The 121,875-nt window shown below is 60.7% G+C and overlaps 10 protein-coding genes and 1 non-coding gene across 21 annotated transcripts; 6 read left to right on the forward strand and 5 right to left on the reverse strand.

The window, feature by feature from the left end:
- Window positions 1-348: 348 nt before the first annotated feature.
- MAN1B1 (mannosidase alpha class 1B member 1) lies at window positions 349-23,157 on the reverse strand. Of its 2 annotated transcripts, XM_003816990.6 has the most exons (13): window positions 21,012-23,157; window positions 20,034-20,142; window positions 19,214-19,350; window positions 11,790-11,944; window positions 10,240-10,349; window positions 8,287-8,472; window positions 7,016-7,164; window positions 6,497-6,685; window positions 3,237-3,427; window positions 2,743-2,863; window positions 2,102-2,299; window positions 1,887-2,018; window positions 349-1,145 (listed from the first exon to the last, which is right to left on the reverse strand). In XM_003816990.6, the coding sequence occupies exons 1-13, from the start codon at window positions 21,228-21,230 to the stop codon at window positions 942-944; spliced, it is 2,100 nt and encodes a 699-aa protein (XP_003817038.2). In that variant the 5' UTR covers window positions 21,231-23,157; the 3' UTR covers window positions 349-941. The 2 variants fall into 2 exon arrangements, with proteins under 2 accessions (XP_003817038.2, XP_014201817.2); XM_014346331.5 differs by having other exon boundaries at window positions 349-2,018.
- Window positions 13,743-13,828, reverse strand: LOC112440894 (small nucleolar RNA SNORD62). The gene has a single exon (XR_003028885.2). It is a non-coding gene; the product is annotated as a small nucleolar RNA SNORD62 (small nucleolar RNA).
- Window positions 23,158-23,680: 523 nt separating the features above from the next.
- Window positions 23,681-30,748, reverse strand: UAP1L1 (UDP-N-acetylglucosamine pyrophosphorylase 1 like 1). 2 transcript variants are annotated; one of them, XM_003816989.5, is made up of 9 exons: window positions 30,396-30,746; window positions 29,963-30,167; window positions 29,539-29,714; window positions 29,068-29,240; window positions 28,767-28,960; window positions 28,074-28,214; window positions 27,342-27,527; window positions 26,153-26,219; window positions 23,681-25,580 (listed from the first exon to the last, which is right to left on the reverse strand). In XM_003816989.5, exons 1-9 carry the CDS (start codon window positions 30,682-30,684, stop codon window positions 25,488-25,490), a joined length of 1,524 nt encoding a protein of 507 aa, XP_003817037.3. In that variant the 5' UTR covers window positions 30,685-30,746; the 3' UTR covers window positions 23,681-25,487. The 2 variants fall into 2 exon arrangements, with proteins under 2 accessions (XP_003817037.3, XP_008968354.3); XM_008970106.4 differs by having other exon boundaries at window positions 23,681-26,219; window positions 30,396-30,748.
- A 121-nt stretch (window positions 30,749-30,869) lies between these two features.
- Window positions 30,870-43,954, forward strand: SAPCD2 (suppressor APC domain containing 2). Of its 3 annotated transcripts, XM_063594104.1 has the most exons (8): window positions 30,870-31,771; window positions 36,523-36,664; window positions 37,067-38,327; window positions 42,231-42,343; window positions 42,939-43,085; window positions 43,422-43,529; window positions 43,628-43,744; window positions 43,820-43,954. In XM_063594104.1, the coding sequence occupies exons 3-8, from the start codon at window positions 37,757-37,759 to the stop codon at window positions 43,946-43,948; spliced, it is 1,185 nt and encodes a 394-aa protein (XP_063450174.1). In that variant the 5' UTR covers window positions 30,870-31,771; window positions 36,523-36,664; window positions 37,067-37,756; the 3' UTR covers window positions 43,949-43,954. The 3 variants fall into 3 exon arrangements, with proteins under 3 accessions (XP_063450174.1, XP_034785493.2, XP_003817083.3); XM_003817035.6 differs by lacking the exons at window positions 30,870-31,771; window positions 36,523-36,664 and having other exon boundaries at window positions 36,926-38,327; XM_034929602.3 differs by lacking the exons at window positions 30,870-31,771; window positions 36,523-36,664; window positions 43,628-43,744 and having other exon boundaries at window positions 36,921-38,327; window positions 43,820-43,948.
- A 10,780-nt stretch (window positions 43,955-54,734) lies between these two features.
- On the forward strand, window positions 54,735-60,611 carry ENTPD2 (ectonucleoside triphosphate diphosphohydrolase 2). Of its 2 annotated transcripts, none has more exons than XM_003816987.5 (9): window positions 54,735-54,963; window positions 56,491-56,608; window positions 57,183-57,333; window positions 57,473-57,632; window positions 57,714-57,941; window positions 58,305-58,559; window positions 58,710-58,829; window positions 59,624-59,758; window positions 59,858-60,611. In XM_003816987.5, exons 1-9 carry the CDS (start codon window positions 54,847-54,849, stop codon window positions 60,059-60,061), a joined length of 1,488 nt encoding a protein of 495 aa, XP_003817035.4. In that variant the 5' UTR covers window positions 54,735-54,846; the 3' UTR covers window positions 60,062-60,611. The 2 variants fall into 2 exon arrangements, with proteins under 2 accessions (XP_003817035.4, XP_034785487.2); XM_034929596.3 differs by lacking the exon at window positions 54,735-54,963 and adding an exon at window positions 55,033-55,517.
- A 1,396-nt stretch (window positions 60,612-62,007) lies between these two features.
- NPDC1 (neural proliferation, differentiation and control 1) lies at window positions 62,008-69,262 on the forward strand. 4 transcript variants are annotated; one of them, XM_034929597.3, is made up of 9 exons: window positions 62,008-62,842; window positions 65,647-65,793; window positions 67,535-67,660; window positions 67,738-67,908; window positions 67,985-68,051; window positions 68,124-68,208; window positions 68,286-68,365; window positions 68,654-68,750; window positions 68,857-69,262. In XM_034929597.3, exons 1-9 carry the CDS (start codon window positions 62,731-62,733, stop codon window positions 68,947-68,949), a joined length of 978 nt encoding a protein of 325 aa, XP_034785488.2. In that variant the 5' UTR covers window positions 62,008-62,730; the 3' UTR covers window positions 68,950-69,262. The 4 variants fall into 4 exon arrangements, with proteins under 4 accessions (XP_034785488.2, XP_034785491.2, XP_034785492.2 ...); XM_034929598.3 differs by having other exon boundaries at window positions 62,255-62,842; window positions 68,009-68,051; XM_034929600.3 differs by lacking the exon at window positions 67,738-67,908 and having other exon boundaries at window positions 62,089-62,842.
- A 96-nt stretch (window positions 69,263-69,358) lies between these two features.
- Window positions 69,359-75,870, reverse strand: LINC02908 (long intergenic non-protein coding RNA 2908). Its single transcript, XM_003816986.5, has 2 exons — window positions 75,703-75,870; window positions 69,359-74,037 (listed from the first exon to the last, which is right to left on the reverse strand). The coding sequence occupies exons 1-2, from the start codon at window positions 75,868-75,870 to the stop codon at window positions 73,633-73,635; spliced, it is 573 nt and encodes a 190-aa protein (XP_003817034.1). The 3' UTR covers window positions 69,359-73,632.
- Window positions 75,871-76,027: 157 nt separating this feature from the next.
- FUT7 (fucosyltransferase 7) lies at window positions 76,028-78,851 on the forward strand. The gene is made up of 2 exons (XM_003816985.4): window positions 76,028-76,954; window positions 77,152-78,851. Exons 1-2 carry the CDS (start codon window positions 76,942-76,944, stop codon window positions 78,165-78,167), a joined length of 1,029 nt encoding a protein of 342 aa, XP_003817033.1. The 5' UTR covers window positions 76,028-76,941; the 3' UTR covers window positions 78,168-78,851.
- A 1,148-nt stretch (window positions 78,852-79,999) lies between these two features.
- Window positions 80,000-101,839, forward strand: ABCA2 (ATP binding cassette subfamily A member 2). Of its 2 annotated transcripts, none has more exons than XM_063594105.1 (48): window positions 80,000-80,158; window positions 84,636-84,729; window positions 85,835-85,946; window positions 86,022-86,185; window positions 86,409-86,536; window positions 86,798-86,908; window positions 87,189-87,407; window positions 87,733-88,100; window positions 88,299-88,458; window positions 89,490-89,618; window positions 89,726-89,893; window positions 89,981-90,077; window positions 90,448-90,621; window positions 90,724-90,826; window positions 90,898-91,012; window positions 91,107-91,297; window positions 91,453-91,603; window positions 91,675-91,879; window positions 92,061-92,225; window positions 92,328-92,508; window positions 92,625-92,837; window positions 92,928-93,124; window positions 93,203-93,385; window positions 93,702-93,886; window positions 93,989-94,109; window positions 94,395-94,631; window positions 94,761-94,967; window positions 95,236-95,338; window positions 95,481-95,797; window positions 95,874-96,087; window positions 96,209-96,314; window positions 96,423-96,534; window positions 96,637-96,697; window positions 96,781-96,955; window positions 97,050-97,165; window positions 97,245-97,392; window positions 97,490-97,613; window positions 97,694-97,826; window positions 98,403-98,520; window positions 98,753-98,931; window positions 99,000-99,141; window positions 99,221-99,355; window positions 99,480-99,583; window positions 99,662-99,754; window positions 100,022-100,124; window positions 100,206-100,343; window positions 100,452-100,658; window positions 101,110-101,839. In XM_063594105.1, exons 1-48 carry the CDS (start codon window positions 80,015-80,017, stop codon window positions 101,143-101,145), a joined length of 7,386 nt encoding a protein of 2,461 aa, XP_063450175.1. In that variant the 5' UTR covers window positions 80,000-80,014; the 3' UTR covers window positions 101,146-101,839. The 2 variants fall into 2 exon arrangements, with proteins under 2 accessions (XP_063450175.1, XP_034785486.2); XM_034929595.4 differs by lacking the exon at window positions 80,000-80,158 and adding an exon at window positions 80,637-80,800.
- A 10,317-nt stretch (window positions 101,840-112,156) lies between these two features.
- CLIC3 (chloride intracellular channel 3) lies at window positions 112,157-114,415 on the forward strand. The gene is made up of 6 exons (XM_003816984.7): window positions 112,157-112,547; window positions 113,293-113,402; window positions 113,483-113,608; window positions 113,758-113,864; window positions 113,945-114,120; window positions 114,211-114,415. Exons 1-6 carry the CDS (start codon window positions 112,515-112,517, stop codon window positions 114,367-114,369), a joined length of 711 nt encoding a protein of 236 aa, XP_003817032.1. The 5' UTR covers window positions 112,157-112,514; the 3' UTR covers window positions 114,370-114,415.
- A 655-nt stretch (window positions 114,416-115,070) lies between these two features.
- On the reverse strand, window positions 115,071-116,690 carry PAXX (PAXX non-homologous end joining factor). 2 transcript variants are annotated; one of them, XM_003816983.6, is made up of 7 exons: window positions 116,487-116,690; window positions 116,349-116,409; window positions 116,075-116,124; window positions 115,806-115,996; window positions 115,638-115,706; window positions 115,386-115,470; window positions 115,071-115,284 (listed from the first exon to the last, which is right to left on the reverse strand). In XM_003816983.6, the coding sequence occupies exons 1-7, from the start codon at window positions 116,603-116,605 to the stop codon at window positions 115,245-115,247; spliced, it is 615 nt and encodes a 204-aa protein (XP_003817031.1). In that variant the 5' UTR covers window positions 116,606-116,690; the 3' UTR covers window positions 115,071-115,244. The 2 variants fall into 2 exon arrangements, with proteins under 2 accessions (XP_003817031.1, XP_024785896.1); XM_024930128.4 differs by having other exon boundaries at window positions 115,071-115,280; window positions 116,487-116,662.
- Window positions 116,691-121,875: the final 5,185 nt, after the last annotated feature.

Here is a 121,875-nt window from a genome sequence, read left to right on the forward strand (position 1 = left end):
TCTGCCACCACAGCCCAGGGCTCGGGGCCACAGCCATGCCAGGCTGCTGGGAGCTGCCTGACCTGAGGGCCCGTGTATCCCTCAGCTGTGCGCCTCAGTGCCAGCCCTGCAGGGAAACAGGCCCTGTGTGAAACGCAGGCGCAAGGATGCCTCCCGCCAAGCATCTGCCCCGTGGGGCCAGGGACACGGAGCTTCCCCGTGGCCTCCCCCTGCCCACCAGCAGGGGACAGCTAGAGTGCAGTCTCAGCAAACTGAATTCTGAGACGTGACTTGAAAAACACCTTCTCCCCAACGTCCGCCCAGACTTTCCAGTCATGGAGACCCCTACAGACACAGGAGACATCGCGGTTAGAGCAAATCAACTTTTATCTCCACCGAAAAGACCCATTCCACTGGAGGGGCCCGTGAGCTAGACAGACTTGCCGTCCAGCCCTCCAAGCCCCCTGCGGGGGCGGCCAGGAGGATCCCTGAGTCCAGCTTGTAAACACCAGAGCCAGCCCTGGAGCCTCGGGCCTCTGGAGTCACGGCAGCCCCTCCAGACCCTTGGATTGGGGACATCTGAGGCTTCAGGAGCCTGGGCAGAGCTGCATCCTGGGCTGTCCACTCGGTCACCCCAGTACCAGGGACCACCTCGAAGCCCCCCTCTGGTCGGCCCACAGAGACCTGCTCAGGCTTCAGCGATCGTGAGTCATGATTCGTGTCTTCTGGAGGAAGCAGGCGGAGGCTCCAGCGGCCCAGCCCACCCCTCATCACACCAAGACTGACGGCCTCACTTGTCCTCACGGTGTCCTGATTAAAGCAGAGACGAGGAGGAGCCCAGAGCCAGTTCAGAGCCTGGGCCACTTGGCGGTTGCCGGTGCTACGTGGGCCCTTGGAAAATCCCACAGACCCAGCAAGGTGCCTCTGCCCACCCGAAGTCCCCACACCAGCAGCCATCCACCCTAGGCAGGGGTCCAGATAGGCAGAGGGTGGGCTTCGGTGTTGAACACGTAGGCGTCCAGGCTGAGCAGGTTTGGGTCATCGGAGAAGAGCAAGAACAGATACTTAAGCGTCTCCCCCAGGAAGAAGCTCTCCATCTTGTCCCTGGGCTCGGGCTTCTGAGGATCCTGGACATTGTTGATGGAAGAATAGCCACCCGAGGGGACCTGCGCAGCAGCCAGGGCCTCGTCACCACACGGGGGGCACCCTGCACCCCCCTCAGCCTCATCACCGAAGCACTCTCCACCCCATGGTGAATGTGGCCCCCAGCGCAAGCTCAGGGTAGAGGGCGCCTGGATGATGGCCAGCCCCAGGCGAGCTGTGTGGTTCCACCAGAGCCCACCTGGAAATGCCAACAACCCTCAAGTGACCATGACAGAAACCGCCTCCCCCAGAACCTGGGCTCAGGGGGCCTCACAGTTGCCGCACAGGGCACAGGTCACAGGGCAGCCGGTGGGAGCGGAGGCAGCGGGGGCCTCAGGCCAAAGTCATAGCAGAGCCAGGAGGTGACACTCAGGCCTCCTCCGGCTCCAGCGTGGAGGGCGTGACCTAAAACAGGGCCTGGTCCACAGAGGGGTAGCGCCCCAGTCATGGGTGCGTGTGCCTCCTAAACTGGGGGGATGCTGGGCCCACAGCGGAGACCCTCCCTAGACAGGCCCTGAGAGATGAAAATGAGGGGTGCCCAGCCCCTCCAAGTACTCTGGGTCCCACATACCATGAAGCTCAGTGGGGATGGGGATGCCAGGGCCCCCAAGCTGCAGTGTGGCCACCCCGAGGCTGCAGCAAGCCCGCCCCTCCCGGACCCAGGCCACAGCCACCACCAAGAGCGGAGCCAGCCTGAGCCCCACAGCCCAGCCGTGCCTGTGGCCCGGTGGCCATGACCACGCGGGGCGAGGACAGGTGCTCACCCGTGTGAATCGGTTGAAGCTCTGCAGAATCTCCCAGCCCCAGTCCTGGTACTTGCGGTCCCCTGTGACGCGGTACAGGTAGAACAGGCTCTCCACGGTCTCTGGCCGCAGCAGGTTGTGCCTGTCTGCTGGCTGTGGGCGGAGCAGAGCTCAGGGCAAGGCCAGCCTTGCCAGCACCCTCCTCCTGATGGACCCCGACCCAGGCCCAGGCCCACCTTGACCTCCACGTCCCGACGGCCCGGCTGGGGGTAAAGGTTGAAGTGCACGATCTCGGGACTCAGCCCCGTCTCCATCTGCCAGTTCATCTGGTAACAAGTCTCCATGAGCTCCTGGGCCAGCTCCATGTGGCTGGCGGGCAGGCCGTGGTAGACGCCCAGAGCCAGCGTCCCTGGCAGGAAGCACACCAGGTGGTCCTGGAATCAGAGGGTCTCTTCAGCCCCAGATCCCAGGCCCTGCCCTCAGCCTGCAGCTGCACGGGCAGCCAACGTGGGAGCCCAGCGCTGCCTCGGCCCTGGTACCCTGGGAGGGGAGGCCACGCGAGGGCACTTGGCATGGAACAGCGGAGCTGCCTGGTCCAGGCCCTCCAACCCGGCCCCCACACACCGCCCGAGGACCTGCTACACACCAGGCACGGGGAGGGAGCTGCCCTGGGGAAGCCCTGCCCACCCCAGGTGCCACACAAGGCCTCACTGCCCTGTTGCCAAGACAGGCCTGGCCAGGCAGCCACGGTCCACCCAGGGCCTCCACGTGGGCGCCATGGCCAGGATTTCGTTGTTCTTTTTGACATCGAGACTCAGGCACCTTGGAAGCCAAGGTAAAAGGGGCGGCGGCTGGAAGGCCCCGCAGACACACTCACCATCTTGGCACTGAAGCGGCCGTGGGCAAGCTCCCCCACAAAGGTGAGCTTACTGGGCTCGGAGTGCCGCAGCAGGTGCGTTCTGACACCCTCGATGGCTTCCACGTAGTCTTCCAGCAGCCTGTGGACACCAGCAGTCACCTCACTCTACCAGGACGGTGCATCGGCTCCCGTGGGGCACCAGGGACAGGCACATCCTGGGCCCACACAAGTACAGCAGGCCTGGCCCTTGCCGGACAGAAGGTGCCACCCTGCACAGCCCATGGCCCTCAGTGAAGATGCCCCCCTCACCCCCACAGAGGCCACGGTGAGAAGTGAATGAATACGCCCTCCACATAAATGCCTGGGCCAGGCCTGGCACGGCTGCAGTTTCCTGACACACAGTGTGGCGGGGGGCAGCAGGAGCAGGGGCCGTGGGAGCTGGGGGCAGCAGGAGTGGGGGGCTGCGGGAACGGGGGAGCCGCGGGAGCTGGGGGCAGCGGGCCGGGCCTCACTGTGTCTCCTGCTTCCCGCCCTGGATCCACTGCTTCAGCAGGTACTCATAGTAGCTGTCGGCCCTGGCGCCCAGCGTGAACACGCCCAGGTGGGTGAAGAGGCCGCTGTGGGTATTGATGAACATGGGCACCAGCCCATCCTTCTTCCCAGACAGGCCGTGGATGTGCTGTGTCACCTTCTCCACGGCCTCCTGCGGCAGAAAAGGGGATGGTGGGTTTACTGCCCGGGGCCGAGCTGCAGGGTGAGCTGTAGAGGGGCTCTGTGAGCTCTGCCTCCCCTCACCCCAGCACTGACTGACTCCCAGCAGAGAGAGCTCTGTGCCCAGCCCACAGCTGTCGTCGCCACATGGCTCCTGGCGGCCGCACCACGCAGCCACACAGCCACCAGTGCAATGCACCGGAATGTCACTGCTCCCAACGGGTGGTCACCACAGAGCTGACCCATCTTCAGGATGGCTCTCATCCCTTGCTCGAAGGGACAGCATCTGACAACCACAGGCACTGTCCTCACGAGAGCCCGCCAGGCCTGGCCATCAGCCATGGCTCTGGAGGGACGGCAAGTGTGCCTGCCTTCTGAGCCCAGTGTTGCTCCTGATGATATTAAACGCCCCGGCTCCACGCCCTCCTGGTCAGCTCCCACTCATCCTCCAAGTCACAGCCACCCTCAGCTCCTCAGGGCTCACGCCCAGCTGGCAGCACCAGGCGTCCTAGCCCACAGAGTGGCACAGGGTACCGGGATGTTAGGGCACGCCCAGCAAGGGCGCTCCAACGCAGACACCCAAACCCATGCCCAGCGCCTTCGAGGCCTGGCTGCCTATCCCTGTGTACCTGCAGCAACCAGAGGCCCTGGTGACATGGGGGTGCCCGTGGGGGCCTGGGGCCATTTTCTGAGCTGCAGTGAAAACGCCTTCTAAGCGTCTGCATGGGAGCCTCACGTGGATGGCGTGTGGGAGCCTCACGTGGATGGCGTGTGGGAGCCTCACGTGGATGGCGTGTGGGAGCCTCACGTGGATGGCGTGTGGCAGCCTCACGTGGATGGTGTGGGCTGCACTTCTCACCACAAGTGGTCACAGTTGCTCTAAAGAGGGCTGTGTCCAGCTCATGATTAAAAACAGGGACTCAAACATGAGGCCAAATACATGAGCAACAATAAACTGACCAGCTGTGCTTCATGAAAATGACAATCTGTTATCTATCAAAATACACCATTAACAAAGTAAAAAGAGGCCGGGCACAGTGGCTCACACCTGTAATCCCAGCACTTTGGGAGGCCAGTGGGTGGATCACCTGAGGTCAGTTCCAGACCATCCTGGCCAACATGGCAAAACCCCATCTCTACTAAAAATACAAAAAAATAGCCAGGTGTGGTGGTGGGTGTAATCCCAGCTACTCGGGAGGCTGAGGCAGGAGAATCGCTTGAACCCGGGAGGTGGAGGTTGCAGTGAGCCGAGATCGCGCCACTGCACTCCAGCCTGGGCGACAGAGCAAGTCTCCGTCTCAAAAAAGAAAAAAGGCAAACGAATTGAATAGGCATTTCTCCAAGAAGATGTACAAATGGCCAATAAGCACATGAACTAATCCCCAGCCCCGTTTGTCACTTGGGAAAAACGCACATCAAAACCACCATGTGAGGGCCATGGGGATGGCCACTGCCCACAAAACAGAAGGCAGCGAGTGCTGGCAAGGGCGTGGAGGCTGAGCCCTGGGCACGGCTGGTGGGAATGTGACATGGTTTTGCCGCTATGGAAACAGTATGGTGGGGCCTCAATAACGAAATGATGAATTACCACGTGATCCAGCGATTCCATTTCTGCTACTCAAAAGAAGCAAAGCAGACCCTCAGGCAGGTGTGTGCACCCGCACTCACAACAAAGCACAGCCTCAGGCAGGTGTGTGCACCCACGCTCACAACAAAGCAGAGCCTCAGGCAGGTGTGTGCACCCGCGCTCACAACAAAGCAGAGCCTCAGGCAGGTGTGTGCACCCGCGCTTACAGCAACCAAAACAGCACAGCCCTGCTGTCCACCAGGAGGGAGGATTAAACAAAAAGTGGCCTAGCCACGCCGCAGATATTCAGCCTGAAAAAGGAATTTCTGAAGCGTCTTTCGCGTATGAAGCTTAAAGACGCTGAGTGAAAGGAGCCCAAATAAAAGGATAAATCAGCCGGGTGTGGTAGCTCACGCCTGTCATCCCAGCACTGTGGGAGGCCGAGGCGGGTGGATCATGAGGTCAGGAGTTTGAGACCAGCCTGGCCAACTTGGTGAAACCCTGTCTCTAATAAAAACACAAAAATTAGCTGGGCGTGGTGGCAGGCGCCTGTAATCCCAGCTACTTGGGAGGCTGAGGCAGGAGAATCGTTTGAACCTGGGAGTGGAGGTTACAGTGAGCTGAGATCACGCCACTGCACTCCAGCCTGGGTGACAGAATGAGACTCTGTCTCAACAAATGAAAAAAAAAAAAGGACAAATCGTGTGTGACTGCACTCACATGAGGAACTCCACACAATGAGGTCCAGGAAGAAAAAGCTGAACAGTGTTTTCCAGGGACTGGGGAGGGACATGAAGGGTCACTGTGTGATGGGAGAGCTTCAGTTTTAAGATGAAAAGGGCTCTGGAGATCAAAGTGATAGCTGCACAACAGCGTGAATGTAACACCACCGACCTGCACGCCTGCAACAGCATGAATGTGTGTAACACCACCGACCTGTACGCCTGCAACAGCATGAATGTAACACCACCGACCAGCAGGCCTGCAACAGCATGAATGTAACACCACCGACCAGCAGGCCTGCAACAGCATGAATGTAACACCACCGACCAGCAGGCCTGCAACAGCATGAATGTGTGTAACACCACCAACCTGCACGCCTGTAACAGCATGAATGTGTGTAACACCACCAACCTGCACGCCTGCAACAGCATGAATGTGTGTAACACCACCAACCTGCACGCCTGCAACAGCATGAATGTGTGTAACACCAACCTGCACGCCTGTAACAGCATGAATGTGTGTAACAGCACCAACCAGCACACCTGCAACAGCGTGAATGTAACACCACCGATCTGCACGCCTGTAACAGCATGAATGTAACACCACCGACCTGCACGCCTGGAAATGGTTAAGGTGGTGTGTTTTGTGTGTTTTATCACAATAAAAAACCTGAAAACACACACGCACATACACGCACACACAGTACCTGCTGTGATGAGCAAAAGGTAGCTCCAGGGGAGGCGCGTCCAGCCAGAAAGCCTGCCCCCTTACCTGAAACTTCTTATCCCCTGTGAGACGGGAGAGCTCCCGGAACTCCAGCTGAATGCTGGTCACCTCGGCCACAGTGCTGTCGGAGGTCCACCGTGGCGGGTGGGCAACTCCAGTACCGATGTTCACATCCGAGTAAGGAATCTTGGACGGTGTTCTGAAGGCAGGCATTAGCCGATTTCCAAAATCCTCCTGGTATATGAGCAGAGCAGAGAACCAACGTTCAGGTCACCCAGAGGCCTCGTCTACACCCTTTCACGCAGTTCAGTGGAGACACTGAAGGCTCTCTGGGGTCAACACAGCAGCAAGGAAACGGGCATCACTCTGCACTGAGTGAATGTCTCTACAAGGCCAGTGGTGATCAAAGTGGCTTCATCAGCTCACGAATATGAGCTCAGAAACAGACTCCAGTGCATTTGAAGAGGAAACAGGAAGACAGTCACGTCCCCACAAGTCCACTAAAGGGGTAACTGCTTGAATGCGAGTCCACTATCTCCCTGCAGGACACCCCAAGACACTTACAGCTTTCCTCAGGAAGAGGCTGTCCCCAGACAGGTGGTAGGCACTCAGGAGCCCCCCCAGGATGCGGATCGTGCTCTCAAACAGGTTGACGTCCACGTCCTTTTCAAAGTGTAACTTCTTCGACACCCACTTCCTGGCTTCCTCAAATTCTATGACACAAAACAGTAAAGGATGCAGAGACAAATGGATGGCTCCAACGTTTTCCTATTATCTATCCATCTTCAAAATACATTTGGCTGGGCGTGGTGGCTCATGCCTGTAATCCCAGCGCTTTGGGAGGCCGAGGCAAGTGGATTGCTTGAGCCCAGGAGTTAGAGACCAGCCTGGACAACATGGCAAAACCCCATCTCTACTAAAAACACAAAAATTAGCTGAGTGTGGTGGCGCATGCCTGTGGTCCCAACTACTGGGGAGGGTGAGGCATGAGAATCGCTTGAACCCGGGAGGCGAAGGCTGCAGTGAACTGAGATCGTGCCACTGCACTCCAGCCTGGGCCACACCACTAGACTCTGTCTCCAAAAAACCCACGTTTGAAACCAGGAGGCCAAGGTTGCAATGAGCTGAGATTGCGCCATTGCACTCCAGCCCAGGAGACAGTGAAAGACTCCATCTCAAAAACAAAAAAACAAAAACAAAAAACCAAACCCACGTCTGGGGCGTTATCGTTCCCCTGCAGGGCTTCAATATCACCTCCTGTCTCAAGGGGGTAAATCTTGAAGTCGTCAACATTTGCTAATAAAACGGAGTCAGCAGTGCAGTTGCTATGACCACCAACGGGTCACAATCAAAGGCTACGACACAAAAAAATTGCACACGTCATTTACTGGTGGTCTTCAACCTATTCAAAAAATTAGGCAAATGTTTAAAATATCGCTTAAATAACCGAAGACACATATTCCCAATTCAAAGTGATGTGCTGGTCTATGAAGGACGCTGCTGAGATCTGGGACCAGCGGGGCCCCACAGTCACTCATCCCACCACCCCCAGCTTCAAGAGAAGCACAGCCTGGAAATGTCTCTTGGACGTCCCCCAAAGAGTCCACACTCAACTCCTGCAGAGGTCCGGGGACGGCGGCCCTGTGTGTGCCTTGGGTGGCTGGACAAGAACAGGAACTGACCACAGCCAGCACATCCACTCCCGCACCCAGGAGAAGGGAAAACCCATGGTTAGATGCAAACAGCAGCTTTCACCCCGTGTGCAACCCACACTCTGCCTCAGCACACGAGGCCCACACGGAGGGCTCAGCCCCTCCCCAGAAAGCACCAGGTACCTTTCCTCAGACCCAAGATCCACATGGTGTCCAGCGCGTCGATCAGTGTGAGACCGAGGCCAAACCACTCACTGAAGGACCTGGACACAGGCTTCAGCTCATCATGGCCCCATGCAAACTTGCGGTATCCTTTCCATGCATGCAGGAAGACGTCAATCACGCCCTTCTGGCGATAGTTCGGATGCACTAGTAGGGGGGAGAGAGCACAGGCCATGGCGGACGTGGTCCTGGCGTCGGCACAGATGGACACCCTCGGGCAGAGCACCGCTGTGACCCCCATGGGGCAAAGATGACGGTGGGTTTGGGACGATGGGAAGGGCGGTGGTGGGCACAGCAAAGGCCAGGGCCACAGAGGCTGCAGCAGCCCCCAGGGAGAACACAGCCTGCCAAGGGCCTGAGACCTCTGGAGACTGCACAGGACGGCACCTGTCACCCGACCGCCTGCCTGGGGCCCATGCACCTCCACCTGGTGCCTGGGCAGGCACACCCTCCTTGGGCCTCGGTGGCCTCTGGCCAAAGGGACAAGGGTGGCTGCCCCAAGGGCGCTGGGACGGCACAGTGAGCACAGCCTGTGGAGACGTGGGTGAGTGTGGTGCCAACTCAGAATGTGAAACACGGACGGGTGCAGACCTCGCGATGAACATCCTTGACTCACACACGCTCCTTCTGCCACGTGGGCTTCAGGTGCTCCACGGGAATCGCACTGTGCACACGCGCTACAGTCCCTTCGTTCACTCTTTTTTAAAATTTTTTTGGCTGGGCGCGGTGGCTCCCGCCTGTAATCCCAGTACTCTGGGAGGCCGAGGTGGGCGGATCACCTGAGGTCAGAAGTTTGAGACCAGCCTCACCAACATGGCGAAACCCCGTCTCTACTAAAGATACAAAAATTAGCCGGGTGTGGTGGCGGGTGCCTGTAATCCCAGCTACTAGGGAGGCTGAGGCAGGAGACTTGCTTGAACCCAGAAGGCAGACGTTGCAGTGAAGTGACAAAGCAAGACTCTGTCTCAAATATACACATATATATAATTTTTTTTTTTTTTTTGTAGAGATGGGGCCTCACTGTGTTGTCCAGGCTGGTCTTGAACTCCTGGACTCAAGAGATCCTTCTACCTCAGCCTCCCAAAGTGCTGGGATTACAAGTGTGAGCCACCATGCCCGGCCAACATTGACTAATGTGTGGATTGACACGTGTGTAACGGCACCAAACCACACGTCCTCTCAGGAAAGGTTCTGAGGCCTCCTTGTGCTCATGGCATGCCTATGCCTCTGCCTCTGCCTCTGCCTCTGCCCTCATTAATGCCGCAGAGATTGCTACACATCCCTCACAGGCCCGGGGCTGGGAGTCCCGGCTCTGGGCTCCCTCCCCACCTCAGAGACACCTGGGGGGCGTGATGAGAGCAGGGCTCCAGACTCAGCGACCTGCCGTGAGCCCCCACAGACAAGCAAACGACTCTGGGGGTGGCTGTCCTCAGCCCTGCTTTTCTGTCTGGAGAACGGGAGGGTGAGTGGCTTATCGTGTCAGAGGGTGTCATGAGGTTGAAAGAGGCCTCAGGTCATGCACCGAGCTTGGCCGAAGGCCCGCACCTGGGAGGCCCCCAACAAATGGTGCTGAGAATGAAGTGGCCCCCAGAGCTGCCTGGGACTGGCCAGGCCGAGACAGGGGACACAGCACGGGCAGCAGTCTCCAGGGATCCCGTGGGGCAGCCTGGCCCAGACACAAACCTCCCACACACACCTTCTTCTGCAGCCATGTGCTCAGGGACAGCAGGCCAAGAGCCACATGGTGTCACCAAGGTTGCAGAGCCTGTGAGGACTCAGACAGCAGGGGGATGCTGAAGGGCAAGGTGCACACCAGGGCGGGGGGGCCACCCACCACGGCTGAGACGAAGCCTGCACCCATCAGCCACCAGCCCCTGAGCGCCTGGGGAGGAAGGGGTGCAGGTGTGGCCTCACCTGGTGTGCCCTGTGTCCTGGCCGGTGGCAGGGGAGGCTTGGTGGGCACTTCTGCTCTTCTCGAAGGGAGCTCGGTGCCCTGCTCAGGCTCGATCACCGCTCCCCTCCAGCTTCGGGGGAGAAGGAAGGGCGTCAGCTGCCGTCAAACATTTGTGGCTCCATGTTTCCCACCCCCACGCTCCATACCCACGGCCAAGGCACAGCCCTGCACCCAAAGCGGCCCCATCATCCTGAGGTGCAGGCTGCTGAGTGGCAGGAAACACACAGTTCAGTCCTGAGCTCCCGTGCCTGAGAGCCAAGACCACAGCACTGCTCCAGGGTCAAGGCTGGCCTGAGGTCAGAGACCAGAGCTTGGAGAATCGTGAGAAATACCTCTGCAGAGGCCGGAGGCGGGGGGCCTCTATGGTGGAGGACCAGAGAATCTTTCATCCAAACAGGAGCACTAGTGACAGTGAGGTGGCCCCAGGATGCCAGGAGATGGCCACACAGACAGAGGCTGTCCCTACACACGAGACGCATGGCCACTCAAACTCCCCATCCAGAGTTCTGTCCGGTGGCCATCAGGAACAGCCATGAGGCTGTGTAGAGGGCTTGCCGCACAACCTCCTAACTGTGGCTGGGCCCGAGCGTTCTCTTGGGGCCCTGTGGTGAATCTGTCCCAGGATCAGCAAAAGGCCTCTTACAACCACAGATGGCTTACATGCTGGGAGTACAAACGTGGCACTTCTGACAAGCTGAGGTCAAATCCTCTTTTGCTCTGGAAGTAAAGCGTCCTTGCATTCATGCCAACGCTAACTAGAGCACAGTGGCCCTCAAATTCTCCTCCTGGCCGTGAGGACCCCTCACATGCACATGTCCACGCCTCTCACCACGCGCTTGAGTTCAGGGCCTCTGGGCCCGTTTCTTCGGAGCCCATCTCTCACGGCGGACAGCGCTTGTCTCAGGCTGCTCCTGCACAGCAGCCCTCACTGGCCCTGGCTCTGCCCACACTTTGTAGAGGAGAGAGGACATCTGCGGGGAACCCTTCCTTCCGCCCCAACCACAATCAACTCTGTTTCTAAGAGCGTAACATGGAGCCGGAAACGAGGCTGAGACGCCTCCAGCACCGAAGCTTCACTGGGATCCACTACCTGGACTTGACGAACCGGGCAGAGGACAGCACCCTGGGAGCCTGGGCACCGGGCAACTCCCTCTCCCTCCGCTCTCTGCTCGACCAGATGGGGCTCGGGAAAGGAGGTGGCCCAGGCAGCCAGCGTCCACCTCTGAGCCTGGCTCCCCATCCCCACGCACCTGTGCACCCTTCACACGCACACAAAACATTCTGAAACGTTACTGCATACCATGAGGACATTATCGGGGACCTAATTTAGCTCTGACCTCCAGTTTTAAAAATTCGATTCTGTAATCTAAGGTTAATGAGGACAGATTACAGAGCATACACTGTCAGTTTCAAAGGAAAATAGATCTCAGACACAATGCGTTTCCGCGATCTTGTTTTTCGGAACATAAAGCCCTGAGCGGCGGCGTGCAGCCTGCCCTGCGCTCTGTACCTGATGACTGTCCTCTGCGGATCTCCTTCCGGGCGGGGATCCACAGGGGCTTCTTGCCTTTTTGTGGCCTCCTCCTGGGTCCCGTCCTTCAGGTCTTGGCTTGGGGGTCTAATCTGCAGGTGAGGTGGTCCCCGCTGGACGTGTCTTTGTGTCTTCTGTAGAGAAATTGGTCACACAGGAAATCACGGGGTGTCTGCGAGCTGCCCTTCTTTCCCTCTATGGGACGCCCTCAGGTGCAGCCCACACCTCACAGACTGAGCTGACCTCTGACTAAATTACTTTCGTTTTTCAATACGACAGGCAGCTTCAGAAGACAGCTCCTTAGGAGCCTGGGGACACTGCCGACTGGCTAAACGGCCCCAGACAAAGCGCTTAAGCCCCTCCCACGGTGGGAATATTTCCAAACTCTCACAGGTCCTAAAGCGTTAATAACAAAGGGCTGCAGCAAACACCAGCTCCAGCAACACCTCTGGGTCCCCAGGCCTCCCGCACAGTCATCTGCAAAGTGAGGCAGGCACCCACATCCTCACTACAAAGCACAAAGCTTCCGATGACATATGGAGCTGGGTTCCCCTTGCCAGGCGCCCCCCGCTGTATGATGCGGGCCTTCTAGCCACCCTCCACCACCCCGTTCCCCGTTTCCACACCTGCAGGCACAGAGCCCCGTCCTCTGCTCCCTTCCCCACGTGAACAGGAGCATGGGAAAGCTGCAGACCGTGTCACGGACTGAGGCTTAGGTCCTCCTATGTGAGTCTAGAGACAAATCCATTCTCTCCTATGGCCTCAGTTTTCTGTGGTATTACCAAACCTTAATTTTTATTATTATTACTATAGAGACAGGGTCTCCTTATGTTGCCCAGGCGGGTCTTAAACTCCTGGCCTCACGAATTCCTCCTGCCTCGGCTTCCCAAAGTGCTGGGATAACAGGTTGCAGCCAACATGCCCGGCACGAACCATAATTTTGTACTTCTTTACTGATGGATATTTAGATTGTTCCACTTTTTTTTAAAAAAAAGGAAAGAATGCTTACTTATGGCTGGGCACGGTGGCTCACGCCTGTAATCCCAGCACTTTGGGAGGCAGGTGGATCACCTGAGGTCAGGAGTTCAAGACCAACCTGGGCAACATGGTGAAACACCATCTCTACTAAAAGTACGAACAATTAGCCAGGCGTGGTGGCGCACGCCTGTAATCCCAGTCAGAGTCTTGCTTTGTCACCCAGGCCGGAGTGCAATGGTGCAATCTTGGCTCACTGCAACCTCCACCTCCTGGGTTCAAACTATTCTCCTGCCTCAGCCTCCCAAGTAGCTGGGATTACAGGCGCGTGTCACCACACCTGGCTAATTTTTGTATCTTTAGTAGAAAGGGGGTTTTACCATGTTTGCCAGGCTGGTCTCGAACTCCTGACCTCAGGTGATCTACCCACCTCAGCCTCCCAAAGTGCTGGGATTACAGGCATGAGCCACCATGCCCAGCCTGTTTTTTTTGTTTGTTTGTTTTTTGAGACAGAGTTTTACTCTTGTTGCCCAGGCAGGAGTGCAGTGGCGTGATCTTGGCTCACTGCAACCTCTGCCTCCTGGGTTCAAGTGATTCTCCTGCCTCAGACTCCCGAGTAGCTGGGATTACAGGCGCCCGCCACCACGCCAGGTTAATTTTTTGTATTGTTAGTAGAGACAGGATTTCACCATGTTGGCCAGGCTGGTTTTGAACTCCTGGTCTCAAGCAATCCACCCGTCTCGGCCTCCCAAAGCACTGGGATTACAGGCATGAGCCACTATGCCTGGCCCCAGCCTGTTTTTTTCTTTTAATAGAGATGGGGTCTCACTATGTTGCTCAGGCTGGTCTCGAACTCCTGCATTCAAGCAATCTGCCTGCCTCGGCCTCTCAAAGTGCTGGGATGACAGATGTGAGCCACTAGTTCCACTGTGTTTCTCTAGTCTCTTCCCCACCAGGTCGTGCAATCACTGTCCTCTTCATCTCCCTGCTATTGAGTCCACAGTGGAAGGTCGAAAGAAACTATTAAAATTATGTCACTAAGATCACCTAGTCTTAAAAATCACCGTTATGAGGGTCAGGTGCAGTGGCTCACATCTGTAATCCTAGCACTTTGGGAGGCCGAGGCGGGAGGATCACTTGAGCCCAGGAGTTCCAGACCAGCCTGGGTAACAAAGTGAGACCCCACCTCTACAAAAAATCAAAAAGTTAGCCGGGCGTGGTGGCACATCCCTGTAATCCCAGCTACTTGGGAGGCTGAGGCAGGAGAATCACTTGAACCCGAGATGTGGAGGTTGCAGTGAGTGGAGATTGTGCCACTGCACTCCAGCCTGGGCAACAGAGTGAGACTCTGTCTCAAAAAAAAAAAAAAAATCACTATGGGTTCAATGATCACAGTTTTATGATCTTGTAGGGAAGTTCATCTGAGTTTTACTCCCAAATTTTCTTTCCATATGAATTTTAAAATCATCTTTAAAAACAGAGGTTGGAATTTTGATAGGGAGTCAATGGATTTACAGATGAATTTAGGGAGAACTTAAATCTTTTCTCTTTTTTTTGAGACAGAGTCTTGCTCTGTTGCCCAGGCTGGAGTGCAGTGGCGCGATCTCGGCTCACTGCAACCTCCGCCTCCCAGGTTCACGCCATTCTCCTGCCTCAGCCTCCCGAGTAGCTGGGACTATAGGTGCCTGCCACCACACCCGGCTAATTTTGTTTTTGTATTTTTAGTAGAGATGGGGTTTCACTGTGTTAGCCAGGATGGTCTCAATCTCCTGACCTTGTGATCCACCCGCTTCAGCCTCCCAAAGTGTTGGGATTACAGGCGTGAGCCACTGCTTAAATCTTCATAGCAGAAGAATAAAATGTCTACTTATTTAGGTCTTTTCAAATACCTTGAGTGTTGTACTTTTATTTATACTGACTTTATATATTTTAGTATCAGGATTATTCCTATGAACTTGGTGGCATTCTTTTCTTGTGATTGTGATGGAGATCACTTTTCTTTTCTTTTTCGAGACTGAGTCTCACTATCACCCAGGCTGGAATGCAGTGGTGTGAACTCCGCTTGCTGCAGCCTCCACCTCCCAGTTCAGGCCTCAGCCTCCTGAGTAGCTGGGATTACAGGTGCGCACCACCACGCCTGGCTAATTTGTGTATTTTTAGTAGAGATGGGGCTTCACCATGTTGGCCAGGCTGGTCTCAAACTCCTGACCTCAAACCTCAAGTGATCCGCCTGCCTCGGCCTCCTAAAGTGCTGGGACTAGAGGTGTGAGCCACTGCATCCTCCTGAGATCTCTTTTCAATAACATTTTCTAATTGATTACTGCTACTATATAGCAAAGTTCTCTAAGACTAATTTCTAAGCCGGATGAAGTCATAAGCAGCACACTTGGTAAAGGATGAAATATTCTAACTCACAACAGTCACACTAATAATAAAGGGAATACCAATAATAAAGGAAAATATACAAGTCCTAAGACTCATCAAAGGACACGGACAGCTTCCGGGATGGGAGCACATAGGGCCGTTCATCACCTCTCCCCTCCTGTAAGTGTCCCTGCTTCTAGGCAAGACACACAAGCGTCCACGAAAAGCAGGCACCAGTTTCTGACTGTTGCATTGGAAACATTGCCGACATGAGAATGCCCAGTGCTGCCATGGCACCACTGACTGCTACTCTCAGCACCGTAGCAGGGGAAGCAAATTCGGGAATAGTTTGTCATGATACACGTCATAGGACATCAAAATCTTCACAACCTTTAACTCTTAATAGTTTACGTACAACGGATGTAATGGGGACATTTACAAATGAAGAAAGAATCAACAGATAAATGATTTAGAAAATGATGGTTTATCCAAGCAATGGAGAAGAGCTATAAAAATCTGTATGAAAGGGAATATTCTCATGTGCATAAAAAAAGAAACAGGGACCAATCCAGCCCCTAACCCTCAATTACGTACACACGTGTGTATCCAAATACCAATCCAGCCCCTAACCCTCAATGATGTATACATGTGTTTATCCAAATAAAATTATTATTATTATTTTTTGAGACAGGGTCTCCCTGTCATCCAGGCTGGATCATAGCTCACTGTAGCCTCAACCTCCCTGGCTTAAGCGATCCTCCTGCCTCAGCCTCCCAGGTAGCTGGGACTATAGGCATGTCGTGCCTGGCTAATTTTTTTTTTTTTTTGGTAGAGATGGTGGTCTCACTGTGTTACCCAGGCTGCGCGTAAGCAATCTGCCTGCCTTGGCCTCTGAAAGTGCTGGGATTACAGGTGTGAGCCACCATACCCAGCCACATAAATTGAAAGACATATACCAAGTGTTTTAAGAGTTGGACTAGGAACAGGGGTAATGTGTGGCTGTGTATTCCCCTTTATACCTTCTCAATGTTCCCATTTTCTCTCCTAAGCCCCTATAACATTTGAAATCAGACAGGTGTGGTGTCTTAAGCCTGTGATCCCAGCATTTCGGGAGACTGAGGCAGGAGGATCACTTCAGCTCAAGAGTTGGAGACCAGTCTGGGCAACATAGTGAGACCTCATCTCTATTAAATAATTTTAAGGCCGGGAGTGGTGGCTCACGCCTGTAATCCCAGCACTTTGGGAGGCTGAGGCGGGCAGATCACGAGGTCAGGTGATCAAGACCATCCTGGCTAACACGGTGAAACCCCGTCTCTACTAAAAATACAAAAAATTAGCCGGGCGTGGTGGCGGGCGCCTGTAGTCCCAGCTACTCGGGAGGCTGAGGCAGGAGAATGGCGTGAACCCGGGAGGTGGAGCTTGCAGTGACCTGAGATTGCGCTACTGCACTGCAGCCTGGGAGACAGAGGAAGACTCTGTCTCAAAAAAAAAAAAAAAAAAAAAAAAAAAAATATATATATATATATATATATATATATATATATATAATTTTAAAACAAAAAAATTTGAAATCAATCAAAGTGAAATGTTAACAGAAAGGGATCTGGCCTAAACACAGCCTCATCCCTAACCAGGTCTAGACAAGTGCCAGGGTCTGAACAGGAGAGGCAGTGCAAGTGATCCCTGGAGGGCAGGATGTCTCCAAGTCGATGCTTGAGAAAGACAGAAATATTCACCATCCACCACCCCAGCTGCTCCTGGACACTAGGTACTGGCTTATGGGTCACTTGTGAGTGGTGGAAACACATCTTTCAATGGAAAAAATACCACAGTCTGCTCTCAGGCAGTTATGATACTCCATATGCAAAGGAGACGAAGGACCAAAGAAGGAAAGGAAGCACCTGTCGGCTTTCAAGTCAGGAAAATTCAATTTGTAGACAAAGACCTTGGTCAAAGGCAGAAATCCTCACACCGAAGAGTGTGGAGCAGTGGCCCCATGGCCAATCAAGAGCAGGACTCTCCCATCAGGCACGGCACCTTCTAGGGGCCAATTCCCACCCTACACCCTCTGCCCGGCTAGACCACCCTTGGAGAAGCTGCTCAGCGACAGGAATGCTGCCTTTGAAAGGAGAATGTGGGCTTGCTTCCTTCTGCTTTTTGGTACTGTCCATCCCCTCTCTATTGAGCTTATAGCAATTTTAAAAGGACACATTTTCTTGTTAAAGAAATCAAAGGGCCGGGCATGGTGGCTCATGTCTGTAATCCCAGCACTTTGGGGGGCTGAGGTGGGCAGATCAAGAGGTCAGGAGTTCGAGACCAGCCTGACCAACATAGTGAAACACGTCTCTATTAAAAATACAAACATTAGCCGGGCGTGGTGGCGGGCGCCTGTAATCCCAGCTACTCGGGAAGCCGAGGCAGGAGAATCACTTGAACCCGGGAGGCGGAGGTTGCAGTGAGCTGAGATCACACCACTGCACTCCAGCCTGGGCGACAGAGTGAGATTCCGCCTCGAAAAAAAAAAAAAATCAAAACACCCCCACGGCAGTCTGAGGGTGGCCCAAGCTCATGGGGGCCAATGCCCCAATGCCCCTCTTGCTGAGATCCTTAGCCAGTGGGCAGCAGCCTGCCTCCATCTCCCCAGCCCAGGAGCTGTTCCTCGGCAGGTTACCACTCCCAAGGCCACTGTTAGAAAGCGCTGTCTGTCCCTGTCACAGCCCTGCAGGGAAGTCCACCTGGCGCTGAGGACTCTGGCCACAGGTGAAGCTCCCAAGGCACTCCCACACCTGCTAGACACAATCACAGATGTACCAACAACAGTAACTAACGCCCTAAGGGCCTTCTAAGGCTTCCGAGCAGCCATACCAGTCAGCACCACCCTGGTGTTCTCAACGGCGTCGGGGATTTGGCTGTTCTTCCTGAACCAAACCTTCACTGACAGGACATTTTCCTGGTTCTCCAGCTGCCTCCTGACCCATCCCCAGTCTCCACTCCCCCTGCCCTCCTCCCTGACCCCAATCTTCTCAGCCTGGTGGTGCCCAGGACTAGGCCTGGCCCCTTCTTCCAACGTTTCCAGAGGACACAAACCACCTATACCTAGGGACTCCTAAAACCTGTCTCCCCTGGCAGACTCTGATCCTGGCACCACCTGCCCACCAAGGTCTCCATGGCGCCTCCCAGGCATCTCACAGTGGGCAGATCCAAAACGGAGCTCCTCAGTGTCCCCAAGCCAGAGCCTGCACAGCCTTTGCTGGCCCCTCCACCCGGGGACTTGCCCTCCTTCTCCCAAGGCCCACTCCTGCGGAGCACTCCTCCCCCCACTCAGCTTTTCCCACGGCCAGGTAGCTCTCCTGGCCTCCTGCCCTCCACTGTGTCTCCACCCAGCCAGAGCAGTTTCACAGTAAACATCTCAGACCTCCAGTCCACGCCAAAATCTTCCCGCACACATCAACTGAACCCTCCATGCTGCCTCCAGGACCTGCAGGACCACAGCTGGACTGAGCCAACCCCTGCTCCCTCTCCCAGCCCTGGGAATTTCACCTTCCCGCATATGCCAAGGTCCTCCTTGCCTCAGGCAGTTTCACTCAGGCTCAAGTCTGCCTCTCCCCACCTTGCCCGGTGCCAGCAGCTTCTCAGCCCTCAGATCTTGCCCTCAGTGCCTCGGCCTCCCCTGAACCCTCAGGACCAGCCACTGTTCTTCACCAGCGCCCTGCTCTTTTCCACATAGGATGTACACCATGTGCCACCTGCCTCTGCCCATCTGTGCCTGGCTTCTCACCAGCCTCTCCTACCAGCTGTGGCCTCTTGAGAGGAAACAGGTCTGTCTTATTCAACACTGCACAGTCAGAAGTAAAACAGGAACTGGCCATGGCTGGTCTTCAAGAAGAATGAAGCAAAGACTACGCCTCTCTTTCCCCAAGTATTATCCGACCAGTCCAAAACGAGAGAGAGGTAAACACATGGTAATAAATGGTAAAGGAAAATAATTCTTCTCAATCTTCAATGGTTTGAAATGCCTCTGGATTGAACCCCAGTTATAACACCACACCATTTGCTCAAAGTACCTGTGACGAAATCTCAGGTAAGTTCTCAGGGTCGGTGTCTGCCTTCTGAGGAGCTGGTAAGACGGGTGGATTTGCTGGTTTTAACCCAGCAATTTCTGGCCTCATCTTCTGCTGTTCCTCTAGCCTGAAAGCCAGAGCTGAATAACAGAAGCTATTTTATTTCAAATATGCCACAAGGCCTACAAGAGATTTAAACTGCTTTATAAAAACACTTGGCAGGCACTATCCATTACAAATCAACATTATGATACCTGATAGTCACTGAAATGAATTCAACAATGTCCCAAGGGAATGAAATCTTTTTCAAAACACTTGGCAGTTTGTGTCCTTGTCCATAACACAGAACCCCACATCTTTTGCCTTCCTATTTTCCATTCAGGGACGTTCAGCATGTGGCAGGTGGGCAGGAGCCCTTTAGCTTTGCTCCAAAGAGAAGCATCTTAGACCAAGTGAGAAGAGATTCTCCACGTCCTCACCAGAACTCTGCCTGGTCTTTTCCAAACACACGCTAATGAGTGCTACGAAATTTGTGTGGTTATTTAGGCTGAGTGTTCAAGCCCACCAGCTGACTTACTCTATAAGGGAGGCTGGACATATCAGTACTTACACCAGAGACCTAGAAAGTAGTCAGACAGCATCAAATTAACATCTGTGTTCTAGCCAGGTGGTTAAATACAGCTCTACCTTTCTCTTTATCTTGATTTCTTGCCAATTCGTTGCCATATATGCCTCCTGGAGCTGTTTAAGGTAGAATGCAAGATTGCTTCTGCCCAATCAACCCTCAACAGATACCATTTTCAAGTACACGTGTTTCTGATACCTTTCCAATGGTCAGCCAAGTTGATGTAGAAGAGGAGTCCACAGAAAAGCAGAAAGGCAAGGAGGAAGAGAATCATATTCCGCTGCAATCTCGACAGTTGCTTCCATTTCTAAGGGAGGTACAGAGAATGACATTTCTTACTGAATATATCACACGGAACGTCTCAACTGTCACAAACTGTGAGGACAATAAGGAATTCTTCTGGAAGATCCAGTGTTCAGCTCTATTTCTTTTTTTTTTTTTTTTTTGGAAACAGGGTCTCATTCTGTTACACCTAGGCTGGAGTGTAGTGGGTGGAACGCGGGATGAGCCACCGTGCCCAGCCAGCTCTATTTATTTTGAATGGGGAGAAGTTCCCTCTCAGCAGGGAGTAGGAACATTGCTGGGACAATACTACAGATGTCATTAATACAGTGGAGCAGATGAGACGAGGATAAGAAAAAAGTAGAAACATTTCTGTCACATTTCATCAACAGTGGAGAAGGACTCCTGCGACTCCCACAGATGTAGCCCAGGCACCGCCCAGGCGATGCATAGGTCCGCATGTGGTTAAGTTATCAATGCCCTTCGGCCTCAGACCACCACGAACACACCAGGAGCCAATCAAGAGGGGCTCATTTCTCACTGTACCGAGGGGAGCATACACCACGGGGAACCTCCGGTTTCCGCTCCAAGAGGGGCAGGCGCCTGGGCCAGGACCTTGCAGAAAAGCAAACGAAGCCCAGAAAACCTGCTGGGGCTCTGAGCCCTCCTCCCACCACCGCCCCGCAGAATTCGGGCCGCTGAGACCGCTGCAGGCGAGCCGCCCACGGCTGCCCCGACCAGGAACGCACATTTGCCCCTTTTTGCGGGGAAGGGGTGGAGAGGGCGGCGCCTGGGGAGTCGAGTCCGCCCGCCCAGGTCCCGCTCGGAGCCGCAGTCTGGGAGGGCGGCGGGCACAGCAGCCCCGGGCCCCAGTCAGCCCGGCGCGACCCTCACCCTCCAGCACGAGCGCCGCCGCCAACTCTTGCTGTTGTCATAGCTCTCGCCAAAGCTCAGCGTCACCGAGATGAAGTCCCGATGAGGCGGCGGCGGCGGCGGTGGGTACATGACTACAGTGGTGGCGACGGCCCAAGGGGCCCCGCCCACTGGCGGCGTCAGGAAGTCCGACTGAGAGGAACCGAGAGCTCCGCTTCTCCTGCCCTCGCAGGCAGCCATCGCAGCGCCGTCAACAGCCCGCCCATCACACGGATACGCGACTGCGCGTGCGCTGCGTCTCTATGCGCCCACTGCGCGCGCGCCTGTCTCCGCTACGCTCCAGCGTACGGGGCTGCGTCCTACGGCGACTGCGTCAGACAACTGCTGCGACTCCGCCCTGCCCTCAGGTTCATTGCGCATGCGTCCGGCAGCGCCTGGCCAGGTGTGCTCGGAGCGTAGCTGTAACAACGGGGCGGGCCTTGGTTCGCCTGGGGCGTGGTCGCTGTCTGGGTCTCCCACGTGGTTCGCCTCATGGGTCTGGAGCTGGGCTTCTCTCGCCTCCTGTCGTCTGGCTGCACCGACTTTGCCCACGCCCTCACGGGAGACCCAGACACTAGGGACCCGGGGAGGCGCCCGGGCGGGGCCGCCATGTTGGCAGAGAGTCCCAGCGTCCCGCGCCTCGGTTCCGGAACCCGCGGCGCGGGGATGGGGCTGGGCTGCCCTTGGGCGCCGTCCTGGGCTGGGGGCCACCCTGGCCGCGTGGTCACCGGCAAGAAGCCCAGGGCCTCACCCAGGCGTGGGGGCCGGGGGAAGGACCGGACCCTCCCGAAGTCGCGGACCAGGCCGGGCGGCACCCGGGCTGGGGTGGCTGCTACCCCGAGCTAAGCTGGCTGCGCCGCATCTCACGGTCCCCGGAGCCCGAGCGCTGCGCCTGGACCGGCGCCGAGCGAGGGGGCCAAGCGGCCGGCTGGACCCACAGTCCCTGCGCCATAGGCGGGTCGGGGCTTTCAGACCCGGCTCCCAGCCCTCGAACTCGGTAACCTTGGAGGTCAGCTTGAGATGACTGCGCTTCCTGCACGCCTTGTCCTCCCCAGAAACGCCCAAAATGGCAAAGCGGCGTCCGTGGCCGCCGGAGGCCCTCCCTGCCTGGGTTCTCCCCAGCCGAACCTCACGCCCGGCCCCTCCCTCATTCTCTCCTGGCCAGGCTGCTCCTGCCCCTTGGGCGAATCCGCTGCGTCCCACGGTCCTGACTGTGGCATTTCTGCGTGTCTGGAGGGCTCCCCCGGCAGCGACGTCCTGCTTAGCACGTGGCTCCTCTAACTCTGTTCCCCTGGCCTCCTGCTCTTCTAGGGGTCATCTTTAGGTTTCTGCTGGTCTCTGCCCCCTGTGACACTTGCTGGTACCCAAATGAAGTCGTTTATGTCACACTCTAACAAGAGGCCCTGAAGAAGCCCTCACAAAAACATTAGCAACGGAGCGCCTGCGGCAAACCCTTCTAACCTTTGGTCTTTATGGTTTCAAAGCAGTTTATGGGAACTTCTCTTTTTTAAAAGATTCCCCTTGAGGCCAGGCGCAGTGGCTTCTGTAATCCCAGGACTTTGGGAGGCCGAGGCAGGTGGATCACTTGAGGTCAGGAGTTCAAGACTAGCCTGGCCAACATGGTGAGACACCCGTCTCTACAAAAAACACAAAAAAATTAGCAGGGCGTGGTTGGTGGCAGGCACCTGTAGTCCCAGCTACACGGGAGGCTTAGGCAGGAGAATTCCTTGAACCCAGGAGGTGGAGGTTGCAGTGAGCCGAGATGGCACCACTGCACTCCAGCCTGGGCAACAGAGCAAGACTCTGTCTCAAAAAAAAAAAAAAAAAAAAAAAAAAAAAAAAAATTCCCGTGGGCGGGGCACAGTGACTCATGCCTGTAGTAATCCCAGCACTTTTGGAGGCCAAGGTGGGCAGATCCCCTGAGCTCAGGAGTCCAACCTGGGCAACATGGTGAAACCCCTGTCTCTACAAAAAAAAAAATGAGTCCAGTGTGGTGGTGTGCACCTGTGGTCCCAGCTACTCTGGAGGCTGAGGTGGGAAGACCACCTAAGCCCAGGAGGTCGAGGCTGCAGTGAGCCATGATTGCACCACTGCACTCCAGCCTGGGCAACAGAGTGAGATCCAGTCTCAAAAAAAAAAAATTCCCCCTTTCCTCAATCCCCACCATATGCCTGTGACCCACTGAGGCTTGCATACTCTGCATTGCAATTATGTGTTATTCTTGATTAAATTCATTTATTCTGGAGAGCCTGAGTTTCTCTTTAGGTTGACACCACTCACTCTTGTCAGTCCCTGGAGTACCCCAAGCATCCTCACGTGGTTAGCAGGGAAACCTTGGCATCTCAAGGATGCAGGTGCAGGAGAGTGAGTCTCCAGGCTGTCAGAGCTGAGCATGCAGAAGCCTGCCCTGGAGAGCGCCCCGAGGTTCCTGACTGCAGGTTGTCTCAGGCCCTCCTGAGACCCTGGTGAAGAGTGGGATGGGAGCGTGGGGGGATTCCTTGGCACCCCAAGTAGTCTTGGCCTTCATGTGTGAACTCCTGTCCCTAAGGGGGCCCCCAGTGAGCTCCAGCCCTGGGACACAGCTGTGAACACCTGATCCTTGTTCCCAACACCCGTGCACTGGCCAAAAACTGCACTTGCCAGAGTAGCAGTCAATTACAGCACCTTGTGTTTATTGGAAATATTCCACCTACAGAACATGAAGATGCCAGCAACCGGCCCGGCGCGGTGGCTCACACCTATAATCCCAGCACTTTGGGAGGCCGAGGTGGGTGGATCACGAGGTCAGGAGATCGAGACCATCCTGGCTAACACGGTCAAACCCCATCTCTACTAAAAATACAAAGAATTAGCCAGGCGTGGTAGTGGATGCCTGTAGTCCCAGCTACTAGGGAGGCTGAGGCTGGCGTGGAGGTTGCAGTGAGCCAAGGTCACGCCACTTCACTCCAGCCTGGGCAACAAGAGTGAAACTCCGTCTAAAACAAACAAAAAAAGACTTCACCCAACTAACTGTGCTTGCGTAGAAAGAGGTTGCATCCCTGTTCCAGTCGTGGCCATGAGGAACAGCTATGAGAAGGGCCCTAAGGCACAGCATGGTTTGCAGTAAGAAGGGCAGAGCCAGGGAGAGAGAAGTAAACATCATCCTCTGGGCTTTGGTTTCAAAAATCACAAGGTGTGGGCCTGAGCCTGCTGCCTGCCCAGGTCTGGGCGCCTCCACTCAGCCACTGTCCTCCCAGTGCCTCTAAATCTGGAAGGCTGCATCTGAACCTGCCCTTCCAGACAACACCCCTCCCCTGGGAAACCAATGGGGATGAGTAGTGGCCCTCCACTGGGGGCCGTGGGTTTCGAGGTGGGGGCAGAGGATGAGTTGGCAGCAGTGGCATATCATAGCTCTCTTCATGTCAGCAGGGAGAGGGAGGTGCCACTGCCTCCCCTGAGATGAGAAAGCAGGCGAGAATCACCAGGGGAAGAACCCTGGGGCAGCTGGCTTGTCCCAGCCATGCCTGAGTGCACCAAATATGGAGGCTGCGTCCTCACTCGGAGAGCCAGGCAGCCTGAGCACCAAGATCCGTCAGAAGCAGCAGGCAGCTGGGGTGAGGGGTGGTGCCTCTGACTCATGAAATCCCGGATTAGTCAGCAACCATCACAGAGGCCGCCGGCATTGATCCCACTGGTTCTTGGGGAAGCACAGAAAACTCAGCAGCCTAAACCGACCATGGAAGAGGCTGAGAGGCAGAGGCCTTGGGGATAGATGGGGAGAAGGCAGGAGCACCGGCCGCAGGCTCAGGTGTCCAGGCCAAGCTTCTCAGAGCCACCTGGATCATGGACATCAGGCTCTTTCTGTGGCCTTGCTGGGCATCCAGGGTGTGTGGGCTGGGATGCCCCAGCCTTGCCCCCATTACTGGTTCGTCTGCTAAGGAAGAGGGGGCAGCCCTCGAGTGGGTGGAATTGTCCCCCTCATTCTGGTTCTGCATCTGTAGGCTGCAGAAGCACATCCTGTGTAGCTTATGCAGCTTCTAGTGCTCGGTGGGGTGCGGTGGATCCACAAGGCGGGCTCCCAAAGGGACGTGCCCTCCTGTTCTCCCCAGATGACACCACACCTCCCTTGGGCTCCAACCCGAAGCCTCCTCTCAGCCCCATTCTCCCAGGTCCCAAGTCCCTCTGCCTCTTGACTAGACCCCACAGCCAGGAATGGAGCCACAGAGCCCCCAGCAGGCTGTCGCCACTTGTGTCCAGAGGCGACAGGAGAGGCCCTGCCCTCGTGGAGTCTACCAGCATGTTTCATTCTGTGTTCTGCAGGCTGGAAGCATGTGGCAGGCTGCTTTCCCACCCAGAGCTCAGGCTGGGCTGTAGCCCCCAGCTCCAGGACGCCGGGGCTGGCAGGTCTGGGGGGAGTCGGGACTTCCAGGATGCCGGGGCTGGCAGGTCTCGGGGGAGTCTGGGGGCAGTCTGGGGGGGTCAGGACTCCTGCAGCTGCAGCTCCCTGGCCTGGTCTTCATCCAGGATGAGCGGGGACTGGAACTCCCGGCCTTGCAGGTACACTTCTAAACCCTGGAGACGAGCAGGGGACAATGGCCAAGTACCCACCTTTTGGTGGGCCACAGCCCCTCTGGCCACACCAAGAGCCACAGTCCCCAGGTGCGATCCCAGGTCTGCCTGGAGTCAGGGAGGGGTGGGGACAGAAAGGCTTCCAGGGCCAGGAGCAGACACACACTGCAAGGCCACCCAAGACCACACTCAAGACCCTAGGCCAGCAGGGGACCCTCCTGTCACGCACAGGTCTGACCTGACCAGAGAAAGGGGCAAGGGCAGCCGAGGTCAGGGAGGTAGCAGAGGCCGGTGTCCTCCCTCCGCAAGGCCCCCACCAAGGCCTGACTGGCCCCACACTGGGCTCAGACCTGGGCTGTCTCATCCCCATGCCCTCCCAGGACCTGCAAAGGCCTCTGGATGCCTCACCCCACCCCAATCCATATCTTGGAAAGTCTTCTGCAAATTTAAACCACCGACCCCATTGGTTAACCGAGGTAGAGCTGTGCCGTCTCCACCCGAGCAGCCACCTCTCCCCAGATGTTATTCCAAACCTGACTCCAGAAAAGCCCCAGATAGGGATGGGCAGCTCTCACCTCTCCAGAGTAAGACACCAAGGGCGATATCTCACAGATGGCCGGAGGGTCTCCATTTGGGGGCAAGCTAGGGAAAGTCCACTTGTCAATATCTCCTTGCAGCACCTGCCCAGAGCCCTCCCCCAGCACCCCCAGTCCCAATAGGAGACTGAGCTCTACACACCTGGCTCCCCACAGCTCCTGTCTCAGCAAGCTCATCTTCCTCTGGACACCCCAAACCCTGAGCACACATCCCACTGCCAAGTGACAGGACCTGATTTGGGGTAGAAAGCACCCCCACAGGCCTCCCACCCAGAGCCTAGGCAGCTAGATTTAGGGGTGGCCCTAGAAAATCAGGGAGATGGAAGCCAAACGTCCTTTTCTTTCCCAGCCCTGAAATCAAACTGTCCTGCTACTTTCTAAATTCATGCCCGGGGCTCAGTTTCAAAGCCTGTGAATAAATGGGAACAACGTTGGTTGGGTGATGGATCCCCTAAAAGCCCTGACCTGACTGACCAGAGTTGCACACGCATCCCACAAATGTATACAAATAAGAAAAATAAAAATAAAAAAATAGCCGGGTGCGGTGGCTCACGCCTGTAATCCCAGCACTTTGCGAGGCCGAGGCGGGCAGATCACAGGTCAGGAGTTTGAGACCATCCTGGCTAACACGGTGAAACCCTGTCTCTACTAAAAAAAAAAAAAATACAAAAAAATGAGCTGGGCATGTTGGCGGGCGCCTGTAGTCCCAGCTACTCAGGAGGCTGAGGCAGGAGAATGGCAGAAACCGGGGGAGGGTGGAGCTTGCAGCGAGCCGAGATCCCACCACTGCACTACAGCCTGGGCGACAGAGTGAGACTCCATCTCAAAAAAGTAAATAAAAATAAAAATAAATAAATAAAAGCCAAATCTAAGTATGCCTTTGTAAACAAACCAAAACCTTGTGGATAAGTTGGGGAGGGAGTTGGGGAGCCCCTGCCTCCCTCAGTGCACTGAGCACAACTTGAAGGGTCGGGCCAGGAGGCTGTGCCGACGGTCACCGTGTGACCTGGAGCTGGCTGGGCACAAGGCTACCTGCACCTGCGGTGGTGCCGGGAAGGAAGACCCCTCCCCAGCATGGCTGTCGCAGAGCCAACAGGGCTCTGGAGCTGAAGATTGGGTCCTGACAGCCCTCCCCTTCTGGCTGTAGCTACCCCAGGGCCACACTCACCTGGGCAGCTCTGGGAGCCAGGCCCCATGGGCATCCAGGAAGCGGGCCCCGGCCCGCAGAGCCCACCGGTAGTGCTGGGTGAGCAGGGCCTGGCGAGCGGTGCGGGGACTGTCCCTGTCAGCCGGCTCTGCGTTCTTCAGTGGGGAAAATTCCTCCTCCCGCAGCACTTCCAAGGCAGCAAAGTTCCTGGTGGGGAAAGGGCTAGTCACCCACGTCCTGGCACAGAGGCCCTGATCCGGGCAGGTGAGAGCTGGGCCAGGTTTCCAGTGACAGAGTGAAGGTCTGGTCCCATGGGCAGCAAGTCTAGGGAGGAGCCCCCGCAGGTACTGAGTGTCTTTGCTCCTGAGACGCCAGGGATGGCCCAATCCCAGCAGCCATTTCCAGCAGCCGAAAGCCCAACCCTGGGACCCCTGTAGTGAGGGCCAAAGGCCCTGCGAGCCGCCCTGGCAACCTAGCCAGGAGACCTCTCCTAACCATGGGTGGGGGCAGTGGAAGGTCCGGGAGGTGGCACTACTGTCCTCCCAAGTCCACAGCCCCAAGGACTCCCTATGCCCCCACCTCAGGGGCTGCTTACCCTCAGGGCCAAGAGCACCCTCTGGTCTTCTCCCTGAGACTTGCCCGCGGGGCCCTTGGCTCCCTCAAGCCTCTACTTCCCTACCAGCTGCGCCTCAGTTCCCACCACCAAAACTGAGAGAAGGAAGAAGGGGAAAATAAATGAGTTCTACTACTAACTTAGCAAACCGGAACACATCAAACACAAACTTCTCCATCTTTATCCCGTTCGGTTTTAGCGGCTTTACCAGATTCCCCTCCTCATCCACATACGGGACCTTCTTCACAGCCACGTGTGGCTTCAGCAAAGGCTCAAACTCCCTGGGGCACGGGAGAGCAGAGGGGAGGAAAGAAACAGATCAGATATGGCACCGCTGGAGGCTCTGTCCCCACTTCTGAGCACACCCAGCTGGGTGGGACAGGATGGCAGAAGGACACTACAGGGCACAGAAGCGGCAGAGTAGGGCCAGATCTCCAGGGAGAAGCAGGCACAGGCCTCCTCCCTGCATCCCTGTGCCAAGTGCCAGGCACCATCAGCCACATCCCTGCCCAGGCAAACAAACTGGCAAGCCCCGGAGCAGAGGTAGCACCCTGGGCACCAGGGCAGGTCCCCAGAAGGAGGAGATGGCAGACTTGATCACAGAGCCTTACAGCAGCTGCCTGCTGAGCACGGCTTGTGCCTGATCGCCAGCACCTCTGCCTTTGCAAGCTCAGGATCCATTCTCCACCCCGACCCATCAGCCGTGCCTAACCACAGCCACTCCTGACCACAGCCGCTGTGGCCCAGGGCACTCAGCTCACTGGGACCCCGCGGGTCCCTGGTCAACGCAGGCGGCTCTGGCCGGCAATCCGCAGCCACCTGCTGCCGCACACCTGGTGACCGCCTTAAGGAAGCCTCGGGTGAAGAAGTGGTTGCAGATGTTGCCTGCATTGTACAGCAGGCTCCCGTCGGAGGCACGTAGCTGTGCGGTCTCAGGACTGATCTCGCTGTACTCCACCACCTGGGGGACACCGTCCACCTGGCACACCACGCCCACGGGCTCCTCGGGGTATGCCTTTTCCACCACCTGCAGCCAAGACCAGGGATGGGTTCCGAGGGCTGGGCGGAGGGGCGGGGCTCCGCGAGGGGCGGGGCCAGCCTCGGGTGCGGGGCGCCGCGCAGTTGGGCGCTAACCTTGGCGCCACAGTCTGCGCCCTGCAACACACAGAAGCCGATGAAGACAGGGTCCGCCAGCCGCACCAGGATGTTGTCCACACAGTACACGTGCACAAACTCCACTCCCCGGCGCTCCATGTCCTCCAGGATCTTCTGGTCCTCCAGCGCGCAGTAGAGGCCCCCGTTGCCGTCTGCAGACGGAGAAGGGAATGGGCATCGCGAGGGCTCCCGCCAGGGATCGCTCTGGGAGTCTAGGACGTGCTGGAGGCGGGGGAAGCCCCGGCCTTGTGCCTAAGGCAGCCCTGGTCACTAACCAGACAGCCCAGTTGGTGTACCATGTGACAAATGACGATCAAGGCCCAGAAAAAGAGGCGCCTAACCCGGGACCACACAGCCTCGGGGCAGCCGCGAACCCGGGCGCGTGGACCCCCAGCTACGCTCCCAGTTCTAGTCTGGGCGGTCTCTCCCCGTCTCAGGAGCGGGCCACACCTGGGGCCATGGCAACTTTGTCTTTCCGCTCCAGGATAACTTTGCCATCAAAGGTCACAGCAGGCAGCAGGCGCTGCTCAAACATGACCACGTTGGCGGGGTCCAGGTGGAAGAAGTTGTGCTCCCTGAAGAACTCGGCCGTGGGCCCCAGAGTGAACTCGCTGGTCATGACATACCTGCAAGGGAGGCGCGGTGAGCCGGTCGCGAGTACGCCTGGCCCTGCAGGCAGACGGGGCTCGGACCAGAGCTGGCATCGGGGTTCGGGGTCCAGTGTCCAGTTGGGGCTGGGGCCAGGCCCCATTTTGGGCCGGTTCTGGGCAATGTCCCGGTCTGTGCCGGGGTTGGGGCTCGCGTCTGGAGCGGGGATGTGGGGGGGCCGTGGGGAAGGGTACCTCCGGGCCGAGGTAGGGCAGGCAGGACACACCAGGGGACGGTGCAGCGGGTCCCGTGGCGCTCACCGGCCAGCTGCTCCACCCGCCGAATCCGCTCCGCCTGCAGCTGGTACAGGGTCTTCCGGCTGGGCAGCCCCACACGGTACATACCCTTGGGGTAGGTCACGCCCAGGCGAGTGCCCTGCCCCCCAGCCAGCAGCAGGACGGCCACCTTGTTCAGAGAAATCTGACGGAAACCTGGGGGTACGGGCGCCGTGAAGGGACGCCCGGGACCCGCCCACCCTTCCGCTTTAGGGGAAACCAACCCTGGGGCTGGGGCGCCAGGACTCGGGGGCCGGAACGCGTGAGGCGAGACACGTCTCAAAGTAGCGAGGAGAACTACAGTTCCCCGAGCGCGGCCTCGGTTCCCACCCGCTCCGTGGGCACGACCCCCTGCCGGCCCCCAGGGCCTCCCACCCCGCTTACCTTCCTCCTCCCAGCGCCGCCGTGTCTCGGGGTCGCTGCGGCTGGCCCTGCCCACGCGCTCTGGGGGCAGGGGCCGCAGGCGCGCGGCCAAGTCGGGCGGCGGGCCGTGGGGGCGCGCGCAGGCCTCCGCCGCCCGCCGGCAGTGCTCGCGCAGCGCCTCGGGCTCCAGCAGCGCCAGCTCCGCCAGCAGCGCGGCTCGTGGCTCCGGCGCCAGCTCGGCCCAGAAGCGCAGGAGGTGCTCCTGGCCAGCGCGCTGCAGCCGGGCGCGCACGTCCTGCTCCGAAGCCATGTCGCCGCTGCCGTCTGTCAAGTCGGCACTCGTGACCCGCGCCACTGACCAGCGTCACGAGACCGGGCGGGCGGTGTAGACCCCCCAGCGGGGCGGGCCCCGGGCGCCCCGCCCCGCCCCGCCCCATCCCGCCACATCCCGCCCGGTCCCGCGCCCTGCCCTGGAGCCCGCCCACCCCCGCTGCGCACCCCAGACTCTGTCCAGGTTCTCTCTGACCCCGCCCTGTCCACGTCCCCCCAGCCCCCCTGCGTCCGGTCCGAGACTCGAGACAGGGCCCGGCCCCATCTCTCCAGCCTGTCCCCCGTCCCTCTCCGTCCCCTGGACCCGCCCCGGTGTCTGGCCCTGGCCTGCTCCCTCGAGCTCCCGTCCCCGTTCCTGCTCTGCTCCAGGCCCCGGGCCCATGCCCGCCCTGTCCACTCCGCGCCCCGCCCCGAGAGATCCCAGGACCCTCTGGGTCGCGCCAGCTGGCGTGGGCAGAGGAACCGACCATTGAGCTAAGGGAGGAAGAGGCCCCAGGGACGCCCCGCAGGGGAAAGCTACGTTCTGTCCCAGCACGGGCTTTGAACCTGAGAGTGGCATGGCCACCTTTGCGCTAACCAAGACTCGGACGGAGACCTCCTGGTGCAGAGACAACCGGCCAGAGTGCATTGAAGAGGCCTGGGCTACGGCTGAGCTGTTGGGAGGCTGGAACCAGACCAGGTTCCGGGATGCCACCCCGCGGCTTGGGGCTCCCTCCCGCACACCCTTCCCGCTTCCCATTGCCTGGTGACCAGAGCGCTCTGCAGCCCCTCGCCCACATTGTTATTTTACTATCAGGTTTTAAAATATCTTGCTTGTGATCGGCGCGGTGGCTCAAGCCTGTAATCCCAGCACTTTGGGAGTCCTAAGTGGGGTCAGGAATTCGAGACCAGCCTGGCCAACATGGTGAAACCCCGTCTCTAATAAAAATAGAAAAATTAGCCGGGTGTGGTGGCAGGCGCCTGTAGTCCCAGCTACTCGGGAGGCTGAGGCAGGAGGCCTTGAACTCAGGAGGCGGAGGTTTCAGTGAGCCGAGATCCTGCTGCTGCACTCCAGCCTGGGAGACAGAGTGAGACTTCATCTCAATAAAAATAAAAATAAAATAGTTTGCTTGTGAAAAATATGAAAGGGTAGCTTCTGCCAGTTGGGCACAAAACTTTCTCCTAGAAACTATATAGTAAGTCTAAAAGTAATATATGTGACTGCTTAAAAGAATTCAAATGGTGGCCAGGTGCAGTGGCTCATGCCTGTAATCCTAACACCTTGGGAGACCGAGACAGAATGATCGCTTGAGCCCAGGAGTTCAAGACCAGCTTGGGCAACATAGTGAAACCCCGTCTCCACTAAAAATACAAAAATCAGCCAGGTGTGGTGGCGTGTACCTGTAGTCCCAGCTACTTGGGAGGATGAGGCACGAGAATCGCTTGAACCCGGGAGGCGGAGGTTACAGTGAGCCAAGATCGCACCACTGCACTCCAGCCTGGGTGACAGAGCAAAATTCTGTCTCAAAAAAAAAAAAAAAAAAAAAAAACCGGGCGCGGTGGCTCGCTTCTGTAATCCCAGCACTTTGGGAGGCCAAGGCGGGCGGATCACCTGAGGTCTGGGGTTTGAGACCAGCCTGACTAACATGGAGAAACCCTGTCTCTACTAAAAATAGATACAAATATTAAATATAAATATAAATATATAAGCATGGTGTTGCATGCTTATAATCCCAGCTACTCCAGAGGCTGAGGCAGGAGAATCGCTTGAACCTGGGAGGCGGAGGTTGCCATGAGCCAAGATCGCGCCATTGCACTCCAGCCTGGGCAACAAGGGCAAAACTCTGTCTCAAAAAACAAACAAACAAACCGAAAAAAAAAACAAATCATGCTGTTACAGGAAAGAGGTTCCAGACCTCAAGAGAGGGTTCTTGGATCTTGCGCAAGAAAGAATTCAGGGCAAGCCCATAGAGTAAAGCAAAAGCAAGTTATCAGGAAAGTAAAGGAATAAAGAATGGCTTCTCTACAGAGCAGCCCTGAGGGCTGCTGGTTGCCCGTTTTTATGTTTTTTTGGATGACATGCTAAACAAGGAGTGGATAATTCATCCCTCCCCTTTGTAGACCATATGGGGGAACTTCCTGACGTTGCCGTGGCGTCTGTAAACTGTCATGGTGCTGGTGGGAGTGTAGCGGCAAGGACAACCAGAGGTCACTATCGTTGCCATCTTGGTTTTGGTGGGTTTTGGCTGGCTTCTTTATCGGAACCTCTTTTATCAGCAAGGTCTTTGTGACCTGTATCTTGTGCTGACCTCCTGTGTCATCCTGACTTGGAATCCTTTAACCATCCAGAAATGCAGCTCAGTAGGCCCCAGCCTTATTTTACCCAGCTCCCATTCAAGATGGAGTTGCTCTGGTTCACACACCTCTGACAGTGATCTAGGACCCAGAATGAAAACTAACATCTCCCTTATGCTGCCCCGCGGACCCCTCAGGCAGCTGTGTTTCCTTGCAGCTGGGTTCTGCCCCCACCTCCACACACATGCCCTCACTGAGTTTGGGAGGGGGCTTCACCCCTGGGGCAAGGCCCAGATGCACTCTTCTGGACCTGCATGGAGTTGCTTTTCGGGCCTGCCTCAGGGTCTCTGCACTTCCTGTTCCTCCCTCCTGGACCACTTGTCCCCAGAGAAACGTGTGGCTGGGGACGCATTTGGTCAGGCCTCAGCTCCCCAGGCCACGCCCACTCGGTGAGCACCTTCCCATCCTCCATGCCAGGCTGCCTTTCTGCATTCTTGGCTGCCTGACTCCCCTGTGAGAAGCGAACCCCACAAAGGCGGGGAGTTGCTGTTTTTGTTTTGTTTTGTTTTTTGTTTTGAGACCGTGTCTCATTCTGTCGCCCAGGCTGGAGTGCAGTGGTGCAATCTCGGCTCACTGTAACCTCCGCCTCCCGGGTTCAAGTGATTCTCCTGCCTCAGCCTCCTGAGTAGCTGGGATTACAGGCGCCCGCCACCACACACAGCTAATTTTTTGTATTTTTAGTAGCGATGGTTGGCCAGGCTGGTCTCGAACTCCTGACCCCATGATTTGCCCGCCTCGGCCTCCCAAAGTGTTGGGATTACAGGCATGAGCCACCGTGCCCGGCCCAGGCAGGGCATTGTTTAGGCCAGTGCTCTGCCCCCATCACCTCAGGTAAATGCAGCACACAGTAGGCACTCAATCAATGTTTGTTGACTGAACAAACGAGTGTTGAACCCCAGCCCACACCGTGACTGGGCAACAGCAAATGTTCAGGGAGTACCTGCTGCATGAATGAATTAATGAATGGCCTGTTCTGCTCCAGTGGTTTGTGGTGGTTGAACATCGTTCAGGTGAATGTTGGAGTTGGAGGGGAGGCTCGCGGAATCCGGTGAGCAGAGCAGGCTTCCCGCCCCAGGCCAGAGTCCATGGGAACCCTTATCACCCCTGCAGGGCTGGGCAGCAGAGGAGGCACATGTCTCTTGGAGGCAGGTGTCAGGACATGAACTCTTGGCCCTGTAGGTCAGGGTGATTCCAAATCCCACCTCAAGGTGTGGGTTGGGCTGTAATAGAAGATTTGGAAAATCAAGGTTTGTACAGCCAGAGGCACTTGAGGCACCAGAAGGGGAGGAGCGACCCTACCCAGGCCGACAGAGCCTACGGATGGGTGGGAGTGCTGGCAAGGCTGAGGTGGGCAGCAACCTCCTGGACCACCTTGTGGCCAGGCAGTTGTCTTCACAAGAGGCCCAGGGGAGCAAGGCCCTAAGGCTCAGAGGCCAGGAGTGCAGACGTGGAGCCCTGGGAGGCTCAGGGGCTGGGTGGCTGTTGCCAGTTCTTCACTTGGTGCCCACTGCTGGGGATACATCAGGGGACAGAGGGGCCGGTCTTCCTGCCACCTCTGCCCAGAGTGGTCCAGGCTTACACAGTGAGAACACAATTACAGCTAAGATGGGGCCTCCAAAAGTACAGGGACAGCATGGGACCCCCAGGGGTGACACAGCACTAAAACCTGAAGGATTGGGAAACTATCAGGCCAGCCGGAAAGTGGAGTGAAGGAGGAAGTGGTCAGAGCTCAGGACAGGAAGGACACAGGACCACATCTTAGCTCCACGCCCAAAGCCAGGCACAGCCTCCAGTCTTTTTTTTTTTTTTGAGATGGAGTCTCGCTCTGTCACCCAGGCTGGAGTGCAGTGGCGCAATCTCGGCTCACTGCAAGCTCCGCCTCCTGGGTTCACGCCATTCTCCTGCCTCAGCCTCCCGAATAGATGGGACTACAGGCGCCCACCACCAGGCCCGGCTAATTTTTTTTTTTTTTTTTTTTGTATTTTTAGTAGAGATGGGGTTTCACCGTGTTAGCCAGGATGGTCTCGATCTCCAGACCTCGTGATCCTCCCGCCTTGGCCTCCCAAAGTGCTGGGATTACAGGCATGAGCCACCGTGCCCGGCCTTTTTTTTTTTTTTTTTTTGAGATGGAGTTTTGCTCTTCTTGACCAGGCTGCAGTGCAATGGCGCGATCTTGGCTCACCGCAACCTCCACCTCCGGGGTTCAAGCTATTCTCCTGCCTCAGCCTCCCGAGTAGCTGGGATTACAGGCATGGGCCACCATGCCCAGCTAATTTCGTATTTTTAGTAGAGACGGGGTTTCTCCATGTTGGTCAGGCTGGTCTCGAACTCCTGACCTCAGGTGATCCGCCCGCCTTGGCCTCCCAAAGTGCTGGGATTACAGGCGTGAGCCACCGCGCCCGGCCTCCAGTCTTTTTCATACCTTCCTCCAATACCCAGCCAGGGGCCACAGAGAAGCCCACAGACCAAGGGCCAGCTGGGGCCGCCTCCCCCAAGGCTCTGGATGGTATGAAAAGCCCTTGTTTCATCTGCACGGTGGGTTCAGTTCCATGCGGGGCCGTGGCTAGCCTGGCCTGGACACTGCTGGCCACGCTGTCCTGAGCTGCAGCAGCCTTGCTCACTGCTGGCCACCGACTCCACATCCACACTGGCCTCCCCTGCCATCCCACTGAGCTGTTCCCAGCCCTTCCCCATCCCTTAGGCCTCAGCCTGGCTTGGTGCCCACTCAAGGATGGTGTTTCCCATGTGATTTCACTGAATACGGCTCCCCAGTGCCATTCACAGAGCACCCACTGTGGGCCAGGCCAATGCCAGGCCTAGAAGGAGCCCTGTCCTGCTTGCAAATAGCCAGGGCCCCCTGGGCCAGGAGAAAGCTGTCCCCTGTGTTTTATCTAACCAGGCTTCAGGGGGAAGGGGATTGGGGCCAGAGCAGAGTTCTGAAGGATGTAGTGCGGTCAGCCTGGAGCAGAGGGGAAGGGCCTTCCTGTTAGAAGAGCCACCAGGCACAGGGGCCTGGAAGTGAGGGAGTGCAGGGACCCCAGGCCTGGCACTGGCGGTGAGGGGTGTGCTGGAAGCAGGGTAGGTGCGGGGATAGGGGGGCGGGGGCTTGCGTGTTGTGCTGGTTTGTTTTGTTTTGTTTTTGAGACAAGATCTCGCTCTGTCACCCAGGATGGAGAGCAGTGGCTCAATCACAGCTCACTGCAGCCTCAACCTCTTGGGTTCAAGGGATCCTCCCACCTCAGCCTCCCAAATACCTGGGACCACAGGCATGCACCACCACGCCTGGCTAATTTTTTAAACTTTTTGTAGAAATAGGGTTGCCTTATGTTGCCCAGGCTGGTCTTGAACTCCCCAGCTCAAGTGATCCTCCCGCCTCGGCCTCGTGCTGGGTTTTTGAGCAGACCTGCCATTAAAGGGGAAGCTGGCTTACAGGACCAAGCTCTGATGGGCCATTCCAGGCTCAGAGCTTCTTATGTCCTTCCAGCATTCCCTACGATGAAGGAGTCCCACTTAAGAGTGAGTGACCCAGAAGAGAAGTGGACCCAGGATACTCCCTGGCCTGGGAAGATGCCTCTACAGCTTGAGACACAGGCACCAGTGGCTCAGGCCTGAGGACAGAGACCCAGGTAGGTATGCCAGCTGAGGCCTGCCCAGGAGGGAGGGTGGGAGACCCGCAGAGGGCCAAGGCAAGTCTCGGATTGGGGGCCTGTCTGGGGAGGGTGTTTGCACCCTGAACACCTCCCTGGCACCTAGAGGGTGCTACTGGCCAGCCCTGAGATGGGCTCCCAGGGCTAGAACCCAGGCTAAGGCCTGGTCTCACCTCCCATGTGGACAGACCAAATGAAGACAGAGTGACCAGATCCCAGCTGGAAACACAGCAGAGGCAGGGGGACAGGGCTGTGGGAGCCAGGAGAGCAGCTGGAGGAGGTGTCCAGCCAGGGGAAGGAGGAGAGGAGAGCAAGAGGCAGAGGGAGCTGGTCACCAGATGGGGATCTGGGGACACAGGAGAAAGTGGCTTTGTCCTGCAGCAGGCAGGCCAGGCCAGACTGTCCCGAGGGACCAGAGGAGGAGCCAGCAGCGGTGGGGACAGAAAGGCCTCTGTGAGTGGGAAGCGCCCAGCTGGCTGGAGCCTACGATCCTCTTGGGGCCCTCCTGGTGGAAGAGAAGGGGGCCGCAGGGTCACCTGTGCTTGCGGCCAGGGAACTAGAGGGGAAAAGTGGGATCTTTGGAGGGGGTGCCCCCCCCCCCAATTTTACCCCACGAGGCTACCTGAAGACAGGTTTTTTTGTAGGGTGCCAGGCCCCGCCCCTTGGAGAGGTGGCCGGGGCAGCCAGCCACAGCTGGATCCGAGAAAGCGCCTGGCCGCGGCAGGAGGTTTGGTGGGGCTGGGGCGGGGCAGAAAGGAAGTTCTGCGAGGCCAGAGTGGAGCAGGAGCTGGGGGATCCGGTTCCGCCTGCCCAGGGCCTCCGCGCGCCTCCCAGGGCCACTCGGCAAGAAAAAAAAAAAAAAATCAAACCGCCTCTCAGCCTATCAGAGAGCAGATGGGACGGGCTCGGCCAATGGCCGCGGCGCATGTTAATGAGGGCTGACGCCGCGAGGAGGGCCCCATTCAAAAGTAGTCGCTATTGTCGCCGTGGGCTGAGCTCGCCGGGCCGGCCCCTCCGTGGGGCCGCGCTAGGACGCACGCGGGTGGACGAGGGGACCGAGCCCGGGCGCCCATGGCCGGGGCCGCCATGGCCGAGCGGGGCCGCGTGCCTCCCCCCGCACCCGCGCCCAGCACGGAGGGGCTGCCGCGCGCCTTCCTGCAGAGCCTGCGCACCCTGTTCGACATCCTGGACGACCGGCGGCGCGGCTGCGTGCACCTGCGCGAGATCGAGTCCCGCTGGCAGGGCACCGACGCGCGGGAGCTGCCCCGCGGGGTGCTGGAGGGCTTGCGCCAGGTGGCCCCGGCCAGCGGCTACCTGACCTTCGAGCGCTTCGTGGCCGGCCTGCGCACCTCCCTGCTGAGCGCCGACGGCGGCCCCCGGGACCCCACGCGCGCCCCGGCCCGGCCCGGGGATCAGCCGCCGCCGCCGCCGCAGCGCCTGGTGTTCGCGCCGGCCGACGAGCCGCGGACGGTCCTGGAGAGGAAGCCCCTGCCCCTGGGCGTGCGCGCCCCTCTGGCCGGTCCCAGCGCCGCCGCCCGCAGCCCGGAGCAGCTGTGCGCCCCGGCGGAGGCGGCGCCCTGCCCCGCGGAGCTCGAGCGGTCCCAGAGCGCGGCGCTGGAACCGAGCTCCAGCGCGGACGCAGGTGAGTTCCGAACGGCCCCCGGGCACCCTCGTAGCTCTCCCGGGCCCGGGCCAGAAACCGCAGTCCCACAGCTGCTGCCCGTGCATTTCCCACGAGGGACGGGACCGGGGAGCGGCTCTTCGTGGACTCCGGATCCTGGAGGGCGCCTCGGCGGGTCTGGAGGGAAAGGGCTTCATGCCTGTTGCGGTGAGCCCAGGGGCTTAGGGAGGCAAGCCAGACCCTCTCCTGCCACAGCATAAGGCCACCAGGGGCGGGGGGTGGCAGGTGACTCAGAAAACCCACCAGGAGCCCAACCTGTACCAAGCCTGAGCTTGGGCTCTCCATCTCCAATACCCTTTCCGCACCTGGGGACACCTGGGCCCTCAGCCTCCTGTCTGTGGCTGCTCAGGCAGAGGTGCTTCCCTCTCAAAGAAAGGGTCCCCCTTCTCAGTGTGACAGCTTAGCCAGGGGGGCTGGGCCCACTGACCCCACTGAGGCCTAGGCAGGTGGGGGCTGCTGCCGGTGGCCCAAGAGGACCTGGCCCTGTTGCCAGGAGGGGCAGGGGCGTGGGTGGATCTCCTGCACCCCAGTGGGGCTGTACTATGGCAGATGCCATGGAGGGACATAGGCCGTAGTCCCTGGGGATGGCTGGCAGACTCCTCTCCTGCCTTCCGGTCCAGTTGGCAGTGATGGGAGATTGCTGAATGGTCCCCTGTCTCCCCCAACCCAGTGCCTGCCTTGGGAACAGGACCTGTATTATGGCTGGGGGTGGGGGGCCAAGCTCCCAGAGGGGCCCCAGGCCCCACAGCCCATTCAGCCTGTGCACCCGTTCTGCCAGGGGAGGCCTGCCCACCAGCGGCTCCAGCCGGTCCCTGTGCTGCCTGCTGCTCTGCCACCCTCCCTGTACTGCTCCCCCACCTCAGCCATATTCTCCAGCCCTACAACTGGTGTTTGGAGCCACGGTGGCCCTGGCCTCCCTGGTGATCTGATCCAGCAGCCACACCAGGCTGGGGGACCCTAGTTCTACGGTGAGGGAGGCTTCAGAGGGTAGCTGGCTCCAAATGCAGGGTCAGCGTCATCCATGTGGCCATGCAGTTTGAAATCAGCCATGGGATTGCACGCCGTGGCCGGGCCTGGGGTTTGGAGGCCTAAGCCTGTGGTCCACCCCTGCTCTGCTGATGCCCCATGCGGCACTGGCTCACGTACCACATCTCCCTGAAGGCCACATGGCTAGGGCTCTAGCTGTCACCCTCTCACAGGCAAACGGAGGGCCAGACAAATGGCGTGACATATTTGATTGACACAGCTGGCTTTTGGGGTGTCAAATCTGGAGCTCTGAGGTCACCCCAACTCCCAGAAAGCCTCCCAACACACACAGCCTTCCAAGCCCCCAGCCCAGATGTTCAGGGCCTCTTTCCTTGTTCCCACCTGGGACTGCGTGTTTGCTCCAGGCTGGCTGTGGCCCCGGAGGTGTGGCCTGCTGGCTCAGGGCCCTGGAGGGGCAGAGCCACCACCCCCACCTAGAGGCCATCTAGCTCAACACCCAGCATGCTGCTATCTGGGGACCCAGGAGCTGCTCTATGGACTCAACTGTACAGACCGGGCCCAGGTGTCCTGGGACTTCCTCTATGGCCTCCCTCTGTCTGTACCCTCTCTGCTCCCACCTCCTGAAGGGCTGTGTGCTCTTCCACTGTCTTGCCCCAGAGCTGCCAGCCGCCCAGCACCGCAGGCTGGAGTGCGAACTCGGGCCTGCCTGGAGCCAGGCTCTCTGCCGTGCCTACCTGGGCCCAATTCTTGCATCACTCCCCGACTCCTGTGGCCGGGTGCCAGGGGCATGGCCTCTAAGGATGTGCCTGGTGCTGGGGCTACAGCTGGAGGCTGAAGGAGGATGCCCTTCTCCACACCTGTACCCACTTCTGTAGCCTGGGGAGGTGCACGTACTCCCTCACCAGGAAGCTGGGCCGGAGTGGCACCAACGCGATACTCTTGGCTGCCCCCAGGGGGAGCCCTCAAACAAACTTCAGAGCAGGGGTCTGTGAGCACCAGGACGTGCCTGACTTGTCAGTTGGGTGCACTGCCTGGCATCACACGCGGGACTTTTTTTTTTTTTTTTTGAGATGGAGTCTTGCTCTGTCGCCCAGGCTGGAGTGCAGTGGCGCGAATCTCAGCTCACTGCAACCTCCGCCTCCTGGGTTCAAGCGATCCTCCTGCTTCAGCCTCCCGAGTAGCTGGGATTACAGGTGCACGCCACCACGCCCTGCTAATTTTTGTATTTTTAGTAGAGACAGGGTTTCACCATATTGGCCAGGCTGTTCTCAAACTCCTGACCTCATGATCTGCCCACCTTGGCCTCCCAAAGTGCTGGGATTACAGGTGTGAGCCACCGTGCCCAGCCACTTTTTTTTTTTTTTTTTTTGAGACCGAGGTTTGCTCTTATTGCCCAGGCTGGAGTGCAGTGGCACGATTTCGGCTCACTACAACCTCCACCTCCCAGGTCCAAGCAATTCTTCTCAGCCCCCTGAGTAGCTGGGATTACAGGCGCCCGCCACCACACCAGGCTAATTTTTGTATTTTTAGTAGAGACAGGGTTTCACCATGTTGGCTAGGCTGGTCTTGAACTCCTGACCTCAACTGATCCCCCCCCACCCCCAGCTTCCCAAAGTGCTGGGATTACAGGTGTGAGCCACCGTGCCCGGCAAGGGATCTTTTTTTTTTTTTTTTTGAGATAAGGTTTTGCTGTGTTGCCCAGCCTGGAGTGCAGTGGCGCAATCTGGGCTCAGTGGAACCTCTGCCTCCCAGGCTCAAGCAATCCTCCTGCCTCAGGCTCCTGAGTAGCCGGGACCACAGGCGCGTGCCACTGCACCAGGCTAATTTTTGTGTTTCTAATAGAAATGGGGTATTGCCGGCCGGGCACAGTGGCTCACGCCTGTAATTCCAGCACTTTGGGAGGCTGAGGTGGGTGGATTACCTGAGGTCAGGAGTTCAGGACCAGCCTGGTCAACATGGTGAAACCTCATCTCTACTAAAAAATACAAAAAGTACCGGGAGGCGGAGCTTGCAGTGAGCCGAGATCGCGCCACTGCACTCCAGCCTGGGCGACTGAGCGAGACTCCGTCTCAAAAAAAAAAAAAAAAAAATACAAAAAGTAGCTGGGCATGGTAGTGGGTGTCTGTAATCCCAGCTACTCGGGAGGCTGAGACCAGAGAATCACTTGAACCTGGGAGGTGGAGGTTGCAGTGAGCCAAGATCATACCATTGCACTCCAGCCTGGGCAACAGGAACAAAACAACGTCTCAAAAAAAAAGGAAGAAATGGGGTTTTGCCATGTTGCCCAGGCTGGTCTCAAACTCCTGAGCTCAAGCGATCCACCTGCCTTGGTCCCCAAAAGTGCTGGGATTACAGGCGTGAGCCACTGTGCCCGGCCATGCGGGACTAACTTTCTATCAGAGTCACCATCCTGGGAAAAGTTAGGTTTCCATCATTCACACCCACATCTCCTGCTGCCTTGCAGGACCCCGTGCAGATGGGAGAGGCGTAGTCAGGACCAGAACCCCCCCGCCCACTCCTTCCTTACCCAGCTGCCTTGGAGACCCAGGGTGTGCCTGCGATGTTCTGGGCACTGGGTGTGCAGAAAAGAGCTGGACAAGGCCTTTGGCCCCAGAGAGCTCACGGACCGATGAGGGGGCAGGGTGTGTGTATAAGCAAACATGCGGGCTTGGCGGCACAGCCCTCCCCAAGCCAGTGTGAGGAGCTGGGCAGGGGAGAGGGACCAAACTCCAGCCTGGCACAGAGGCTACACGTGGGCCATGCCAGGCTGGTGCCCGAGACCTCGAGGGTGGGCTGAGATGTGGAGGCCACTGCACCTCAGCAGAGCCTGGCCAGGCAGGTCTGGAGGTGAGCCAGGCCCATGCCTCTCCATAACAGGTGCAGCGGCGTGCAGGGCCCTGGAGGCGGACTCAGGGGATGCCCGGCGGGCTCCCCGTGCCCGAGGGGAACGTCGGAGGCACACCATCACCAGCGGCGTGGACTGCGGCCTGGTGAGCAGGGACTGGGGCTCTGTGGGGCTCTCCATCTTGCCTGGAGGCTGGAGGCCGGGATGGGAGCAGGGAGGCCTTGAGCCTGGGGGAGTCCATGGCGGAAGTACTGTCAGCTCTGAACATCTCTCTCCCTACCTGGGCTTGACTCCCCTGGAGGGATGGCCCAGGATCAGGCAGAGGGAGGTCAAGAGGTCGTTTAGGGCAGCTATGGTGGCTGCCCAGCCCGCCTCACGAGGTCGCTGCTGCAAGCCAGTCTGGCTTCCCAGCTGTGTGCTCACCACAGGCAGACCTCGGGAGGGTGGGCTCAGCTGAAGGGTCAGTCACCCCTCCCCCAGGGAAGCCTGAGTGGAGGGGCTAAGAAAGGCCAAGACCCCTCAGCAGGAGGAACGGGGCTCCTACTCCAAATGGGCCTATGGGGCTCACACATGCAGGTGTCAGCAGAAGCGCGCGTCCGTGCCTGTGTTTGCAAATGTGTACACGTGCTGCTGCACCTGTGCCTGTGGCCCTGGTGCCCACCCACAGGTGAGCTCATGCATGCGTGGACGTGTGCGTGCTCACTGGGGCCAGGCATTCCATGTAAATGCATGTATTGCAGCTGAAGCAGATGAAGGAGCTGGAGCAGGAGAAGGAGGTGCTGCTGCAGGGTTTGGAGATGATGGCGCGGGGCCGCGACTGGTACCAGCAGCAGCTGCAACGAGTGCAGGAGCGCCAGCGCCGCCTGGGCCAGAGCAGAGCCAGCGCCGTGAGTGCCACTGCCCTGTCCCCAGATCCCCACACATGGGGACCCCAGCTCACCCCAGGCACCCTTGGGCATTATGGCTGCCCCTATTCCCGGACACAGTGGCTGTCGATTCCACCCAGGATGCTGAGACATCCCTTTCTCCGCCTGTGGCTGCCCCACTCCTAGGGCCTAAGGTGTCTTGGGCAGACCTCCCACCTCAGCAATGCCCCTGGGACCCTCTAGGCTCTCTGCAGCATCAGGAGGCAGGAGAGCCACCTGTGGGAACCCCTATCAAGGCACCTTGCTGGCCCCGGCTGGACCTCCTCTCTGACCGCTTGTCCTCTGCTTTCTTCCCAGGACTTTGGGGCTGCAGGGAGCCCCCGCCCACTGGGGCGGCTACTGCCCAAGGTACAAGAGGTGGCCCGGTGCCTGGGGGAGCTGCTGGCTGCAGCCTGTGCCAGCCGGGTGAGTGTACCCCAAACCCCCACACCCACGCTGGGGCCCAGGCCAGTTTAGTGCTTCCCCGCCCTCGTCCAGGCCTGCCTAATCCTGCCCTCCCGCAGGCCCTGCCCCCGTCCTCCTCTGGGCCCCCCTGCCCTGCCCTGAGGTCCACCTCGCCCCCGGTCTGGCAGCAGCAGACCATCCTCATGCTGAAGGAGCAGAACCGACTCCTCACCCAGGTAGGGCAGGCGCGGGAGGGGTGCAGGGGTGGGGGTGAGGCCCCGCAGGCCTTGACCAACTGTGCACCTGCCCAGGAGGTGACCGAGAAGAGTGAGCGCATCACGCAGCTGGAGCAGGAGAAGTCGGCGCTCATTAAGCAGCTGTTTGAGGCCCGCGCCCTGAGCCAGCAGGACGGGGGACCTCTGGATTCCACCTTCATCTAGTCCCTGTGGGCCGCGCGGGCCCCCAGGGCCAGCCTGGCACTCAGCCCTTCGAGGGTGGGCGCCCCATCGCACCCACCCTCTCTGACTGGAGACCCCCAGCAGGCCCAGGCACAGTCCCGGAGTGGGCGCCTTCCTGCCGCCCTTGCCAGATGGGCTCCCCAGGCCTGCCCCCGGCTGGCCCCTGCACCGAGCGCTTGACTCCGTTTTGGCTCCTGGTGCTGACATGGGCTGGGGCTCTCTTGAGTCCGCATAGTCCACAGCTACTACTGCCGCTGTCAGTGGACAGTGGGGTACCCCTCCATGAGTTTGCGTCCCCCCGTTTCCTGCGGTGCCACCCTGGATCCCATCTTCAGGGAAAGGCACTGCCCACGCCAGGCTGCACTTCCAAAAACGGCCAGCAGAGGGCGCGGGGCGGCTCCGACACGGGTCCAAGGGCAGCTTCCCGCTCAACCAGGGCACCAGGACGAGGGACGGAAGTAGATGGAGGGGGTGGGGATGGCCTGTAAGCGGGGGGTGCCTGCCTGGCTGGGGAGCCCCAGGGATAGCGGTCGGACTTCAGGTTCTGGCCAAGGCTGAGGGACCCTGGCTGCAGCGGATCGGCACGCCGGGTGGGCGAGAGCTTGGCCTGCATATGCCTCCCACAGACCCTGGGGTGATGGCCTTCGCCCTCCTGGCCGGGACGCTGCCCCACGTTGAGTCCCACACAACAACCTGTGAGCCTGGCTCCCCAGGAGGGCCCCCAGACAGCTCCCAGGCACGTCATAGGCAAAGCCTGTTCCCCCCGCTCAGGATTTCCAAGGCCTGGGGTCCTGCTCACCCCACTTTGCTCTCACGCCCAGCCTGTCCCCAGGTTTCAGCTGGGAGAGGCCACTTCCCTCAGCCAAGGAAAACGAGAACCCCCAGGGTACAGGAGGAGGCTGGGACAGGTCCTCTTGGGTGTCACTCCCTCAGCCCCTGCCCAGGCCCACTCCCGCTGGTGCTGGAGTACGCACTGGTTGGGGGGGCCCTGCTCAGCCCAACCTGGAGGGTCCCAGTGTCACCAGAACCAGGGGCACAGCAACAGCATCGATGGGTTCTGCAGCCCAGGGCCCCCGATGTGGGGTCAGCGTGTGTGGGGCGCAGGGCCTCCGACGCCGATGCGGGGTCAGCGTGTGTGGGGCCCAGGGCCCCCGACGCCGATGCGGGGTCAGCGTGTGTGGGGCGCAGGGCCCCCGATGCCGATCCGGGGTCAGCATGTGTGGGGCGCAGGGCCCCCGATGCGGGGTCAGTGCGTGTGGGGCGCAAGGCCCCCGATGCCGATGCGGGGTCAGTGCGTGGGGGGCGCAGGGCCCCCTCGTGTCCAGGGCACTTTGGTACACTGTCCCACAAGGCACCTGTCTCAGAGGAGGGGCCCTGGCAGGCAGCGTGGCAACTCTCTTCCGGAGCCCAGCTCCATGCTAACCTGCCCACAGCAACCCCACAGAGCCACATTCCCTGCTGCACCTGGTCTGCAGGGGTATCCCAGGACAGGCCCAAGTCAGCCCAGCATGCAGCTGCCCTCCTACCCTGAAGATGGGAGTGGGCTTTCCAGGGGACATAAGGATGCCAGGCCTGGACCTCCTGGGCAGGAAAGGGTGCAGGTCCTGAGGGCCTGTGCCCCACAGCCCCACCACCAGGTGGACTGCAGCGCAGTGGGTGGGCCAGTGGCAGCCGGGGAGAAGCCCCCCGTCAGCAGGGGGTCAGCAGACCCCAGTCTGCCCACCAGGGCCTCCCCACGTCTGCCTTTGAGGGTGCCTGCCATGCCCTGGGGGATCCTGGCATCTTTACTGGACTGGAAGCAGGAGACAGAACAGTGTCTGTCCCGGGGTGACTTCATCAGGAGACCGCCCACATAGAGCTGGACCCCGCAGCTGAAGCGGAAATGTGAGACAGGCTGGCACCTCTGGAAAAACTGCCTTTCAGCCTTGGTGTTCCGTGCAAGGTGAAAAGAAATAGGTCCTCCCAGTTTACAGCTTGAAATCAGGCTAGTGAGTGGCCCTGGAGACCACGAGGGGAGAATTTAAAGTGGCCCCGGCTGGCAGGGTCTAGGTGGCTGGCAGAGGCACATGCAGACCCTGCCTGGAGCCCGCCCTAGGGACGCTGGGCGGGTCAGTCTCGGTGCAGGATGTGAGCAGCGTCCCTGGGCTCTATCCGCGAGGTGCCAGTAGCGTGTGCAGGTATATACACGTGCGTGCACACTGTGATGACACCCGGAAATGTCTCAGGATGTTGTAATGTGTCCTTGGGGGCAGAAGTGTCCCCGGTTGAGAATCTGCCCCCAGAGGAACACACCCACACCAGGCCTCAGGATTTTGTGTTGATCAAGTTCCAAGGAAAAGGAACATCTCAGCCGGGCGTGGTGGTTCACGCCTGGAATCCCAGCACTTGAGGCCAGGAGTTCCAGACCAGCCTGGGCAACGCAGTGAGAGACCCCATCTCTACAAAAAAAAAGAAAGAAAGAAAGAAAGAAAATGAGAGCTCCAGGTTTAAAAATTCATAAACACCACAAGGAAACAATACACTATGAGACCCAACAGAAGCAACAGATTGACTCTAGACCCAGATACTAGAATTATCAGAGAGAATATAAAGTAACAGTGTTTTATGTATCTAAAGAAATAAAAGAGATTTCTGGAAACATGAACAAGGAGTGGTATTTATAGTTCCTTACTCCATAAAAAGCATGATCTCTTAATGCTATAAAGAAGACTAGGCCGGGCGCAGTGGCTCATGCTTGTGGTCCCAGCACTTTGGGAGGCCGAGGTGGGTGGGTCACCCGAGGCCAGGAGTTTGAGACCAGCCTGGCCAACATGGTAAAACCCCGTCTCTACTAAAAATACAAAAATTAGCCAGGCGTGGTGTCGGGCGCCTGTAGTCCCAGCTACTCGGGAGGCTGAGGCAGGAGAATTGCTTGAACCCAGGAGGCAGAGATTGCAGTGAGCTGAGATGGCACCACTGCACTCCAGCCTGGGCTACAGAATGAGACTCCGTCTCAAAAAAATAATATTAATAAAATAAACATGTATTGGTCGGGTGCAGTGGCTCACACCAGTAATCCCAGCCTTTTGTGAGGCAGAGGCGGGAGGGTTGCTTCAGCCCAGGAGTTTGAGGTCAGCCTGGGCAATACGGCAAAACCCTGACTCTACCAAAAATACAAAAATTAGCCAGATGTGGTGGCTCATGCCTGTGTTCCCAGTTACTGGGGCTGCTGAGGTGGGAGGATCACTTGAGCCCAGGAGTTTGAGGTTACCATGAGCTATGACTGTGCCACTGCACTCCAGCCTGAGTGACAGAGCAAGACCCTGTCTCAAAATAAATAAAAGAAAGAAAAGAGAGAATTCAAGAAAGCCCAGACTTTTGGATTTTTTTTTTTTTTTTTTTTTTTTTTTTTGAGATAGAGTCTCGCTCTGTCGCCCAGGCTGCAGTGCAGTGGCGCAATCTTGGCTCAATGCAAGCTCCACCTTCCGGGTTCACACCATTCTCCTGCCTCAGCCTCCTGAGTAGCTGGGACTACAGGCGCCCGCCACCACACCCGGCTAATTTTTTGTATTTTTAGTAGAGACGGGGGTTTCACCGTGTTAGCCAGGATGGTCTCGATCTCCTGACCTCATGATGTGCCTGTCTCAGCCTCCCAAAGTGCTGGGATTACAGGCATGAGCTACCACGCCCAGCACAGACTTTTGGATATTAAAGCAGACACGTCTAAACAACTTATGTGTCAAATTTAAAAATTAGCCGGTGAGGTGGCGCGTGCCTGTAGTCCCAGCTACTCAGGAGGTGGAGGTGGGAGGACTGCTTGAGTCTGGGAGGTCGAGGCTGCTGTGGGCCAAGATTACATCACTGCACTCCTGCCTGGGTGGTAGGGTGAGACCTTGTCTCAAACACACACACACACACACACACACACACACACACACACACACACACCAATAAAGGTATAAATAGGTTTTCCTCTTTCATGAAAAGAATAGTAAAACAGGAAACAAACATGACAGAAACTTGGTTGAGAAAAAGTACACAAAATATCTGGCTAGATTAATCAAGAAAAAAGAAATAAGGCACAAATAAATGATATTAGGAATAAAAAAGAGCAAAATAGTCACACATGCTACAGAAGTTAAGCTGATTCTAAGAGGATATTTTAAATGAGATTATGCCAATTCAGCTGGAGTGGGTAACTTCCTAGAAAAATACAAAATCAGCCACATGGGCAGGCTTACGCCTGTAATCCCAGCACTTTGGGAAGCTGACGCGGGAGGACTGCCCAAGCCCAGGAGTTTGGAACCAGCCTGGGCAACACAGGGAGACCCTCCACCTCTACAAAAAATAAAAAAATTGTCTGTGTGTGGTGATGTGCCCCTGTGGTCCCACCTACTCAGGAGGCTGAAGTGGGAGGATCACGTGAGCTCAGGAGACGGAGGTTGCAGTGACATGTGATTGCACCACGGCACTCCAGCCTGGGCAACAGAGTGAGTCCCTGTCTCTAAAAATAATAATAACAAATCTCAAAAAACAAAAACGAAAGAAAGAAAAGAAAAAAATACAAAATTGGCTCAGGAAGAATAGTTAATAGGGGTCTGGCCCTGTAACTATCAAAGAAATGGAAACAGTACTGTAGAAGCCAGCACAGTGGCATATGCCTGTAGTCCCAGCTATTCCAGAGGCTGAGGTGGGAGGATTTTTGAAGCTCAGGAGGTTGAGTCTAGCTTGGGCAACATAGTAAGTCTGGTCTCTAACCCATCTCTTAAAGACAAAAGAAACAAAAAACTTCCCACAGAAAAATTGGGCCTAAGTGTTTTTTTTTTCAGGTAATTTTTTTTTTTTTTTTTTTTGAGACAGAGTCTCGCTCTTTCGCCCAGGCTGGAGTGCAGTGGCTCGATCTCGGCTCACTGCAAGCTCCTCCTCCTGGGTTCACGCCATTCTCCTGCCTCAGCCTCCCAAGTAGCTGGGACTACAGGCGCCCACGACCACGCCCGGCTAATTTTTTGTATTTTTACTAGAGACGGGGTTTCACCGTGTGAGCCAGAATGGTCTCAATCTCCTGACCTCGTGATCCACCCGCCTCGGCCTTCCAAAGTGCTGGGATGACAGGCGTGAGACACCGCGCCCGGCCTTTTCAGGCAAGTTCTACCATAAATTGCAGGAACAGATAATCCAAATATTACGCTAATTAAAAAAAAATTAAAGCAATTTTTTTGTTTGTTTGTTTTTGGTAGAGACGAGGTCTCACTATGTTGCCTAGGCCAGTCTCCCAAAGTACTGGGATTACAGGTCAGACCATCATGATATCAAAACCATAGAGGAGGCCAGCCACGGTGGCTCACACCTGTAATCCCAGCACTCTGGGAGGCCGAGGCAGGTGGATCACCTGAGGCCAGGAGTTTAAGACCAGCCTGGCCAACATGGGGAAACCCCGTCTCCACTAAAAATACAAAAATGAGCTGGGTGTGGTGGCACATGCCTGCAGTCCCAGCTACTCAGGAGGTTGACGCACAAGAATCCCTTGAGCACGGGAGGTAGAGGTTGCAGTGAGCTGAGATTGAGCCACGGTACTCTAGCCTGAGTGACACAGCAACACCTTGTCTCAAAAAAAAAAAAAAGGCAAAGGGAAGCCAGCCATGGTGTGGACCTGTGGTCCCAGCTACTGCAGAGGCTGAGGCAGGAGGACCATTCGAGGCCAAGAGTTTGAGGCCACAATGAGCTATGATTGCACCACTGCAGTCCAGCCTGGGCAATAGAGCAAGACCCTGTTACTAAAACAAACAAACCAAAGACCTGTTACCTACTTACAGGGACGAGGCAGCAGGTGGCAGGGGAGGGGAGAGACTGTTACCAAAACACTGAACCTGGGGTTCAGTCCAGGTCCTGCTGTTCGCTGCACAGAAAGCCAATCACGGAGACCAGGAGCACCGCCAGGGGGAAGGCTTTAAGCCGGCTGCAGCCAAGGAGATGGGTGCTCAGTCTCAAATCCGTCTCCCTGACCCACTGAAATTAGGGGTTTATAGAGCAGGGAAGCCACGTAACTAGGTGTGAGAAAACAGGAATTAGGGGCAGCTGAAGAAGAGGAGTTGGTCAACAGGAAGCTGGTGGTTGGCCAGGCAATCTTGACAGCTGGGGGGTCTGGCGTCTCATTGTCAAGATACCGTGATCTGGTGAGTTTTAGCTCTTTCATTCTATCTGGGGGCCTCATGGTTGGTTTTCTGAGAAAGGAACTCAAATAGGACAAATGTCACTTTCTCAAATATTAAGACTAGGAGGATCAATTTCTGTGTTTATTCAAAGAAACCATAAACATCAGTTCCATGGGACAATTGAGCCGGTTTCAAAATCAAAGAAGGCCAAAGCCAGGCAGGGTGTGGCACACACCTCTAGTCCCCAGCTACTCAGGAGGACTGCTTGAGGCCAGGAATTTACCAGCCTGGGCAACATAGTGAGGCCCCGGCCTCTAATAAAAGGAGATGGGAGGCTGGGTTTGGTGGCTCACGCCTATAATCTCAGCACTTTGAGAGGCCAAGGCAGGTGGATCACTTGAGGTCAGGAGTTCGAGATCAGCCTGGCCAACATGGCAAAACCCCATCTCTACTAAAAATACAAAAATTAGGCTGGGCACGGTGGCTCATGCCTGTAATCCTAGCACTTTGGGAGGCCGAGATGGGCGGATGCTCAGGAGTTTGAGACCAGCCTGGGAGCAACACAGTGAGACCCCGTCTCTATTAGAATGCAAAAAAATTAGCCTGGTGGCACACGGCTGTAGTCCCAGCTATTTGGGAGGCTGAGTCAGAAGAATTGCTTGAACCAGGAGGCGGAGATTGCAGTGAGCCGAGATCACATCACTGCACTCCAGCCTGGGCAACAGAGGAAGAGTCTGTCTCAAAGTAAATAAATAAAATAAGATAAAATAAAATAAAATGCTCACAGTGCCAGCTAGAGCCATCGTTCAGAAAAGAATTTGGCACTTGCTAGAGAAGCAGAACACACACTTGCCTGACAACCAGCAGTTCGGTTCCGGGATGCTCCCCAGAGAAGTGCTCGCAAGAGCACACATGCGGCCGGCGCGGCGGCTCACACCTGTCACCCCAGCACTGTGGGAGGCCGAGGCAGGCGGAGAGGCCGGGCGCGGCGGCTCACACCTGTCACCCCAGCACTGTGGGAGGCCGAGGCAGGCGGAGAGGCCGGGCACGGTGGCTCACACCTGTCACCCCAGCACTTTGGGAGGCTGAGGTGGGTGGGTCGCCTGAGGTCAGGAGTTTGAGACCAGCCTGGCCAATATGGTGAAACCCTGTCTCTACTAAAAATACAAAATTAGTGGGGAATGGTTATAGGCGCCTGTAATCCGAGTTGCTCAGGAGGCTGAGGCGGGAAATCGCTTGAACCCAGGAGGTGGAGGTTGCAGTGAGCTGAGATCGCGCCACTGCACTCCAGCCTGAGCGATAGGGCCAGACTCCACCTCAAATAAAAAATAAAATAAAATAAAAGAGTGTATATGTGCAGAGCAGCAATCTCAGCAAAGCCTAAAGCCAGACACTGTGTGTTCACCAGCTGCAGCGACACGCCGTCTGCATGTTCTCACTCACAGGATGGAACACAGCAAGGAACAAACGAGCCACACCTCTCAGTGTCAACAGGGTGAATCCCAAACGCGTAACGTGAGTGAAAGAAGCAAGTCCCACAACAGCACGTCCAGCACATCAGAGACCACCGATGGGGTCCTGCTGCCACCCTGGCGTTGCTCTTACCAACTGTGCATATGTGCACCTCCCATTCTGTTGTGTCTCCGACCTCGAACAGGACAGCACAGGCTTCCCCGCCTCCTGTGGGCCTTTGCAAAGTCTGCTCTCCCCAGGCCGGTGGGTGCCCTCCCCACGGGGCTCCCTGTGCATGCATGGAGCCTGGCGTGCTTTGGGCCCCCAGGAGTACTACTCAGCAAGCGTTTGTTGAATGACTTAATGAGCACCTGCAGAAAGGGAGCAGTGAGTGAAAGGCCTTTCACAATGAAACCATCAAGGTGTTTCGGCCACAGCACAAGCTTCTTTTTTTTTTTTCTTTTGAGATGGAATCTCGCTCTGTCGTCCAGGCTGGAGTGCAGTGGTGCAGTCTCAGCTCGCTGCAACCTCCGCCTCCCAGGTTCAAGCGATTCTCTTGCCTCAGCCTCCCAAGTAGCTGGAATTACAGGTGTCTGCCACTACAGCCGGCTATTTTTTTTTTTTTTTTGACTCGCTCTGTCACCCAGGCTGGAGTGCAGTGGCGCGATCTCGGCTCACTGCAAGCTCCGCCTCCCGGGTTCACACCATTCTCCTGCTTCAGCCTCCCGAGTAGCTGGGACTGCAGGTGCCCGCCACCACGCCCGACTAATTTTTTGTATTTTTAGTAGAGACGGTGTTTCACTGCGTTAGCCAGGATGGTCTCGATCTCCTGACCTGATGATCCGCCCGCCTCAGCCTTCCAAAGTGCTGGGATTACAGGAGTGAGCCACCGCGCCCGGCCCACAACTGGCTAATTTTTGTATTTCTACTACAGACGGCGTTTCACCATGTTGGCCAGGCTGGTCTTGAACTCCTGACCTTAAGTGATCCACCTGCCTCAGCTTCCCAAAGTGCTGGAATTACAGACGTGAGCCACACAGCACAAGCTTCTGATGTGGAGACTGAGGCAGGGCAGCCAAGATGTCAGCAGGCCTCAGGAAAGCCCCCCTCCCTGGGAGGTCTGAGCCCTGCGTGGGCGGGAGGCTCTGAGTTCCCTCCCCCAGGGGTTCTCCCCTAACCTCTCTGCATCTGCATGTTCCCAGCTCAGCCGGGGTCATGTGCAGCACATCTGGAGGCCCCGTCCCCGAGAGGGTCCTGGAAGCCGAGAGCTGCCCCACCCAGAGGCCCCTCCACCCCTTCAGCTCCTGCCAGCTTCCCTCTGACGCTCTCCCAAGTCTGCCTTCCAGGGTCCCTGAGTCCATGCCAGGAAGGGGCGTTCCCCCGCCCTCACTCCGTCTCAAAGAGAGCTCAGCCTCAGCCTTTGTCCTGGCCGCTCTGGGCTCCCTGCCTCTCCCTCCGCAGGCGAAGCTGGGCACTCGGCCATGAGCCTGTCTCCCCGGGGCAGAGTCCAGCTCCCCTCTCCCTCCCCATCCTCTCAGGCCTGGCAGACCTCCCACTCCCTGGCTTGAGCTTTTTGTCCATGAAAAGAGTCCAGAACACCAGGAAGCCCCGCTGGGCCTGGAGGGAAGCGGGGTACCGCAGGCCAGTGGGGGTCGCAGCACCCTGCCTCTGGGCGGCCTTTGTTTCTTCCTTTTCAGGCATGATGTGCACTGTGCGTGCCTCTCCCTTCTCTGGGCGGTCAGGGGTGGAAGAAAGGCCTGGGGTGGGTGGGGGGAAACTGGGGCCTGGGGCCTGGAGCTTAGCACCGGCAACACCCAGAGATTGCCTGCTGGAGCCCCGCCAGGCTGGGCTGTGAGGCTGAGGCAGCAGAGAGGCTTCCCAGGGTTCCCACCCCTCCCTTTGGGGTCCTGAGCTGGAAGAAAGATGCCTTTGCTGGGCCTGTGGCGCCAGACCCTCAGCCCAGGCAGCAATCCCAGCACAATTGTCACTGCCCGTTCCAGAAGGCCGGGCATGGTCTGGACCCTGCCCCATGGGGCTGCCCTTTGGGCCCCAGCAGCCTGCACTCCCTGGTGGCCTTGCCTCGTGGCTCCCTGATGCTGTGTGGCTGGAATTATTGGGACAAGAATTCCCACTTTGCAGCAGGCGCGAAGGAGGTGGCCCCTGGCCGGGCTGGGATGCTGGGCCTGTGAGGCTGCAGAGCCGAAAGGCCAGCCATGCCATGGGAAGGAGGGGCAGGGCTTGCTTCTGGGGCCAGCTGCGCTTCGCCTGCCCCAGCCGTCCCCAGAAGCCTGTTGCTGACCCGCACCCCAAGCCTGGCCTGGGGACCCTCTTCCTTGCCTTTCAGGCCACGTAGAGGCCCCACCTGTTTCCGTCCTGGGGAAGCCTCCTCTGGCCTCCGCAGCCCAAGCCTCTGTGCCCCTCAGGCCGAGGGGGCAGCAGGCGCGGCCGAGGCCCTGGGCTGGGAGGTATGGACCTTTGGCCCGGTCTGTGCTGCTTCTCTTCTGTTTCTCGGCTCGGTGTGACCTGGGCCGTCCCTCCCCTTCCCCGCTCCTGCGTCCTCACCTTCACCTCAGTACAGGGCCCAGGTGAGGTGGATCTGACTGGGCCTCAAGGGTAGGTCCGGCCTGGGTCAGCTGCGTGTCTCTGGAGCTGACCTGCGCGGGCTCAGCGCCGCAGGCTGGCGGATCCTTGCTGGCCGGGAGGGCATCCCGCAGGCCAGCCTGGTCCTCACCAGCCCTGGGAGTTGGCGCTCAGGGCCCTGCTCCACAAACAGGTGCTGACCCTCGGCTTCCTCCTGAGTCCCCAGCCCGGGCCCCGCGTGGCTCCGCAGCCGACAGTGCCTCATTCCTGCAAGCGAGTCTGGCCTCCTTTCCCGGGGCCCGGGAAAAGCGCGGCTCTCCAGCACAGGACCCTCCGAGCCAGCCTCGCCCACCCACCCCCACGCCAGGTCTCCTGCCTCCACGGCCGGGGGATCCCCTTGCTGAGTGGGCGGGAAGGGGAAGGTGGGCCATAGCCGCGGGGCGCCCGGGCTCAGACCCGGGAGCGGGGGAGCGGTGCTGGTGACTCAGCCGCGCCCGCGTCTCTCACCTGCGCGGGCCGGACGGCGGAAGCTTGGGAGCAGAGGCGAAACCTGTCCGCCCGTGGGCGTGGCCGGCGATGGGCGGGCCCGCCCGGCCTCCCGCCCCTCGTCCCGCCCCGGGGCCCCTACCCCGCGGTCCCGCGGCCCCGCCCGCCTCCGCCTCCGGCTCCCCGCACTCTCCGGGTCCACGCGTCGTCCTCCGGCGCGCCCGCCCGCCCATGGCCGGGAAGGTGCGGTCACTGCTGCCGCCGCTGCTGCTGGCCGCCGCGGGCCTCGCCGGCCTCCTACTGCTGTGCGTCCCCACCCGCGACGTCCGGGAGCCGCCCGCCCTCAAGGTGCGCGCCCGGGCACCCAGCGCACGTCTGGGGAGCAGCGGGCCGGGCTTGGAGCCGGGGAGGGGGTGCGGGCTGGGAACCTGAGCAGGATCAGCCCGGGACCCCCACCGTGCTCTGCTCCTGGCGGGCTGGGTGGGGTCCCGGGTTCCGCGCCCTGCGCTCCCCGACCGGGTACGCGGAGGAGGGGGGGGGCGCGGTGGCGCTTCCAGGGCGACGCGGTGCTGAAGGAACAAGTCCCGGGAATTCCGCGCCCGCCGCCGAGTCCGTCAACGCAGCCCAGGGGCTGTGTCCCCGCTCCCGGGATGCAGCCCAGCGATGCCCCCTGGGTGCTGCCGGACGCCCGCCCCCAGGCCTGTGCGGGCCCCCAGGGGCACTCCAGGCCACTTCTGCCCTGTGCCGCCGCCCCGGAGGGTGCGGTTAGAGCCACATCGACTGGGTATTCAGCCCAGATGGGGATCCACAAGCCCCAGGACCCAGGGCCCCCGCCAGGACACGAGAGTGGCCCAGAAAGACAGGAGGGCTTGACCGGAGCAGCCCTGGCCGGTTCTCAAAAGGTTGGAGCAGGCTAGCCTGGATCTCCACTCCAGCAGGCCCAGGGACCTCCTGGCCAGCCCCTTTAACCCTTTATTGGGCTTGTAGGGGGGTGGGGTGGAGAGCCAAGTCCCCCAGCCCGATGGGGAGTCAGAAGCAGGGAGCTCTGCGGCCCTGCAGGACGGCCATGTGGCGGTGCACGCGCTGACCTGTTGATGCTCTGGGCTCTGGGGAAGCCTTGGTCGGGATGGACTGGTGCGGCCCTCTTGGAGGCTGGAATTGCTGCCCGGGCCTGGGAGGCTGGTCCCCAGCTTTCCAGGTGGATCCAGGATGCTGGGGCAGGAGCTGGAAAAGGGCATTTACAAGCTCATGCCACTCAGGTCTGCAGGAAGGCCCACCCAGCACCCCCAACAAGGCAGGACCAGCTTCTCTCTCTGGCCCTGGCTTGGAGGCCTAGGGAGAGTGTCTTCAGAGCCGACCTGGCTCTGAGGCCCACGGCCAGCCTCGGCGGGCCTTCTTGACCTGGGGCCCTGCCTCCTGCATCCTCAGGTTGGGCTGCCGTCAGAGGAGCTGGAAGGAGACAGAGGAGGAAGGAAGGAAGAGGGACTCTAGGGAGCTCCTCCTGCAGAGGAGCTTCCTCTCCCTGAGCCTGGGAAACTTGTGCCCCAGGGAAAAGTCCCTGGGGACCCTCTGTCCCTCTGTCCCTGACTCAGTCCCTCAGTCTGCCCTTGCCAGGAAGGCTGCTGCCCAGACCCTGGCATGCTGGCTTCAGGTAGTCAGGAGGGAAGAGTCACCTCCCCCGCACCTCCCTGTTCTCCTTCCAACCACGGCCTCAGAGGAGGCCCTGGCCTCCTCTGAGCTTCAGCATGAGGCTTGGCACATGACTGGGTGGGGGGGGGGGGCGGTGGCAAACTGGAGGAACCCAACTTCACGTTTGGTGTCAGGGTGTCAGGGCCCCCGGACACCCCAGGCTGACTCCCTCCCCCTCCCCCCCAGTATGGCATCGTCCTGGACGCTGGTTCTTCACACACGTCCATGTTTATCTACAAGTGGCCGGCAGACAAGGAGAACGACACAGGCATTGTGGGCCAGCACAGCTCCTGTGATGTTCCAGGTGAGGCCCAGCCCAGCCCAGCCCAGCCAGGACGCCCACTCACTGCAGGGTCTCTGGGGCCCTCTCCAGCCTTAGCCGGTGCAGGTCCTTCTGCTTAGGGTTGGGTGGGGCTCACTCCAGGCAGAAGCCCTAGAAAGAGAGAGGCTGGTGCCCCTGCACCTGAGTGGGGCCACGAGTCGTTTGCATTCTAGAAAGGAAGCCTAGGCAGCAGGTGGGGAGGTTTGGGCCTCGCCGGGCCCAGTATTGGCTTCTGTGCCCCAGATGGAGCAGGAGGAGGTCTGGGGGCCTGGCGGACAACCCAGGCAGGCCTCAGGAGGCCAACCTGGGTTGACCATGCCCAGGGCTTTGTCCTAGCACCTGCACCCACACACTCTCAGCAGGCAGCAGCCTTGGTCTCCGGGTGGCACCTGGGCCCCTTTGTCTCCAACCTGGGCGTTTCTGGGGGCTTAAGCTGGGAAGGTGTGCCACCTGGTCTGGGAGCCCATGGCCCCCACCCCCACCCTCACTCTCCTGGCCTACGGCCCACCTAGGGGCTGCCTGTGAGGCATAGGCTCATCTCTCTGCCTCCCTCTAGGTGGGGGCATCTCCAGCTATGCAGACAACCCTTCTGGGGCCAGCCAGAGTCTTGTTGGATGCCTTGAACAGGCGCTTCGGGATGTGCCCAAAGAGAGACACGCAGGCACACCCCTCTACCTGGGAGCCACAGCGGGTATGCGCCTGCTCAAGTGAGTGTGCCTGTGCCCTGGCCCTGTCCCCATGATAGCCTTTGGCTGTGACCCCTTGCAGGGCGGACCCCGAGCACCCCTACAGCAGGCTCACAGCCACCTGGGGAGAAGGCCTCTTGGAGTTCTCTGTGTTTTGCAGCCTGACCAATCCAGAGGCCTCGACCAGTGTGCTCACGGCAGTGACTCACACACTGACCCAGTACCCCTTTGACTTCCGGGGTGCACGCATCCTCTCGGGCCAGGAAGAGGGGGTGTTTGGCTGGGTGACTGCCAACTACCTGCTGGAGAACTTCATCAAGGTGGGCCCAGCAGCCAGCCAAAGAGCCAGGGGGCATGGGCGCCCTCGGCCCCTGGTTGACCCCACACTCCCCTCTCCACAGTACGGCTGGGTGGGCCGGTGGTTCCGGCCACGGAAGGGGACACTGGGGGCCATGGACCTGGGGGGTGCCTCTACCCAGATCACCTTTGAGACAACCAGTCCAGCTGAGGACAGAGCCAGCGAGGTCCAGCTGCATCTCTACGGCCAGCACTACCGAGTCTACACCCACAGCTTCCTCTGCTATGGCCGTGACCAGGTCCTCCAGAGGCTGCTGGCCAGCGCCCTCCAGGTGCCCCTCCACCCTGGCTCACCTGCACTGCACTGTTCCCTCCTGGAGCAGAGCCTGGACAGCCACTGTGCTGTGGAAGGCTTCTCCACGCTGGGCTTTAATTGGCTTGAAAGACAGGTGGGAGGGTCAGAGCATGAGCAAAGGCCCAGTGGCTGGGCTGGGCCTGGAGAAGGGAGGGCCAGGGACGGCTCTCAGAGGGAGCCTGGTCAGGGGCGTTGGGATCTGTCAAGCAGGCAGTGGGGAGCCATGGATTGCCCCTGAGCACAAAAGTGAAGTTGCCAGAGTGAGACCTGTGGGAGGTTCGTCAGGCTGGTCCTCTGGAGTGGCGGTGGTGCCACCCTGTCACGCTGGTGATTCCCCTAGACCCACGGCTTCCACCCCTGCTGGCCGAGGGGCTTTTCCACCCAAGTGCTGCTCGGGGATGTGTACCAGTCACCATGCACCATGGCCCAGCGGCCCCAGACCTTCAACAGCAGTGCTAGGGTCAGCCTGTCAGGGAGCAGTGACCCCCACCTCTGCCGAGATCTGGTTTCTGGGCTCTTCAGCTTCTCCTCCTGCCCCTTCTCCCGATGCTCTTTCAATGGGGTCTTCCAGCCCCCAGTGGCTGGGAACTTTGTGGTGAGTAGGGGCAGGCGGGTGGCTGGGAACTTTGTCGTGGGTAAGGGCAGGCGGGTGGCTGGGAACTTTGTCGTGGGTAGGGACAGGCGGGTGGCGGCAGGTGCTCTGAGCCACTGGGGTCCGGTCACAGTGTGACTGCGCCCCCTACAGGCCTTCTCTGCCTTCTTCTACACTGTGGACTTTTTGCGGACTTCGATGGGGCTGCCCGTGGCCACCCTGCAGCAGCTGGAGGCAGCCGCAGTGAATGTCTGCAATCAGACCTGGGCTCAGGTGAGCCCCGCTCCCACTCCTTCAGGGCTGTGCGGAAGGGCTCAGCCTCCGCCTCCACATGCCTCCCCAGCCCTGCATGGACAGGCCTCTCGGAGCGCCCGCTGCAGTGGGGGCGATGGCAGGCATTAGGCTGACTCCAGAGGTGGCGTGGCTGTGGCCGGGAGGCTGTGAACAAGTCGGGCGGGTTGGAGAAGCTTCGCCAGGCCCGACCCTCATCCCAGATCTGGAGGGCAGGGGGAGGCCGGTGCCCAGGTTTCTGGCTTCTGCCACTGGTTCCCTCCATGGTACCACACAAGGGAAGATGGAAGTGGGTCTGGGCACCGGGAGTGTGCCCACCGGAGACTCCAAGAGAAACGTACGAGTCGTCCCAGGACCGGGGTGGTGAGCGAGGCCCCATTTTGTCCTCCCAGGGCCTAGTCTCAGACAGACTGGGGTGAGGGAGGTGGGGACAGGCGGCGAGCCAGCGGGCAGACTCAGGCCTGGAGCTCGTCCTGTTCCCCTGGCCACACACCAAGGTGTTGCTGCCTCCTGCTCCCTGGTGGCCATGCCTGCTGTCCCTCCTCACTGGCCTTCCAGGCATGGGCGCTGGCTGGGGAGGGATGGAAGCGTGCCCTGCCGGGGGTGCCCCTCGGACTCGGTCTTGCCATTCATGTCCGGGCCTGTGTGGTGGTCTCTGGCCTCGCACGGCCCGTGTGTGTCTGGGGAGGGGTGAAGCACGCCGCCCGCCCCCTCGCCCCGTGGGGCCGAGACCTCCTGGTGGTCGCCTGCCTGACGGTGTCCCGCCCGCGTCCCAGCTGCAAGCTCGGGTGCCAGGGCAACGGGCCCGCCTGGCCGACTACTGCGCCGGGGCCATGTTCGTGCAGCAGCTGCTGAGTCGCGGCTACGGCTTCGACGAGCGCGCCTTCGGCGGCGTGATCTTCCAGAAGAAGGTGGGCAGGGGCGGGGCGGGGCGGGGCCGACCCTGCGGGGCGGGGCCGACCCTGCGGGGCGGGGCCTCTCGGGAGCTGAGGCCACGCCCTTCGCCGCAGGCCGCGGACACTGCAGTGGGCTGGGCGCTCGGCTACATGCTGAACCTGACCAACCTGATCCCCGCCGACCCGCCGGGGCTGCGCAAGGGCACAGACTTCAGCTCCTGGGTCGTCCTCCTGCTGCTCTTCGCCTCCGCGCTCCTGGCTGCGCTTGTCCTGCTGCTGCGTCAGGTGCACTCCGCCAAGCTGCCAAGCACCATTTAGGGGCCGACGGGGGCAGCTGCTCCATCCCTCCCCCAACCCCTGTATCCCCACCCCGTACTCCCACCCCTCCCACAACCCCTGTACCCCCCACCCCTGTATCCCCACCCCTCCACCCACCCCTTTCCCAACCTCTCTCCCCACCCCTGTATCCTGCATTCCTCCACCCACCCTCTATCCCCCACCGCTCCACCCCACCACTGTCTTCTCCATCCTTCCACCCCACCCTCAGCGTCTCTGCCCCTAAGGCAGCCCAGGAAATAGGAACTGAGACTCTGGTACCCACAGGAGCCTGGGTGGGCAAAGAGCGCTCAATCCAGCTCCTTGAACCCCTCCAGCCCGCTTCAGCCTGGGCATCACTGCAGGCCCCGTGCTCCTCCTCATCCTCCTCAGGGCTGGGTCTCCAGAGAGTGGGGCCTTGGTCCTGAGAATCAGCCCTTAGAGGCTCCTTCTGTGGAGTCTGGGTCTGTACTGGGGAGGGTCACAGCCCACGGGCTGGCAGCCAGCCCAGCACCTACTTGTAAAAATTTTGTAATAAAAAGTTTTTCCTAGAGACGTGAAAGGAGAGTGTCTGTGGGGTGGGGCATCCTTGCTGTGGCCTGTGCCCCCACCTTCCCGCTGTTCTAGCCGCACGGGCCTGCCCTTGGTCCTGAGGGTGGACACCATCCCTCCCTACTGCCTTCTGCTCTGGAGCCAGGCCTGGGGCACTGGCTGCTGCCCTGCTGTGCCGTGGCAGCCTAGAGTAGCTGCAGGATGGCTGGCCCGAGGGAATGTTCCTGGGCCCTTGAGTCTTCTCTGGCCAGCAGAGTTCCCCAAAACCATCACATCCGGATCTGCGTTGGTGACCAAGGCCAGATTGAAGGTTGGGTCCTGGTACAGTGAGCCTGGGGGTGAGGGTAGAGGTCAGGGAGGTGGCGGAGAGTGGGTGGCAGCCAGCCAGGCGGCTTCCTAGGGGGCAGTCAGTGCTGGTAGAGACTGGAGGGAGGGCAGGCCCACATCAGGAGGTGGCACAGGGGTGGGAGATGAGATCAGGACCGGGACCCATAGGCAGGAATCTTGCACAGAACCTGGCTGTGGAGCCGAGCCATGCAATGGCACAGGGCACCTTGCCCTTCTCACCTGGGACTGAGTGTCCTGCACCTCCAAAAGGCATCCTGCAGCCCCAGCCAGGCCCTGCAGCCCCTCCCCAAGCCAGTTTTCTCCAGGATGGGAAGGCCTGGTCTTGCCCACTCGCCTCCTCACCTTCCTGGGAAGTGAGCTTAGACACTGTCTCTATGCTCAGTGCCCTGGCGAGGAGGGTGGTGGTTCTTATTCTGCTCTTCCCTCCCCTCTTCACCATTTTTTTTAAGTCATTTGATAAACCTGAGGGCAGCCAGCCCCAGCTTTGAAGTTCTGGGACTGGAAGGACCAAGGGGACACCCCGGGTTGGAGGTCTCACTCTTGTTCTCTGAATGACTAGTCAAAGGAGGTTTCTAGTGGGATGGGGTGGGCGTGCTCTTGGGAGGCAACAGGTGAGGTGCAAGGGGGGCATCAGAGATGCCCGTTGTCAGCTGGGCACAGTGGCTCACGCCTGTAATCCCAGCACTTTGGGAGGCTGAGGCTGGCGTATCACCTGAGGTCAGGAGTTCAAGACCAGCTGAGGCAACATGGTGAAACCCCGTCTGTACTAAAAATACAAAAATTAGCCCAGCATGGTGGCACGCGCCTGTAATCCCAGCTACTCAGGAGGCAGAGGCACGAGAATCACTTGAACCCGAGAGGTGGAGGTTGCAGTGGGCCGAAATGGCACCACTGCACTCCAGGCTAGGCGACAGAGACGCTGTCTCAAAGAAAAAAAAAAAAAAAAAAAGATGCCCATTGTCCTGAGGGAGCTAAAGGGCTGTCACCTGGGGACCCTGAACACCTTGGACAGCTCCCAGCTCCAGTCCTCAGTGGCTCCGGATCACTCTTGCCCTCTGGTGGCCTCACTGCGCGCGGCCGCCGCGGCTCCAGCCAAAGCTGCAGTCGGGGCCGGGGCCGTTCTGTGTTCCTGTATTTGCTTTTCCCGCGAGTGGGGGTGCCCCTGCCTCTGTGGGCACACCTGTGCCTTCCTGTGCACCTGCCCAGCTCGTGAGCACCTGTCTGCGTGCGCCCGGCGCTCCTGTGTCTCTGTGCGCTCGCGAGGCTAGGCCCACACAGGTCCTCTGCCCCATCGCGGGTGCGGGTGAGGGGCTCGGAGTCCTACCGGGAAGAGGCCAGAAGGGAGCGCATCCTGGAGAAGCCCACCCGCGGCCCAAACCCAGCCGGACTTCTGGGAACCGCACCGGCCCCAGAGACCGCAGGTGCCGAGACACCCTGAGGCCGAGAGAGGTCCAGCGAGGCCCGGAGAGGGGACCAGAACTGGAGCAGGGGGAGGGGGCGCAGTCTGGAGCCGCCCTCCCGCCCCCTCAGGTGGAGCGCGCAGGCGCAGTCTCCGCGTGCGCGCCTCGCCGGCGCCTCCATCCCGGATCCTTGCTGCAGCGTCAGCGCCGCCGCCCGTGCCTTTCCTCTTCCTCCTCCTCCTCCTTGGCATCCGCCTCCTCTTCCTCCTGCGTCCTCCCCCGCTGCCTCCGCTGCTCCCGACGCGGAGCCCGGAGCCCGCGCCGAGCCCCTGGCCTCGCGGTGCCATGCTGCCCCGGCGGCGGCGCTGAAGGATGGCGACGCCGCTGCCTCCGCCCTCCCCGCGGCACCTGCGGCTGCTGCGGCTGCTGCTCTCCGGCCTCGTCCTCGGCGCCGCCCTGCGTGGAGCCGCCGCCGGCCACCCGGGTGAGCGAGCGCGCTGGGCGCAGGCCGCGGGGCGCCCCGGGGCCGGGATCGCCGGGCGGGGACCGGGTTGCCGGGCGCCGCCGCCCTCGTCCTGCCCAGGCCCGCAGGCCCTGCAGGCCTGGTCCGCTGGTGGCGGCGGCCCCGCCTCGCCCACGATGGAATAAACAGGCCTGGCCGGAGGGCGCAGCGCGGAGCCTCCAAAAGGCCGCGCCGGATGGGGCTTCTGCCGGTTCCCAGAGGCGTACCTTACATTCATGGCTTCTTCCGCCGGGAGCCCGTCTGGCTCAGGCCTCCGCGCCGCGGCCATCTGGCTCTGGGCGGGCCCGCCGGGAGTCTGCCTGTGTGCGTCTCTGTGTCTCCGTGTTCGGGGCTCCTGCGGGTGTGGGGCTGGCCCTGAGTGCCCGCCGGCTTCGCTGCCGGTGCGCGTCCCGGGGTCGGGGCCTCAGTGCTGCTCTGCCTGTCCTCACGCCTTGGGTGGCGCTGGGCACCGGCCTTGTGCGCCATGGTGGGCGCTGAAGTTCTGGGGGCACTTATGGCGCAGGCTCGGGGTGCTGTTCTAGCTTCAATAGGAGGGAGACTGTTGCAGCCTCAGAGCCTCCGCCTGCATCCCCTGCCCTCGAGGGCACTGGCATTCTGTCTTTGGGACTGAGGGCTGCAGGTGGACTCCGGAGGAGGGTGATAAGCCCAGGGTCCTGGGACATCCTCTCACCTGCACAGATGGGTCCTGAGGGTCCAGAGAGCAGAGCTCCCTGCAGGAACCCAGGATGCAAAGCTGACGTTTTTCTGGGGGGACTGAACTGGGAGACTTTGCGACTGCATTCGTACAGTACTCCTGGCAGCCCTGCAGAAGAGGTGCTGTGAGCCCATTTTACAGGCAAGGAATCCGAGGCATGGAGAAGTTAAGTGGGTTGTGGCACAGCTGAGGCGCTGTCCTGGGCAGCCTGGTTCTGTGTGTGTGGCCTCAAGGGGCCAGAGTGAGGCCGGCTTCCTCCTGGGCTCGGTGCCCCTGGATGGGAGGTGGGCATGAACAGGAGAGGCTTCCGAGAATCAGAGTGTGCTCAGCCAGGAAAGGCGGAGGCCACCCATTCAGGAAACGGGGCTGCAGCTGCTGTGCTGAGCCCGGGTGGGTGGCGGGTGCCAGTCCTCAGTTCACCGGCCTCTGCAGCTTCGTGTCTGCCTCATCGGGAGACCTGGCAGGGCCCTCCCTAGGCAACTCCTCCCATTCCCAGTGCCCAGTGCTTGGAAGGGAGGGCCCTCAGGCAGCCCAGACGTTGGCGGGTGGAGGGGGGTGTGCCAGCCACTGTCCAGCTGCTCTTGTTCCTGGGACCTCTTTTCAGGAGGAGGAAGTGGGGGATGGAGGCTCCTGGGCTGGGGAAAAGGGCTGGGAGGGGCCTGGAACCCAGACCCTAGAGCCAGCTTTGTACCTCAGGCCCCTGCCTTTGGCGTGGTGGACGGTGGGGTATCAGCATAGGAGCGGGGACTGCCTCACTCCCCAGGTGCCAAGTTGGCGGGTGGGCCCAGGTGGACCTGCTGGCACAGGTTTAATGTTTAACGTGCCCAAGTCCCGGCCCACTGATACTGGAGGCTGCTGCCCCAGGTCGTGGAGGGTGTGCGGTGCCTGGCGTTGGCTCCTGTGCCCACCTGCCACTGCGGCTGCTGGAACTGCCTTGAAGGAAGGCGGACAGCCTGAGGGCCCTGAGGGTCAGGTTACCAAGGAAACCAAGCCAGCCAACCAAGGTCTGGAGAAGGACGATGCCCCGTGTGGCCCCGGTGGCCCTGCCTGCAGTGTGCAGTGTGGGGCTGGGCAGAGAGGAAGAGTCCTGGTTAGCCAGAGGTGCCACCGCAGACTCCCCAGGCAGGGTTGATGGCCCTGCTGGGGTTCCCCTGGCTCCACTGGCTTGCTGTGACTGGGGACATTCCTTAGCTTTGAGGCAACTCAGCTATATCCCAGAGGGAAAACTGAGGCAGAGGGCCATTGCCCCCTCGCCCCGTTCTCCAGCACCAGGATAAGACTGATTAGCCACATGTGTCAGCTGGCACCATGGCCTGCGCCCCTCATCAGTGAGATGAAAGTGTGGTTAGGAACTAGGGAACTAGGGCCTGGCCTGCCATCCCCAGCACTGCCAACCTCGGCCTCCTGAGGCCCTCGGGTGCCACCTGGCCCCTGACTGCAGCCCCTGGTGTGGTGGCTTTGGGAGTGACCTGCCTGGGTTCTGTGTCTGAGGCCAGTGAGGTCAGCAGACTCCATCTTAGGTGTCCTTGGTGCCTGGGGGACAAGCCAGAGGCTGGAGGAGCAGCATCCCTTCCAGGCTGCACACTTGTCAGTGCCGGGTTCTGGGGAGAGCCGCACGGGAAGGAGAGGTCGCTGGCGGCATCGTTTGCTGCTCCCCAGAGACAGACCTGGGCCCTTCCCTCTGGGACTCCCAATCTGGACGGGGTTCCTGGCTTGCTGTGGGGCATGTTGAGGCCGGAGGCTGGGCTTGTGGGGCTGCACGGCCCTGCCCAGGAGAACTCAGCACTGCCTGGACAGTGAGGCTCAGCTTCTGAGCTGAGGGCTCTATCAGGCCTGGAAGTGGACCCTGGGGAGGGGTGGGGCAGGGTAGTTCTGATAAGTCCTAGGACTGTTCGCTTCCGGGTTCTGAGCCCTGGCGTCAGGGAGGAAGGGCCTGTCCAGAGCAATGGCCAGAACCAGGCCCGGCCAGCTCTGGGGGTGACGGGGGCGGGTGGCTGGGGCAGCGCTGCCGTGTGCAGGGGCCGAGCCCTGCGGGGCCGTGAGCCGGCCCTGCCTTCTGCTTCCTTCCTAGATGTAGCTGCCTGTCCCGGGAGCCTGGACTGTGCCCTGAAGAGGCGGGCAAGGTGTCCTCCTGGTGCACATGCCTGTGGGCCCTGCCTTCAGCCCTTCCAGGAGGACCAGCAAGGGCTCTGTGTGCCCAGGATGCGCCGGCCTCCAGGTACGAGAGCAAAGGGGGAAGTTGATGGGGGCGATGTCCCTGCGTGAACCTCTCCCTGTAAGAAGCGGCCGGCTGGGCGCAGTGGCTCACGCCTGTAATCCCAGCACTGTGGGAGGCCCAGGCTGTAGGATCTCTTGAGGTCAGGAGTTCAAGACCAGCCTGGCCAACATGGTGAAACCCCGTCTCTACTAAAAATACAAAGTAGCCGGGTGTGGTGCATGCGCCTGTAGTCCCAGCTACTCAGGAGGCTGAGGCAGGAGAATTGCTTTAACCCGGGAGGCGGAGCTTGCAGTGAGCCGAGATTCACCACTGCACTCCAGCCTGGGCGACAGTGCGAGACTCTGTCTCAAAAAAAAAAAAAAAAAAAAAGAAGGCCGGGTGCAGTGGCTCACGCCTGTAATCCCAGCACTTTGGGAGGCTGAGGCGGGCGGATCATGAGGTCAGGAGATCGAGACCATCCTGGCTAACACGGTGAAACCCCATCTGTACTAAAAATACAAAAACAAAATTAGCCGGGCGTGGTGGCAGGCACCTGTAGTCCCAGCTACTCGGGAGGCTGAGGCAGGAGAATGGCGTGAACCCAGGAGGCAGAGCTTGCAGTGAGCCGAGATCGCGCCACTGCACTCCAGCCTGGGCGACAGAGTGAGACTCCGCCTCAAAAAAAAAAAGCAGCAGCCTGCAGCCTCAATGCCCAGGCCTGTGCCAGGTGGTCTCAGGGCCTCTGGACCTTGTGGGGTGTTGGGTCCAAGGCCTGGGAGATCCTCATTCACTCTCCACGAAGCCTCCCATCCTTTCCAAATGGAGGTGGACCCAGGCCTGGGGCAGTCAGGCCCTCCCAGGGGAAGGGCTGCACCATGCGAAATGCTGGGATGGCCACGGGAGAGGAGGGGCCCATTCTCCCCGGGCCTGGGCTCTGCAGGATCTGCCCAGAAGCCCTCCAGGCCCCCACTTCCCCGTCCCCAGGCAGCTTGCTCTTTTCCACCACTCACTGTCCTGTCCGCCTGTTGGCAAATGTTGAAGGGTGCCAGCAACTGGCTGGGTGCTGGGATTGCCCCGCTCGCCAGCCTGAGCCGCATCTGTCGGGATGGCCAGTCACTGAGTGACTTCAGGTGTGGTGAGGGCTTTGCTCAGAGGTGCTGGGGGTGGGAGCAGCAGCGGCTTCCTGGAGGAGGTGTTGAGAGGAGCACCGAGAAGTGGCTGTAAGGGTCTGTGTGGATGCACCTCCTGCCACCCTGGGAGCGTCCACCCAGACTGTGCAGCCCACAGTGGGTACCGGTGGGGCCCTGCCACCAGCCCCACCCCTGACAGCTGCCCCCGTTCTCCCAATGACCTGGGGAGGGGTCCCGGGTGCTTGGCTTCTTTCGGCTTCCCCCTACTCCTTGGGGAGTCCCTGCCCCTCTGCCCGAGAAGGTGCTTGGAGGTGGGGAAGCAGAAGGGGCTGTGCTGGCCGGCCCTTTATGGACATGGGTTGGGGTGAGAGACCCCACTCCTTCCTCCCCGTGCCCGGTCTTTGGACATTTCCCTAGCGCCTCCTCCCTTGCCCTGCCTCCACTTTCCGGGAAGCACTGCCCCTTACAGGAAGCGCCCGCGCTGTCACCATGGCAATCTGGGAGGGAGAGGGCCTCCAGGCGTGTACCCAGTCCTCAGGCTCCTGGGAGGAACCTGCCAGAAGCGGGGAGGCCGGGTCTGGGGCTACCTCCTGGACGGACCCCTCCACCTGATGGCCCCTCACCCTCCCCAGGCGGGGGCTGGCCCCAGCCCAGACTGGAAGATGAGATTGACTTCCTGGCCCAGGAGCTTGCCCGGAAGGAGTCTGGACACTCAACTCCACCCCTACCCAAGGCCCGACAGCGGCTCCCGGAGCCTGGTGAGACCCCCGCTTCCCCTGCCCCACGGCCCTGTCCCCAGCCCAGTGCTCTCATTCTAACCTGTCCTCTCTCGCAGCCACCCTGGGCTTCTCGGCACGGGGGCAGGGGCTGGAGCTGGGCCTCCCCTCCACTCCAGGAACCCCCACGCCCACGCCCCACACCTCCCTGGGCTCCCCTGTGTCATCCGACCCGGTGCACATGTCGCCCCTGGAGCCCCGGGGAGGGCAAGGCGACGGCCTCGCCCTTGGTAGGTCTTGGTCAGGGGTGGGCAGGGGCAGCAGGGCCCCCTGCAGAAGGCCGCCCTCACATGCCCCCTCCTGCAGTGCTGATCCTGGCGTTCTGTGTAGCTGGTGCAGCCGCCCTCTCCGTAGCCTCCCTCTGCTGGTGCAGGTGAGCCAGTGGCCGCGGGCAGGGCAGGGAGGGTGCCACACGCTCAGAGGTCTCAGGCCCCACTCCCCACAGGCTGCAGCGTGAGATCCGCCTGACTCAGAAGGCTGACTACGCCACTGTGAAGGCCCCTGGCTCACCTGCAGCTCCCCGGATCTCGGTGTGTGGCCCCCTTCAGCCCTGAGGCTCCCGCCCAACTCTGGCCGCCAACTGACCCTCGCCTCCTCCTTCCCACAGCCTGGGGACCAGCGGCTGGCACACAGCGCGGAGATGTACCACTACCAGCACCAACGGCAGCAGATGCTGTGCCTGGAGCGGTGAGTGGCTGCCCCGGCACTGCCACCCCCACCCACCCACCCCCCATCCCCACCTCCACTCCATCTCCACCTACCCTGGCCAACTTTACCCCAGGCCCTGCCACCCTCACCTGCACGCTAACCTTCACCTCCCCCGCCGCCCTGCACCCTCACCTCCCCTGGCCAACTTCACCCTGGGCTGTGCTCCCCTGCCACCCCAGGGCTGAGGTGGGCTGAGTGCCCACTTCCAGACTGGGCCACTGGCACCTCGAGGGCGTGGGGAGGACCCAGCGATCCCCCCCCACCCAGGCATAAAGAGCCACCCAAGGAGCTGGACACGGCCTCCTCGGATGAGGAGAATGAGGACGGAGACTTCACGGTGTACGAGTGCCCGGGCCTGGCCCCGGTGAGTGCCTCAGGGTGCAGGGAGGGGCGAACCATCTCCTGGGGTTCCCTCCCAGCAAGTATCCCCCCAGCCCACCCACTGCCCAGCCTGACACCCACATTCGCAGACCGGGGAAATGGAGGTGCGCAACCCTCTGTTCGACCACGCCGCACTGTCTGCGCCCCTGCCGGCCCCCAGCTCACCGCCTGCACTGCCATGACCTGGAGGCAGACAGACGCCCACCTGCTCCCCGACCTCGAGGCCCCCGGGGAGGGGCAGGGCCTGGAGCTTCCCACTAAAAACATGTTTTGATGCTGTGTGCTTTTGGCTGGGCCTCGGGCTCCAGGCCCTGGGACCCCTTGCCAGGGAGACCCCCGAACCTTTGTGCCAGGACACCTCCTGGTCCCCTGCACCTCTCCTGTTCGGTTTAGACCCCCAAACTGGAGGGGGCATGGAGAACCGTAGAGCGCAGGAACGGGTGGGGAATTCTAGAGACAAAAGCCAATTAAAGTCCATTTCAGACCTGCGGCTTCTGCCTGTGTTGCCAGCGTGGGTTAATCTTCCGCCGCCTCATCTCCCATTTGGGGCCCTGGTAGACGGACCCCTGAGTGGGGGGCCTGGGGTCTGCTCTTGCACCGCCAGAGGGAGGAGGCCTTTCTGTTCGCTCATTAGGAGGACCTTCCCATCCCGTGGAGCTGGAGGAGAGGCCACGGGATCATCCCCACCCTCCTCAGCCAGGCCTCACCCCTGCAGACCCTTCTATGCAGGTGGGAGAGGGGAAGGGTGTAGTTTAGGGCTGGGCCAGCCCAGGGTTGGCTCTGCGGCCCGGAAGATCCCATCCTGTGTGATAAAGAGGGCTGGAGCAGGTGATAGTCCACACACACCTGGATGCGGGTGCCCACCACCTCCAGGCAGAAGGAAAACAATGCAGACATTGAGTCTGGGTTTCTCTTGGGGACCACGGACGCCAGGCCCTGCAGCACACGGAGGAGGGATGGCAGGCAGAGGTACCTGTGTGATACCAGCTATGCAGAGCCAGGTGGACCCAGGGGGCCAGGTGAGGGGTGTGATGGGAGGGGCCTGGACACCTGGAGCTGGGACTTGGCCACTCCTAAATTTGGAGCAAGAAGGCCCCGAGGGAGGAAGGGGAATCGTGTGGTCAAAAGTGCCCAGATCAGGCCGGTACCAGGTCAGGGTGCAGGGGCTGAAACTCTCTGTTTCACTGATGCTGGGGACATAGGAGGACTGGGTTCAGAAGCCCCTCAGTGGTTGTTAGGAGTCTGGAGGTCCAGGCACCTAGACAGCCCTGGCGTGTTCGTGTTATTAATTAGGGTTCTCTTTTTATTTATGTATTTATTTATTTATTTTTGAGATGTAGTTTCACTCTTGTTGCTCAGGCTGGAGTGCAATGGCGTGATCTCGGCTCACTGCAACCTCCGCCTCTCAGGTTCAAGCGATTCTCCTGCCTCAGCCTCCCGAGTAGCTGGGATTGCAGGTGTGCGCCACCACACCTGACTAATTTTGTATTTTTAGTAGAGACGAGGTTTCTCCATGTTGGCCAGGCTGGTCTGGAATTCCCGACCTCAGATGATCTGCCCGCCTCGGTCTCCCAAAGTGCTGGGATTACAGGCGTGAGTCACCGCACACGGCCAGTCAGGGTTCTCTTAGAGAAACAGAACTAATAGGAGATATATATATAGAGAGAGGGGGGCCAGGTGCGGTGGCTCATGCCTGTAATCCCAGCACTTTGGGAAGCTGAGGTGGGCGGATTGCCCGAGCTCAGGAGTTCGAGACCAGCCTGGGCAACACAGTAAAACCCCCGTCTCTACTAAAATACAAGAAATTAGCCAGGCATGGCAGCGTGTGCCTGTAGTCCCAGCTATCTGGAGGCTGAGGCAGGAGAATCGCTTGAACCCAGGAGGCAGAGGTTGCAGTGAGCCAAGATTGCACCACCGCACTCCAGCCTAGAGACAGCAAGACTGTGTTAAAAAAAAAAAGAAAGAAAGAATTTAGTATTAACTCACATGATCACAAGGTCCCACAATAGGCCGTCTGCAAGCTGAGGAGCAAGGAGAGCCAGCCCGAGTCTCAAAGCTGAACTTGGAGTCCGATGTTCGAGGGCAGGAAGCGTCCAGCACAGGAGAAAGATGTAGGCTGGGAGGTGAGGCCCGTTGTCTCCTTTTCACATTTGTCTGGTTGACATTCGCTGGCAGCTGATTAGATGGTGCCCACCAGATGAAGGGTGGGTCTGCCTTCCGCAGCCCACTGACTCAAATGTTAATCTCTTTTGGCAACATGCTCACAGACACACCCAGCATCAATACTTTGTATCCTTCAATCCAATCAAGTTGACAGTATTAACCATCACACCTGGCATGGGGAAGATAAGGCCCACTGGGCACCGTCCCTGGAGAAAGGGTGGGCCAGGCAGGCTGGGAGAAAATTGTTCACCCCTGCTGGGGGAGACTGGCTTGACCTAAGCAACATGTTTTGGGGGCCACAGCCCACCCAGACCAGGAAGCCCCCTTGCCTCTCACCTCTCACTCCTCACCTGTGACCTCGGGCTGGCCCTCAGCTGGGAGCCCCACGTCCCTCTGGGCACTGCTGTGATGGGGCAGGGTGTGATGGGAGCCTGTGTGTGGGCCCTGGTGTGATGGGTGCCTGCGTGCATGGGGCAGGGTGGATGCTGAGCCCACATGGCACGCCCACGCTCACGCCCACCATCCTTCACTCTAAGCCATTAGCCACAGGGAAAGCGGGTGGGTGCAGGGAGGCCCGGGTGTCACTCAAGGGCGCGGGGCAGCGTCTGGCCCAAGGCCAGCGTGTCACTGGCTGGGAGGTTCCCCTGGAGCTCCACGTTCAGTCCCTCAGGTCACAATACACACCTATCCTGCTGGCCTGACGCAGGGGCCCAAGAGCCTCCTAGTGTGTCCCATCTTCTTCTTGTTCTGGGTGTCCCCAACCTGTCCTCAGGGTCCCTGCTGCCCATTCTCTTAGGTATTGGCAAGGAAGGACTCCCTCCCAGAGCAGCTGTGTGAGAAGGGAGCCGGTGGGCCTGAGCTGGGGAAGGGTTGGCAGGGGGCTGGGTCCTCCGGTTGGGGCATAGGCCCCCATGCAGCCTAGCACCCTGCTCCCCACTCGCCTTTTTGGATTTTTTTTTTTTTTTTTTTTTTTTGAGACAGATTCTCGCTCTGTCAGCCAGGCTGGAGTGCAGTGATATGATCTTGGCTCTCTGCAACCTCCATCTCCCAGGTTCAAGTGATTCTCCTGCCTCAGCCTCCCCCCGAGTAGCTGGGATTACAGGTGCCTGCCACCACGCCCAGCTATTTTTAGTGGAGATGGGGTTTCACCATGTTGACCAGGCTGGTCTCGAACTCCTGACCTCAGGTGATCCACCCGCCTTGGCCTCCCAAAGTGGGATTACAGGCATAAGCCACCACACCAGCTTTTTGGCTTTCATTGGCCCCTGGCCAATTCAGACAGAAGGCCTTCAACTTTGTCCAAGCTCCTGCCCCCACCCATCAGGAGCCCCCTTGCTCCCATATGCCCCAGGCTGTGGGTGAGCTGCCCTGGGGCCCCCAGGGACTCTGGAGACCCCAATCCTGGGCTTGGGGCCTGGCTCAGCCTTGCCTGGGGGCCCATTACTCAATTCCTTTCCACTTTACCTTCTGCTGTTCCTGTCCCTGTCCCAAGGGCCCTGGCGGCAGCAAGAGGCAGATATCACCTTGGTTTCTGGCTCAACTCTGAGCCCTGAGCCGGCCTGAGCCTGCTGACCCTGACCCGGCAGCCCAGCACCCCCTCCACCAGTTCCCACTTGAGGAAGCCCAGCGGGGCACTGATGTGCGTCTTCCAGCCTCGGCTACCTCCCTGCTTGGTGCCCTGCCCACACCTGGTGACCTCCTGAGCACAGATGCCCAAGAGTGACATGCCCAGACCCTGGCGGAGACGCTGGGGTGGCACTCATCTGTGCAGAGATGCCCCCAACCCAGCAAGATGCTGGGGCAGGACCATGCTTGGCCCAGAATGTGGGGCGTGTGATCCCCTAGCCAACATCCTAGGAAGCGAGGACCTCCCCAGCTTCTGGCCCTGGGAGGCGATCTTGTTCCCCACCCTGGGTGGCTGGGTGGGCCGGCCCCGGGTTCAGAGTCCCTGGCTGCAGCCCTCCCCTACAGCCACGCAACACAGAGGAGCGGGTCCCGGCAAAACTTGGGGTGCAGAGTGGGTCCCTGGAGGACCAGAGCCCCACCCAGCAGCTCCACCTGGAGGAGAACAAGGACAGACGTGATCCCCCCACGCCTTGGGGCTCAATGGGATGACAGTGGGAGGGGAGGGGCTGAGCTCACCCACTGCACCACGCTGTGCTGCCCCTCGACCAATCCCTCCACTTGGGGGTCCCCTTGGCCACCTGCCAGGCTCCGTGCACCCACCCGGCTTTCCCAAGGCGAGGTCAGAGGGGCTCTCCAGCCCCCAGCTCCACCTGTTATTGAGAATAAAGGGCAGTCTTCCTTCTTGCCGGAGCCATGTAGCTTTGCAGCACGCCGCCAGGGGGCGCTCGAGACACGCATCTGGACTGCCTTGCTCAAGCCAACCCATGAAGCAAGTGGGGCTCAGGAAGACAGCCAGGCTCAGCCCGCTCCGTGAGACGCCCCTCGGGCTGGGGCTGGGTGCCCCTCACCTTGCTGCTGCCCCGGGTGCCGCTGTCTGCAGGGGGCAGCTGGCCAATGGTCTGCTCTTGGTCTGGAGTGGGGCCCACTGGGTTGAGGCCTCTTCAGTGGGCATCCACGGGGAAGCTGGCCCACAGTGAAGGCTCAGCGGGGAAGAGCTTGTGTCCTGATGATCACGATGCTCACACACCACGGAGCTGGGGTTGGCTGCCTGCCTGGGTCCACACAAACCCAGGGAGTCAGGAGGCCTGGGTGGGGTGAGATGAGCGGGAGCCCCTGCCCCCCGACTTTCTCTTTGACTCATGCCCTTCTCTTTCCTCTGAGAGGCTTTCGTTCTGACCCATTTCTGGGCAAAACCCCCGAGCCCCGTTTGCCAGCTCGCAGGTTCCCACGCACGACTGGGCCCCATGGCAGCCACCCTGCCCAGGGTCCTCAAGGAGCAAGCTAGGGGCGGAGGGTGGGGGAGTCTCCTTCAAATCCACCCAGGGAGGGAGCAGGCTGTGGCTGCGGCTGAGGTCGGTGGCAAGGGACCCTGCCAGCCTGGCAGCACAAACAGGAAGGATGGCGGGCTCTGGCACCAGAGGCCGGGTCACCCGCAGGCGTGGCAGGACAGCCTCCTTCCTGCAGGAACTGCCGCCGGGTGTCTGTTTCAAGGAGAAGAGATGGGGTGGTGTGAGGCTGAAGCCAAGGTGTGGCTCCCCAGGGGCCCCCTGCCAGAGGAGGAACGCTGGGGTGGGATTAAAGGCCCAGGTGCCACTGTGGTCATCACCGAAAACATGGGAGGCTGGAAAGGCGGGGCTGGAGGCAGCTGCCCACTCTGGTGCCAGCCCCTAAGCCAAGCAGCTCAGGCACTGACAGTTTCCCGTGGCGCCCACAGGCACCCCTCCCTCCAAACCCCCCTCCCTCCAAGCTCCCCTCCAAGCTCCCCTCCCTCCAGCCCCCCTCCCTCCAAACCCCCCTCCCTCCAAGCCCCCCTCCCTCCAAGCCCCCTCCCTCCAAACCCCTCTCTCCAAGCCCCCTCCCTCCAAGCCCCCTCCCTCCAAACCCCTCTCTCCAAGCCCCCTCCCTCCAAGCCCCCTCCCTCCAAATCCCCCTCCTCCAGCCCCCTCCCTCCAAGCCCCCTCCCTCCAAGCCCCCTCCCTCCAAACCCCTCTCTCCAAGCCCCCTCCCTCCAAGACCCCCTCCGAACCCCCTCCCTCCAAGCTCCCCTCCAAGCCCCCCTCCAAGCCCCCTCCCTCCAAGTCCCCCTCCCTCCAGCCCCCCTCCCTCCAGCCGTTGCACAAGTTCCGCAGCAAAGCTCAGCTCAGAGGCTACACTGCGCCACATGGGTGGGGGCCTCTGACTACCACCCCGTCCCAGTCTTGCCTCTGTCCCCACAGTGGGATCCTCCTACTTCAGTCTCCAGCTGCCAGCTACCTGGTTCCTCTCCCAAGGCAGCCTTGTCCTCACTGTGGGTCCGGGGAGAGGCCAGCAGCCCCTGGGGCCCAAAAGTAGAACAGGACAGGGACAGGGGTGGTGGGAGGCAGGCCCCCTCTGAGGGTGCTGGGGCAAAGGTCTGGACAACAGTTCATGGTTGCCATTCCTCCCAGGACACACGGTCTGAGCCCCCAAAGGACCTGACAGGACAGACGCGTCCTCATTCCCGGTATCCCAGCATTTTGGGAGGCCGAGGTGGGAGGATTGCTTGAGCCCAGGAGTTTGAAACTAGCCTGGACAACATAACAAGACTCTGCCTCTACAAAAAAATTTAAAAAATTAACCAGGCATGGTAGTGCACACCCATAGACCCAGCTCCTTGGGAGGCTGAGGTGGGAGCATTGCTTGAGCCCAGGAGGTTGAGGCTGCAGCAAACCGTGACTGTGCCACTGCACTCCAGCCTGGGCAACAGAGCAAGACCCTGTCTCAAAAAACAAAAAACAAAAACCCACACACAAAAAAGCAAACTTGGCTGGGTGCGGTGGCTCATGCCTGTAATTCCAGCACTTTGGGAGGCTGAGGCTTGTGGATTACCTGAAGTCAGGAGTTTGAGACCAGCCTGGCCAACATGGGAAAACCCCATCTCTACTAGAAATACAAAAATTAGCTGGGCGTGGTGGCAGGCACCCATAATCCCAGCTACTTGGGAGGCTAAGACAGGAGAATCACTTGAACCCGGAAGGTGGAGGTTGCAGTGAGCCAAGATCGCACCACTTGATCCTGACTTCAGGTGATCCACAAGCCTCGGCCTCCCAAAGTGCTGGGATTACAGCCTGGGCGATAGTGCAAGACTCCCTCTCAAAAAACAAACAAACCAACCAACCAAGCCTGACCTGCCTTGAGATCTCCAGGACGTCTGGGTCTGGCCACGCCCGGGACCACACAAGGTCCCGTGCAGCAGAGTGGCAACGTGGTTGGGTGAAGAGGCTGATGGGGCCTCCCACTGTGGCTGAGAGTGGGGTGTTGGTTGGCTGGGGCTCAGGGTGACCCCGCAGGGCCATCCCAGCCTGGCTGGCACCCAACGTGGGCTGGTGTAGAAGAAGGAACCTGGCCTCCAGGCTCCAGGTCCTGGCTAGAGGGAGCGGGGAGTCTGGACTTCAGGCTGGGTCCCTTCCTCTTCCTGGAGCGGGTGCTGGCCCCCAACCTGCTTGCGTCAGGGACAAAAGGACTCCTTCCCTTTCCAGCCTGGAAAGCCCCTCTGCTGCAGGCTGGAGGAAGGGACCCTGGGCCCAGCCTATAGTCAGTGGTGTCTATGGGCATGGATCTGGACGGGGAAAAGGACAAAGCAGCCTCCATCCACAGTTCATTCTGGGACCAGGCCCTTGCAGGCACGTGCTGGGCTCCTGTGGGAAGACACTAAGGGCCCCAGGACAGACCTCTTCTCCGGGCATCTGGGTTCCTAGATGGCAGAGGTGGCAGAGTGGGGTGGGATGGCCCAGTTGGGAGCTTTAGCCTCCGGCAAAGAGCTGAGCACAGTACATCTTCAATGTGTAAGATTCTCCTGGGAGACCAGGGCCCAGCTGGTGGTGAGCTGGGGGAAGTGGGTGATGCTGCCGTGGGAGGAGCCACCTGGCCCTCTGGGGAAGTGCACTCGCTGTCTGCAGCGCCCAGGCCTGGGTAGCTGGGTGGGGGCTGGGGGGCCATCTCTGCTCAGGGTGCCTGCACCTGGGCCTTCTCTGCCCTGGGCCAAGCCTGCCCGAGCCTCTCCATCCTCTGCCTGCCCAGCTGGACATCTCTGGGCCTCTCTGGAGACCAGTGGGGTGGGCTGTGGGGGCGTCATATTGCCCTGGCTTGGCATCCCTCTTGTGGCTGTACCCCTCCCAGCAGCCCCAGGACTAGCAAGTCCCCGAGATGGGGGTGGGGACAGTGGTTCATGCCAAAGGTTGTGGGGGCAGGGGCGGGGCAGGAGCAGGAAGGTCCCCTGAGTTCCCTCACCTTGGGCAGAGATAAAAGGAGCACAGTTCCAGGCGGGGCTAAGCTAGGGCGCAGCTGTGATTTCAGGGGCACCTCTGGTGGCTGCCGTGATTTGAGAATCTCGGGTCTCTTGGCTGACTGATCCTGGGAGACTGTGGATGAATAATGCTGGTGAGTGTCTGGACCTGGGGGAGGCCCAGGCTGGGGACAGCTAGGCAACCTGGGAGGGGAGGACGGGGGTGGCGCTGAGTGGGGCATGTGGGTGTCCCTGAGCCCATGGGAGGGGAGGACGGGGGTGGCGCTGAGTGGGGCGTGTGGATGTCCCTGAGCCCAAGTGACAGAGCCTCCCCTCCCTCGTGCTGCTGCAGGGCACGGCCCCACCCGGAGGCTGCGAGGCTTGGGGGTCCTGGCCGGGGTGGCTCTGCTCGCTGCCCTCTGGCTCCTGTGGCTGCTGGGGTCAGCCCCTCGGGGTACCCCGGCACCCCAGCCCACGATCACCATCCTTGTCTGGCACTGGCCCTTCACTGACCAGCCCCCAGAGCTGCCCAGCGACACCTGCACCCGCTACGGCATCGCCCGCTGCCACCTGAGTGCCAACCGAAGCCTGCTGGCCAGCGCTGACGCCGTGGTCTTCCACCACCGCGAGCTGCAGACGCGGCGGTCCCACCTGCCCCTGGCCCAGCGGCCGCGAGGGCAGCCCTGGGTGTGGGCCTCCATGGAGTCTCCTAGCCACACCCACGGCCTCAGCCACCTCCGCGGCATCTTCAACTGGGTGCTGAGCTACCGGCGCGACTCGGACATTTTTGTGCCCTATGGCCGCCTGGAGCCCCACTGGGGGCCCTCGCCACCGCTGCCAGCCAAGAGCAGGGTGGCCGCCTGGGTGGTCAGCAACTTCCAGGAGCGGCAGCTGCGTGCCAGGCTGTACCGGCAGCTGGCGCCTCATCTGCGGGTGGATGTCTTTGGCCGTGCCAATGGACGGCCGCTGTGCGCCAGCTGCCTGGTGCCCACCGTGGCCCAGTACCGCTTCTACCTGTCCTTTGAGAACTCTCAGCACCGCGACTACATTACGGAGAAATTCTGGCGCAACGCACTGGTGGCTGGCACTGTGCCAGTGGTGCTGGGGCCCCCACGGGCCACCTATGAGGCCTTCGCGCCGGCTGACGCCTTCGTGCATGTGGATGACTTTGGCTCAGCCCAAGAGCTGGCGGCTTTCCTCACTGGCATGAATGAGAGCCGATACCAACGCTTCTTTGCCTGGCGTGACAGGCTCCGCGTGCGACTGTTCACCGACTGGCGGGAACGTTTCTGTGCCATCTGTGACCGCTACCCACACCTGCCCCGCAGCCAAGTCTATGAGGACCTTGAGGGTTGGTTTCAGGCCTGAGCTCCGCTGGCCGGGGGAGGTGGGTGTGGGTGGAAGGGCTGGGTGTCGAAATCAAACCACCAGGCATCCGGCCCTTACCGGCAAGCAGCGGGCTAACGGGAGGCTGGGCACAGAGGTCAGGAAGCAGGGGTGGGGGGTGCAGGTGGGCACTGGAGCATGCAGAGGAGGTGAGAGCGGGAGGGAGGTAACGGGTGCCTGCTGCGGCAGACGGGAGGGGAAAGGCTGCCGAGGACCCTCCCCACCCTGAACAAATCTTGGGTGGGTGAAGGCCTGGCTGGAAGAGGGTGAAAGGCAGGGCCCTTGGGGCTGGGGGCACCCCAGCCTGGTTTGTGGGGGCCAAACCTGGGACCCCGAGCTTCCTCGGTAGCAGAGGCCCTGTGGTCCCCGAGACACAGGCACGGGTCCCTGCCACGTCCATACTTCTGAGGTCCCTGTGTGTAGGCTGGGGCGGGGCCCAGGAGACCACGGGGAGCAAACCAGCTTGTTCTGGGCTCAGGGAGGGAGGGTGGTGGACAATAAACGTCTGAGCAGTGCCTCGTGGGTCTGGCCCGTGTCTCATGGGTCACCTCCGTGCAGGGCCACAGAGCCTGCGTCTGCCCTCCCCTGACATGTCGCCCCCACGGCCATGGGGCTGCTTGTTCCCCACGGGGGGTCCTGTCGCCTGACTTCGGGGCCTTTGCTCACCCTCCGCCTGACAGCCCTCCCTGTGCCGGGCTGCCCACTGGCTACCCCAGTTCCTACAGCCTCCACCAGACGGCCCCTTATCAGAGAGCCTTCTGTGTCCCCCAAAAGGCCAAGGCGATGAGCCCAGGAGTTCGAGACCAGCCTGGGCAGTGTAGTGAAATCTCATCTCTACCAAAAACACAAGAATTAGCAGTGCGTGGTGGCTCACGCTTGTGGTCTCAGCTACTTGGGATACTGAGGTGAGAGGATGGCTTGAGCCCAGGAGGTTGAAGCTTCAGTGAGCCGTGATCACACCACGGCACTCCAGCCTGGGCAACAGAATGAGACCCTGTCTCAAAACAAAAACCAAAACAGGCCAAGGTTGGGGAAGAGTAGGGAACGGACGTCAGAGGCCTGGCCAGGCTGAAAGCGCCCATCTCCCAGGCCCGCAGGCTGGAGGGTGTCTGGGGTGACATGGTCTGACCTGTGCCTTGTAGCTCCCTCTGGTGGCCAGTGCTGGGGAGGCACTGGGGATGCAGCTGCAGCCAGGGAGCCCCTGTAGTGGACGGTGGAGAGTGGGGCAAGGAGGAGAGAGGCCAACCCACGGGTGGTGCTGACCAGGGCCCCAACAGGCTAAGCCGCCGGGGCTGGGGCACAGGGCTTGTCCCTACCCCAGGTAGGGGTGGGCAGGTTAAGGGCAGGAAGCCCCCCTCACCCATGGCTGTGGCTTGTGGGAAAGACCTGCTGGTAGCTTCCTGCCCTGACCCAGCCCTGTGGACTGAGCAGAGAAAAGCAAGTGCCTTGAGGCTGCGGGCTGGGGTGGGAAGCTGATCCCTCACTCACTAGCCCAGGGTCACCTTCCTGCTGCAAAGGAGCTGGGAGGAGTGGGGAGCTGTGGCCTCGGAGGTCTTCATTCACTTGAGGATGCGCCTTCTATGTGCGCCCTGACACTGGACACCACACAGCCCTACTCCACCCCATTCACAGCTGGGGAAACTGAGTCTGGGAAGCGCCGTCAGAGCCACCCATGGGGTCAGCCTGTCCTCTGTCGCTCTCTACAGGCCACGCGGAGGAACTGCCCCACCTCCCGGGGCGCCCCAGCAGGTGCCAAGCCGCAGCCGCAGAACCGCCTGATCCCGAACTCCCTGTGCAGAGACCAGACTCGCCCGAATACGGGGAGAAAAATGAGCCGCGTGCAGCAGGGGCCGCCTCGGTCCCCTGCCTGCTCCGCCCACGGCGAGCGTTCCTGGGGCCTCGGGTTTCCCCCCTTCCGCTGGCTGCTCGGAATCGCGGGACGGACCCACCTGGCCGCCCTGCCTCCCTTCCAGGTGGGCACCACCTGGACTCCAAGTGCTGGTTTACAAAGCACACAGGAGACCCTTACGGGGGTGAGCTGGCCCCTCGCCAGCGTCCGCTCGGCGCGCCCCGGGGACAGTGAAGGCTTGGGGCGCCTCTGCAGAGTCGCCAGCGCGGTGGGCGCAGCCGGATGCCTCTGGGAGAAGAGCGCAGCGCCCGAGGGTCCCCCGGCCTACGAAGGCTAAGCCGGGGTCTCGGATTCGATGTGGGCGCGTCGCGTGACGCCCGGCGAGGGGCGGCCCGGAGGCTTCCCGGCGGCGGCGCGCGCAGGGTCTCGGGCCCGGGTCGGTCCCGGGCGCGGCGCGGGCGGCGGGCGCCTCCTGGCGGGCGCGGACGGAGCGCGGCGCCTTTAAGCGGGGGCGGGCGGGGCGCGGGCAGAGTCGCTGTCGCCGCGGCCGCCGGGGCGGAGCCAGCGCGGATCGGGTCCCGGACGCCCGAGCGCCCCGCCCCCGCGCGGGCGATGCCCAGCGGCGCGGCGGGCTGCGGGGCCCGGCGGGGCGCGCAGAGGAGCGGGCCGCGGCGCTGAGGCGGCGGAGCGTGGCCCCGCCATGGGCTTCCTGCACCAGCTGCAGCTGCTGCTCTGGAAGAACGTGACGCTCAAACGCCGGAGCCCGGTGAGCCCACCCCACGCACCCGCCCTCAGCCCGAGGCCGCGCGCACCGCGGCCAGAGGCGCGCTCCCCGCGCGCACGTGCGGACGGCCGGGCGCGCGCAGACCCCGGCGGGCGCTGGGGGCGGCGCGGGCCCGAGCCCCCTCCCCGCCGGGCCCTGCCCTCGCCTGCCGGCGCTGCGGCCTCCGGGGAGGTGGCTCGGTCGTGTCCAGTCCGGTCCCGCGTCCGCTGACATCGCGGTGCTCGGCTGAGTCACGGCACCCGCGCCCTCTGCAGCGCGCTCTCTGGGGCCGCTGTGGGCGGGGGGCAAGCGGCGCTCAGGACTCTGGCTCGAGGGAGGCCCTGGTTCCCAGGACAGAAGGCAGGCCTGGGGGGCTCCATTCAGCTGCGAGGCTCCATGGTCCTTGGGCCCAGCCTCCCTGGGGTCCCGGAGGAGACCCTGTCCCTTCCCTCCGTCCACCCCTCCCCTGCCCTTGGGCCGCGGCCTGCCGTAGAGGTTGGTCCCGGGCATCTCTCCGCCTCCCCTCCCCCGCACCCCTCCTGGCACATCCGTGACCCTTGCTCATGCTCTCGCCACTGGGAATGTCCTTGTGCCAGCCTCGGCCAGCCTGAATCTCTGCACCCCTTTGTCCTTTGGGGTCAGTTCTCCCTGAGCCTGATCCACTCTGTTGCCTCCTGGTCCCCCCACCTGCTCTGGGGGCTGGGTCTACTGTTTGGAGCTGTGACCACCGGCTTTCCCAGCACTGCCTGGGCAGCCAGTGGACCTGAGGGTGCAGGACACACGGCTGTCAGGGACAGAAGTCCTGCGTGGAGCGAGGGGCTTGGGGATATGGGTGTCCTGCCATACCCCCAGCTGGCCAGCTTGGCTCCAGCCTGGGAAGGGAAGGGACACCTCCCAGGCCACAGGCCTGGACCAGCTTAGGTTTCTGAAGGCCCTTGGGATTGTCCAGGCCAGGGCTCAGAACATGTGGGGGCCTAAGGCAGACATCCTCTTGCCCAGCCAGGGCCCGGGCGGGACCCCTTGGGCTGCACCAGTCCGTGCCTGTTTATCTTTCAACATGCACTGCAGGAAACCCAGGCTGCAGTCAGCTGGGGTGGCCATCATCACCATGGCTGGTAGAATTCCCCTGGGCACCTGGCCTTGGCGGGGAGCCTGGGTTAGGTACACGCCCTGGCCAGGCACCTGGAGCTGGCTGAGTGGGGTCCCATGGATCAGGCCTGCAGCCCCTGGCATTGAGTCACTGGGGACAGCAGAGCAGGGCCAAGGGAACAGGGATGTGGCATGTGGCATGCATTAGTATTAGCCCCCGGGGGTGGTTGTCAGGAAGGTCCCCACTGGGCTTGGGAGCAGAGGCTGGAATGGTGGCCCCTGTTCCAGTGGGGACAATGCTCAGGGAAGGGAGTGTGGCCTATGAGGGCAGCTGGCAAGCAGGTGGGAGGTGTGCACTGTCCTGACCTCAAGAGTGACTCCCAGCTGCTGGTTTGGGCTGCCCCCCAGGACCTTTTTGGGTCCCCACCCTACAGGGCTCCCAGAGGCCCACTGGGCCACAGTGGAGGTCCTTAGCCCGTGGCTGGAGCAGGTGGGGAACTGTTTCCCCCAGGGAGGCTGAGTCCTTGCCAGGCTTGTGATGTGGGGCTGGGGCTGGCTGGACACTCGGCACACTCCTGCTGGGTCCCCACTTTCCTGGGAAGGATCTTGGACATCAGAGCTGGACTCTTGGGGCCAAGCTTGGATGACAGAGGTTTGCCCTGTGTGCCATGCGCCCTGCTGGGGCAGGGGTGCACCCTGGGCAGAACTCAGGGTCTGGAGGGTGGGTGCCAAGGACCTCTGTGCTGCTAGCAGGCTCCTCCCAGCTCTTTGCCTCAGTTTCCCTGTCTGTGAGTGTGGCCTGTCTCCTCTTAGTTAGCTGGACTTGGGTCTACCCTTGGGCTACAGGCTGCTCTTGGTGCAGGGACAGGGTTACTGTCATGAAGTCACTGGGATGGCAGATGGCAGCGCCACCCTCGGGTCTCACCTGTTCTCCCCCCGACACAGTAGGCGGGAACTACAGGGAGAGGTCATGCCCAGAGAAGGCATCTAGGCCTCCAGGCGATGTGAAGGCACTGGGCTGGTCTCGAGGGACGGAGGTTGGGCCACCTGGAGGCACCTGTGTGGGGCACCCAGGGCATGCTAGACCTGTGCTGCCGCCTGTAACCAGATGCTGCTGTGGCGCCCGCCGCCTGCCAGCCAGGACTCTCCTCCTCCTCCCAGCAGCTCGTGCGAGGCCGTTGCTATAGCAATGGGGGAGGCAGCCGGGCCTGTTGCTGCAGTTACAGTGTCCATAGCAGGCCGGGTGTGGGCGGGGCTGGTGCCCCGCGCTGTGACCCCTGCCTCTGACATTGCCTCACTCCTGCAGCCACCCTCGCCCTGGTGCCTGTTGGTGTCCACAGTGCCTTGGCGAACCCTGGGGTCCGTCCTGGCTCAGGGAGCGGGTGGAGGCTGGCACGGGCTGGGGCGGGCATGGGACACCCACAGCATGATGTTCCCGGCCACAAAGCCCTATTGTCCAAGCACAGTAAACACAGCAGCCGCCCCCACCCCAGGGACCGGGGACTCGGCCCGGGCCACACAGCACACTGGGGGCTCTGAAGGGTTTTGGGATGGGGATGAGGACAAAGGATGCCTCCGAGCTGGGTGCTCGCCCTCGGGCTAGGGAGGGCAGGGCCCCTCTGTCCTGTGGGTCTCAGAGAGGGCTGGTCTGCCGAGGGCTCTCTGGAGGGTAGCTGGCTCAAGCTCCTCCTCCTCCCTGAGCTGGGGGCTGGGACACAAGAACCGGTGAAGTCCTTGGTTTTCAGGTGAAGTGAGCAAAGCACCTCTTTCTCACTCCACGCAGGTCCCACTAGGGCTCACCTTGGTGCCCAGCCTGGGTTAGCAGGAGCCGACCAGGGGAAACTGAGCTCCAAGGCCCAAGACTGGCTGCCCCGGGTCAGGAGAGGGGACAGGGCAGAAAGAGGTGCCTTTGGGTCAGGTGTGGTGGCTCACGCCCAGGTGGGCGGATCACGAGGTCAGGAGATCGACACCATCCTGGCTAACACGGTGAAACCCCGTCTCTACTAAAAATACAAAAAATTAGTTGGGCGTGGTGGTGGGCGCCTGTAGTCCCAGCTACTTGAGAGGCTGAGGCAGGAGAATGGTGTGAACTTGGGGGACGGAGCTTGCAGTGAGCTGAGATTGCATCACTGTGCTCCAGCCTGGGTGACAGAGTGAGACTCCGTCTCAAAAAAAAAAAAAAAAAAAAAGGTGCCTTTGCTTCAGGGACGGGGCTGTTAGACCCCTTACCAGGTCTTCTCCGAGGCTCAGGGCCCTGGGCGCAGGCCAAGCCTCTCAACCAGGCCTCCTCATCTCCCCAGGCCCCGGTATTGGTGGGGAGGAAGTGGGAGGAAGGTGAACCCGGGGCAGTGTGGGAAGTGTAGGCGGGGCCAGTGGCTCAGATGGTCCCCAAGATTTTGCCCAGGTAGCCCTGGAGGTGGGGAGGGAGAAGATGAGCTGGGATATACATGGGTCAGAGTAGACCACAAGCTGGCCAATTCATCCCTGTAGGCCCTGAGGCTCCTCAGAGGGCACGTAGGCCCAGTGTGGGCTGGGGACGGGAAACCTGATTTGCTGAGCCAGGCAATCCTTACCCTCAGTGCCCTGGAAGGGGCTCAGACCTTCAGTGGTTCCGAAGGGCCTGTGCCCACCTTCCCTGGCCCCAGGGAGCACGTGGTCCTGTCTGGGCTGGGCCGGCCCTATGGGAGGCTGGGGAGGGCCTAGGCGAGCACAGGTCTGTCCTATCCCTCACTGGGCCCACCCTTTCCAGTGGGTCCTGGCCTTCGAGATCTTCATCCCCCTGGTGCTGTTCTTTATCCTGCTGGGGCTGCGGCAGAAGAAGCCCACCATCTCCGTGAAGGAAGGTGAGTGCGGCAGGAGGCCCCAGGCACAGCCGGGGGAGCGCGGCACCTCGCACGCCTGCACCTCGCACGCCTGCGCTGTGTGTGCACATCTGCACACGGGTGTCCTGCTCCCGGAGTCCCTGAGGTGCGGTGCCTGCTCCCCTGTGTGGTCCTGGGCCGTGCCTCCTGGCTGGGCTGTGGAGGTCGGGGCTGGCCTGTGGCCGCGAATGATGATGCCAACGCCTCTTCCTGGTGATGTGGGCACTCACTGGTCTCCTCTGTTCTGTTTTGATCCCCCTCCCTCCCCGCATGGTCTCTTGTCCTCGGCTGGCATGCAGTCTGTAAGTGAGCGGCCACCTCCTCCTGGCTGGCCTGGGCAGCAGCTGCGGGGGGCCCATGGGCCGTCCTGGCTTGAGCGCCCTCCCCGCTTGCATTAACAGCCCTCCCGGGCCCCCTGCCGGCCTCAGGAACAGCTGGCTCCAGATGGGGGGTGGCAGGCAGTGAAGTGGGCGGTGGTAGGGAGTGAAAGGCCCGGCCACCTAAAGGCACAGCTGGTGCCTGGGTCAAGCTGAGGCGGCATCTCTCTGCCTGGTCTTGCCTTCTAGGGCTGGGGTGCCTCGGCTTCTGGGCTGAGTCTGGGCTGAGGCTGGGCTGGCCTGGGCTGGGGCTGGAGCGGCCTGGCTACTCTCCCTTCATACTCCTTCAGGCTCTTGCACTCACTCTGCTAACCAGCTGGCCAGAGGTCAGAGGTCACTGCCCAGAGGGGGTCCTTTGTCCTCCCCTGGGCTCTGTAGGCAGTGCCACACCTGAAACGTTTTCGGGGGGAGAGTGCCAGGGCACGTGGGCCTGCACTGGCTGAAAGGAAAGGAATGCTCTGGGAGTTATGGCAGAAGGGGTGGTGAGTGGCTCTTTGACCTCTGACCTGCTGGAGTCATTCGCCCCAGAACGCTTGGCCTGTAGCCCAGCTGGGGCCAGGGCTCTGTGCCGCCTTCTCCCTAACGCTGCTTCTCCTTCCTGACTTTCTCTAAATTTCTCCTCTCGGCCTCTGTCTCCCTCCCCTTCTGGATTCCTCTCTCTCTCTCTCCCCTTTCACCCCCGACCCTGCCCTCTCCCGTGGGTCTGCCAGCCTTCTACACAGCGGCGCCCCTGACGTCTGCCGGCATCCTGCCTGTCATGCAATCGCTGTGCCCGGACGGCCAGCGGGACGAGTTCGGCTTCCTGCAGTACGCCAACTCCACGTGAGTGCCCACCCGCCCCTCGGAGCACCCACCCCTCCCCAGCCCATCCAGTGAGTGACATCCGCCATGGTGCAGGGTCACGCAGCTGCTTGAGCGCCTGGACCGTGTGGTGGAGGAAGGCAACCTGTTCGACCCAGCGCGGCCCAGCCTGGGCTCAGAGCTCGAGGCCCTGCGCCAGCATCTGGAGGCCCTCAGTGCGGGCCCGGGCACCTCGGGGAGCCACCTGGACAGATCCACAGGTGTGCCCTGTGCAGGGAAGTTGGGGGGCAGGGCTGCGGGCCTAGCTCTGCTGTCACTGGGCTGAAGCCCACATCCACTCTGGGCCCCTCCACCTGCACTGAGTTCCCAGCCACGCACAGGCTGCAGTGGCAGAGCTGTGGTGTTGGGCTCGGCTCCGAGCCCATGTGGGGGCACCTTGCCAAGGTGCAGCGGCCTCTCAGCCTCGCCTTCCTGCCTGTCCAGTGTCTTCCTTCTCTCTGGACTCGGTGGCCAGAAACCCGCAGGAGCTCTGGCGTTTCCTGACGCAAAACTTGTCGCTGCCCAATAGCACGGCCCAAGCCCTCTTGGCCGCCCGTGTGGACCTGCCCGAGGTAAGGCAAGGACAGCTCCCAGCCCTGGCCACTCCCTTCTGCCCCAGCCACGCCCCCTGGTTGCTGAGCCATCCTCAGGATGCTCAGCCTGAGTCACGCCCAGACCGTCTGAACCTTGCCCCCACCATCTGAGCCACGCCCCCACTCTCTTAGCCACGCCCCGCATCTGAGCCACGCCCCCACCATCTGAGCCACGCCCCCACACCCCATCTGAGCCACGCCCCCACACCTCCATCTGAGCCATTCCCCCACACCTCCTAGGTCTACCACCTGCTCTTTGGTCCCTCATCTGCCCTGGATTCACAGTCTGGCCTCCACAAGGGTCAGGAGCCCTGGAGCCGCCTAGGGGGCAATCCCCTGTTCCGAATGGAGGTGAGGGTATCCATGTGTGGGATGGGCCTGGAGTGCTGCCTGCCTCTGGGGGTGCTTCTGCTCCGTGGGTGAGGAAAGGGCCCCTTTGGTGACTTGGAGCTCCTCCTGGGAGAGGGGGAGGGTCCCAGGAGTCTATGGCAGGCATGAGGGGTAGAGGCCTGTCGTAGGACCCAGGCAGCCCCAGAGCCAGCCAGTGGGTGGGGCAGGGTGAGGCCTGAGGCCCTAGTGGTTGGGGACAAAGTCCTTGCCATGGCTCCACGGACCCCTGTGCCCACCCCAGGAGCTGCTGCTGGCTCCTGCCCTCCTGGAGCAGCTCACCTGCACGCCGGGCTCGGGGGAGCTGGGCCGGATCCTCACTGTGCCTGAGAGTCAGAAGGGAGCCCTGCAGGGCTACCAGGATGCTGTCTGCAGTGGGCAGGCTGCTGCGCGTGCCAGGCGCTTCTCTGGGCTGTCTGCTGAGCTCCGGAACCAGCTGGACATGGCCAAGGTCTCCCAGCAGGTGAGGCCCTGCCTGCCCACTGCCCTCTGCTTGCTGCCTGAGTTGAAGGAGGGGCTGGGACTGCTTGGAGAGCTCAGGGCTCCTGGGCCCAGGCTGTGCGTGGGATGCTGCCTGTGGGTGGGTATCCAATGGCACCATGGCTGGTGCCCCACTCCTGCTCACCATCCCAGCTCCTGTCCTGGGCTCCCGTTACCCAGGCTGCAGACTCCCTCCCAGCACCCCCAGCTTGTGTCTCCCTGCTGCTGTCTCCCTGCTCCACTCCTGACCTATCACCCACCTGCAGTCCATCTCACCCCGCACTGCCCACGTGCCTGTTTCCCCTCAGCTGGGCCTGGATGCCCCCAACGGCTCGGACTCCTCGCCACAGGCGCCACCCCCACGGAGGCTGCAGGCGCTTCTGGGGGACCTGCTGGATGCCCAGAAGGTTCTGCAGGATGTGGATGTCCTGTCGGCCCTGGCCCTGCTACTGCCCCAGGGTGCCTGCACTGGCCGGACCCCCGGACCCCCAGCCAGCGGTGCGGGTGGGGCGGCCAATGGCACTGGGGCAGGGGCAGTCATGGGCCCCAACGCCACCGCTGAGGAGGGCGCACCCTCTGCTGCAGCACTGGCCTCCCCGGACACGCTGCAGGGCCAGTGCTCAGCCTTCGTACAGCTCTGGGCCGGCCTGCAGCCCATCTTGTGTGGCAACAACCGGTAGGTGGGCGGCAGGGGAATGGGGGTGAGGAGGACAGCCAGGGGCAGGGCGTGAGCCCTGACTCTAGGCTCTGGCTCTGGAGGTCTCATTTGGCACCCTGCCCTGTGCCCCGAAGTCCTGCCCCATCCCGATGCCCCTCCCACTCTCGCGGCCCCGCCCCCTAACGGCCTGGCCCGGCCCCCTGTCCCCTACCCCAGCACCATTGAACCCGAGGCGCTGCGGCGGGGCAACATGAGCTCCCTGGGCTTCACGAGCAAGGAGCAGCGGAACCTGGGCCTCCTCGTGCACCTCATGACCAGCAACCCCAAAATCCTGTACGCGCCTGCGGGCTCTGAGGTCGACCGCGTCATCCTCAAGGTGCACGGGTCTGGGACGCTCCATGTTTGACAGGCAGAGTGGGAGGGGGTCTCTGTAGGCCTGGGACCCCTGGGCAGAGGGTGTCGGCAGAATTGACACGGAAGGGGTACGGGGTGCAGCTTCGGATGGGACACAGGCTCTGCAGGTGGGGGACCAGGGGGTCGCTTTTCCTTTCGGGAGCTCCAGGGGCTGCTGTGGGAAGGCACTGGAGAGTCTGCTCTGGCAGGGTCCTCTGGCTGGGGGTGGCCGGTCCAGGGCAGTGCTGGTGGAGGAGGGGTGTGTCTGGAGACCTTCCAGAGTGTCTTGTGGGCGGGCAGCTGGGCAGTTTGGGTTCTGGGTGAGGGGTCCTGTTTGGAACAAGCAGAGGCCAGGGCTGGACATTGGCCTGGGAGGGGAGGGCCTGTGGACGAGGCCAATCCTGGGTGTAGAGGGGGGTCCCTAGGATGAGGGTGGGACAGATGAGGGTGGAGCATTGGGTGCTTAAGGGACACATGGAGACAGGCCCAGCAAAGGAGCTGGTGGGCACAGCTGGGCAGTTGGGGGTCCGGAGGCCGTGCTGCCCTGGGAGTGGAGGGCAAAGCAGGTTTCACCTGAGCGCCGCAGAAAGGAGTGGAGAGCCCGGGTGTGGGACTCACGCTTGAAATCCCAGCACTTTGGGAAGCCATGGTGGGAGGATCGCTTGAGCTCAGGAGTTTGAGACAAGCCCGAGCAACATAGCGGAAGCCCGTCTCTACCAAAAATACAAAATTAGCCAGGCGTGGTGGTGGGCACCTGTAATCCCAGCTACTTGGAGGGCTGAGGCGGGAGGATCCCTTGAGCCTGGGAGGTGGAGGCTGCAGTGAGCCGGGACTGCACCACTGCACTCCAGCGTGGGTGACTGAGACCCTGTCTCAGGAAAAAAAAAAAAAAAAAAGGTGGGGAGGGTTAGTTGTTGGCAATGGACCAGCCACTGGGGAGGTGAATGGGGTGAGAGCCCCCAAGTCGGTGGGGGTCCGTCCAGAAACTCCATGCCCCTGCCTCACCCTCTGCAGGCCAACGAGACTTTTGCCTTTGTGGGCAACGTGACTCACTATGCCCAGGTCTGGCTCAACATCTCGGCGGAGATCCGCAGCTTCCTGGAGCAGGGCAGGCTGCAGCAACACCTGCGCTGGCTGCAGCAGGTGCCAAGGGTGCCCGCGAGGGAGGCGGCTGCGGGTGGCGTGGGGAGCCCCTCTCTGCCCGGCTCGGCAGGCGCAGGTCCCCCTCTGAGCCAACCCTCCACCCCTAGTATGTAGCAGAGCTGCGGCTGCACCCCGAGGCACTGAACCTGTCGCTGGATGAGCTGCCGCCGGCCCTGAGACAGGACAACTTCTCGCTGCCCAGTGGAATGGCCCTCCTGCAGCAGCTGGATACCATTGACAACGCGGCCTGCGGCTGGATCCAGTTCATGTCCAAGGTGAGCGGTGGGGCCTCCGAGCCAACCCACGACACCCCCTGCCTCGCGCATGCCCACGGCGGGCTCCAGCGATGCCCCTCCCGCTAGGTGAGCGTGGACATCTTCAAGGGCTTCCCCGACGAGGAGAGCATTGTCAACTACACCCTCAACCAGGCCTACCAGGACAACGTCACTGTTTTTGCCAGTGAGCTGCCCTCCCCGCCCCGCCCCAGCCCCCCACAGACCTCTTCCTCCCCAGCCCAGCCCCACCCGTCCCCCTGTGCCCTCCCACTCCTTGGCCGCGCCCTGGCCTTCCCCCCTCACCCGCCACTTCCCCTCCCCATCCCTGCCCCTTCCAAACGGCCCCAACCCACAACCCGCCCCCTCCCTGCACCTCCCCACTTCTGCCCACCTTTCCCCTGGGGCCCCCACCCCAGCCCTGTCCCACCTTTCCCTGGACCCTCCTGTCCCCGCCCCCACACCTTGGCCCCGCCCCGTGCCATGCTTCCCGCCCCCCACCCCACGCCTTGGTCCCGCCCCTGCATCTTGGCCCCGCCCCAACCTCCCGGCCCCAGGTGTGATCTTCCAGACCCGGAAGGACGGCTCGCTCCCGCCTCACGTGCACTACAAGATCCGCCAGAACTCCAGCTTCACGGAGAAAACCAACGAGATCCGCCGCGCCTACTGGCGGCCTGGGCCCAATACTGGCGGCCGCTTCTACTTCCTCTACGGCTTCGTCTGGATCCAGGGTGAGGAGCAGGCCCGGAAGACCGGCTGGAGGATTCGTAGGGGAGGACAGGTGTGAGGACGAGAGGGCCTGCCCGGCACCTGATGGCTGCCCCCACCCACAGACATGATGGAGCGCGCCATCATCGACACTTTTGTGGGGCACGACGTGGTGGAGCCAGGCAGCTACGTGCAGATGTTCCCCTACCCCTGCTACACACGCGATGAGTGAGTGCTGGGCGCCCGGGGCTGGGGCTGGGGCTGGGGCTGAGTGGCGCCTGAGCGCGGCCTCCCCGCAGCTTCCTGTTTGTCATTGAGCACATGATGCCGCTGTGCATGGTGATCTCCTGGGTCTACTCCGTGGCCATGACCATCCAGCACATCGTGGCGGAGAAGGAGCACCGGCTCAAGGAGGTGCGCGGGCCGGGACTCTCCCTGGAGGCGCGGGCTGGCAGGGAGGGGCGGCGTCCTCCCCGGGGCCTGCCCCAAGCCCCTGGCCCACCCGCAGGTGATGAAGACCATGGGCCTGAACAACGCGGTGCACTGGGTGGCCTGGTTCATCACCGGCTTTGTGCAGCTGTCCATCTCCGTGACAGCACTCACCGCCATCCTGAAGTACGGCCAGGTGCTTATGCACAGCCACGTGGTCATCATCTGGCTCTTCCTGGCCGTCTACGCGGTGGCCACCATCATGTTCTGGTGAGCGCGGGCCATGGTAGGAGGGACCTGGGGCAGGCACTTGCCCAGCAAGCTCACCCCACATCCTCTCAGAGCCCCCTGGGCCCTGGCACGGGCCTGCCCAGGAGGCCGGGCGTGCGGGTGGATGACGGTGCGCGTGGCCCCTGCCCACCCAGCTTCCTGGTGTCTGTGCTGTACTCCAAGGCCAAGCTGGCCTCGGCCTGCGGTGGCATCATCTACTTCCTGAGCTACGTGCCCTACATGTACGTGGCGATCCGAGAGGAGGTGGCGCATGATAAGATCACGGCCTTCGAGAAGTGCATCGCGGTGAGGGTCGCGGGCAGGCGGGCGGCTGGGGTGCCGGGCCACCCCACGTGCTGACACCACTGCCTTCTCAGTCCCTCATGTCCACGACGGCCTTTGGTCTGGGCTCTAAGTACTTCGCGCTGTATGAGGTGGCCGGCGTGGGCATCCAGTGGCACACCTTCAGCCAGTCCCCGGTAGAGGGGGACGACTTCAACTTGCTCCTGGCTGTCACCATGCTGATGGTGGACGCCGTGGTCTATGGCATCCTCACGTGGTACATTGAGGCTGTGCACCCAGGTACTGGCCAGCCCTTGGAGGGCAGGGGAGAGGCAGGGGTCCCCAGCCAGGGTTGGGGACCAGCACTCTGGGTCCACTCCTGGATGCAGCACGGGTGGCTCCCTGGGTGGGCACGTGGCCCACGTGGTGGATGGTCACCCCAGGCCCTAGGTCAGCCTCCCCTCCCCTCCCCGACCCCCAGGCATGTACGGGCTGCCCCGGCCCTGGTACTTCCCACTGCAGAAGTCCTACTGGCTGGGCAGTGGGCGGACAGAAGCCTGGGAGTGGAGCTGGCCGTGGGCACGCACCCCCCGCCTCAGTGTCATGGAGGAGGACCAGGCCTGTGCCATGGAGAGCCGGCGCTTTGGTGAGGCTGGCATCAGAATGGTGGCTGGGGTGGGCGCTGGGTTCAGAGTCCTGGGTGGCCTTGGCGCCGCCCCCACCCTGCTGATCCACAGCCCTGGTGCAGAGGAGACCCGTGGCATGGAGGAGGAGCCCACCCACCTGCCTCTGGTTGTCTGCGTGGACAAACTCACCAAGGTCTACAAGGACGACAAGAAGCTGGCCCTGAACAAGCTGAGCCTCAACCTCTACGAGAACCAGGTGGTCTCCTTCTTGGGCCACAACGGGGCGGGCAAGACCACCACCATGTGAGTGTCAGAGGGGCAGGGCGGTGGGCATCTGCTGACCAGAGCAGGAGTCCTAGTCAGGGCAGGGTGGGGCCCCTGCAGAGGGCGTGGGGTCGTGACCCCGCCCACCTACCCAGGTCCATCCTGACCGGCCTGTTCCCTCCAACGTCGGGTTCCGCCACCATCTACGGGCACGACATCCGCACGGAGATGGATGAGATCCGCAAGAACCTGGGCATGTGCCCGCAGCACAATGTGCTCTTTGACCGGCTCACGGTGGAGGAACACCTCTGGTTCTACTCACGGCTCAAGAGCATGGCTCAGGAGGAGATCCGCAGAGAGATGGACAAGTGGGTGGGCTGGGCGGGGGGCGGGGCAGGTGGGCGGAGGCCCTGGGGCTCTGCATAGCACCAGCCCCATGCCCCACCTCCCTGTCCCAGGATGATCGAGGACCTGGAGCTCTCCAACAAACGGCACTCACTGGTGCAGACATTGTCGGGTGGCATGAAGCGCAAGCTGTCCGTGGCCATCGCCTTCGTGGGCGGCTCTCGCGCCATCATCCTGGACGAGCCCACGGCGGGCGTGGACCCCTACGCGCGCCGCGCCATCTGGGACCTCATCCTGAAGTACAAGCCAGGTGAGTGGGGTGCCGTGTGGGCAGGGGTGCGGGCGGCGCCTCCCCTGCCCCCTGACCCTGGGTCTGGCCTTGTCCTAGGCCGCACCATCCTTCTGTCCACCCACCACATGGATGAGGCTGACCTGCTTGGGGACCGCATTGCCATCATCTCCCATGGGAAGCTCAAGTGCTGCGGCTCCCCGCTCTTCCTCAAGGGCACCTATGGCGACGGGTACCGCCTCACGCTGGTCAAGCGGCCCGCCGAGCCGGGGGGCCCCCAAGGTCTGTGTTGAAGCTGCCTGAGCTGGCCTCGGGCCACCCCCTCCCCGGGACCCCCACCTGAGAATCCACAATGGAGAGGCTGGGCCCTCCCCGTCACCCGCTGGGCCCAGGATGCCTGCGGGGGCCTGGCCCGCCCTCTGCAACGCCCGTATCTTGGAGAGGCTGGGTCCTCAGCGTCACCTCCTGGGCCCAGGATACCTGCTGGGGCCTGGCTCTTCCTCTCCAACGCCCATATCTTGACCCAGTTGGGTTCCCATCGGGGGTCCCTCCTCCCAGCCCCTGAGTGAATTCCTTCCTGCTCCCACGTCCCCCACAGAGCCAGGGCTGGCATCCAGCCCCCCAGGTCGGGCCCCGCTGAGCAGCTGCTCCGAGCTCCAGGTGTCCCAGTTCATCCGCAAGCATGTGGCCTCCTGCCTGCTGGTCTCAGACACAAGCACGGAGCTCTCCTACATCCTGCCCAGCGAGGCCGCCAAGAAGGGGGCTTTCGAGCGCCTCTTCCAGGTGTGAGGGCGCACGGGTCGGGGGGCAGTTGCAGGTGGTGGAGGTGGGCGCACTCCCGCCTGGGCGTGCCTGCCGCAGCCTCCCCCTCCACCGCCCCTGCAGCACCTGGAGCGCAGCCTGGATGCACTGCACCTCAGCAGCTTCGGGCTGATGGACACGACCCTGGAGGAAGTGTTTCTCAAGGTGTCGGAGGAGGACCAGTCGCTGGAGAACAGTGAGGCCGGTGAGGGGCCCGGGCCACTTGCTCAGCCCACCCCACCCACGAGGCCCCAGCTCGGGCCTGCGCTGTCACTCCTGCCTGGTGTCTGGGGGCGCCACCCTGGTCCTGGGTGGGAACCAGGGGATGCCCCAGGGTTAGCCTGCGGTCCTGGGTGGGTGGTCCTGGTGGCCAGAGGTCCCGGACAGGTGTATGAGCCTGGGAACTGGGGTCAAGACCGGGGATGGGGGTCCCGGGCAGGCCTAGGGGCCAGTAGCCCTGAGTGTCCCCTCGGCCCTTCCACTGCGGCAGATGTGAAGGAGTCCAGGAAGGATGTGCTCCCTGGGGCGGAGGGCCCGGCGTCTGGGGAGGGTCACGCTGGCAATCTGGCCCGGTGCTCGGAGCTGACCCAGTCGCAGGCATCGCTGCAGTCGGCGTCATCTGTGGGCTCTGCCCGTGGCGACGAGGGAGCTGGCTACACCGACGTCTACGGCGACTACTGCCCCCTCTTTGATAACCCACAGGACCCAGACAATGTCAGCCTGCAAGGTGGGGGTGGCCGGGTGAGGCTGGGACAGCAAGGGAGGGGGAGCGGGGTTGCGGGGGTGCGGCATGAGAGCAGCCAGTGGGGAGAGGGTAGCGTGCAACCACCTGCTCAGCCTCTACCTCTCTGCACAGAGGTGGAGGCAGAGGCCCTGTCGAGGGTCGGCCAGGGCAGCCGCAAGCTGGACGGCGGGTGGCTGAAGGTGCGCCAGTTCCACGGGCTGCTGGTCAAACGCTTCCACTGCGCCCGCCGCAACTCCAAGGCACTCTTCTCCCAGATCTTGCTGCCAGCCTTCTTCGTCTGCGTGGCCATGACCGTGGCCCTGTCCGTCCCCGAGATTGGTAGGCCACCGGCTGGACGGGGGTGCTGGGCTTGCCTCCCCCCACCGCCCGCTGGGAGCCCTGATGATGCCCACTCCTGAGCTTCCTGACTCTGGGCCTCACCCCGTACCTGAGGCTGTGCACGCACCGGGGTTCATCCGGGAGTCCTGTCTCCTTGGGTCCCAGACCCCAGGCGTGGATCCCTTGGGGTTAGGGGAAGGGGACCGAGGCTTGGGGGCCGCTGGCCAGAGGGCAGAACCTGCTCAGGCCTCCCTGCTCACCCTGCCAGGTGATCTGCCCCCGCTGGTCCTGTCACCTTCCCAGTACCACAACTACACCCAGCCCCGTGGCAATTTCATCCCCTACGCCAACGAGGAGCGCCGCGAGTACCGGTGAGGCCTCCAGCGGGGGCAGCCTTGGTGGGTGGGGCGAGTGAAGGGGCGGGGACAGCCTTGGTGGGCCGGGCGGGTGAGGGGGCGGGGCGGGCGAGGGGCGGAGACTGGCAGCCCCACCTCACACTGTCGGTGCCTGCAGGCTGCGGCTATCGCCCGATGCCAGCCCCCAGCAGCTCGTGAGCACGTTCCGGCTGCCGTCGGGGGTGGGTGCCACCTGCGTGCTCAAGTCTCCCGCCAATGGCTCGCTGGGGCCCACGTTGAACCTGAGCAGCGGGGAGTCGCGCCTGCTGGCGGCTCGGTTCTTCGACAGCATGTGTCTGGAGTCCTTCACACAGGGGCTGCCGCTGTCCAATTTCGTGCCGCCCCCACCCTCGCCTGCCCCATCTGACTCGCCAGCGTCCCCGGATGAGGACCTGCAGGCCTGGAACGTCTCCCTGCCGCCCACCGCTGGGCCAGGTAGTGGTTCAGGGGGCCTGCTGGAGGGGCAGGGGCAGTGAGGGGTCCTTCTCACCGCACCACGCTGTGCCCACAGAAATGTGGACGTCGGCACCCTCCCTGCCGCGCCTGGTACGGGAGCCCGTCCGCTGCACCTGCTCTGCGCAGGGCACCGGCTTCTCCTGCCCCAGCAGTGTGGGCGGGCACCCGCCCCAGATGCGGGTGGTCACAGGCGACATCCTGACCGACATCACCGGCCACAATGTCTCTGAGTACCTGCTCTTCACCTCCGACCGCTTCCGACTGCACCGGTGAGCTGGGTGGGGAGGCTGTGGGTGAGGGTGGCCGGCCACCAGCCACCTAGTCTCAACTCCTGCCCCTCTAGCCTCACTGCCTGCCTAGCCTCACCGCCCCTCCCACCTGCCTGCCCAGGTATGGGGCCATCACCTTTGGAAACGTCCTGAAGTCCATCCCAGCCTCATTTGGCACCAGGGCCCCACCCATGGTGCGGAAGATCGCGGTGCGCAGGGCTGCCCAGGTGAGCGAGGCTGCGGGCCTGGGCCCCGCTGTGTGTAGCGCCGCCTGAGGTCTGCAGGGACCCAGGTCTGAGGTCCTGGGGCCTTTCTGTGTCCTCTTCCTTCTGCAGGTTTTCTACAACAACAAGGGCTATCACAGCATGCCCACCTACCTCAACAGCCTCAACAACGCCATCCTGCGTGCCAACTTGCCCAAGAGCAAGGGCAACCCGGCGGCTTACGGTGAGCTGACATAAGCAGGGCGGGGCGGGGCGGGGAGGAGCTGGGGCCGGGGCGGGGAGGAGCTGGGGCCTGAAGCTGCCGCCCCCGCCCCGCCGTGTGCAGGCATCACCGTCACCAACCACCCCATGAATAAGACCAGCGCCAGCCTCTCCCTGGATTACCTGTAAGTGTGGCCAGTGGGGGATGAGGTGGGGCAGGTGGGCGCTGCAGCCCCGGCCGTGAGGACTGAGGGCTTCCTTGCCCCAGGCTGCAGGGCACGGATGTCGTCATCGCCATCTTCATCATCGTGGCCATGTCCTTCGTGCCGGCCAGCTTCGTCGTCTTCCTCGTGGCCGAGAAGTCCACCAAGGCCAAGCACCTGCAGTTTGTCAGCGGCTGCAACCCCATCATCTACTGGCTGGCAAACTACGTGTGGGACATGGTGCGCCCGGCGTGGCCATGGGGTGCCCTGGCCCTTCTCATCCCCCATCCCCGCCCTGCTCTGGGTCTCTCACCAGCCGCCCCCACCCCTGCAGCTCAACTACCTGGTCCCCGCTACCTGCTGTGTCATCATCCTGTTTGTGTTCGACCTGCCGGCCTACACGTCGCCCACCAACTTCCCTGCCGTCCTCTCCCTCTTCCTGCTCTATGGGTAAGCGGGAGCGGAGTGGGGAGCGGCCTCAGGTGGGACCGGGGCTGCCTGGTGACCACTGCCCGCCACCTGCCCGCAGGTGGTCCATCACGCCCATCATGTACCCAGCCTCCTTCTGGTTCGAGGTCCCCAGCTCCGCCTACGTGTTCCTCATTGTCATCAATCTCTTCATCGGCATCACCGCCACCGTGGCCACCTTCTTGCTACAGCTCTTCGAGCACGACAAGGTGGGGCGTTGATGACATGGTGGGGGTGGCGGACCCTGCGGAGGCTGTGCCCCTGACCCCGGCCACCCCTGTGCCCCTGACCCCGGCCACCCCGCAGGACCTGAAGGTTGTCAACAGTTACCTGAAAAGCTGCTTCCTCATTTTCCCCAACTACAACCTGGGCCACGGGCTCATGGAGATGGCCTACAACGAGTACATCAACGAGTACTACGCCAAGATTGGTGAGGGGGCCCGTGGGGCGGGGGAGGCGGTGGGGGCCCCGCAAGGCCCAGAGCACAGGCCCTGAGCTGTCTCCCCGCAGGCCAGTTTGACAAGATGAAGTCCCCGTTCGAGTGGGACATTGTCACCCGTGGACTGGTGGCCATGGCGGTTGAGGGCGTCGTGGGCTTCCTCCTGACCATCATGTGCCAGTACAACTTCCTGCGGCGGCCACAGTGAGCAGGGGGTGGGGCGGGGCGGGGGCAGGGCGGGAGCAGGGATGGGGTCGGGGGTGGGGCAGGGTAGGGGCGGGGGTGGGGCAGGGTAGGGGCGGGGGTGGGGCAGGGTAGGGGTGGGGGTGGGGCAGGGTAGGGGCGGGGGTGGGGCAGGGATGGGGCAGGAGGGGGTGAGGCAGGGTAGGGGTGGGGGTGGGGCAGGGTAGGGGCGGGGGTGGGGGCAGGGTAGGGGCGGGGGTGGGGCAGGGCAGGGGCGGGGGTGGGGGCAGGGTAGGGGTGGGGGTGGGGCAGGGATGGGGCAGGAGGGGGTGAGGCAGGGTAGGGGCGGGGGTGGGGCAGGGTAGGGGCGGGGGTGGGGGCAGGGTAGGGGTGGGGGTGGGGCAGGGTAGGGGCGGGGGTGGGGCAGGGTAGGGGCGGGGGTGGGGGCAGGGATGGGGCAGGAGGGGGTGAGGCAGGGGACAGCAGAGGGGCCTACCCACCCTTCTTGCATGCCACAGCCAGAGGGTGCGAGGCTGGTGGCAGGGTGGGGCAGTGGGGGTGGCGAGCTGCTGGACACTGTCCACCCTGTCCCCCAAGGCGCATGCCTGTGTCTACCAAGCCTGTGGAGGATGATGTGGACGTGGCGAGTGAGCGGCAGCGAGTGCTCCGGGGAGACGCCGACAACGACATGGTCAAGATTGAGAACCTGACCAAGGTGGGCTCTGGGCATGCAGGGTGGGGTCTGGGTGGGGTAGGCCAGGGCCAGGGGGGTGGGGCCCCAGCAGTGGAGGTGGAGCCTGGGTGGGCAGGGCCCTGAGCTCTGGGGGTGGGGCCTGCATGGGGTGGGGCTGTGGGGCTCTGGAGGTGGGGCAGGGCCTGGGTGGGGTGGGGCCAGAGGGGCAGGGTGGGGGCAGGATGCCCCGCTGAGTGGGCAGGCTCCTGGCCAGGTCTACAAGTCCCGGAAGATTGGCCGTATCCTGGCCGTTGACCGCCTGTGCCTGGGTGTGCGTCCTGGCGAGTGCTTCGGGCTCCTGGGCGTCAACGGTGCGGGCAAGACCAGCACCTTCAAGATGCTGACCGGCGACGAGAGCACGACGGGGGGCGAGGCCTTCGTCAATGGACACAGGTGGGGCGGGAGCCCTGGGTGGGCGGGGCCGCCGCGTCCTCACACGCTGACAGCTGCCGTGTCCCCAGCGTGCTGAAGGAGCTGCTCCAGGTGCAGCAGAGCCTCGGCTACTGCCCGCAGTGCGACGCGCTGTTCGACGAGCTCACGGCCCGGGAGCACCTGCAGCTGTACACGCGGCTGCGTGGGATCTCCTGGAAGGACGAGGCCCGGGTGAGGATCTGTGGGGCGGGGCAGGGAGTCAGCACGCTGGGCGGCCCTGCCTCCACTGACACCTGCGTTCCCTGGCCAGGTGGTGAAGTGGGCTCTGGAGAAGCTGGAGCTGACCAAGTACGCAGACAAGCCGGCCGGCACCTACAGCGGCGGCAACAAGCGGAAGCTCTCCACGGCCATCGCCCTCATTGGGTACCCAGCCTTCATCTTCCTGGTAAGTCCTGGGTGGGTGGGGGGTGGCTGCCTGGCCTTCGACTTCCTGGTGAGCACGGGCAGGGGCGGCGTTCAGGCCGTGGTGTGTGGGCCTGGCAGCAGCTGAGCCTGCCACCCATCCCCAGGACGAGCCCACCACAGGCATGGACCCCAAGGCCCGGCGCTTCCTCTGGAACCTCATCCTCGACCTCATCAAGACAGGGCGTTCGGTGGTGCTGACATCACACAGGTGAGGGCGCCCCCACCCCCTCTTTGTGCCCCCACCCCGCAGCACCCCTTCCGGTGCCAGCCTGTGCATGTCCCACAGCATGGAGGAGTGCGAGGCGCTGTGCACGCGGCTGGCCATCATGGTGAACGGTCGCCTGCGGTGCCTGGGCAGCATCCAGCACCTGAAGAACCGGTGAGCCGGGGCGGGGCCAGGGGTGGGCTGGGGCGGGCCCGGGGGGGTGGCCAGGCAGCGGGGCCAGGAGTGGGGGTGGCTGCAGGGCTGTGAGGGCTGTGGGGCCAGGGGAGGAGCCTGGAGGGCTGTGGGGGCTGTAGGGTTGGGGGGCTGTGGGAGGCTATGGGGCTTCCTGGGTGCCTGTGGGGGCTGTAGGGCTGGGAGGCTGGGGGGCTGGGGCTCTGGCTGGGCGGCGCAGGGCTCCGGGCCACCGGCCTGTCCCACCAGGTTTGGAGATGGCTACATGATCACGGTGCGGACCAAGAGCAGCCAGAGTGTGAAGGACGTGGTGCGGTTCTTCAACCGCAACTTCCCGGAAGCCATGCTCAAGGTGCGCCGTCCCGGGCAGGGTTGTGGAGGGGGCGCTGCGGGGTGGGGGGTGCTGCCAGGCCTCTGACCTCCCCCCCTGCAGGAGCGGCACCACACAAAGGTGCAGTACCAGCTCAAGTCGGAGCACATCTCGCTGGCCCAGGTGTTCAGCAAGATGGAGCAGGTGTCTGGCGTGCTGGGCATCGAGGACTACTCGGTCAGCCAGACCACACTGGACAATGTGAGCGCCCCAAGGGCACTGCGCACCACACCTGCCCCTCCCCTCACCCGCCCTGCCCCTCCTCACCCCAGACCAGCCCCCTCCCCACACGCCTGCCCCACCCACCAGGTGTTCGTGAACTTCGCCAAGAAGCAGAGTGACAACCTGGAGCAGCAGGAGACGGAGCCGCCATCCGCACTGCAGTCCCCTCTCGGCTGCTTGCTCAGCCTGCTCCGGCCCCGGTCTGCCCCCACAGAGCTCCGGGCACTTGTGGCAGACGAGCCCGAGGACCTGGACACGGAGGACGAGGGCCTCATCAGCTTCGAGGAGGAGCGGGTGAGCAGGCTGCTCTCATGGCTGCCCAGGGCTCTGCCCACTGGACCCAGGCTGCCTGGTGGCTCCAGCCCCGGGTGGGGTGGGGGGAGAACTGGCCCCAGGATGCTTGCTGTCCAGAGGTCAAGGGGGCAGAGTGGGCAAGGGACACTTGCAGACAGGCCTGGAGAGACGTAACTGCATGGTCCAGACTTGCTAGAGTCTTTGAGGGGCACAGAGCAAGGGTGGGGCAGAGGGGACCAGAGCCGGGGAACAGGGGACCGATGTAGACTCAGTGGCCCCCAGACTCGGCAGACGGAGGCCCAGGAGAGCCCAGACACAGAGGGAGCTCGTGGGGAGACCCTGCGTCCAGGCCCAGCCTGCAGGAGGGCCGGGGCGGGCCAGCACAAGTGTCCTCAGCCCCAGCAGGGGGTGGCACAGGATGCCCCATAAGCCTGACCTCCCCTGTGCACAGGCCCAGCTGTCCTTCAACACGGACACGCTCTGCTGACCACCCAGAGCTGGGCCAGGGAGGACACGCTCCACTGACCACTCAGAGCTGGGCCAAGGACTCAACAATGGGGACAGAAGTCCCCCAGTGCCTGCCAGGGCCTGGAGTGGAGGTTCAGGACCAAGGGGCTTCTGGTCCTCCAGCCCCTGTACTCGGCCATGCCCTGCGGTCACTGCGGTTGCCGCCCCTAATTGTGCCAAAGGCTGACCCGGCCCGGGCTGCGCACACCCTTGCCCTGCTTTGCCTTAAAGCCTCGGGGTCTGCCCGGCCCCTCGCCCCTGCCTGGCTCTGCTCACCGCCCAAGGCGACGCCGGCTGGACCAGGCACTGCTGGCCTTTCTCCTGCCCGGCCTCGGAACCAGCTTTTCTCTCTTACAATGAAGGCTGATGCCGAGAGCGGGCTGTGGGCGGAGCTGGGTCAGTCCCGTATTTATTTTGCTTTGAGAAGAGGCTCTCTGGCCCTGCTCTCCTGCAGGGAGGTGGCTGTCCCGCGGGAAGCCATCAGCTTGGGCCAGCTGGCAGGTGGCAGGAATGGAGAAGCTGACCCTGCTGGCCAGGCAAGGGGCCAGACCCCCCCCAACCCCCAGCTGCCATCGCTCTCCCACCCAGCTTGGCCCCCTGCCCGCCCACCTCCCTGGGAGCCGGGCCTGTACATAGCGCACAGATGTTTGTTTTAAATAAATAAACAAAATGTCTGCGGGTCTGCGTGTGTGGGTTGGGAAGGGTGGGGAGGATGGGCGCATCAGGTGGGTTAGCGCTCCAGAAGGCCCTGCCCCTCAGGCACAGGTGCTGGCGGGGGGTGGCTGGGTCGGTCTGGAGGAGGGAAACTGAGGCAGGGTGGTTCACCGTGGTTCACTGTCCCCCTCATCCCACCCTCAGGGGTTGCTCCCGGCCCCCTTCCCCTTAGCCGTCATCTTCCCATCCACCTGCCCTCTCTAAGCCTCCTTCACCCCTTGCTGCCCACGTGGGGCCCGCAGCAGCCTGGGCTGGGCTGTCTCCGTGTCATGGAAGGGACAGCGAGGGCTTCCAGGAAAAGGCCACCTCCAGGAGGAGACTGAAGTCTGTGAAGATTCCTTAAGGGAAGGGCATCCCAGCCAGAGGGCAGGGCACAGGCCAAGGCCCCAGGGAGGCAGGACCTGGAAGTTTTGAGGCTCATCAGCGGTGGAGCCTGGCACACTGTGGGCAGGAGATGGGGGAGGGGCATGAATGGCCCCCAGAGCTCACGCCCCGTGATCTGGGCCAAGTTCAGACTCTTGCCTTAGGCCGTTTCAAGGCTCCTCAGGAGGGTAGAGGGTGGACTCACTGAGGGCTGGTGCCACATGGGGGACAACAGGGGAGGGGCCCATGGGCTTGAGGGCACTGGGTGGGCTGGGCCAACACATCCACTTGGGTTCCTATGAGACGCTCACCGTGGCCACCTGAGAGGCAGTGGGATGACCATGCTGGAGTCCCTGAGAGGCTGGGTCACTGGGGTGAAGCTGTCCTGGGCCCTGGGGGCGGTTCACTCTGCAAGAACCGAGAGGAACACTGGCTTACTGGAGGGGCTGGTGTGGGTTTGGTGGTCGGCCAAGGGAAATGCGTGGGGGAGCCGCCAGAAGGCAGGAGGCCACAGCAGCCTCCGTCCTGCAACTATAGGGGCTGAATCATGGCAGAAAGAGGTCGAGAAAGGAACACGGCCCAGCCGAGGCCCAGGGAGACCCTGCACGCAGCACCAGGCCAGGCCGGACCTGGACAGCCGCCCACAGACTGACACAGTTCACGGGGGCATCGTCCCTAGAGGTTTCATTTTCATGATGTGTAATGCAGCATTGAAAGCAAACACACCCCCCGGCATCTTCCTCAGAACATTTTCCGCCGAGCACGGTGGCTCACGCCTGTAATCCCAGCACTTCGGGAGGCCGAGGCAGGTGGATCATCTGAGGTCAGGAGTTCGAGACCAGCCTGGCCAACATGGTGAAACCCCATCTCTACTAAAACTACAAAAATTAGCTGGGTGTGGTGGTGGGCGCCTGTAATCCCAGCTGCTCGGGAGGCTGAGGCAGAAGAATCACTTGAACCTGGCAGGTAGAGGCTGCAGTGAGCCGAGATCGTGCCATTGCACTCCAGCCTGGATGACAGAGTGAGACTCTGTCTCAAAACAACAGCAAAAAGAACATTTTAAACTTTCAGGAAAGTTGCGAGAATAGCAGAGCGCACGCCGCATCTTCAGCCGATGCGCCTGTGAAATCTTGCCACACGCGCCGTCGCTCTACCCACTTTTGTGCTGCCCCATGTGAAAGCAAGCAGCTGTGACCTGCCAGCCCCGGCCCTGCAGCCTCCTTCCCCCAAGAGCCGGGGTAGCCCAGAGTTAACAAGGGGTACAGCAAGGCTTTTCAGGGCCCCGGTGGCCCAGGCATGCCCTTTATTTTTATTTTTTATTATTATTTGTTTGAGACGGAGTCTCGCTCTCTTGCCCAGGCTGGAGTGGGGCACAATCTCGGCTCACTGCAAGCTCCGCCTCCCGGGTTCACGCCATTCTCCTGCCTCAGCCTCCTGCGTAGCTAGGACTACAGGCGCGCATCACCATGCCCGGCTGATTTGTGTGTGTGTGTGTGTGTGTGTGTGTGTTTTTAGTAGAGATGAGGTTTCACCATGTTGGCCAGGCTGGTCTCTAACTCCTGACCTCAGGTGATTGCCCCAGCCTCAGCCTCCCAAAGTGCTGGGATGACAGGTGTGAACCACCGCGCCTGGCCAATTTTTGTATTTTTAGTAGAGATGGGGTTTCACCATGTTGGCCAGGTTGGTCTCGTGTAGGGACCAGCCCCACAGGGTCGGTGGGTCTCTCCCCATGTGCGGTGACGAGACAGTGTAGAAATAAAGACACAAGACAAAGAGATAAAAGACAGCTGGGCCCAGGGGACCACTAACACCAATGCGTGGAGACCGGTAGTGGCCCCGAATGTCTGGCTGCACTGTTATTTATTGGATACAAGGCAGAAGGGGCAGGGTAAAGAATGTGAGTCACCTCCAATGATAGGTAAGGTCACGTGGGTCACGTGTCCACTGGACGGGGACCCTCCCCTGCCTGGCAGCCGAGACAGAGAGGGAGAGAGGAGACAAAGAGAAAGACAGCTTATGCCATTATTTCTGCATATCAGGGACTATTAGTATTTTCACTAATTTACTACTGCTATCTAGAAGGCAGAGCCAGGTGTACAGGATGGAACACGAAGGCGGACAAGGAGCGTGACCACTGAAGCACAGCATCACAGGGAGACGGTTAGGCCTCCGGATAACTGCGGGCGAACCTGACTGATGTCAGGCCCTCCACAAGAGGTGGAGCAGAGTCTTCTCTAAACTCCCCCGGGGACAGGGAGCCTCCCTTTCCCAGTCTGCTACGTAGCGGGTGTTGTTCCTTGACACCTTTTGCTACCGCTGGACCACGGTCCGCCTGGCAATGGGCGTCTTCCCAGACGCTGGCGTCACCGCTAGACCAAGGAGCCCTCTGGTGGCCCTGTCCTGGCATAACAGGAGGCTCACACTCTTGTCTTCCGGTCACACCTCACTATGTCCCCTCAGCTCCTATCTCTGTATGGCCTGGTTTTTCCTAGGCTATGATTATACAGTGAGGATTATTATAATATTGGAATAAAAAGTAATTGCTACAAACGAATGATTAATGATATTCATATATAATCATATCTAAGTTCTATATCTGGTATAACTATTCTTGTTTTATATTTTATTATACTGGAACAGCTCATGTCCTCGGTCTCTTGCCTTGGCACCTGGGTAGCTTGCCGCCCACAGTCTCGAACTCCTGACCTCAGGTCATCACCCAGCCTCGGCCTCTCAAAGTGTTGGGATTACAGATGTGAGCCACCGTGCCCAGCCAATTTTTGTATTTTTAGTAGAGATGGAGTTTCACCATGTTGGCCAGGCTGGTCTCGAACTCCTGACCTCAGGTGATCGCCCAGCCTCGGCCTCTCAAAGTGTTGAGATTACAGGCGTGAGCCACCACGCCTGACCAATTTTTGTATTTTTAGTAGAGATGGGGTTTCACCATGTTGGCCAGGCTGGTCTCGAACTCCCGACCTCAGGTGATCTCCCAGCCTCGGCCTCCCAAAGTGCTGGGATGACAGATGTGAGCCCCTGCGCCCGGCCCTAGGCATGCTCTTTAGAGTTTTTCCAAAAAACCAGGATCAGCCAGGTGCTGTGGCTCAGGCCTGTCATCCCAGCACTTTGAGAGGCTGAGGTAGGCAGATCACCTGAAATCAGGAGTTCAGCTTGGCCAACATGGCGAAACCCCATCTCTACTAAATATACAAAATTAGCTGGGCATTGTAGCGCCTGTAATCCCAGCTACATGGGAGACTGAGGCAGGAGAATCACTAGAATCTGGGAGGCGGAGGTTGCAGTGAGCTGAGATTGTGCCACTGTGCTCCAGCCTGGGTGACAGAGTGAGACTCCGTCTCAAAAAAAAAAAAAGAAAAGAAAAAGAAAAGGCTGGGCACGGTGGCTCACACCTGTAATCCCAGCACTTTGAGAGGCCGAGGCGGGTGGATCACTTGAGGTCGGGAGTTCAAGACCAGGCTGACCAATATGGAGAAACCCTGTCTCTACTGAAAATACAAAATTAGCCGGGTCTGGTGGCACATGCCTGTAATCCCAGCTACTCGGGAGGCTGAGGCAGGAGAATCGCTTGAACCTGGGAGGTGGAGGTTGCGGTGAGCTGAGGTTGTGCCACTGCATTCCAGCCTCAGCGACAGAGCTAGACTCGGTCTCAAAAAAAAAAAAAAAAAAGGAAATAAAAACCCAGGATCCAACCACGAGGCACTCCTTGTGTCTTGCTGCCTTCCTCGGGGCCCCTCTGAGCCGTCCCCAGCCTTGGCGTTCTTGCCCTTCCACAGGGACAGGCTCCGCAGGTCCAGGCTGAGCTCTGGATGTGTCTTCATTTCCTCCTGGCCGGACTCAGGTTGGACATTTTTGGCCGGAGCAGCACTGGGACACGCTGTGTCGGTCACCTCCAGGTGTCCATCTGTCCCTCAGCAGGTGATGCTGAATGTGGCCGCCTGGTTGAGGCCCAGTTCTCCCTCCCTTAGATGTGGGAACGCAATCTGGGTGCTGTGTGGCCGCGCCCCCCGACCCCCGTCACCCAGGGCCAGCAGCTGCAAAATGGCCATTTCCTGCCTCTATTCCATTTCTGCATCTACTGGCTGGCATTTTTCTCTCACCAAGGGCCCCTCCACTTTAAAAAATCTATCAGTACAGACTTGCAGGTTTAAAAAAATTAATGTGTTAACATGCATTACTGTCATCTTTTAATTACTTGAGACAGGGTCTTGCTCTGTCACCCAGGCTGGAGTATGGTGGTGCAATCATAGCTCACTGCAGCCTCCAACTCCTGGGCTCAAGTGATCCTCCTGCCTCAGCCTCCTTACAGGCATGTGCCACCACACACGACTAATTTTTATTTTTATTTTTGTATAGATAGGGTCTTGCTATATTGCCCAGGCTGGTCTTCAACTCCTGAGCTCAAGGGATTCTCCCACTTCAGCCTCCCAGAGTGTTGGGATTACAGGGGTGAGCCACTGCATCTGGCTCTTTTAAAATTTTTTGATGGTGGTAAAATCTATGTAACATTTATAACGTTAACCATTCATAACGCACAATCCACTGTTGTCTTATGCTCAGATTGCCTGAGGTCCAGCCAGCGGTGCCCCTCCAGCAGGTGCCCCTCCAGCAGGCGCCCCTCCAGCAGGCGCCCCTCCAGCACGGCTTCTATGTCTTCGTAACCAGCTCCTGATGTGTTTTGAGTGTGTCCCTGCCTTCCCTGCCCCACACCTGGAATCAGCCTCTCTCCAAGGAGCCTGTCTCAGTCCGACCAGGACTGCTGTGCAAAGGACCCTGGACGGGTGGCATTCATGCCTCACAGCTCTGGAGGCTCAGGATGCCAGCATGGCTGGGTTCTGGCGGGGGCTCTTCTGGGTTGTGGACTTCCCTTGACTCCTCACCTGGCAGGAGGAGTGAGAGAGCTCTCCGGGGTCCCTTTTATGAGGGCGCTGATTCTGGTCATCTCGAGGGTGTCACCTTCATGACTTACCCACCTCCAAAAGACCCTGCTTCTTTTTTTTTTTTTTTTTTTTGAGTCTCGATCTGTCACCAGGCTGGAGTGCAGTGGCGCAATCTTGGCTCACTGCAAGCTCCGCCTCCTGGGTTCATGCCATTCTCCTGCCTCAGCCTCCTGAGTAGCTGGGACTACAGGCGCCCGACACCACGCCCGGCTAATTTTTTGTATTTTTAGTAGAGATGGGGTTTCACCGTGTTAGCCAGGATGGTCTCGATCTCCTGACCTTGTGATCCGCCCGCCTCGGCCTCCCAAGGTGCTGGGATTACAGGCGTGAGCCACCGCGCCCGGCCAACCCCACTTCTTAATACCATCACCTTGCAGGAGACAGGGTTTTGTTTTGTTTTTTTTTTGAGACAGAGTCTCGCTTTGTCACCCAGGCTGGAGTGCAATGGAGTGATCTCGGCTCACCGGAAACTTTGCCTCCCAGGTTCAAGCGATTCTCCTGCCTTAGCCTCCCGAGTAGCTGGGATTACAGGCATGTGCCACCACGCCCGGCTAATTTTGCATTTTTAGTGGAGACAAGGTTTCCCCATTTTGGTCTGGCTGGTCTGGAACTCCCAACCTCAGGTGATCCACTCACCTCGGCCTCCCAAAGTGCTGGGATTACAGGCGTGAGCCACGTGCCTGGCCTAGGGGCCAGGGTTTCAACACACAAATTTTGGGGAGGACACATTCAGTCCCTAGCAGAACCCTGGTTCCTTCTAGGGAAGATGGGCTTTGGGACCAGAATCTGAGCTCTGGTCTGCACACTGCTCCCGAGGTCCCGCCGCCCCCGAGGTCCCGCCGCCCCCGAGGTCCCGCCGCCCCCGAGGTCTCGCCGCCCCCGAGGTCACGCCGCCCCCGAGGTCTCACTGCTTCTAGGCTCTCTCTATGCACAGAGCAGATAAATCTCTGCACAAGTTTGCACCAATACCCCAATGCCCCCAGTCCTCCGGCCCCCCAAACAGGTGTGTGTCTCCCTTCAGAACAGAGCTGCTCAAATGTCACTGGGGTGTGGCCCTGTGCAGGCGGAGGCAGGAGGATCACTGGAGCCCAGGAGGTGGAGGCTGCAGTGAGCTATGACTGCGCCATTGCACTCCAGCCTGGGTGACAGAGTGAAACCCTGTCTCAAAAAAAACAAAAAAAACAAAAAAAAAGAGCCCCTTGGAAGGGGCCTACAGGGAGGGGTGTTGGGGAGGGAGAGAGTTCTAACCCACCAGTCAGTCCCAGAGCAGCAGCCCCGGGACCTCAGCTTGGGCCCCTCTAACGCTGGCTCTATGAATCAGGAGCAGGGGCTGCAGGGGACGGGAGGTTTAGGGATAACCCCGTGGCCTGGGGGACCAGGGTCTAGTTAAGGTTAGTGGCTGTGATACTGTTCTTACTTCAAAACATTATGAAATTGTGGTAGAAAATGTGGTATTACAAAAATGTGGTAGAAAATGCAAACAGTGTGGACAGACAGGAAGCAAAACTGAAAGCCTGTTTCTGCCTGTCTGGGGTCATCCCACAGACAGCTCCTTGCGTCTTTTTTCAGCTCTGTTCAAGCAGAGACTCAGAATGACAGATCCTAATGCTGATTTTCTTCAATTTCCTGGCTTCTCCCTGCTTTACTTATTAGCTTGCTGGCGCTGCCATGCAAAGGACCACAAAGTGAGGGGTTTAAAACAACAGAAACTGACTTTGGGAGGCCGAGGTGGGCGGATCACTTGAGGTCAGGAGTTTGAGACCAGCCTGGCCAACATGGTGAAACCCCGTCTCTATTAAAAATACAAAAATTAGCCAGGCATGGTGGTGGGCGCCTGTAATCCTAGCTACTCAGGAGGCTGGGGCAGGAGAGTCGCTTCAGCCCGTGAGGCGCGGGTTGCAATGAGCCGAGATTGAGCCATTGCACTCCAGCCTGGGTGACAGTGAGACTCCATCTTAAAACAACAACACCGCGGGGCGCGGGGGCTCACGCCTGTAATCCCAGCACTTTGGGAGGCCAAGGCGAGCGGATCATGAGGTCAGGAGATCGAGACCATCCTGGCTAACACAGTGAAACCCCGTCTCTACTAAAAATACAAAAATTAGCCAGGTGTGGTGGCGGGCGCCTGTAGTCCCAGCTACTCGGGAGGCTGAGACAGGAGAATGGCGTGAACCTGGGGAGACGGAACTTGCAGTGAGCCGAGATTGTGCCACTGCACTCCAGCCTGGGCGACAGAGCGAGACTCCGTCTCATTAAAAACAAAAAACAAAAAAAACAGAAGCTCACTGCCTAGCAGTCTGGAGGTCAGACACGGGACCTAGGCTTGGGCAGGGCTGCTTCCTCCCAAGGGCCTTGGAGAGCATCCGCTTGGCTCCCAGGCTTACAGATGTGCCACCCTGATTTCTGCCTGCGGCCCTCCCTGTGCGTCTGTGTCCAAACTCGCCTTTCTATACTGACATCAGTCATATTGGATCAGGGCACATCCTACTCACCACATTTTAACTTGATAACATCTATAAAGACCCTATTTCAGCCGGGTGCGGTGGCTCACACCTGTATTCCCAGCATTTTGGGAGGCCGAGGTGGGTAGATCTCCTGAGGTCAGGAGTTCAAGACCAGCCTGATCAACATGGTGAAACCCTGTCTCTACTACAAATACAAGGAAAAAAAAAAAAAAGCTCAGCGTGGTGACGTGCACCTGTAATCCCAGCTACTCCAGAGGCTGAGGAAGTAGAATTGCTTGAACCCAGGAGGCAGAAGTTGCAGTGAGCCGAGATTGCACCACTGCATTCCAGCCTGGGCAACAGAGCAAGACTCTGTCTCAAAAAAAATGTTAAAAAGCCCCTGTTTCCACATAAGGTCACATTCTTTATTTTTTTTCCAAGACGGAGTCTTGCTCTGTTGCCCAGGCTGGAATGCAGTGGCACTATCTCTGCTCACTGCAACTCTGTCTCCCGGGTTCAAGCACTTCTCCTGCCTCAGCCTCCCGAGTAGCTGGGATTACAGGTGCCTGCCACTATGCCTGGCTAATTTTTGTATTTTTAGTAGAGACGGGGTTTCACCATGTTGGTCAGGCTGGTCTCAAACTCCTGACCTCAGGTGATCCACCCCCCTCGGCCTCCCAAAGTGCTGGGATTACAGGCATGAGTCACCGTGCCCGGCCCATATAAGGTCACATTCTGAGGCACTAGGGGTTAGGACTCCAGCCTAAGAATTTAAATTTAAGGGGACACAAGCCAGGCCATTTACCTAATCTCAGGCCCTCCCTGCAGTGGGCATGCATGGAGTCACCTTTTCCGTCCTTCTCCCTGGACACAACTGGAGTCTCCCATAGACAGGGTGGTGGCCGTGCCACGGAGCCACGCCACGCCACGCCACGCAGTGGGGCAGCCAGCACTCACTTGCCCTTCACAGGGAAACCGGCCGGGCGTGGCAGCTCGCGCCTGTAGCTCCAGCACTGTGGGAGACCAAGGCAGGTGGGTCACTTGAGCCCATGAGGTGGAGACCAGCCTGGGCAACATGGCAGGACCCTGTTTCTAGTAAATAAATGAATTGATTAAACCATAAAAAAAAAAAAGGAAGCCACCGGGCTGATTCCCAGGTGGCGAGGGCACAGGGGGGTGTTGGATGGCCACTGCCGCTCCACAGTCCACAGCCCACGCCCACAGAACGCAGTGGGGCCGCTGCGGCGGTGAACCGAGTCTTGTTGGTTTGTTTCTTGAGACGGGCGTGAAGTGAATGGTCTTCCTGTGTCTTGTTTTCTTTTTCCTTCTGAGCCACCGGTTCACGGCCTCTGTCCGTGCCGTCATTTTTCCTGTGGGTTTGTGAGGGTGCGTCTGTCGGTGTTAAAGACACAGGATGCCGGGGCAGCAGAGGGGGCTGGGGGCCTGGGGCTTCTCTGTGGTTGGCCATTTGCCTGCCAGGGATGTGGGAAACCAGCAAGCGGAGCTATAACCACAGTGTCCAGAAAGAGCCGAAATACTAGGGCTTGGAATCGAGGTGGAGGCCGGATGGAGGGAAATTGAGGTTCAGGACACCAAAGGATGGGGCAGCCACATGGTATTTCCAAGGCTCTGTGTCCAGGAGCCCCGACTGGCGTGGTATCCAGAGAAGCATCAGGCTGGGCTGACTGGGGCAGCACTGGAGTGTGTTCCGCCGGGGACGGGTGAGGGGCCCGTACCAAGGCCCTGGGGAGAAGGTGAGCAGGAAAGCAGTGCCACCTCAGCTGCCCTGTCCAGGCTCGTGAGGCACCACACCGCCTGGGGGAGGTGTGGCCAGGCCAATCCTGTGGGCACCCCGGGTCTCTGGGTGGAATCTCCCCTCGGTGTACCTCCCTGGGGCTGCACCCTAAAGCGTCAGGGCCAGGTGGGAGGAAGGCACAGTTGGCGACCCCAAAGGGCCAGACTGAACTGTGGGTTCCAATCACGCCAGGAGGCTCAGCGCAGGCTCACACCTGTGGACCACCACCCTCCCCTGGCCTCTTTCTTCCAGCCACGCAGGCTGTGGCTTCTAACCCCTCTCCTGCTGCTTCTTTTTAAAGGTTAAGGGGTGGGGGGTAAGAAACCTGCGCTGAGCGCCAGTGGGAGGGATGGGAGGTGGGGTGGAGACCTGCACTGCCGGCCAAACACCAAAGCCAGGCTGGCCTCCCCGCCCTGTTGCGGGCAGGTCTGGAATTTGAGCCCTGCCCTGAGCGGGGAGGGCCCTGCCTGACTGCTCCGTAGCTGGGAAGGGGCGGTTCCCCCAGGTGGGCTTATCACCCTCCCGATGCCCTGGTGCTGCAGATGGGGAACTGAAGCCAGGCTGGGCAGGCCATTTCTCCTGCTCACCCACACCCACTGGCTTTCTGGGCTGGGAGCCCTGACAAGGGGTATTTGCAGAAGGGAGAGCCATAGGGCAGGGTCTGAGCTGGGTTCATGGTGGAGGTGGTCCTGACCCAGAGCCGCCCCCTTCCCAGGTGACACCCCCTGCACCCTTCTGGCCTGTAGGCTCTCCCTATGCCCCGCCCCCTGGTCTCCACCCACCACGCTGGCTCCCAGCACACTCAGTACCGGGTGGGCGGATCTCCGTGCACACCAGACTCAAGTCCAGGGCAGCCCCCCACACCATTCCGCCACCCTGAGGTCACACCCTCAGGCTCAGACACCCCGGGGCCGGGCTGGCGTTGCTCAGGCAGCTGGCTCTGCGCGCTGGGCAGCTTCATCTGCCCGCCTAGGTGGCTCCACGGGGCGGGCCCCTCGGCCAGGGAGGGCGGGGCACACAGGGAGACTTAAAGAGCTCCCCAGGTCCCCACCCGCGCCTGACCGCGGCAGCTCCCACCATGGCGGAGACCAAGCTCCAGCTGTTTGTCAAGGTGCAGGGCGGACTCAGCTGCGGGGAGGGTGTCTGGGAGGAAACGCTTTTCTGGGCTTTGCTTTCTGGGGCAGGCTGTGGGGTGGGCCTCCCAGTAATGTCTGAGCCCCTTCCTGTGGGTGGCTAAGGGGACTCAGGCAGCCCTACAGAGGCTGAGTAAAGTGGGACCCAGCGAGTCACCCAGAGAGGGGTCAGTGGCCCTGGTCCTGCTCCCAGCCTTGGCTCCTGGGCCCAGCCCAGTCTTCTGGAGGAGAGCTCCTTGGTGGGGAGGTACCAAGCAGGCTGCCAGCAGTGGAGCTTACGGTCGGTGTTCCAGGATGGGGGGTGCTGGGCCAGGCAGCCCCATCAGCTCTCAGGTCGGGGACTAGGGGGGTGCTGTTGGCCACAGTGCCCAGTCTCATGTGTGAATCACTCAGAAAACAGCTTGTGGGGCCCACCCCACCCCTGCAACCAGCTTTTGGGGACTGAGCCCAGGGGCCTGGCCTCTGTCCAGGCTCTGATAAGATTCCAGGGGCCAAGCCTGCCCCAGGCCTCAAGGCTCCCAGCAGCTCTGCCCCCCTCCCCACGTCCTGGGGACCAAGTCAAGGGCCCTCACTGGGCACTTGGAAGTCGCGCCGACCAAGCTGGAGCCCTGGCGTCCCTCCAATCCCACTGGCAGTGGGAGGCGGGTCCCGCCCAGCCTGGTGGCAGGATGCCTGGGTCTGCTCCCAGCCCTGACCCCCCCCCCACCCGCTCCACCCACCCAGGCGAGTGAGGACGGGGAGAGCGTGGGTCACTGCCCCTCCTGCCAGCGGCTCTTCATGGTCCTGCTCCTCAAGGGCGTACCCTTCACCCTCACCACGGTGGACACGCGCAGGTGAGGCCCCATCCTGTGGACCCCCGCCTGGCCTCGCACACTGGTGGGCCGGCCTCCTCCCACCCCGCTGCTGCTCGCAGGTCCCCGGACGTGCTGAAGGACTTCGCCCCCGGCTCGCAGCTGCCCATCCTGCTCCATGACAGCGACGCCAAGACAGACACGCTGCAGATCGAGGACTTTCTGGAGGAGACGCTGGGGCCGCCCGAGTGAGAGCCCCGGCAGGGTGGGAGGGGAAAAGAGGGGGGCCCAGGGAGGACGCGCACAGGACAGAGCCCAGGAAGGCGCTGTGGGGGTACTGTGGGGCCGGGACGGGGCTGCCCCCAGTCTAATGGAGTCCCACCCCCTCATCCCGCAGCTTCCCCAGCCTGGCGCCTCGTTACAGGGAGTCCAACACCGCCGGCAACGACGTTTTCCACAAGTTCTCCGCGTTCATCAAGAACCCGGTGCCCGCGCAGGACGAAGGTGAAGCGGGGTCAGGGGGTTGGGTGCCCAGGCGGGAGGGCGCCCTGGGCCTGGTCCTCACCGCGCCACCTGCCCCCTAGCCCTGTACCAGCAGCTGCTGCGCGCCCTCGCCAGGCTGGACAGCTACCTGCGCGCGCCCCTGGAGCACGAGCTGGCGGGGGAGCCGCAGCTGCGCGAGTCCCGCCGCCGCTTCCTGGACGGCGACCGGCTCACGCTGGCCGACTGCAGCCTCCTGCCCAAGCTGCACATCGTCGACGTGAGCACGGAAGGTGGGCGGGCGGGAGGGTGACCGCGGCGCGCCTCGGGGACGGCAGGTCCTGACCGCGCCCCGCGATCCTGCCCGCAGACGGTGTGCGCGCACTTCCGCCAGGCGCCCATCCCCGCGGAGCTGCGCGGCGTACGCCGCTACCTGGACAGCGCGCTGCAGGAGAAAGAATTCAAATACACGTGTCCGCACAGCGCCGAGATCCTGGCGGCCTACCGGCCCGCCGTGCACCCCCGCTAGCGCCCCACCCCGCGTCTGTCGCCCAATAAAGGCATCTTTGTCGGGAGTGAGGGTGTCCTGACATCTGAGGGGCCAGAGGTCTCGTGATCACTTCCCATCCCCAAACCCCAGGGTGGGACGCTCAGCCCGATAGCCCAGAACCACAGAGGCAGGAGCGCCGGGGGTCGGGCCGGTCCCATCCTCCATGCTAAGAAGGCGCAGACTCCAGGCCTCCTGCAACCGGTGGCCTCAGGGATCTCCAGGACCGGATTGGGCTCCCAAACCAGTCAGGCCGGGGTGGGGCGGGGTGCCCCAGGTGGATGGGGGCTGGCACATTCCTCAATCCTGTCCCAGGGCAGGCGCTCCCCTCCCCGCAGGGCACTTCCAGTGTCTCAGGGTCTGCACGGGACTTCTGTCTGCATCCTCCCACGGGGCTCCGTGCCCTACCTGGGTGCGGCCTGGGAGGGTGGGAACAAAGTTCTAAGCCTTGGGGAGCCCTGGCCCTGCCTGGCTGGGCCCCTCTCAGCTCCTGGGCTGGCAGGGCTGGAATAGCTGGACGGTCTGAGAGTGCTCACCTCCCTCCGGCCCAGCAAGGAAGTCTCCAGGGAGCTGAGAGGCTGCAGCATCTGTTCACATCCTGTGGCCCTACACCCAGAACACAGGCCCAGGGGTGTTCCCTGATCCCTTCCCAGGCCAGTGCCAGGAGTCAGAGCCCCACCAGAGCCTCCAACCAAGGGAGCTGTTTATTTGACAGGGAAGGAATTTGAGGAGCCGTCTTAGTCCTGGCCCAGGACAGGCAGGTGGAGGTGGTGGCGGGGGGTCTCTGATGGGGGCCTCAAAGACTGCCTCTCCCCTCACAGGCGGACTCCCCGCGGGGCCACGCTTGTGCTGCACCTTCAGGTCTCATCGAAGTCCACGCCACCAGCTGGTTTCTTACTGGGAGGGGAGAGGGGTGTCACTATGGCACTATGGTGTGGAGAAAGGGGTGGGGTCCAGGATTGGACCCTGGGCGCAGGAAGGGGCCTGTGGGAGGGTACCTCTTGAACCCGGGGTTGATGAGCGACTCTCCTGGACACCGCCTCCTGACTCCAGGTCCAGGGCCCCCTCTCTGGGGATCTGGGTCTGGGGGAAAACAGGACAGGGGCAGCTCCTGAACCTGGCAGCATCTCAACCACAACCTTCTCCGAATAGATAGGCATTCTCTCTGGAGCGTGAGTCTTGTTTGGGGGAAACTGAGTTCCAGGTTAAAGAGCACAGCCCTACTTGAGTCACAGGCGGACATGCCTTACCTGGTAAGAAGAGCTGAGGCCCTGCAGGCCGGGGGCTCTTCCTCGGGCTGACAGCTGTCTCTTCTGCAGCTGGGGAGGAAAGCCCATGGGAACCCCACTCAGTGCCAGGAGTGGGGGCAAGAGCAGGGGACCCCAGTGAAGGTATGAGGTGCCCACCCCCAATCCTACCTGCCAGTCGCCGCTCCAGGCTCCACACGCGTTTTGCCAGGCCCAGTGTCAGCGCCTGCAGCCTGGGGGCTGCCTCTGGGCCTGGTACCTTGGAGAGGTCAAAGGCCAGTGCCGAGGGCCCCCCTGAAAGCGTCAGGGATGCTCTGTCCTCCTGCAGAGTCAGAGCCACAGCTTGCTGCTCACAGGCTGCCCTGGGAGAGGAGAGGTACGGAGAGCTGTGGCAGACCCTCCTCCTCCCCACCCGTCCTTCCTCCCTGCTTGGGTCTCACCTGAACCGGGGGGTGATGTCCTCAGCTGCACTCAGGCCAAAACGGGCTTTCTAGAGAGCACAGGGGCTTGTCACCAGCTGCCTGGAACCCGAGGCCCACTGGGAGCACCCGAAACCTGCCCGACCCCAGAGCCCTAGCCAATGTGAGGACTACAGCTACAGGGCGGGCAGAGGGTGTCAGAGCCTTCTGGGGAATCCCAGATGTCTGTCACCCCATAGACGATCTGCACTGCAAGGAGGGGTGTGGCGGCTCCCAGACCCGCCCAGTTACCCACGAGGGCCGCCAGGCTGTCCGGCGTGAAGCAGGTGCTCCAAAGCTCCGCGGCGTCGGTCACGCTGGGGGAGAAGGCCTGTCAGGCGGGGCCGCCCGCGGAGCTCCCTGCACCCCTACCTCCCCGCGGACCCCCACTCACTAGAGGTTGAAGCCGCCGCGGTCCCCCTCCCCGCTTTCCTCCCCTTCGCAGTAGCACACGAAGCGGGGCGGCTCGGGGCCCGGCGGCAGCGTGCAGAGCGGCGGCGACAGCGGATCCATGGCGCTGGGCGAGCGGGAACCCGGCGGGGCGGGGCTTGGGCGCCGGGAGGGGCGGGGCTGTGCGGGCTCAGGGCTCCTGCGCGGAAGAACGACTTCCGGAGCCGGGTGCAGGCCAGTCGCGGGCTTAGGGAGCTTGCGCGGGGCGGAGTCTGGTTGGGGGCGGGGTCTGTATATGGAGGCGGGGTTAGGGGCGGGGTTATGAGGGTGGGGGGATTCGGGGCGGGGCTAAAGGCACAGGCCCGGCCGCGCGGACCCGGTACCCGCGCGGGCTTCAGGCGACTAGAGGCCGAGTTTAGTGCGCGGGGCGGGCCGGAGCAGGGCGTCCTGGGTCAGGGATCCAGAGGCCCTGCCCCCAGCGCTGGCCTCGCCGGTCGTGGGCTCCACGGCGCGATCCCGGGCTCTGGCCCTCGCGCCCGCGAGCAGCCCCACTCGAACCTCGCCCCCTCCCGCCCCCGCCCCGGCTCCAAGTCCAGCCGAGTCCAGGTTCCCTCCGTGGCTCTGCGGATACATCCTGGAGCCCCGCCCTTCCATCGTCTTCACACACAAACCGGAAGCTTCCTAACTCTAATTGTAAGAAGTTATGGTTGGTCCGGCAAGGTGACTCACGCCTGTAATCCCAGCACTTTGGGAGGCCGAGGCAGGCAGATTGCCTGAGGTCAGGAGTTCGAGACCAGTCTGGCCAACATGGTGATACCCCGTCTCTACTAAAAATACAAAAAAATTAGCCAGGTGTGGTGGCGCACGCCTGTGAGGCAGGGGAATTGCTTGAACCAGGGAAGTGGAGGTTGCAGTGAGCCGAGATCACGCCACTGCATTCCAGCCTGGGCAACAGAGCGAGACTCCGTCTCAAACAAACAAAAAAAGAAGTCACAGTACAGAGCGATCTCCAGGGAAGAAGGCTTCTGCGCTCTCTGTCCCGCGCATGGTATTCCTCCAGCTCCTCCTACGTGCCTGTTGTCCTAGGCCTGGATATCGATCAACAGACAAGGTCTCTGACTCCCTGGAGCTTCTAGGATCCAATAGGAGAGACACCACATTCTCAGGCAGGGCCAAGTGCCAGGAGAAACTGCAGCGGGTGCTATGAGGGCAGGAGGAAGAGGATGGCTCCCACCAGGGACAGGGAGATCCCAGGCAGAGGCCTGGCCACATAAATAATGGTTCTGTTCAAGGCTCAGCAAGAAGGCCAGGTTGGCAGCATGGTGCTGTGGGGAGGGCCAGTGGGTCTGTAAGCTATGCTTCCATATCGGAGTGCTCCCACAGCAAGCCTGCCTCACCTCCTCCTGCTTCCCAGTTCACTCCCAGTCCTGGCTCCTGCCCCCTGGGCCTCTGCACATGCTGCTGTTTCTTCCTGGCACACCCTTTCCCCAGACTCACATGCTTCCTTCAGGTCTTTACTCAAAAGTCACTTTAGTGAGACCTTCCCTGGTGTTGTTCTGACATTTCAGCATGCTGCCCAGCTCTCACATCCCTCTCTCCTGTCATTTCCCTATTTTTCACACTTCTCACTGTAGAAAGTACACTTTGGCTTGCTTTATTCTGGCAGCTAACCCCCTGTTATACCCTCCTGGGTTTAGACTTTTCTGCACTCCCCTCCCCTTGGGCTGGACTTTATTAATGACTTGCTTCTGGCAACTAGAATAGGACAAAATTGCTCTTGAATTGCTGGGTGTGACATGAGGCAGCCCTAAGGGGATGACCATGGCCAGCAAGGGAACCGGGAAGCTGACGCCCCAGCTGAGCCTTCCCATGAGACCACATCATCGGCCGGCAGCTTGACGACAGCCTCCTGAAACTTTGTGTCAAAGGCCCAGAGTCCTGCCTGGCTGACACTGGGAGATAATGCATGGCTGCTGGTTAAGCAGCTGCATTTGGGGTAACCTGTCACTCTGCAGTAAGTGACCACCAATACACTTATTTACCCTGCTTATTGTCCATCACCCCAGGAGGTCCATGAGGGCAGGGATTTCTGTCTGTTTTACCTGCCAGTGTATCCGTCTCTTCAGCGCTTACACAATGGCTGGCACATACAGACACTGAATAAACATTGTGAATGAATGAATAGGGGGTGGTGGCTGTTGGAGGTTTAAGCAGGGGTGGATGGGAAGTGGCACGTCTGACTTATGTGTGTGAAGTCCGTATTCTGTGCTGTGAGGAGAGAGGACGGGGGCTGCAGAGGAGAGGGGTGGACCATGGGCTCGGACTGGAGGTGGAGGGAGGAGGAGACAAAGAACAGTCAAGGATGGCCCTGGCATTTGGGAAGAGTGGAAAGGGGAGATTCATCCCCAAGATGACTGGGGTGGGGCAGATTTGGAGAGGACTGGGGGGGCCTCTTCTTTGTCATGTGAACTCTGAGATGCTGGCTGTAGCAGGCCCCAGATATCAGGCCCTAATCCCTGGGACCTGTGAATGCTGTTGCGTATGGAAGATGCTGGGCACTGCATTCCAGCCTGGGCAACAGAGTGAGATCCTGTCTCCCCTTCCCCCCAAAAAAAGGAAAGAAAAGAAAGGGGTGTTTGCAGATATGCCCTTGAGATGGGGTGATTATCCTGGATTGCCCAGGGAGGCCCTCAGTGCCATCTCAAGGGCCTTTTAAAATTGAGGCAGAGGAAGCTTTGAGACAGAAAAGAAGGCAGCGTGGCATGGAGGGAGGAACTGGAGTGATGCAGCCCACAAGCCAAGGATTACAGGCTGCTATCAGAAGCCAGTGTTGTGACCAAGCGAGTTATACAGAAACGCCACACTTTGAGACAAATTAAAGAGTCCTTTATTAGCCGCGACTGAGAGGCAGCTAACGCTCAAAATTCTCTCGGCCCTGAGGAAGGGGCTAGTTTTGTTTTTATACCGTGGTCTAAATAGGGGAGGGGGGATTTTAGCTGAAGCAATTTTTACGGAAGCAGAACTGGCAAAAAGTTAAAAAAATGAATTGGTTACAAATGCAGTTACAAAAAATAAACAGTTCCAGGTGCAGGGGCTTAAACTATCACAAAGAGATAAATGCAGGGGTTTGGGGTGCCATCCACCGCGCGTGTCCCCAGGAGCTGCTGGTGCAGCTTGCCTCAATGTCTTATCAGTAGGTGCATTCCTGGACGTGCTTTGAGTCAGTTTACACTAGCTATGCCTTCAGGGAGGAAGGTGAAAGGGGGCTGCAAGTGAAGAAACTAAAATGGAGTGTGTCCGGCTCTCTCTCTGCCAGGAGAGGGTCACTCAGGTGGAAACAAGGTAGGGTATCACACCAGAAGAGGCCAGGCCCAGTGGCTCATGCCTGTAATCCCAGTGCTTTGGGAGTTCAGAGTGGGAGGACTACTTGAGGCCAGGAGTTCAAGGCCAGCCTGAGCAAGACAGCAAGACCCATCTCTAAAAAGAAAACATTAGCCAGGCATAGCGATGCATGCCTGTAGTCCCAGCTACTTAGGAGGCTGAGGCAGGAGGACTGCTTGAGCCCAGGAGTTCAAGGCTTCAGTGATCTGATCGCGCCATAGTACTCTGGCCTGGACATCAGAGCAAGACTCTGTCTCAACAACAAAAAAAGAAGACAAAGAAGCTAGAAGAGGCAAGGAAGGTTTCTCCCCTAGAGCCCTCGGAGGGAGCACAGCCCGGCTGATACCTCGACCCTATTAAACTGATTTTGAACTCTGGCTTCAAGCTGCAAGTTTGTGATAATTTGTGGCAGCTATAGGAACTGACACAAGACCAGAAACAAAGATTAGTTCCAAAACATGACGAGAAAACTGCAAAACCTTCATTTAACTAGCCTCAGGCTGGGTCCGTGTGGACCTCAGGTGTTTATTTTACACTTTGGCTCACACCCTAGTGTCATGTTCTGTTTCGTGGCTCACATCGGGCCAGCTTCATCTACTGGCAGCAGCTTTTCCACTGGCTTCCACCACGTCCTTCTCTGAGATACTTTTTTTTTTTTTTTTTTTTTGAGACGGAGTTTCGCTCTGTCGCCCAGGCTGGAGTGCAGTGGTGCGATCTCGGCTCACTGGAACCTCTGCCTTCCAGGTTCAAGCGATTCTCCTGCCTCAGCCTCCCGAGTAGCTGGGACTACAGATGCCCACCACCACACCTGGCTAATTTTTGTATTTTTTAGTAGAGACAGGGTTTCTCCATGTTGGTCAGGCTGGTCTCGAACTCCCGACCTCCGACCTCAGGTGATCCGCCCGCCTCGGCCTCTCAAAGCTCTGAGATTACAGGCATGAGCCACTGCACCCAGCCATGGGAGCAATTTTCTTTTAATGTAGGATACATTAATACAGTGTATGAGATATAAGGTTAGTGGAGCTTTGCAAGCAGAAGGAGAGGGGATTACAAAGTCCCCACGCACACACTTGAAGTCGGTGATGGAGGCAGAACAGGGGAGGGAAAGGGCTGACCTTTCCCAAGGCATAGAGCACCTGGAAGCTGGGCCGAAAAGAGGAGCAAAAGGTCCGGAGAACGAGCTCTAGGGGAGTGGGGGCCAGTCAAGTTTTGGGGTAGCAGAGGTCAACAACCAAGGGAGGTATTTGAGCAAGACTTCAGAGACGGGAGTGAGTGCACTGAGTGGCACTGGGAGAAGGGCAGTCCGGGCAGGGGTGACCTGGGCAAAGGCCCTGAGACACGTGAGGGGCTGGCAGCAGGACGGAGGGAGGGGAGTGGATGGTGGGTCAAAGGAAAGCCTAAAAGAGAAGACCTTGTTGGCCACCATCAAGACTTAGGCCTGAGGCCGGGCATGGCGGTTCACAGCTGTAATCCCAGCACTTTGGGAGGCCGAGGTGGGTGGATCACCTGAGGTCAGAAGTTCAAGACCAACCTGGTCAACATGGTGAAACCCCGTCTCTACTAAATATACAAAAATTAGCTGGGCGTGGTGGCGGGCACCTATAATCCCAGCTACTCAGGAGGCTGAGGCAGGAGAATCGCTTGAACCCGGGAGGCAGAGGTTGCAGTGAGCCAAGATCGCGCCACTGCACTCCAGCCTGGGCAACAAGAGCGAAACTTCGTTCCAAAAAAAAAAAAAAAAAAGACTTAGGCCTTTACTCTCAGTGCAATGGGACCCACTGTGGGGTGCTGAGCAGGGGGGCCTGATCTGACACATCTTGTGAATCCATCCCCTGGGCTTCTAGGTGGAGAAAGGGCTGAGCGTGGAAGGTGAGGGACTCGATGCATCTGCAAGGGATTGGGGGCTGACCACAACTGGACCCACAGCCACCCCCAGAGGCTGCCCCACCCTGGAAGGAAGGAAAGGGCATCCCTGAGGCTGTGGAGGGCAACCTGCATTTCCCGGCTCGGAA

Source organism: Pan paniscus, chromosome 11 (assembly GCF_029289425.2).
Source record: "Pan paniscus chromosome 11, NHGRI_mPanPan1-v2.0_pri, whole genome shotgun sequence".
NCBI classification, from domain to species: domain Eukaryota; kingdom Metazoa; phylum Chordata; class Mammalia; order Primates; family Hominidae; genus Pan; species Pan paniscus.

Excerpts from the sequence above, each read along its gene's own strand:
- CLIC3 (XM_003816984.7), top strand. The coding sequence starts at position 112,515 with ATGGCGGAGACCAAGCTCCAGCTGTTTGTCAAG. Across the intron at positions 113,403-113,482 it reads ACCACGGTGGACACGCGCAG|GTCCCCGGACGTGCTGAAGG; the intron begins GTGAGGCCCCAT and ends TGCTGCTCGCAG. Across the intron at positions 114,121-114,210 it reads CCAAGCTGCACATCGTCGAC|ACGGTGTGCGCGCACTTCCG; the intron begins GTGAGCACGGAA and ends TCCTGCCCGCAG.
- ENTPD2 (XM_034929596.3), top strand. The coding sequence starts at position 55,266 with ATGCAGCCCAGCGATGCCCCCTGGGTGCTGCCGGACGCCCGCCCCCAG. Across the intron at positions 58,560-58,709 it reads CAGTGGCTGGGAACTTTGTG|GCCTTCTCTGCCTTCTTCTA; the intron begins GTGAGTAGGGGC and ends CGCCCCCTACAG. Across the intron at positions 59,759-59,857 it reads GCGTGATCTTCCAGAAGAAG|GCCGCGGACACTGCAGTGGG; the intron begins GTGGGCAGGGGC and ends CCTTCGCCGCAG.
- SAPCD2 (XM_063594104.1), top strand. The coding sequence starts at position 37,757 with ATGGCCGGGGCCGCCATGGCCGAGCGGGGCCGCGTGCCTCCCCCCGCA. Across the intron at positions 38,328-42,230 it reads GAGCTCCAGCGCGGACGCAG|GTGCAGCGGCGTGCAGGGCC; the intron begins GTGAGTTCCGAA and ends TCTCCATAACAG. Across the intron at positions 42,344-42,938 it reads GCGGCGTGGACTGCGGCCTG|CTGAAGCAGATGAAGGAGCT; the intron begins GTGAGCAGGGAC and ends CATGTATTGCAG.
- PAXX (XM_024930128.4), bottom strand. The coding sequence starts at position 116,605 with ATGGATCCGCTGTCGCCGCCGCTCTGCACGCTGCCGCCGGGCCCCGAG. Across the intron at positions 115,471-115,637 it reads GCCTCAGCTCTTCTTACCAG|ACCCAGATCCCCAGAGAGGG; the intron begins GTAAGGCATGTC and ends GTTTTCCCCCAG. Across the intron at positions 115,281-115,385 it reads ATCAACCCCGGGTTCAAGAG|AAACCAGCTGGTGGCGTGGA; the intron begins GTACCCTCCCAC and ends CCTCCCAGTAAG.
- UAP1L1 (XM_008970106.4), bottom strand. The coding sequence starts at position 30,684 with ATGGCTTCGGAGCAGGACGTGCGCGCCCGGCTGCAGCGCGCTGGCCAG. Across the intron at positions 30,168-30,395 it reads GCGGCGCTGGGAGGAGGAAG|GTTTCCGTCAGATTTCTCTG; the intron begins GTAAGCGGGGTG and ends CCGTACCCCCAG. Across the intron at positions 26,220-27,341 it reads TGGCTCCCAGAGCTGCCCAG|CTTGCCCCCAAATGGAGACC; the intron begins GTGAGTGTGGCC and ends GACTTTCCCTAG.
- LINC02908 (XM_003816986.5), bottom strand. The coding sequence starts at position 75,870 with ATGGCCCTGCGGGGTCACCCTGAGCCCCAGCCAACCAACACCCCACTC. Across the intron at positions 74,038-75,702 it reads TCCTGGAGATCTCAAGGCAG|ACACCCGGCGGCAGTTCCTG; the intron begins GTCAGGCTTGGT and ends TCCTTGAAACAG.
- ABCA2 (XM_063594105.1), top strand. The coding sequence starts at position 80,015 with ATGAGCCGCGTGCAGCAGGGGCCGCCTCGGTCCCCTGCCTGCTCCGCC. Across the intron at positions 92,226-92,327 it reads CATGGAGAGCCGGCGCTTTG|AGGAGACCCGTGGCATGGAG; the intron begins GTGAGGCTGGCA and ends GCCCTGGTGCAG. Across the intron at positions 93,125-93,202 it reads CATCCTGAAGTACAAGCCAG|GCCGCACCATCCTTCTGTCC; the intron begins GTGAGTGGGGTG and ends GCCTTGTCCTAG.
- NPDC1 (XM_034929597.3), top strand. The coding sequence starts at position 62,731 with ATGGCGACGCCGCTGCCTCCGCCCTCCCCGCGGCACCTGCGGCTGCTG. Across the intron at positions 67,909-67,984 it reads AGGCGACGGCCTCGCCCTTG|TGCTGATCCTGGCGTTCTGT; the intron begins GTAGGTCTTGGT and ends CCCCTCCTGCAG. Across the intron at positions 68,052-68,123 it reads GCCTCCCTCTGCTGGTGCAG|GCTGCAGCGTGAGATCCGCC; the intron begins GTGAGCCAGTGG and ends CACTCCCCACAG.
- MAN1B1 (XM_014346331.5), bottom strand. The coding sequence starts at position 21,230 with ATGGCTGCCTGCGAGGGCAGGAGAAGCGGAGCTCTCGGTTCCTCTCAG. Across the intron at positions 7,165-8,286 it reads GATCTTGGGTCTGAGGAAAG|AATTTGAGGAAGCCAGGAAG; the intron begins GTACCTGGTGCT and ends TTTGTGTCATAG. Across the intron at positions 3,428-6,496 it reads CAGGGGATAAGAAGTTTCAG|GAGGCCGTGGAGAAGGTGAC; the intron begins GTAAGGGGGCAG and ends TTTCTGCCGCAG.